The sequence below is a fragment of the Lupinus angustifolius genome, chromosome LG06, assembly GCF_001865875.1.
Source record: "Lupinus angustifolius cultivar Tanjil chromosome LG06, LupAngTanjil_v1.0, whole genome shotgun sequence".
Taxonomy (NCBI): domain Eukaryota; kingdom Viridiplantae; phylum Streptophyta; class Magnoliopsida; order Fabales; family Fabaceae; genus Lupinus; species Lupinus angustifolius.
Genome location: NC_032014.1, coordinates 779,892 through 922,453, shown reverse-complemented (window position 1 = coordinate 922,453; position 142,562 = coordinate 779,892). Strand labels below are relative to the sequence as shown.

General features: G+C 32.0%; 15 protein-coding genes, 4 long non-coding RNA genes and 1 pseudogene across 32 annotated transcripts; 13 read left to right on the top strand and 7 right to left on the bottom strand.

Annotated features, from left to right (window-relative positions):
* On the top strand, window positions 3,956-9,718 carry LOC109348648 (mitogen-activated protein kinase kinase kinase YODA-like). Of its 2 annotated transcripts, none has more exons than XM_019589160.1 (10): window positions 3,956-4,822; window positions 5,258-5,902; window positions 6,281-6,368; window positions 6,737-6,799; window positions 6,898-7,061; window positions 7,284-7,359; window positions 7,995-8,054; window positions 8,137-8,262; window positions 8,635-8,819; window positions 9,124-9,718. In XM_019589160.1, exons 1-10 carry the CDS (start codon window positions 4,332-4,334, stop codon window positions 9,170-9,172), a joined length of 1,947 nt encoding a protein of 648 aa, XP_019444705.1. In that variant the 5' UTR covers window positions 3,956-4,331; the 3' UTR covers window positions 9,173-9,718. The 2 variants fall into 2 exon arrangements, with proteins under 2 accessions (XP_019444705.1, XP_019444706.1); XM_019589161.1 differs by having other exon boundaries at window positions 3,957-4,822; window positions 9,139-9,718.
* LOC109348646 (peroxidase 10) lies at window positions 11,837-13,776 on the top strand. Of its 3 annotated transcripts, none has more exons than XM_019589159.1 (5): window positions 11,837-12,067; window positions 12,442-12,633; window positions 12,780-12,942; window positions 13,171-13,272; window positions 13,372-13,776. In XM_019589159.1, exons 1-5 carry the CDS (start codon window positions 11,852-11,854, stop codon window positions 13,578-13,580), a joined length of 882 nt encoding a protein of 293 aa, XP_019444704.1. In that variant the 5' UTR covers window positions 11,837-11,851; the 3' UTR covers window positions 13,581-13,776. The 3 variants fall into 3 exon arrangements, with proteins under 3 accessions (XP_019444704.1, XP_019444703.1, XP_019444702.1); XM_019589158.1 differs by having other exon boundaries at window positions 13,171-13,610; window positions 13,665-13,776; XM_019589157.1 differs by having other exon boundaries at window positions 13,171-13,686.
* LOC109348645 lies at window positions 35,435-53,317 on the top strand. The gene is made up of 3 exons (XR_002107767.1): window positions 35,435-35,446; window positions 43,434-43,439; window positions 53,158-53,317. It is a non-coding gene; the product is annotated as an uncharacterized LOC109348645 (long non-coding RNA).
* On the bottom strand, window positions 39,276-44,114 carry LOC109348643 (nodulation protein H-like). Of its 2 annotated transcripts, none has more exons than XM_019589153.1 (6): window positions 43,913-44,114; window positions 42,556-42,788; window positions 42,363-42,480; window positions 40,459-40,638; window positions 40,226-40,381; window positions 39,276-39,562 (listed from the first exon to the last, which is right to left on the bottom strand). In XM_019589153.1, exons 1-6 carry the CDS (start codon window positions 43,943-43,945, stop codon window positions 39,395-39,397), a joined length of 888 nt encoding a protein of 295 aa, XP_019444698.1. In that variant the 5' UTR covers window positions 43,946-44,114; the 3' UTR covers window positions 39,276-39,394. The 2 variants fall into 2 exon arrangements, with proteins under 2 accessions (XP_019444698.1, XP_019444697.1); XM_019589152.1 differs by having other exon boundaries at window positions 42,222-42,480; window positions 43,913-44,113.
* LOC109348641 (patatin-like protein 1) lies at window positions 45,990-50,415 on the top strand. The gene is made up of 7 exons (XM_019589149.1): window positions 45,990-46,288; window positions 47,256-47,443; window positions 47,532-47,718; window positions 47,903-48,067; window positions 48,171-48,467; window positions 50,017-50,192; window positions 50,302-50,415. The coding sequence occupies exons 1-7, from the start codon at window positions 46,151-46,153 to the stop codon at window positions 50,363-50,365; spliced, it is 1,215 nt and encodes a 404-aa protein (XP_019444694.1). The 5' UTR covers window positions 45,990-46,150; the 3' UTR covers window positions 50,366-50,415.
* Window positions 52,504-57,997, bottom strand: LOC109348642 (methionine aminopeptidase 1D, chloroplastic/mitochondrial). The gene is made up of 9 exons (XM_019589150.1): window positions 57,773-57,997; window positions 57,422-57,650; window positions 57,038-57,199; window positions 56,923-56,964; window positions 56,440-56,511; window positions 55,276-55,355; window positions 54,115-54,212; window positions 53,324-53,371; window positions 52,504-53,009 (listed from the first exon to the last, which is right to left on the bottom strand). Exons 1-9 carry the CDS (start codon window positions 57,949-57,951, stop codon window positions 52,864-52,866), a joined length of 1,056 nt encoding a protein of 351 aa, XP_019444695.1. The 5' UTR covers window positions 57,952-57,997; the 3' UTR covers window positions 52,504-52,863.
* Window positions 58,614-61,886, bottom strand: LOC109348644 (heat shock factor protein HSF24). Of its 3 annotated transcripts, none has more exons than XM_019589155.1 (3): window positions 61,477-61,886; window positions 61,122-61,363; window positions 58,614-59,513 (listed from the first exon to the last, which is right to left on the bottom strand). In XM_019589155.1, exons 2-3 carry the CDS (start codon window positions 61,323-61,325, stop codon window positions 58,854-58,856), a joined length of 864 nt encoding a protein of 287 aa, XP_019444700.1. In that variant the 5' UTR covers window positions 61,326-61,363; window positions 61,477-61,886; the 3' UTR covers window positions 58,614-58,853. The 3 variants fall into 3 exon arrangements, with proteins under 3 accessions (XP_019444700.1, XP_019444701.1, XP_019444699.1); XM_019589156.1 differs by having other exon boundaries at window positions 61,750-61,886; XM_019589154.1 differs by lacking the exon at window positions 61,477-61,886 and having other exon boundaries at window positions 58,615-59,513; window positions 61,122-61,457.
* On the top strand, window positions 64,596-70,690 carry LOC109348640 (CLK4-associating serine/arginine rich protein). Its single transcript, XM_019589148.1, has 13 exons — window positions 64,596-64,895; window positions 66,594-66,632; window positions 66,722-66,864; window positions 67,076-67,151; window positions 67,335-67,626; window positions 67,727-67,836; window positions 67,967-68,014; window positions 68,110-68,328; window positions 68,587-68,688; window positions 69,002-69,132; window positions 69,317-69,455; window positions 70,159-70,335; window positions 70,424-70,690. The coding sequence occupies exons 1-13, from the start codon at window positions 64,699-64,701 to the stop codon at window positions 70,446-70,448; spliced, it is 1,698 nt and encodes a 565-aa protein (XP_019444693.1). The 5' UTR covers window positions 64,596-64,698; the 3' UTR covers window positions 70,449-70,690.
* LOC109349401 lies at window positions 71,950-74,541 on the bottom strand. Its single transcript, XM_019590186.1, has 5 exons — window positions 74,172-74,541; window positions 73,506-73,696; window positions 73,346-73,379; window positions 72,636-73,249; window positions 71,950-72,204 (listed from the first exon to the last, which is right to left on the bottom strand). The coding sequence occupies exons 1-5, from the start codon at window positions 74,494-74,496 to the stop codon at window positions 71,950-71,952; spliced, it is 1,419 nt and encodes a 472-aa protein (XP_019445731.1). The 5' UTR covers window positions 74,497-74,541.
* LOC109348637 (PI-PLC X domain-containing protein At5g67130) lies at window positions 77,959-81,624 on the top strand. Of its 2 annotated transcripts, none has more exons than XM_019589146.1 (9): window positions 77,959-78,245; window positions 78,386-78,478; window positions 78,604-78,726; window positions 78,808-78,945; window positions 79,736-79,834; window positions 79,971-80,274; window positions 80,365-80,588; window positions 80,689-80,775; window positions 81,212-81,624. In XM_019589146.1, exons 1-9 carry the CDS (start codon window positions 78,240-78,242, stop codon window positions 81,392-81,394), a joined length of 1,257 nt encoding a protein of 418 aa, XP_019444691.1. In that variant the 5' UTR covers window positions 77,959-78,239; the 3' UTR covers window positions 81,395-81,624. The 2 variants fall into 2 exon arrangements, with proteins under 2 accessions (XP_019444691.1, XP_019444690.1); XM_019589145.1 differs by having other exon boundaries at window positions 77,959-78,260.
* LOC109348638 (F-box protein At5g67140-like) lies at window positions 84,759-87,026 on the top strand. Its single transcript, XM_019589147.1, has 5 exons — window positions 84,759-84,972; window positions 85,062-85,208; window positions 85,818-85,953; window positions 86,287-86,385; window positions 86,769-87,026. Exons 1-5 carry the CDS (start codon window positions 84,884-84,886, stop codon window positions 86,931-86,933), a joined length of 636 nt encoding a protein of 211 aa, XP_019444692.1. The 5' UTR covers window positions 84,759-84,883; the 3' UTR covers window positions 86,934-87,026.
* On the bottom strand, window positions 88,212-97,062 carry LOC109348636 (histone-lysine N-methyltransferase CLF-like). The gene is made up of 18 exons (XM_019589144.1): window positions 96,690-97,062; window positions 95,684-95,785; window positions 95,252-95,577; window positions 94,166-94,327; window positions 93,221-93,305; window positions 92,891-93,046; window positions 92,753-92,800; window positions 92,612-92,683; window positions 92,177-92,527; window positions 91,833-92,026; window positions 91,000-91,135; window positions 90,677-90,900; window positions 90,340-90,471; window positions 89,544-89,634; window positions 89,134-89,181; window positions 88,929-89,057; window positions 88,764-88,841; window positions 88,212-88,650 (listed from the first exon to the last, which is right to left on the bottom strand). Exons 1-18 carry the CDS (start codon window positions 96,750-96,752, stop codon window positions 88,459-88,461), a joined length of 2,589 nt encoding a protein of 862 aa, XP_019444689.1. The 5' UTR covers window positions 96,753-97,062; the 3' UTR covers window positions 88,212-88,458.
* On the top strand, window positions 98,604-101,105 carry LOC109348633 (annotated as a pseudogene).
* Window positions 104,540-106,047, top strand: LOC109348635. The gene is made up of 3 exons (XR_002107766.1): window positions 104,540-104,681; window positions 104,831-105,030; window positions 105,962-106,047. It is a non-coding gene; the product is annotated as an uncharacterized LOC109348635 (long non-coding RNA).
* Window positions 106,628-109,104, top strand: LOC109348634. The gene is made up of 5 exons (XR_002107765.1): window positions 106,628-106,715; window positions 107,237-107,378; window positions 107,506-107,570; window positions 107,669-107,715; window positions 107,852-109,104. It is a non-coding gene; the product is annotated as an uncharacterized LOC109348634 (long non-coding RNA).
* On the top strand, window positions 111,679-113,311 carry LOC109350376. The gene is made up of 6 exons (XM_019591618.1): window positions 111,679-111,722; window positions 112,028-112,184; window positions 112,279-112,373; window positions 112,486-112,567; window positions 112,666-112,776; window positions 112,880-113,311. Exons 1-6 carry the CDS (start codon window positions 111,679-111,681, stop codon window positions 113,018-113,020), a joined length of 630 nt encoding a protein of 209 aa, XP_019447163.1. The 3' UTR covers window positions 113,021-113,311.
* LOC109348631 (floral homeotic protein APETALA 2-like) lies at window positions 116,611-119,966 on the bottom strand. Of its 7 annotated transcripts, none has more exons than XM_019589137.1 (11): window positions 119,948-119,966; window positions 118,978-119,748; window positions 118,832-118,857; window positions 118,566-118,596; window positions 118,342-118,429; window positions 118,060-118,205; window positions 117,905-117,949; window positions 117,707-117,795; window positions 117,477-117,595; window positions 117,230-117,355; window positions 116,611-117,032 (listed from the first exon to the last, which is right to left on the bottom strand). In XM_019589137.1, exons 2-11 carry the CDS (start codon window positions 119,418-119,420, stop codon window positions 116,829-116,831), a joined length of 1,317 nt encoding a protein of 438 aa, XP_019444682.1. In that variant the 5' UTR covers window positions 119,421-119,748; window positions 119,948-119,966; the 3' UTR covers window positions 116,611-116,828. The 7 variants fall into 7 exon arrangements, with proteins under 7 accessions (XP_019444682.1, XP_019444686.1, XP_019444681.1 ...); XM_019589141.1 differs by lacking the exon at window positions 119,948-119,966 and having other exon boundaries at window positions 118,978-119,107; window positions 119,151-119,247; XM_019589136.1 differs by lacking the exon at window positions 119,948-119,966 and having other exon boundaries at window positions 118,978-119,938.
* On the top strand, window positions 123,646-128,173 carry LOC109348630 (CBS domain-containing protein CBSX1, chloroplastic-like). The gene is made up of 8 exons (XM_019589135.1): window positions 123,646-123,889; window positions 124,695-124,782; window positions 125,205-125,272; window positions 125,781-125,829; window positions 126,030-126,082; window positions 127,481-127,596; window positions 127,696-127,753; window positions 127,832-128,173. Exons 1-8 carry the CDS (start codon window positions 123,710-123,712, stop codon window positions 127,901-127,903), a joined length of 684 nt encoding a protein of 227 aa, XP_019444680.1. The 5' UTR covers window positions 123,646-123,709; the 3' UTR covers window positions 127,904-128,173.
* On the top strand, window positions 129,143-130,401 carry LOC109348629. Its single transcript, XR_002107764.1, has 3 exons — window positions 129,143-129,824; window positions 129,924-129,981; window positions 130,060-130,401. It is a non-coding gene; the product is annotated as an uncharacterized LOC109348629 (long non-coding RNA).
* Window positions 132,539-133,528, bottom strand: LOC109348628 (ethylene-responsive transcription factor ERF011-like). The gene is made up of 2 exons (XM_019589134.1): window positions 133,366-133,528; window positions 132,539-133,330 (listed from the first exon to the last, which is right to left on the bottom strand). Exon 2 carries the CDS (start codon window positions 133,322-133,324, stop codon window positions 132,815-132,817), a length of 510 nt encoding a protein of 169 aa, XP_019444679.1. The 5' UTR covers window positions 133,325-133,330; window positions 133,366-133,528; the 3' UTR covers window positions 132,539-132,814.

Sequence of the window (142,562 nt, the reverse complement as noted above, 5' to 3'; positions counted from 1 at the left end):
AGGGCATGGATGACACGCGATACGAGGGAGAAGATGACGGATGGTGTCACATATTCTTATAACAATGTTCATTCGCTATCTCCAATCAATCACATATTAACACGTGAATAAAATAAAAAATTTAAAAGTAAAAAGTAATAAATGAAACAATCTGATTGGTTTGGAATATGAAGTGAAACAAAGTATAAAAAAAGTGATCTCCATCCAAATATGGCATATTATTTCTGGTCAAACTTAGTACTGAAAAACCCCAAAAATAACAAGAGTGCTTCTTCTTCCTCCTCTTTTGTTCCTTTACTTGTTTGAGCTCTATCACTGTCACTACTGAATGCACATGCAGCACAGTCGTTTTGATTGACCTATTACCAGCTTTTGGGTGTTTTCACACTCATTCATTTACTTTCTTGAAGTGACAAAACCTTAAGCTTCCCCCACAAATAACTGTTCTCTTCCACTGCATTCCCATCCCATCTCAGCCGTCACCATTCCCTACCGTTTAACTTAGATTTCTTAATCAAATTAAATATATATTTCATATAAAACTTGTTTAATTTTCTTATTGATTCATTAAACTTACTATAGTATATGATGCTTAATACTGTTAACGGTCGTGTGTGTTATTAGAGAAATAAAAGTATATTCATATTCCTACCTGTACCGATAGTTTAGACAATTGTTGAAAAGAAGCAGCGGTGATTCAACTTATAATTATGTGGTCCATAAACATTAGTAATTAGTCATTTGTAAGGTTGTCTGACGTACCATAATTAATAAATGAATCACCAACATACTAGTTTCATCACTTTTAATAGGGACTTATATAGTGAGAGTAACGAATAATGGATATAATTATGATTGCTTTATATTGAAATATAGGAGAATAGTTATATATTATACTACAAAAGATACTATTATAAATTGTCATTGCATTAATAATTACATGTAAGAATTTTATACACTCATCTATTATTTATATTTAATAATTATAAAAGAAAAGTTGTAATATGTTAAACTAAATGGGAAAAAGGGAGGGATCCGAAGGGGGCAAAAAGGAGGGAGAATAATGGTGGGTGAGTTATAGTGACTGTAGCACAGAGGGTGCAGTGACTCAGTGTGTTGGTGAGCAATTGCGTACAGAGGGACTACTCTCATTAAATGTATTGCTCAGCTACAATTTTTGTTTGAGTTCTGATTCTTATATATTTTCATCTTTTTCCTTATATGTTTTCCCTTTCCAACTTGTTTCTTTTGTATATCAAAACCAATTAACGATGTCTCATCCTCCCTCATAAACAAGGAACATTAATGGATATGTAGCAAATTGGATTTGCTTCTTATATTAGGGTTTATTATATGAAATGTGTTTATACTTTATACCATTAAGTATTAACCTTATTTTTATATAAGGTTTTTCATTTATTATTATCATCCCTTTATCATTAACCATGAAAAACTTCTAACTTCTACGACACACCGTTCATGATCATGACATGAGCCAAATGTTCAAAATGTAGGACAATGAGACGTGATATTATAAATAAATAAGTAATTCAGTATATGTAACATCAAATAAAAATAAATATGAACATGATAAAATATATTAATTGAAAATTAATATTTAAATAATTTTCTATGACAATGAGTCTCACAAATATGAAGGAAAAAATGGCATTGTCTCTAAAAAATGACATATTAGATAATTATTATTTTTAATCTGCCTCATTTTTTACATGTTCAAGATTGTTGTACGTTTTTTTATATGTGGGTTTTTGTTTTTTGTAATGTAGTAGAAGTATCACAATCTATTCAAAAATGTATAGAACGTTAGAAAACAAATATTTATTATAAATTATATAAATGGATGAATCATAAACATCAATTTTTTAGTAAACTATTATGTTTCCTAAGAAAAAACTTATATAACCTATATATTATTATATCACAAATGATAATGATATCATTTATTTGTGTTTTTGTGAAGTGAGATAATGATATGATTAAAGAAGAATGAATATGATAATGTGACCCTGGGATTTTGTCTCGTATGCCTCAAAGTCAATAATTTTCCAATGAAAGTTCAATTCTCCTTGTCATTACTTTTTCCTAATGTTTTTTGTTGACTTTGGGATTGTAGTGAAGGTGGTGTCTCATGTCTGTTGCACGTGCATGGATTTGACGTGATGGAATAAATATGAAGGAAAACTTTATTAGTATTAAATGGATGACATGAATATTCTGATACAATCAATAACCCTGCTCTGCTGTCTTGTCAGCTATTCTTCCTTTTTGTTCTCTCATAGCCATTGACTCATTCTTAATACTCTTTACGTATTTATCCCTTTTTCTACCCTGAATCAAAAGGCTAAACATATTATTGGTAACTGAGATTTTACCTCTTTTTACACTGAGGTAAGCTGTAACAGATGATATATAGGATGCATATATGTATTAAAAACTCAACCCTTAATATTTTAAAGACAATTAAGTTTCACTTAGAATATCTTTTTGTCTACAAAAGTAATATTAGTAAAAACGAAAAAAAAGTAAAAGAACAATTGTAAATCAATTAAGTGAGATTAGGGATGGCAACATGCATGAGCGGATATGGAAAGTGTTTTCCTTTTCCCGTCCCCAAACTCAATTTTTTAGCATATAGTAGATATTTTTGGGTATCAACAAATTTTTAATTTTAATTGTATATTTATATACTTTATAATAATCAATAAATGAAATTAATCATCACATAAATAATATAATATTTTGATGTTAAATTTATGATCATCGTCAAATAGTTTAATTTTTATGAAATAGTAATAAAGTATATGATATATAATCTTAAAATAATAATAAAAAACTAAAAAATCATACAATTTAATTAAAAACTAAATTTATAAATTTGTAGGTACCTATGAAACGGGTTGTTCACAAAATCTAGTTTCACCCATAAGTTATTATCGTGAGTAACCGTTGTGAATATTTCTACAACATGATCTGGTTTTGTTGCTATCCGTAAGTGAGACATGTTAAGGGATATGTTATCTAAGTTATTGAATTTTTGCCCCTACCCATTGATCCTATTCGAGATTTAATTCACACAGATACCAGAATTTGCTTAAGAGAAGACTAAACCAAATTAAAAAAAATAACATCATTCATGTATAACCAAATGGGTCATATTGTGGCTAATTGTTCCATGATTTTTTTTGGGGTGTGTGTATCAACAAACACCACTGCAAGGTGTGATGTAAATCTGGGTCGTACTTTAGGTTCAATTGAAGCCCAGTCTCATGACCCAAAATGAGTGGGCCTGGGAAAAGTAAAAATGGCATTCAATGCAGAAATTTATCAGCTCGTATCCTTTGTCTCATTCACAACAATAACTCATTTGGATTATTTTTGCAGTTATAAGTTTCAATCATGTAATTCCTCTCTTGTTGTAAGATTATACTTTTAGTTGGTGTAACTTTTACCATGATAATTTTCACTTCCTATTTTGTCATTCACATTATTTAATTTTTACAAAAAAATCATATAATCCTAATTAATCATTACTAACACATTAATTAATCAAATCTCTCACTTTAAATTATACATTATCATAAACACACAAAAATTATAATATAAAGTACGGTCAATACAAATATTCTAATTATAAAAAATGAAATATATAAAATTGAATATATAATACCATGCAATATTGACTGGTAGACACGAAGTGTCTGTACACACTAGTATAAATAAGAATAATTATTTTTTGATTTTTTTAAAAAGATACTTTAATATTATAGTTTTATTATTCAAAATCATTTGGAAAGTTAAAAACATTATTATTTATTATTAATGAACATATGACTTTGAAATTACCTTATGAATGTATTTAAACCTTTGAAAAAATGTTAGGTTGAGTAAAAGAATGTAAGGAGGGAATAATTAGTTGGAGGAAAGGGTGTCTGATTATCGAAAATGTTGTCATCCTCACTACTCAAATATGGATTATGAATTATGAATTGTGAGAGAAAAAAGCAGAAAGGATATTGATTGCATATCTGGTCTGGCGGGAAGGAAGGAAGGATCCTAAGCAAAGCATGTAGAACAATTCATTAACAACCACCTTTAGCATTTCGCTGTTAACCGCGTTGTGCTGTTCTTCTTGTTCTTGTTCTCGTTCTTGTTCTTTGCATCCCGTTCCAGACCAAAAAATAAGACAAAGAACAAAACACTTTCACGTAATCATTTCCTTCCTCTCTCAAACATTACTATTGCTATGGCTACCTTTTACACATTATATTCTCTACGACAATGAAGCCAATAATCTTATATTCTTTATCGCCATGCGTTGGTTTTCAACTCTCATCTTCTCTCCTTCTTCCTCATCTTCTTCCTCTGCCCATTCTTCTTCCTCCGACGCTGCCACACCTACACGCGGTTTATGGGTGTTTTGGACCGGGAAGAGATCGAGGCGATCGAGGAAGCTTCAGCAATTGGGTGATCACGTTGGAAATGGAAAGTCACATCCTATGTGGCATGAAACCGTGGATGATATCGTCGTGACTCATCCTACGTCTTTGTCTCGTTCTCCCAGCGTGGTTTCTCGTTCTTCTACGAGTAGTTTTGACCGTTGCTATAACCGCTCCACTTCGGTTGCGCCTCAGCCGTTGCCCTTGCCGGAATTGGTCTCCTCCGCCGTGCTCCGCAATAATAGAGACGCTGATAGCCGTTTGCCGTCACCTAAATATGCAGTGGGCCCCACCTCTGTTTCCAAAGCCACACAAGTTGATGGTGCCGTTGACGCTTTCTCCTCCACTGGTTTTCGCATGCGCAGGTAACTTTGTTTTCACCATTTTCCCTTTTTATCTCTTTTTTGATAGAGGTAGACATTACCTTCACTCATTTTGGTAATGCAGTTGTGTTAAAAACTTGATAGGATAACTAGGGATTAAACACCCTTGTCATATTATTTGAAGCACGTGTGCTTCATATTTCTCATGTATTACACTATATTTTATTTGGAGTCTAGGTAGTTATCTGTTGTATGAATCTTTAGAAGTCTTAGATTTGCTATGGTATAAGATACAATATTAGGTGGGATTATATAACAGGGTTATAACTTATAATAGTACTGTTTGAAAGTCATTGTACTGTACCTTACCTAGCAATCCAGATCAATTTTCATGCTAAAGACTTACTTTTAATTTAGTAGTGAATTTTTGCTGCTTCTTTCTGACCTCAGAGTTTGTTTAACATTTTATGAGTGCAGTGTTTTTGCTAGCCAAAAAAAGAATAAGGAGCAAGTTGAAACAAGGACACCTGGGATGGCGACTCAAGATACAAATGGTGCAGCAAGCACAAGATCAGATTCGAACTTCTGGATTAGTGTCCCAGCAAGGAGTGTTCCAAGTAGTCCTTTTGGAAGTCCCACAATCAAACCACATATAACAAGAAACGAAGACTTTGTGCCATATCATTATGTGACACCAAAAACAAATCAATTCTGGTCTGCACCAGAAATGCCAAAATATGAAACACTAGCAGGGTTGCCACTTCCTGCATTCTTTGATTTATCTTCATTAGGCAGCACTATTAATAATAACAGTACATATTCTCCACATCAAAGTCCAAGGGGAACAAGTCCATGCCAACAACAACACCCTAAAAGCCCATCAACTAGGTCTTCTTCACCCATGCCCCGTCGCGAAAATATTGCTCCTCTAACTGTCCACCCCTTACCCTTGCCTCCTTGGGCTGGTTCCGGGGCCGGGGCTGGCTCAGCCTTACCTTCACCATCTTCTACCTATACTCAACCTGGCACTAAGACAGAACCATTGTCAATGAAATCCAAATGGCAAAAAGGGAAACTCATTGGCCGAGGCACTTTTGGAAGTGTTTATGTTGCCACCAATAGGTATGTATTATAGAAACACCACTTGTATGCACATAACAAATTTCATATACTACATTTTGATATTTGTTGATGATATACATTTTTTTGTTCAGATGTATTATTTGGTTAATGTGACTAATTATTAATTATCAAAATGTAAAAATGTATTAGGCTTAAAAGGAGTATTGCAGAATTGGTATTCACCAATCATTTTCCTTATACTGATCTTTTCCCCATTGATCATCTGACTATTGTTGTTTCCAAAACAAAATTCTTTTGATTAAGATTATATGTAAAAGGAGGTCTGAAAATGAGTATGAGAATATAATTACTTTATGTTCTTGAGTTCTTCCTTCTTTCTCTCTTATAAGCTCTGAACGTGTTTTCTGTTCCTGACAGAGAAAATGGAGCATTGTGTGCAATGAAGGAAGCAGAGATATTTTCTGATGATCCAAAGTCTGCAGAGTGTATAAAGCAGTTAGAGCAGGTTTTCCATTGTTTGTTAGTTATTAATGTTTATTTATTAAATCCATATGAAGCCTGAAGTGTGTAAAATGCACTATCTGGCTTTTTTTTACTGTTCTGGTGATGGTGTTTGACACTTTTGTTGTTATCAGTAATATGGCACTTTAGCATAGAAGTCACTGTGTCATATCTCACTCTCGATTTCAAAGAATTGTAATTTTCATTGCAAGCATGGATTAAGATTTCTGGGAGCAGATGAGTGTGTGATTAAGATTTTCTTATAATCCTACTTAGAAAATTTGCTTTCTGAAATGTTTCAGTAATCCAATTTAATTTTCCTTGTGATACATGTTATCCATGTTACTACCTTTCACCTTTGGTTTTCTTCAGGAAATTAAAGTCCTTAGCCATCTGAAACATCCAAACATTGTGCAGTATTATGGTAGTGAAATAGTAAGCAATCTAATTCATGACTGTGTTAAAGATTAATTATTGTTATTACTATAGACATGCTACACAACCTTCTAATACTTCTGGTTACGCCTTCTCAGGTTGAAGACAAGTTTTATATTTTTTTGGAATATATCCATCCTGGTTCAATAAATAAATACGTCCGAGACCATTGTGGTGCGATAACAGAATCTGTTGTTCGAAGTTTCACTCGCCATATTCTTTCAGGGCTAGCTTACCTGCACAGTAAAAAAACAGTTCATAGGTAAGGTCACATGGATGATGTGCTGAATAGCACGAGCCTTGCATTCATAATATTAAGAAGTCTCTACTAGATATTTGTGCAAATATTTTTATAGTGGACAATGATTTTTGTTTTTCAGCAATTACCAATTCAGTTTGCATTAGGACTGACTGGACCTATGCAACATGCGTACTTCAGAAATGTCACCAGCATTTTTTTATAACTTTTCTTGTATGCATGTAGGGACATCAAGGGAGCTAACTTGCTTGTTGATTCTGCTGGAGTTGTTAAACTTGCAGACTTTGGCATGGCCAAGCATGTAAGTTGTAAAATTCTTCCCCTCCATGACAAACTTTTTCAGATTTCAGTACTTATTATCCCAGGAGAGAATCATTTTCTCACTGTGCAGATACTTCTGTTTTGTACTTATTAACTTTGTACTGTTGAAAGATTTCAGTAGAAGGAATTTGAATTAGACATGCTGGCATTCTTAAAAGAGCCATATTTGTTGCTTTGAGATTTCCTTTCTTTATGAGAATAATTTATGATAGAGCATTATGGAGTTGTTCATTCCATGTAGTCACTCACTGCACCTAAATGCCTAATGGAAATAAGGCTTAGGTTGTTGTTGTATGGTTGAAAGCAACAGTTTTGTAAATGTCAACTATTTGTTGTCTAAAGAAACTTCTTGCAATGTAACTATTAATCTTACAAACCCATTCTTTTAATTTTTAGTTGCTTGAATATGTATCTTTGTGGGTTTATGCTTATTCTTACATCTATGTGCTTCTGTAAAGAAGTGCTTGTGTAGTTTATGCTGTTTGTTAGCTTAAATTTTTAATGACATAGAATTATTGTTCCTATAGAATCTTATTTGTTGGTTTTACTACCACCATTTCTGCTAGTAACTATCTTGTGACCATTCTAAGACTCTTTGGATCTCTATGCCTACAGCTAACTGGACATTCAGCTGATCTTTCTCTGAAGGGAAGTCCATATTGGATGGCCCCAGAGGTATATTTAGTTTCTTACTCTACATTAGATATTAGTCTGTGATGTCTCATGCTTTCTTCACTGATACTTGTTTCCCATACAGCTTATGCAAGCAGTTATGCAAAAGGATAACAGCTCTGATCTAGCTTTTGCTGTTGATATATGGAGTTTGGGTTGTACAATTATTGAAATGTTCACGGGGAAGCCTCCTTGGAGCGAGTATGAAGGAGTAAGCACCTTGTCTTTTTTCAAGTTGTTATTCTCATGTCACTTTAGTACCATGGCATAACAGTTTTTATTTGTAATAGAACCCAAAAAGTTGTGAAAAACATCTTATATGGTGTGGTAACAATGACGGTTTCATGTTTAGATACAGTGTCACGGTTTTATATGTGCTTATATGAGATGCTAATAGAGGATAAACAGATAAATACCCTTTCACTTGTCCTGGTAAACTTTGATTTAACAACTGGCTTGAAGCCTTTTTGTGCTACTATGTTTTATATTTGCAGTTTTGTGCATTCAGATTTCAGAAGATATGCTGTATGTATGCTTGTCCTTCATTTGTTAACTAGGCAAAAATTCTATTCTAATTATGCAGGCCGCAGCTATGTTTAAGGTTATGAAGGATACCCCTCCTATACCTGAAACATTGTCACCAGAGGGTAAAGATTTCCTGAGGCTCTGCTTTAAAAGAAATCCAGCCGAGCGCCCAACTGCTTCGATGTTGCTAGATCATCGATTTTTGAAGAACAACTTGCAACAGCAGGATATTTCATCTGAGAGGTAAACATTTCTCTTTACTTCCATAGATATCCTCCTGGCATATTTGAACCACTGATTCCATCCTGTTCAAACAGTCTTGTATTTTGTTAGCAAGTCTTGTCATCTGTACATCAAAGTTGCACAACTTTCTTGACAACTTCCACTTAGTGGCAAGTACTTTACTTTGCACTATCAAAAACAAAGTTGTTGAGAATAAATGTAGCTAGACAAAACATTTTTGTTTATTCTGCCTTGCATGACATTCTGCTTTGTCCTTATGAATTATTCTTCTTGTATACTGAGATTGACAACACATCTAACAAAGACTTCTACATAACAGTGGTGGCACAGTATCCTTCTCACTCTACTCTTGAGGCATCATTGTTCACTCTATACTAATACTCCCCTCGCGACAAACTGGGCCGAATCTGTGATTATCATTAGGTGTGTCAAACATGGCAATAGGCAAAAGATGGCATTTTCAAATGACTCTGTTGAGGGAAGTTCTAACTCATTATGCCAATGACTTAGTTTGCACAGACACTGGTTTTGGTGACTTGCAGCTGCTGCTATTGTAGGTTCTCTCCCAACATTATCATTGATCCATTGATGCATCTGCACTGAAAATAACGAGCATCTATGATATGGAGTTTATTGAATCTGCATGATGAGAATCACAAGCAGATTTTGTATAATATAATAGCACTCTAGCAGCGCCACAAAATTATGTAAAAAAAAAATACTAACGTCAACAACAGAAAAATCTTTTATTCATTAGGTGGGATCAATTCTCTAATCAAATGACACCGTTGTATTTTGGCTTAGAATCTTTAAAAGTAAAGAGAGAGAAAAAATGGCACATTTCTAGCTCCATCTATGTTTAGGATGTTGTAGGAAGATATATGAGTACTCTTTCTTTCTACTATTTTCTTATAGGGCTTCATCACTCTTTTAATTCTTTAAATAATATTAAGACAATTGGTAACACCCGTTAAAGAAAAAGGAACTTGGGAACATCAATAGACCATAGGATTTTACCTCCATGGGTTTATTGTGGAACATTGATATTCACATATCACTGTTAAGGGATACCCATTACCACACTCTTCATTAGAGTTCAAATTAGAAATCAAAGATTCAATTATCTTCTTTTCTGTAGCGTGAACTATAAAAGAAAACAATTGATAGTTTGATAGGATCAAATTTAACGTGTAATTGATTTGATGCATATTCAATTTAACTTATCTCAGTTCCATTCATTTGCATAAACGTGTAAATCAATTTATTTTAAATTGAATGCACGTGTCAAAAAATGTAGACAAGTTATTGTTTAGTCGTTTGGTAGTCATCTTTCTTCAATGATATTCCTTAAAAACCATGGGTAACCTAGTTAATGAAAAGAAAATGTTTTTTCGTTTGAACTATAGTCCCAAGATAAACACTTGCTTAGGATTGCATCTATTAGGCACATAACTGATCAAATATTTCCACTTCATTAAAATTATATTTGAAAAGGAATAAAACCAGCAAAACAATTAGTTTTTAATGATGCAAAAGTAGTTAAAGAAATGCTTCTAATAGAGACTAAACCCATAAAAACTTGATTAAAAATATATTAGAGGTTATTTTTTGAAGATAGTTATTGGTTAGAAAGTTATGAATTAATAAGTTAGGTTTGTGTTAGTTACTTGTTTTACAAGCTTTCTTTTCATCTTTTTTCCGGTATAAATAAGTCATATTGATTCTCTTCTTATTAATTCATTTCAATGACGATAATGAGAGAGTTTATATTTCAATGAAAACTTTTATTCATAGCTCTTACCATATTTTAACAAACTTTATTCTCATTCAATCAACTCGTTAGAGGGACTGCCACAATAATTAGATGCAGTAGTTATAACTATTTCAAAATGTCAAGTTTCTTTTCCTTCAATCATAGATCAGTTCATAGGGACTCTTTTAAGAGGAGATGGATATAGAAAAAGGATAGATTGCACTATAATAGTTTAAACTCCTATAATAACTCATGGTTGGTTGCCTATAAGCACATAAGAATATATATCACGAATGCGTTGATTCTAGAAGTTCTAATAATGAAATTGTATATGTAAATAAAGTTAAAAATGGAGATGTCATCTTCCTAGTGGATCTATATTTGCCTTAAAAATTACATGCGTCTAATTGTTATAGAACAGACTAATCTAACATGTTTTATGCAATAGTTACATGAATACATCATATGCATTATCTATCTCAAAATGCCATGGTCATTATCCCCTGTGCTGTATCGGTTTATCGTGACTGTACACACATATTCCACCACATGACAGATTGACAGGAGCATATGCAAATAGCACGCACTTTCCATATAATCTATAATTTATGCTTTCAAAATTCTTCTCCAATACCACGGGCTTATGTTCAAAGTGCATGTTCCTTACTATCATGGACCAGAAAGCGACCGGGAGTTCCATTGTTACCGAGGTATAAGAAGAGTGGAAAGACATAAGTGAAACACCACATCTTGAACTAGTTCCATAGTCTTTTTCTACTTATAAACTCTTTTACTTCTTCCCACATATCTAATGTGAGACTTCACACTTGAATAAACCCAATATATATTACAGTGAGAGTAATTGCACTCTTTCACACGCCTCTAATCTTCACAAGGAGAAATCAAGAGTCGACTATGGTGTGTGTTTTGTAGTGTTTAATAGTGTTCTTTAATAGAGATATGTAGCCAATTTATAATAGTGTATGTTACATCATTTTGCCACTTAGAGCAATTGTTAATTTCATGAGATAGGAGTGCATAAGTTCTAACCCTCTTTACCCGTATACCAAAATAAAATAGAGCAGACATTTTGGACTTCACACAAACTCAAGGGATAAAGACATAGATAGTGGCTCTGCCACTCTCTATAATAACTAAACTAACAAGGTGCTTTTTCATCTATAAATACTTTAGGTTTATAACTCATTGCCATACAAATCTAAGTAAGTTGATAACTTTTACTAATTAAGCTATCTTGTTGGCTTTCAAGTTTCAACTTATGGAGTGTAGCTCAAATAGGCATGCTTTTGTTTTCTTGTTTTGGCTTGTGTTTCTTAGTCCTCTAGTTTGTTCTCAACTTTATTATAATTTCTATGACACCACTTGTCCAAGCATGACCAGAATTGTTCGATATAATGTCTTCTCAGCTATGGCCAATGAGACAAGGATTGCTGCTTCACTCTTGCGCCTTCATTTCCATGATTGTTTCGTCAATGTAAATGAGCTATGCCAATATTAGTTATTGTTTTTGTTGGGTTATTATTATATGCTAAGTAAAATTACTAGTATTTTTGTATTACTTCAGTTTTCCTCACCTAGTGACCCTATAATAGTTGAATATATAAATAGTTGAATAAAACATGCATAGATATGATTCTTTAGGTGCTGTTTTTTTAATAAAAACTTGACCTTGTTTTTTCGATAGTTGTGGTTTCACAAGTTATGTTTTCATTGAAGAGCTAGTACTCATGTTACATTTTCATTGAGAGAACACCATAAGCATGTAAAGAATTTTAGCAAAGTTTGTCCTAAATAGATTTCAAAAGCTGACTACATGTGCTTATTCTTTCTGTTCTTTCCATTGCACAGGGATGTGATGGGTCAGTGTTACTTGATGATACAAGCACCCTAAAGGGTGAGAAAAATGCACTGCCGAATCGAAATTCGATCAGAGGATTTGAAGTCATTGACAAAATCAAATCTGACTTAGAGGTGGCATGTCCATCCACAGTGTCATGTGCTGATATACTAGCTCTAGCAGCCAGAGAAGCTGTTAATCTTGTAAAAGACTCTTACCTTTGTTAAAAAGTTTATATTAAGCATTAAGGTTTCATGATTGAAAATAACCTGAACCAAACATAATTCAGCATTAACCTTCCACTGAATGTATATATTATAGATATTCTAACATTTTCTAATTTTCCCAGAGTAGAGGCCCATTTTGGCCAGTACCTCTTGGTCGTAGAGATGGCACAACAGCAAGTGAAAGCGAGGCGAATAATTTGCCATCGCCATTTGAATCCATAGAAAACATCACTGCCAAGTTCATTTCCAAAGGTCTTGAAGTAAAGGATGTAGCAGTGCTCTCAGGTTTGCTTCACATTTATTTGTTTCAGTCTTGCAGCTAAAGAATCCAAATGAACTTCTTATGCTAAATTCTTACTCCAAGATGATCTATTTCAACAATTTTACGAATTTTACCTTGATGCTTTGATTAATCATCCATTAAAGAGAAGGGAATGATGTACATCATTGACAATATGTACCATGATAGCAAAGTGTACAAGTCTCATGTATTGTGTATTGTTCTGAATGCAGGTGCTCATACCTTTGGCTTTGCTCAATGCTTTACATTCAAACCAAGGCTCTTCAACTTTGGTGGCTCTGGTCAATCTGATCCATCATTAGATACTTCACTCCTACAAAATTTGCAAAAAGTTTGCCCAAATCAAGATGATTCTGATACCAATTTGGCACCCTTGGATCCTATAACTACCAACACATTTGATAACACTTATTACAAAAACATTGTGAACAATGCTGGGCTACTTCAATCAGACCAAGCTCTTTTAGGAGACAACAGGACAGCTTCATTTGTGAACAACTATAGCAAATGGCCTCTTTTGTTTTTCAGAGATTTTGCTGTATCTGTGGAAAAAATGGGACGCATAGGTGTACTTACAGGACAACAAGGTCAAATAAGAAAAAACTGTAGGGTGGTGAACTAGAAATAGAAATATAATCCATTTGCATTTGCTCTATCCTTTGTTTTTAGAAACCTTTGCCAACTATGTCTTAAATAATAATAAATGATGTATAATATATAATATGCCTGTTTATATGTTCAAAAATAGTGATGTTTTACTACTGTATAGGGGCCTGTTTATATGTTCGAAAATAAATAGTGATACTTTATTAAATAAAGATTGCCTGTTAAATTCAATTATACCACCATATAATAAATGTTGCCTGTTAGACACGGAATTAAAAAAATAATGAGTAAGTAGTATAAACTTATGTTTTGAGAGGACATGATTTTTATAACTTTTTATGTGCCATATTGTTAATGATAACTTTATCAATTTCTGACGCTGATTTGCCATATAGAGGAATTGAAAGTGAGATGAATACTGAGAACAAATTAATCTTCATTTGGCTTTCTGTTTTCTCTGTTTTCTATTTTAACAGTTCAAATATACATTTATTCAGTTTTTCAGGGAGATAGAGATGATGCCACCACTCTTTTTTGTTTGTTTCAGCCTTTCTCGCTCTCCAATCATCATTTTCTGTTGAGGTTCCCTTTGACTCCATTAAAGATTTGTTTGAGTTAGATTCTTAATAGTTAATAGCATGATTACTAGAAACATTTTTGTGCATGTATCATTAAATTTTTAATTCCAATTTATACCTTAAAATATATGATGGTATTCTCACACGCACACATGTATATGCCAGAAGCAATGTGAATCAAAGTATACGATAAACCATGCAAATAGGAAGAGTTGCCACTTAGAAAAAAATATAATATCTCTCATTTTCCCCTACTGAACCTGTTATGAAGAGATCAAATTCATTGAATCTGTCTCCAACGGTATCTCATTCTATATCCTAAATCACAAAATATGACTTTTTATTATTTTTTGTTTTTAAAAATTTTCTTTTATTCATATGGCAAAATATGAGAGACTTGGGACAGGGAATAAGATACGGTTGGGGACACCTAATCCTTGTCCCCGTCTGAACATGTCTACCAATAAATGATTTTTTATGATAAAAAAATATAATAAAAACATCATGAATTCATGATGATGTGATATGAAATCCACCCGAAGTTTCTCTGTGATTTTTGATGAAGATTGATTAATGTCTAGGCCCATCTCATACTGTCAGAACAATAGCCTAGTGAGTTGTAATGAAGATCTAAGCCCAAGAAATTTAAACGGAGAGGAAAATAATCCGAGAGCAACACGACACGTATGGAGTGGGCTTATGTTTGGGTTTGTACCCAAATGTTTACCTATGATGCCTTTTAAGGAAGAAATATGAAATGATCCTTACATCTACCGTTTAGATGGCCACCACGAAATTATTTTTTGTTGTTGTTCATAAGAACGAACCTTAAATTATCATTCTTTATCTTGACTCAACGATTGTAGACTTGTTGTTCTTGCTAATGGGTTAAACCCTTGTCATGTGTACCAATGATATTTCGATATAGTTGTTATATACTTATAAATTTGGAAATGGTCCTATAAAAAACGACCAAAATCAAATTCTCAAAATAGTCTTATAAAAAGAATCTGATGTAGTATTAAATAGCATGTGATATTAATTTTTTGGATTCTACATTATTTGATACTTCTATCGTTAAAACAAGAACTCCTTTATCCAAAACAGGAGAGAGTCATGTTAAACACGCTCAAAAAGATTCAAAGCTTATATTTTTAGACGATGTGATAAAATAATAAATTCCATAATGAAAACGTATACAGACACGATTCATATTTGGTTCATTATCAAAGTTGCACAAGACTGAATATTAAACATGAGCTGTAAATATACTTCTGGCTAGCTGGGACGTATTGAACATTGTTTAAGCCGTGGTGGAAGTTTGTTAAGATCTCGGTTGAAAGTTAAAGAGAGTAAAATATATTCACTGTCGGTGTAAAGATTTATATTCAGTGCATTATTCATTATTTGAATTACTTCTGAAGACTTAATAATAATTAATTATGAATAGTAAATTATATATGTAAAACTTATATACACTATCAATTTTGTCTCATTCCTACTTTTGCTCTAAAGAGAGGGAAAAAACTTATAAGTTAAAGTTAGTATATTAGTGTTAGCAGTGTGAAACTTAAACTCACTGTGTTCATATCACTATATTCCTTGAGACAAAATAATATATGATAAAAAATATATTTATATTTCTAATAATCAAACAGGCAACAAAAAAAGCCGTCCCGTGTCAAGACCCTTTTTTTTACATATTCTTAGTGCTTCAAGAATCTTGTAAAGTGAGCAATAATATTCAGATCCGTACGGAATTGAGTTGGTACCAAGAAGTGTTAAAAAAAATGCTGCGCTATTATGAACTGGTAAAGAAAAAAAATACTTTTTCGATAGAAATAAACAAACAAATTCATAGGCGGCATAGTCTACTTTTTAAGAGTATCTTTAACCAAATAATAAGCCGTACACAGCGCATGCTTCAACTTGCAAATTTTACAAGTTAGCCACGAGTGTTTGTTCTCTTGTACAACCAACTCTTAAAATGAGAAGGGTCTATTTTTTATAATCAAGAAAGAGAAGAATTAAATTAAATAATAATAGGAAGCATTCAAAACAGCTAGTAATGTTGTTCGTTAAAAAGGAGAGATGGTTGTGGGGTTGGATTCTATATTAATTTCATGGTCATTTGTTTAGTTCACCAAAGAAATACCCATACCTGTACCTCACCACAAAGTGTCATCTTCGTTGATTCACATTTCCATGAAATCAAACACACGCGCACTAAGCCAGTCACCAAGTAATCGCTGTCATTATATTTTGCAGTCTCAACATTTCTTTCTTCTTTTTCTAGGGAGTTTTTTTCAACCTAATTTCATTTAGAATAAATAGCATTGTTTGGTTAAAGTTAAGGATTGATGTTCAATAAATTAGTGGAAAACATTATGCATTAAGATTACTTTGTGTCTAATGCACTCATGAAGAACTGCATTGGGGTGACAAAAATATTTGACCCATAAATATCTATATAAATACTTACAATAATATTTTATAAGTGAGAAGGAATATTATAATACTCATCCTCTAGATCCCTATATATTCATAAATTTATTATATATATATATATATATATATATATATATATATGAAATAATTATTTTCTAGGTTGATCTTACAAAATATATAATTATATAAATTAAAATTGAAAACTTGGTGAATTTGCACTATCCACATTTCCACACATGTACCAGTAAATAATATGGATATGGACATGGATAATCATTATATTTGCTCATTTGGTGATAAAAATTTGTTATTTCTAAAGTGTATTAAACCATATCCTAGACTAATTATATTAAAAAAATATAGAAGTTATGTATATATTTTTTTTTATAATTAATATAAAATATTTTTATTAATTGAAGATAAAATTTATGACATAATTTGAGAAGATAGATGCATGTCACTCATGAGTACATCCCTAAACTGCACTCAAAATTGAAATCCAGTTTCAAAAGACAACTATCTATTTTGTTGGTTTGGAAGTTAAATTCTTTTTCTGTGTACTATGTAAACTTTGACTTTGTAAACTCTGACCATATGATATTGTAGAACTCATCTTCTTTCCCAAGTATGACTCTATGCTTCTAACTAATAATATTATACTCAATAATAATATTATTATTTTGATGTGAGAACTTTGATGTGAGAACTTATTACTTTGATGTGAGAACTTTATTATAAAAATTATAATAAGAGTCCTCCTTGTATCACTTTTCTTTTATATAATTAAAGTGCTACATAACAGAAGTAACATTTAATATCTTCAATTAGTTCTGTCCTGACTAAACATGGCAGAGAGCTGCTAGTTTTTTCTTCTTCTTTTTTCCTCTGTGGAGTGCTTTATAAAATTCTTTTATTTTTATAGGAAAGACAGAAACTTTTATTAACTAATGAATTATCAAAGTACTCCAAAATCATTACAAGGAAACAAAAAAACAAAGCTCATGCTGCCCCCTAAAAACTGAGTTACCAACCCTACTTAGCAAAAACAAAAAACTGCAGCATTACAATGATAACACAGCACCTGAACCTCATGACTAAATTTGAGCTTAAATTCTCTAGTCCTGAATTGAGCTATACTCATCCCTCTACCCAAGCAAATTATTCTGGGTGTCTAAAAAAATAGCAAATTTCCATTCCATATCAAATTATTTTAATTAAATTCTTTATTTTCTTTTATCTAAACTAGAGCAACAGATCGAACTCACACACAGTTTTGGATGGATGAAGTAAATAAATAGTTATAAACATTGAAATTATATGAAACGCGAGAAATACATCCTTTTAATAGAAAGTAGCAACAATAGATTCAAAAGATGAACTCCATTTTTCTCAAACTAATCTAACAGTTTTTGTTTTTCTCCCTCTCGAACAAGCTTGTAGATAACTTCACTACTCCATCAAAAGTATCAATTACTAGGTGCATGGCTTCCTATAAATAAAGTGCTAAAACACTTGACACTTGGTATGTGTTAATTAAGGAACCATTTTCAGTTAATTGTTGATAGAGTGACCAACACCTGGACTATGACCTGGGGTAGTGGGCCTAAAATCGTCCACTTCGTACTCTTCTCTTCTGTTACTTTCTTGGTGCATAACATGATCATTGGCATTGCTTCCATGAACATCACCACCGATGAGTTTTCCATGAGTTTTCGAGCACTTTCTGCATAACCGATGAGACCTCAAATGCCTCCCTTGGACATAGAGATCTTGCTGTTGTAAAATCAAAAACAAAAGGAGAAAACATGCAAGTTTGAGGTTAATAGCAGTGTTTGCCATGAGCTTTAAATGATGATGATATATATGAGTATGTGATAGAAATGGAAAAGGGTGTGTGCTATGAGTCTATAACTAGTTAGCTACTTCCAAGAGAGTAGTGAAAGAGGGAAGGTAGTAGTTATTAGTTGATACTGAAAGCTAGTACATGTAGGTTGATATTTATACATGTTATAAATCCAAAAGTGAATCTAATACTTAATTATCAATGTTTCGACCATAGCATGTGATGTATTTCATTCCTCATCGTTGGGAAAAGATTCGTGGAGACAACCTATGAACGATAGTTGATGGCGTATATTAAGTGTTTAAACCCAACCACTCGAGTAAATTAAAAGCGCTCATATCTTGTTTCCTTTGGCAACTTGTATTGTTCTTCTTGTCTCTCTATTGCCTTATATATAGAATTTCGTAAGGATTTTGTTAAGTAATAGTAATACTTTTTCACCAATAAAACATTGATATAGTGATATAAGACCTCACTAAATATCAAAAATATCAAAAGATGAAGTGTTGGATTCCTGAAAACGATATTTATTAGGATAATCAAATTATACAGATAAGGATCACATGTCTTGAATGATGTCTCACTTCATATACCAAGCCAATCCAAGTGCAATTTTTTATCATTTTTTGTTTTAAAATATTCTTTTATTCACATCTTAATATGTGATTGACTTGAGACATGAAATGAGAGACATGTGATCATCGTCCCAAACAAATTGTACACCATATTTTAAATATCATCATTTCCTCTGACCCAACAAGTGATAAATACTTTAAAAAGAATATTCTCTTCTCCCTTTATGGTCCAGATTTTGACATTGTTTAAATTTTTTATTTCTCTTTAACCTCTTGCTTTTTATTTTTAATTTCTCTTTTATACATTCATGTATATAAAAAATACTTATAAAAAATGAATTTACATCAAATCATATCTATATTTTATTGTACAAGAAACATTACTAGTGTTATTTAGTGAAGGGATCCATCTGTATGTTTTATTGTCATGTAATTATGTTGAGGTATAAGATTGATATAAATATTATAATTTTTTCTTACAAATCTCAACATGACTACCTAGTACCTAGTACCTAGTAAGAAAACATATAAAAGAATTCATTCCCATGTGCCTGTATCTTGTTTGACATTAATTAATCAATTAGTTCAATGTTTAACTACTAACATATATTGGTTATGGGTTTCAGCTGTGACTTTTGCCCTTGATACAACTGAAGGGATGCTCCTGAACTTTAAATTCTGGAACTAGCTAGGAATTGTACTTTTGATACTGTTCCGTCCACATGCATTATCCCACTAAACATTCTCTACTTGCAAAACCATTCATTAGCCCTTTTTCACGTGGGATTCGCTGTATGAGCTCATAGGATAGTAATATTTTTCTGAATGATTAAACACATAAACTATGTATTACTTCTTGACCTAACATTTGTTTTGGTTCATTCCAAAGTACTAGTCAATTCTCACTCCGCTGGCAAACCTGACATTGCAACAAGAAGCTCCAAATACCACAGGTTTAGTGTAACGATATTCTAAATAATAATATTTAATTGATTTTTTACATCTTGGTTATTTATTTAAGAATAGATAAAAAATGTATTGCTATTGAATCATTGAATATGTGTTTTGTTCTTTACCCAAAAGAAATACGTGCTTTGTTTATTCAAAGAAACGAAATGGTGTAAGAATTATGTAAAAATGTTGACATTCAAATAACATTACTGACAATAAGCACAGAAAAGCAAAAGAAAAGACTAAACAAATTAAGATTCTTCTGTTTTCAACAATAAATAAATAACTGAAGACACGAAAAGTAGTTCTCCTCGTTTTTGGGTAATCATTGGGTCTCGACTTGCACAGTCAGTACTAGCCGCCGGTGCTAATTGTTACTCCATGGCTTATTATCGGTCCTAAAAATATATATTGACTGATTAATATACTTAAATAATATAGTTTTTTTTTGTTTTCATGTTTATTCTTTATTTACATTAATTATTATTAATATTATTTTATTAATTATACCTCTTAATATAAAAATAGTTTTTAATACTAAGTATATAATTGGATAACTAGATATTAATAGAAGTTTAAGTAGACAAATAAATAGGAAAAATAATTTCTTCAAATGGAACAGATAATAGGAAGGAAAAAAGTATATGTAGGTAAATTCCTACTCTCATTCCTATTTATATGTTTAATTGAAAAAAATATGTTAAATAAGAAATATGTTGTTTGTATTGTTTTACGCAAAGTATTAAACAATGATGAATATTTAAAATGGTAATTAATGTATCATTAAATATTTAAATGAAATAGATAAACAGATAAAAAGTTCTTGGCAAGCTGGATATAAAAGGAATAAAAACTTATTTTGATCTTTCAAAAAAATTTGTGTACTAATTTATTCCCTAAAAAATAAAAAATAAAATTCAAAGTTGTCCCAAAAATATAAAAAGAGAGACAAATCAATTATTTTTAACATTTTTATGATTAACTCATATCTATTAATTTTATTTAAAGATTCGATAATAATTATTTTCTCATGTATACTAATTAGTAGGTTATAGCTACATTATACTGCTGCTTGATTACTGCCAACTTTAATTTGGGAATTTAAATCAAATATCGTTGTCTCAGTCTACTTTTATGTTTTGGCCACCTTTTTCGTTATGAATTATATCAAAGTTTTTGCCATTTTCTATGCTATAAAGTATGATTTTTTTTTCTTTATGAATTATACTTAGCTTAGACGTTATGCCCTCCATCTGAAAAATACTATGAATACCGGACAGCAAATGAAACCGGAATATATCCTTAAGTTGAGATGCAATATCTTATATACATAGATGATAGATAGCGCCCATTTCAACTATTTCTCGCGTGTTAAGACTTTCCTCCTTGTATAATTTGAAATTGCAGTTTCACAATAGCAAATGTGCTACTTCATCTATGGCTAGCTTCTATAGTTTCTGTACGTTAGTCTAATGAAATTTGAACTTATTCGGAAGTGCAAGTTGAAACTGTGCATGTGCTCGATCATTTATTGGATTTTCCTTGTAGCTAGATAGAATTAACAAGGTTTCAACAAATTAAATATCAAAGTTAGTATATTAACAATTGATAAATTAATACATATTCCCAAAATATACTTTTTACATTGATAAAAGGGTTTGCAAGCTAGCTGTCTGGCATATTCTCATAGTAAACCTACCCTAACTAGTTGAAAGCGTGAAGCCATGTGAATGAGCTTGTCGTAATATACATTCTAATTCAATTTATGCATGGACATCTCGGAAACATCGATGATGATGTGCTTTTAAGGGTGTCTAATGATGGATGGTGGAAGACAAATGTTGTTATAGACATAAATATTATAGAATTTTATCTCTATCTTAAGATTTTATCTCAAAACCAATTGACAATGAGATGAGTAACCCAACATATATTTAAATCATTCTCGAGACAATGAGATAGGTGATATGAGACTTACATTCCAACATGCCCCTCCACATAAGCATGTCGGACCATGCGAAGGGTTACCTTTGACCCATAACTAAATGACATCTTTTGGCCTATGACAACCAAAAAGAAGTTGGGCTATAGCTCTGATATATGTTAAGGTTCCATCTCAAAACCGATTGACAATGAGAAGAGTAATCCAACATATATTTAAATCATTCCCGAGATAATGAAATAGACGATGTGAGACTTACATTCCAACAATTCGTTTTTACATATTGTGGAACCCATATCATATTTTAATAATTCAACATCTATCGAATGTTACTCTTATTGATAATTAAAAGGGAATTTTATTAGTGAATTAATTACAAGGACTACTCCACTTATGTCAATGCCTTCTTCAAAATAGTTTATACACAACATGGATAATAATTTATGACTTATTCTCTTGTCATGTATTTATCAACTAAAAATCTACAAATACATAATTGGGTGTACAACTATTTTGAACAAGAATAATGGGATAAATTGTTTTGCACGATTCCAAATAACTTTAACATATATATATATATATATATATATATATTATGTTTTTTATTAAAAAAATGTAGAGTATAATATCTATGCACTGTTAATGTAAAGATTTTTACACATTCAGTACATCATCCATCGTTATTTGTAGTACTTATATTTAAGAGTCAACGATGATTAAATATGAATGATAGATGTTGTAAAAGTGATAGTGTAAATAACTATTACACTGTCTGTCCATACATTTTATCTCAAATGTATCTACAAAAGAATTAATATTAGGTAATAAAACATAACAAAAGGAAAAACCTAATTCTTGTTTGTGATACAACGCCATTTGAAGGAAAGAAAATGGCCCCTCCCTCTCTCGCCTTCATTGTCACAAGTCCTTACTCTCCATCTTCCCCTCTGTTGCATGTCATCCACGACTTTCACATCACCATTGTCGTTCACCCATCATCACCTTCGTGTTTGTCTTCTTCTTCCTTTGTTTTCATCTTCATCTTCCTTCGTCTTCAAATGTGTTTCTCTTCATATTCCTTCTTCGCGATTGGGAATTAGGATTGTGTTGTGTGAGATGTGTGTGGAACACAACACCTGAAAATATAAAATGCACAAAACGACACTGTTTGGATTGGTTCGATGCACCATACCTAGATACAGTATGATTATTTGTTGTTGTCGATGGATACGAACTGGGTACGTACCATCGCGAACCCATCCACATGGAACTTCCATATGATCTTCCTTCTCCAAGACGCCATGAAGGAGAACATTTTTAATATCTGACTGGTCCAATTCCCAACTAAAGTGAGCAGCAAGAGAAATTAAGAGTCTAACAAATCAAATGTCTCATGATAGTCAATTTCATGTGTAACAGTGTGAGCATATCCTTTTGTAACTAACCTTGCCTTATAATGATCCAGTGTATAGTGATATTTAGAAGTATGGATCCGTTTGTACCCCACTACTTTTTTGTCCACTACTCTTTCAACAACCTCTTAGGCTTCATTATATATATATATATATGTATGTGTGTGGAGGTCACCACTACCTCATCCTTGAATTTATGTTATAGGTCTTACTAATTATAGTGTCTATAGTATTTTTAATAAAATATAAAAAGGAAACTTTATAAGAAAATAAAGTCCTTATTTATGTCTTAAAAGCAACAATCTCTAAATAACAACTTTTAATTCATTCACTAATATCTTTAGAACACTGGTTTATTGGTTCAATTAGCTAATTAACTACGTTAATGAGCACATTTTTTAATCTATAATGCATATTTGCAGCCAATCATAATCTATGCAAATGAAACATATATTTCGTAAATTTGAATTAATATCAAGTTATAATATTAATTTTTTAGCTTACTATACACCATTAATTTACTATACGCCAAGGAAGAAATTATTATTTGTATAAAAATTAAATTATAATATGAAAAGCATATTTTAATACTCTCATGTTATGTGATTTTTGCTATATCTCACTCACATTATTAATTTCGATATTAAAAACTAACCCTTTTCATACAATAGCGCATAATGTCAAGCATATGATAAAAAACAGTTACTTGCAATCCTTGCGAATTATAGAAATCTTCCATTTCAGTGCGAAACATATGCACACATTTTAGGGTTTCCACTTTCCGAATAGAATTGTTTTGCCTATTTTAGTAGTGAATATAGTATGCTACTTAAAACTGAATAATCTTTAAGTAAAACGTTTCACTTAATTCATTGTTAGTATAACTTTAGTTTAATAGAACAATGAAAGCAAGGGTGAGGGAAAGAGATAGGGAGAAAATAGACAAATAATAATTTTCATAGAATATAAGAAACATAGGCTATCAATTGTAGTACAGGAAAGAAGACATATTACAAATTGCACTGGATACATGCATGCATGAAAAGAAAAACCTAAACTTAGGATAGATATTTTGCTACGAACATAGAAAACGTTTAACACTAATAGTGAAATGAAGTCGCATTACAAAATAATCGAATAACATGCATATTATAACTAGCAAGGGTGCAATTATTTAGGTTGTTTCATTTGCATATTCTTAGCTAATTGATTGATTAATTCTTAATGGAATGGCCTACACCGGGGCTATGGCCAGGAGTTGTGGGACGAAAAGCTTCAACATATCCCTCTTCACTTTTAGCACTACTCTTCAACTGGCTTGGACTTGCAACAGAACTATTAGTTGGGCTAGTTGCAGTGTTTGGTGACTGAATATTTTGTCTTAAAATCCTTCCTTCTATGCAGATTAGTTCATGAGACACAAACAAGAGTGCAAAGAGGAAGAAAATGCGTGCTAAATGTGCCATGGTAAATGGTTAAATTAAAATGTGAGGACGAGAAAGTTAGGAATGAAAACTAAAGAGAGATTAAGCGTTAAAAAATGCCTTACAAAAAGAAAGTAAGGCGTGTGTTGGGGAGAAAAAATGAAAGAGAAAATTGTGATGTACTATAACAAGCACCTACTTGATGGTATTTATAGACTATGAAATGGAGAAGCATGCATGTGCTCCAAACACTGAGGGACGGTTGAAAAATATAAATAATCATAGACGGAAAAGAATCAATTGCCAAGCATCCATGAATATTCCATTACCATAAATATACATATTTTAGATTTCAAATTCAGGCACTATGTCTATAGGAAAAAAGAAAGGAAAAACAACACACAGAAAAGTAACAGCCATAGTGGTTCGGTGAAACAGAGTTATTGGAATAGAGATCCTATCTTCCCAAATATTCATGTTCACATGTCCCAATCTAATTAAATCCTACTAAATAATATAAAAAAAATATTTTTTATTTTTATGGTTTTTCTTTTTAATATATAACAACTTTCAATTGGATTAGGACATAATGAAACATTAAAAGTAGGACTGGTGATTCCGACTTGAGTTATTGAGCCACAAGTTTCTCTCCCCATGCAACTTTATTGAAAGTAAAAGGTAAAAAGTAAATACACAATAGACGTACGTTCCTTTAGGAGATACTAGTATCAGAACGACCTTCATGTAATAATAATGCCAAATGCCTATATTTCATTTTCTTATTCTCTTTGCCAGTGAGAAAGTGGGGGAGGTGTTGTGGTATTATTATTAGGATTAAGAATATGTTATGGAAAGTACAAAATTTCACATAAATAGCATTGGTACAAGTTACAGCCATTAGCTGTAACTCTACTATACAATAGCCAGATATGTGAAGAATAATAAATATGCACCATTCTTTTAGTTTGTATCTATAAGTGATTTATCACTAATTCAAAAATGTAATTTTGAATGATGCTGTTGAAAATTAGGTAGAAGAACATCAACAACACATAATAAAGTAGATAGATGCTGTCAATTTGTTTAACTTCAACATCACATTCTTGACAATGCGCTGTTGAACATTAATAACGTTAGCGTTGACTTGAATGATTTATTTTTAACAGCGCATTTGATAGAAAGTGTTGTTGATGCGAATATATGCAACAACACATATTTAAGGAAGCGTTGTTGAAGATGACGTAGTAACCGTGCTTGCTTAATTATGCGTTGCTGATGTTTTACGACTTTTTAAGCGTCCGATAAATTAATGGTGACTTTCAGAATCATGTCAATAAGGTAATTAAAAACTTTTGATTTTGCAAAAGGACCCAGATTTAAGAAGGAATGTGACTGACATACAAGATTTGTGTGAAATGAAGATTTAGTTGATTGATCTCTTTCATTTGCAATTGAAAGGAAATAAAAGGAAAATGGCAATGAATTATTTAGTTCATTGAGCTCTTTCAATTTTCATTGATCTCTTTCAATTGAACTGAAATAAAAGGAAAAAATGGGATCAATGAATTATTTTTCTTCATCATCTGCAGCAATTCCTTAAGTTCATTGATTTCCTTTGGTAAAAAGACCAGATTTTAAAATGAAATTAATGAATTTTTATACAAGATTTGTGTAGAGGAGTCGAAGAAAATATTATGGACACAATTATTTCCCATTCTACCAAATCATTTAGTTCATTATAATGTATTTTGTCTCTCTGAATGAATAATAAAATAATTATTTTGGATGTTAATTTCTGTTTTTTTAATTATTTAGATGATTATTCTCTCTAATAATTTTGCAATATTCCTTATTAATAAACGCAATAAACAAATTATCAATACTTAATAAGTACAAAAACAAATTAAAAAAATGTAATGTTTAATATTTTATTCAGTTTCGTATTAATAAACATAATTATATAGTAATAATCTACTACATGACAACTTCAAGTTAATTTAAGTAAATTCATGTTGTATAAATATTTTTCAGTTATGTAAAATGTTAATTTAACAGGGCATAACTACGAATACGCTATTAATTTGGAAAATGAGTTCATTTTAACAGCGCATAATTACGATTGCGCTGTCAATTAGATTTTATTCAACAACGCATAATTCAGATAGTGTTGTCAATTAGATTCTATTCAAAAGCGCTACATCTCGATTGCGTTGTTGATGTGTTAATAAAAATAAGTAGTAAACAGCTGGATACGCAACAACGGTGTAATATTTAATATGCATTGTTGAAAGATGTCAATACAACAACGCTACCGTTAACTGTTAATATGCGTTGTTGAAGAAGTCAATATAATAACACTACCGTTAAATGGTTACTACAGTTTAAATATCTAAAACATGAATAGTTTCATTTATGCTCTCAAACTTACTCGAAAAGAAATCATCACACTCTCAGCAAATCCTCATACTCTCATAAACCATCATACTCTCATAAACTAAAAAAATTCATCAATGACTTTCCAAAGTGGCGATAATAGATAAGGAATAAAGATTCTCTCTATTAACCAAAGGGTAAATATTTGATTTTATTTATATTTTTAATGTCAAATGTGTTATTTTATTACATACAAAAGGATAAAAATATCTTATATTTTTGTACGAGACATTTATACATTGTAGATAGGGAAAAGCATTCATTATGTTTATTCTGATTAAATTATGACATCTTTTAAAAAAATAGTTCTTTCAACAATTTTTTAATAAAATTTAATTACATATTTTATTTTATAGATAATTATTAAATGGTTGAGATGTTCATTGTTTATTAAGTAAATGAAAATGATCTGTTTAATTCTACATTTTATATTATAGATAATTATTCAATGATTGCGATATTCACTGTTTAATAAGGAATGAAAATGATCTAGACTCGGGTTACTGAACGTCTTTGAAGATGTTTAGGTTTCATAGAAACTTGTTTTGGAAATTAATGTTTTCTGAATATTTGTTATGTCTTTTCAAGATATTACGCTAGTTAAAATTAAATCTTATAAGCTAATTCTGAATTTATAAATTCGTTGAAAGCTTATAAGAAGCTAAGGCATACTACCTAATAAAATTAGTCAGTAATGTGAGAATCGGCCGTACTAGACAGTCTGATCAGTTTGATTGTTGAACGAACTTGAAAACGATTCTGATTTACTGTTTTAATTAAGTGAGGGTTAGACCGCTTTGAACCGGGAATATTTCAATCCGATCATATTAAACTCGGTTAAGCTGGATTAAACCGGAAAGTAAACCGGACGGTTCACTTAAAAATTAAAAAATGAAATATTACTCTAGTATTTTCTTTTATTCCAGTCCAAAGAAAAGATAAAGAGACATTACTTCAATGTAATTATACATGATTATTAATTATATAAAAGTTTACATTTGTATATAATTATATATTTATAGATAAAAATTATTAATTATGTATAAAATCACTCGGTCAGACCAGACGTTTAACCGTTTAAAGTTTAAACTGGTTAAACCTAATATGAGACCTCTTCTAGTTTGACGTCCAACTCGGATTTCACAACGTTGGAATTAATGATAAAATAAAATTAATTGATAAGTTAGCTAATAAATATGAAATGACTTTAATTCTATAGCAACCTCAAACAACCTAACAAATATGAATTTAATTGTTTTTAAAATTTGTAAGCTATTGAACTAAATCTATTTATCAAGCACTACTAAAAAATTTATATTTTATCAGATAGGGTTTTTAACTAACATATATAACATAATTGATAATATTATCTAATAAACTTTAATTGTATTTTTCATACTGTAATATTAAATATTTATACACCATCAGTATAAAATTTTGTACATAATTAATATATTATTTATCATTCATTTATATTATTATTTTTAAATAGTCAATAATAATTAAGAAATACACGATAACATTATAAAGATAATACATTGATAATATATCTTTCGCTTTGCACCTTTTTCTTCTCACCTTTCTAAATTCTAAGTCCACTCTAACATAGTATTCTCAGTCATATCATTCCAATTGTTGATATATTATAAATGATAGCACCAAAAAAGTATAAATATATTTGTTTTTAAATATAATATATTATATATATTTTCATACAAGTTTTTCGTGGATCGAAAATATACCTAGGGTTCAAGATCCTACCAGCACCTTGAACACAGACAGTGGATAACCGAGATTCTGAGCGGGCCGCATCCACGAATAACTTGCACTATGAATCGTAAGCTTTTGCTCTAAATTGGAATTTATCTTCTTTTTTTCTCTACATATTAGTTTTTTTGAGTATACTGACACATCATAAGTTTTAGTGAAATTACACAAACTACTCCTCATTTTTTACACATATACAAACCCTTAATTTTTATACTTTCATTACACTAATCAAGAAATAAGGTTTATATAAAGGTAGAAAAATGAACCATGTTTTATATAATTTCTGTAAAGCTGAGGGGTTAGTGTAACTATAGTCTTTTTCTTATATTCAATATGGTCCATGTGTAATAACATCTCTAGTTTGGGTAGAATATTTTACATATGCTCTTTCATCTTCCTTTCTTCTCCCGTTCCATCTGAAAACTCGATTATATCATAGCATAGGGTGGAGGCCAGTGGTTACAGAGTTTTGGCTATGGTGGTGACCGATGAAGAAGTTAACTGAGAGAGTTCTATTTTTTCATTTAAGGATATGGAGCTTCCAGGGATAGGTGAAGGTAAGCCATGAAGCTTGTGCAACGAAAAAGAAGAAATGTATGCAATAGAGGAAAAGAAAGAAAGAGAAACTATGGAGTTTCTGAAGCATCCAAGAAACGAAGAGGAATGAAGAATTATTCCACAAAACTAACTTATCAAATTAAATCATGGAAATGATATATCTTTCAACTAATTATTTTATCTACAAAAAAAAATGACATATATTACAAGATGATAGTTATTTATTAGTAATTGATTTACAAATAACATATATTATTATCTTGTAGGTAGGAGGATTAGTAAGAAAATTTAGTAGAAGAATTTAGCATAAGATATATCATTACTCAAAAGATATAGGACCAAAATAAATTGAAAAAATACAAAAGACAAAAAGAATGTTTTTAAGCCTAGATTATTTTATTTGTTCTGGGATAAAATTACAATTTTTTTATGTATAAAATAATGAATTGTTAAAGTTTTGCACATGAATTAATTAGGAAAGTTTTATGCTTGGGGCAGTACATATTTTTTTGTACTACTAAAATTATATGAGTAAATAATTAATCTCTTTTAAAATATATAATTGTAATTCTTAATAAAATATTTACCTTGTTGTTATTATGGGGATCAAATAAAATTTTACACCACTAAATAAACGTTTTGTTAGTTAGGTAATACATAATTTGCACCCATCAAATTTTGAAAGTTTAAGCTTAAGAAAAAAACTGATGTAGTGTTATTAGTATATATATATTTCTCTCTTGTTTAAAATTTGAAAAGTAACTTTTTTTACATGAGATTTTCTATTAGTGTTATTATTTATACAATCTTAATCTTAATACTAACAAGATATTAATCTAATATTGTAAAGTCTCGTTAAATTTTTAAGATGACTAAAATGTTAATGATTCAATTCATGTGAACAACAACTGTTTGGAGAGGTAATCATGTACTTCGAAATTGATTAGTTTCTTATTGAATAAGTGATGAGTGATAGTAAAAAAATAAATCATAATAGCAAATAGAAATATCCAAAGCTTTTAGTATAAATAAAGAGGGAGAAATAATATATGTTAATAAAAAATATAGTGTTTTACAAAAACAATCACCAATATATTTTTAATAGTTTATTACAGTAAGAATGTGTAATATTTTAGTGCTATTTTTATTTCAGTTCCAACAGCACACAAAATATGTCTTTTTGTGCTTTTGGCCTATAACTGTCTTGGAATCTGCGCAGTTAAATACAACCGCAATGGAAGCTTTGTTGTGCAAGTTGCATAGCTTGTCTCAACTCTGAACCGCGCAACTCTGATATATTATAAAAAAGATCAGAGTAGCACATGGAGGGAGATTTGACTCTAGTGATAATCTCCTGCGCATATTGTCGGAGTTTTGATTCCTTTTTGTCCTTAGACATACTCCTTTTTTACAGCTAGATTGAGTTGTTAAGAGTTCCACAATATTTTAACCCACCACTAAGGAATCTGGCTTAGACCAAAGCCTGACACATAGGATCCACTCTGTCAAATTTGCGGCTCCTTTATATTATTTACAATTTAACCACCATGTATCGTGCTTGGATTTCAATATGGTACCTGTGCTAGGAGGATGAGGAATACCTGTCTTCATTCCTATTTTATTTGGTATCCTCATACAATTCGAAAATTTTATTTAAATAATAATAAAAATTAATATTTGTACATTATTTTATAAAATATTGTTGGGTATAAATTTTTTCTAGGACTTAAGATCCTTGTCACTGCTAGGAGTACCAACATTGGGGAAAATAGTGTGAGAGATAAATATTTATAAAGACAAACCTAGTTGGTGAGATTTTGAGGGTGACAAATATTGTAATAATATTTCTTTTACAGTACAAGTATTTTTGAAGTAGGTTTTATGTTTTTTTATTTGTCAAATTGAGAATGTTTTTTAATGATGAAGTTCTCTTATAGCATGTTCTCCACTTGAAAGAGGTAAATCAATAATACTATAAGTGAACGGCCCATGTTCAACCTATCATATCTTTTAATTTGGTCGCCAAGTTCCAGTGAAGCAGAAAAAGTTTCCATCTATGTAGTGTGCCAAACGTATATTTGTTTAAGGGATACGCAAACTTCTAACGGGTGGCATGATTAGTAGCCACAAATCTAAAGTATAAAGAAAGAAAAATTCATGGGGCAAGCTAGCTTCTCGTATTTATGTTTGGCTTCATAAAGATTTGAAATAGCTGCATTTATGGTCTATATGATGTACTCCAGAGAGAGTGAGTGACCAAGATTTGGCATCCCTCATCAAACCGCTTTTCAGTTGCACCGAATCACCCGATTCAGTGGTCAAAACTGCATTTCAATATGTTATATGTTCTTCTGTACCACCGTCCAAAACAAACAAAATCTTATATAATATTAGAGAAAAGGATATTTAGCTAACGGTCTAACAGTTTTTTATAGAGTTTAAAATTTCTACAATGTAAATTTATTCACACTATAAGCACGTCATTTATCATTGATTTGTATTACTTTTGTTTGATAGTCAATGGTGATTAATAAACCAATGATGAATGATTTGATGAGAGTGTAAAAAACACTAATACTGTCAGTGTATACGTATTAAAAAATATATATTGTTAATACATCATTTATTATTCATTTTCAATTATTATTGACTTTTAAATAAAAGTAATACAAATATATGATAGATAACGCATTAACTAATTGATAAATGATGTATTGATTATGTATAAGTTTTTACACTCACAATACATCGATATTATACTAATAAAAAAATTCTTCAAAATGATAATACATATAAAAGTTAACTTTGGTGATCTATGAGTAGTACAAGTACTCGAAAGACACCAGAATACATTTTTTAGTGTAGTTAATCCTTGATAAATTTGAACGGTGTTGCATATGTGAGTTTAGTTTATGCTACAACTCATCTAAAAAATTATTTAATTAGCAATTCTTCATTGTTAACTGCATTTTGTTGAAGTGGAATGGGTGACACCTGAGTTCAACTCCTCGGCCGTATTGTAACTCGAAGATGATTTTTCTTAAAAAAATTCTTATTTAATATTTATTTGAAAATGATATGAAATCATAGTTGTTAAACAGATGTTTTTGCCAAATATAGTAATCACATTTAATATAGGACTTTTCATTATTGAAGAGGATACCAATCCCTGTCAGTCTGGAGATTTAATTTTAAATACAACATTTTCCACACAAAAATTACATTAAATTATATCATTTTTACATAAACTTTAAAATTTCTTTTGGTATTCACATAAACTTAATTTTAAAACATAACTCATGACAATGGCAACAGTGACTATTGTCGTGCTGTAGTAGAGTCAACGCATAAGTCAGAAATAAAGACGAAAGTGGTAAGTGCGTTTATAATATTAAATTTATAAAAAAAAAATATGGATATAATATCCATGTATTTATAATGTAAGTGTTTTTTACACTGTCAACAAATCTCCACCATTCATATGTTATCTATTATTGACTTTCAAATAAAAATATTATAAATCAACATTGGATAATATGCTGACAGTGTAAAAAACTTCACACTGTCAGTACATATATTTTAAACTCCTATATTAAAACTCCAAAAGTATCTCTTCTTTATTTATCGGGAAGAGTAAGATTTACTGAATATATACAAAATAATAAAGATAGAGTTCATCGAAAGTGTATTATCAATTCGGTAATATTTATGGGAAAATATTTAATATTACAGAGGGAGTATATTTTTTTCTGCAAAAAGTCTTGTGATTAATAACAAAAATTAAATTTTACATAACTTTAAATTAACTACTCGTTATTTAGACCAATCGACACACCTTATTACAAGTGGTAAGACAGTATCTGACAGATGATGTAATTTCGCACACTACTCTTCCGGTGGCACTAGAGAATCTTAGAAAAGCTTGACTCCTCGATTTGTGGAACTTCAACTAGTACATGAGCAAATTAATTAATAATTGTTTGGCCAACTTAAACTTAACATTTGCAAAATCTTATACTTCATGCTCTCACTTAGTTTGGTTTTGGAATGAAAGGAGAAAGAAAGAAAATAGAAAGAAAGAGAATTGAAGGAAAGAAAAATAGTAGAAAATGATATGATAATTTTATTGTTTGGTATGATTGAAAATGGAAGAAAAGTGTGAGGAAAGAAAAACACATTTATATATAATGTATTGAAAATGACATAAATGCCCTCGTTAGATAACTAAATAATTTATTTTTAATAATATTAATTAATATTTTTTTAAGTAACATATAATCTAAATTCAATAACAATATTTGTTTATAAAATTCAAAGAAAATCATTAACATTTTACATACATTTTTTTCACAATAGTGTATCTATAAGAAAATATAACTGATATTCGATAATCACTTTTATATTTTTAATCATCTCACTTCTACATATTTGTGTTTTGTCTTTCTAATTTATTTATTATTTGTTACTTTGTTAATAATTTTAAGTAATAATATTTCTTTTTTCTTTTCACTTCATCTTTTAGCATACATAATTACTATTTATTTGTGAGTTCAAAAGCAACAAAAATATAAGTTAACTAATTTCACATAAAAATGAATATAAACAAAGAAATTTACTACATTGTATTTATTTTCACCTATATTATTGTTTTTTCAATTCATGATGAAGGGCAAATTTGAAATTTTTGATGGTTTCCTTCCTTCCTTTATTTTCTTCCCAACTTAGGGAGGAAAAGTTTTTTGTGGGACCCATGCATATTTTTTCATTCCTCCCTATTTAATTTTGGAACCAAAGGGTGGAAAATGAAATTTTCCATCACTTTTCTTTCCTCTTTTTTTCTATACAACCAAATATAGTGCAAATAAAATCACATGTATAAAAAATCAGTTAAAATCAGGAGGTATATGATGATTCTCTCGAGTATCGGAGAGCTGGACAAGAATTGTCACATGTTGCAAGTTATTTTTTCAACAATTATATTTTTAAATTTTTTTCAATTAAAAAATAAAAATTAACTTAAATTTTGTTTTTCCTTCTTAACCTTCATTTGATATATGATAGAATGAGTGGAAAAAAGAGTGAAAGAGATTGTAGAGAAAGATATGATTTATTATGTGAACAGAAAAAGAGAGGAGATAATGAAATATATATGAGACCATCATAAATTCTCTGTCTTCAAATTTTAGGAGAAAGTGAAGAGATAATAATAATTTTGTATGAAATGTAAAATATAAATAAGAGTAAATTATATTGATATCCACTGAGTTTTAGTGAAATTACACAAATCACCCCCTCACTTTTCTAAACTTACACAAACTTCCCCTAGTTTTATACTTTCATTACACTGACCACCCCTGTATAATAAATAAGTGTAATTTTTTAAACAAAAAAATGTGATAAATGCAATTAAGTTAAACAAAACATGATATATTGTGTAGACAAGTCTAAATAATATACAAATCAATATATCTTTATTATTTTTGGTTCGTTACACTACATTATAAGAGTGATTTTATAATTGTTGATGCATTTTGTAACAAAAAAATAATAAAGATACATTAATTTGTATATTATTTAGACTTGTCTACACAATATATCATGTTTTGTTTAACTTAATTGCATTTATCACATTTTTTGTTTAAAAGATTACACTTATTTCTTATACAGGGGTGGTCAGTATAATGAAAGTACAAAACTATGGGAGGTTTGTGTAGTTTAGACAAGTGAGTGGTGGTTTGTGTAATTTCACTAAAACTCAGGGGGTGTCAATGTAATTTACTCTATAAATAATGAATGTATCATTTACAACTCATTTGTATTAACTTTAATTAATAATCAACGATGATTGAAAATGAATTGCAGATAATATAATGACAGTATAAAAACTTTTTCACTATCAATATGTACAACTTTATCTCTTGTTTTAAATACTACTATCATACATAAATGTGTCTTAGGTATAAAAAGTATTAATTAAAAACAATTGAAATTATGACAAAAAATTATAACTTAAAAATATAGCCTTTATTTTAATTAATAATAAAATAAAAATATTTCTTTTCTTTTCCTTATTTAAGGATATTTTTTGTCATTAAAATATAAGACCAACTTTGTCTTCTAACATTTTATCCAACCAAACAAAAAACTAAGAAAATAAAATAACTATTTTTTTTTATTCTTCTTTTATATCAAACATTACAAAAAATTATTTTATTTCTCATTTTTCTCAATCTTCTCACTTATTTTCTCTACTATTTCTCTCTACTTATTTTCTTTAGTTTTTCAGTAAAGGAGTGGAGCTCAACCCAGCTCATCCACTATAAATAAAGTGATACATTTTGAACTAATATAACACACACGGCTGCTAACTTTAAGTGAAAATCATGAAATTGTCTTTATTTGGTGCTTCATTGGACATAATTATTACATACCAGGCGAGTTTCAAATGCAGGACCGTGCGAACAATTAATAGTGATTAATGATAATTTCTAAATCTAATACACACTCAATACACGAATACTAATCATCAATACTATATTTTTCTTACTTCTTTTTCTCCTCTCTTTTCGTCCACAAGAAACATATGTTGTGAAAATAAACCATGCACCAACATATTATATAGCTTATAATAGCTAGCCAATGACACCATCCTATATGTATTTAAACTCCTGGCACAGTTTAGTTGTGAGCGGAGTGTCCAACTCCGGGACTGTGACCTGGTTCTGTTGGCCTAAAATTGTCAACACCGTGACCCGGAGGTGGTGGCACCACAGTTGTTGCACCATTCTCTTCACTGGGAAGCTTTGGTGAAGACACGTTTGTAAGAATAGGTGCATTTGTTGTTGAAATGCCACCATGCACGTTATCCTCTTGGTCAGACTTCAGATATCTTCCTTCTATGGACTGGAATCCTTGGCAGAAAATAATCAATGCAAGCAAAATCAAAGAGAATAAAAACTTGTTTTGGGCCATATTGGGGACTATGCAAATTTATGCTAAGGTTGCTTCAAAAAGCAACAAAAATAGCAACCAAAGACTATGTTGAACAAAAAATTCTAAGCATGAAAGTGGGTACCTAGCTAGGTATGCAAGCTAAGAAGCATGTAATTGAGTTGCTTAGACACAGTCTCGTTGAGGTCACATTTATAGAGACAGTTCAAGGAACAGTGCGCGTAGTGGGCCCTATATGTGTCGTCTCCTAAGTAGTGGGAAGTGAAGTCTTCAACCTTTTGACATATTCTCTTACTTTGTTTGAACATGTGCTTGCCTATGGCCTATATCATAGAATATACTGGACTTACATCATCAATAGTTAATTTGCATATCTGATGCAAATTAACTGGTGTTTTTGCACTTTTGCACAGTTCACTTTATATGTCTATAGAAATTCACATGACCTGAAATTCATAAGAGATTCTATGACCATCCAAGCTGTTTAAGGTTGAGATCGTTACTGTATGGGGGTCACATGCAGAAAAGATGTAACTATATGAGCATTAAAATGGGTAGGGTGTAGGTATGGTGTCACTTCCCATACTATATTAATCAAATTGCCCAGTTGGAATACAAGTGGAGTGTAATTTTAGAACTACTATTTTGATGTAACAGAGGAACGTGCAAGCAATTTGATGGGTTTATTTTAAAATTTTGAGATTGGTTACATTTTGTCACTTTTAGTCATGGGTTCAATTTATCTGAGTATATTCTCCTTGATTTAATTAATCTGAGTTTTTGCAGTGGGACAAATGACTTTTTATGAGAAAAATCTTCAAAAAGGAAATTTGGGTTCTGTCAAACGTAATGACGTTTCTTTTATATGTCGACTTTTGTTTACTGTTGGAATGTTTTTAAAGACATTGAAAAAGATAATTCAGTAATTGAGACTGTTTTTTCCCTAGTTTTTCATCCTATCATTTTTAAATAGTTTATTATTATTATTATTATTATTATTATTATTATTATTATTAGGAAAATGTAACCAGTAACCAATTTCGGGTATTGGTTAAGTCAAGGAATAAAAGTAAAGGAAAGTGTTGGAGTGCATTTTTAGGGTTTAGGTCCGTTGATGTTGGTTCACACTTCATATGTCATGCAACCCTATTAACATTTACACTAGGACATTCTATCAATATATTTTTGTATAAATTCACAACTAACTAAATGCAAGTATAATTTATAATACATCGGTAACTTTGTGATAGTATAACTTTGTGTTTTAACAATGCAACTTTTCATTTAATATAATAATGTAACTTTTGTGTGTTCATCAAAGTTACTTTTATTATTTTTAGCCTTAAATGCATTTTTCATCCCTTATATTTTAGTACGTGTAAAATTTGCTATGGATCTGAGAATATTAGTTATGCAATTTTAGTCCTTCAATAATAATATAAAATGCTTAAAAGCTATGAGATTATTAATATCATGGTTTTTTAAACGGCACCACAAGAAAATATTATTAAAATGGTAAATTTTAAGGAGAATATGTGATACTTCAATCCACATAAAGTTGAATATTTCATGGTTATGTTGGTTGTTTGCAACCTTGTCTATCTCTATTATTTCTTAGACATAAATTTAACATGGGAACAAAACTGCATAGCTGAAAATTTGAGTATCAAAATCATCTGGGAAAAAATAATGGAATAAATTTCATTCAAAGGATTATAATTTATAATTAATCGTTATTCATTTGGTATGTTGTTTCTCACTTTCTGTCCTATGTGGGTCTCCATTAGGATTTTCACTTAGACACAAACTCATCTTTCCAACTAAGATTGCAACTGACAATGTTGAGGTGAGTATTTTCCTAGACCCAAATGTTTTTTTAAACACAAAAAAAAACTCATAATATAAATCTTGTATCATAATTAAAATGTTAGTTTCTTTCATTATTTTTGTACTGTAGTTGCAGCTTTTTTGTTAGGCACGTGCAATGCTAAAATTCAATTCTTAGATTGTCAGTTGTAAGCTACAACTGAATTACTAGTTGTAGTTCTTAAGGTACGGTTAGTTACCATAAACAGAAAACTAAATTCAAAATTTATTAATATTTTAAACACACCAACTTTTTAACATCAAATTACTTTTTTGATTCTTTAAAGAATATTCTAAAAATACTTATTAACAATTTTGTAGTTATTAAGTTTCACAACATTTTAATTCTCAGATCAGATTTATTATTTCATATCTTGTCTCACACAAAGAACAATAATAAAAGATATTTATTTGATATGACACATTTTCTAATTCCTTATCTTTTGGTTGAGATTTAAACAATGTTAGGTATATGTTGTTAAAATTAAATTTAATTAATTTATATCATTCAAATAAATAGTGTGTCGTCCAGCAAGAAGCCTGATTGGTTTGCATGAATGTGTTTAATTTCATATTCATAAAAAATATATTTTAAAAAATGATCAGTGAATTAATTAAATGGCATATACATCACATTCATCAAATGCTCATCTTTACTTTAAAATAATTAACTATGTCGCAATTAATGGCATATACATTTTCACTTAGGAAATAAACTAAGACAATTTACAAACTAACAGAAGGCATCAACACATATCATCAACAAAGAGTTGATCTAATTAGCATGTTGTGCTGGTCACCAAAAAATGAATCAGAATTCCTAGGCAACATTCCAGATCCAAAACCAAAATACCTTCGCGTTTATTTGTGAATTAAGTTTTGGACGAAAATGAAGTATAATGGAAAACTTAAGAATCAAACTACAAATATATTTTTTGACTCTCAAGTCTTTCATTTTCCTTCATTAGTCTCCAAAAACCAACTCACAAACAAACCATCAAACTCCCGAGACTTTGCCAGGAAAAAATCATCAGTGAAGTTGATATTTACACCTTTACAACAATCACAAGTCCTTAGGACTAATAGTCAGCTTCAAGGAAACTTTCATAATCAGTTCCATTCAGCGTCTTTCTAACATCATCCCAGTTTTGAATGTGATCTGACAATGGTCCTCTGTGTATCTTAACCTGGCGGCTCGTTAACTCCATCGGTGGCAATCCTAAAAATTCTTGCACATCTTTTAGCATCTGCAAGAAACCCAAACAGTGAATCCCATTGATCATACTGAAAAGTGAATGGTGATAGGAAATAAAGAAGGCTATCCTACATTTGCCATTATAAGCTAGGTGCTGAACAAGTATTGTACTCTATGTAACTAGTTAATTATGTTGATGTGGCACTTGTTTGTATATTAGTTAGAGATCACGACTAAATAGACCTAACCTAACCTTATTTCTGGCTAGATTCATTGAATGTACTGAGATATAAGTACTGTAAACTCAATGTAACTATCAACTATTCTCATTCATGCAAATACAACTTCTCAGATTCTTTCTCATTTACTTTACTTCCTCTGTTTTCTCATTCTCTATCTTCTCTCACTCTCTTTACAGCACATCACTGATTGATTCCCAATACCAGGAAGAACAGATACACCAAACACAGATACTACAACTAACATGAATCTGGGCATATGGTAAATCTAAAAAAATTATACGATACGACATAACTATAATACAAGGTTCACATAAAAGCATAAAGCTTAAATTGAGAAAGAATAGTTTGAAAAATAAGCATGAGCCATTGTAGCATAAAAATATATCAGTAAGTTACTAATGGTAAATTGTGATCATATTACATCCGGAAAGGAAATTTGTTGCAGCTTTCAGTAAAAGATTTAGGATCCTTACATTGGGATTCCTCACAAGATCCTCATAGTACAGGATCATATGCCGAGTACTGTTGAAGTATTCTAAAGCCTTTGCAGCTCTTATCTCCATATCCTTCAAGTCGTCTAGTAAGGATGTTGAATTTATGGTAGGCTTGTATTTTGAAAGAATATCAGCCTAAAAAGAAACCAAATATGAGTTTCATTTCATGCATTTAAGAGTTATCAAAGGAAAAAAAAAGAGGATGGAGAGACCTCTTCTGCAGAGTGTACGTGCGATTTATGAGTTCCATTTAATAGTTTAGCGTAACTATCATAGGAGTTGGCAAGAAGTGATACAATCCTACGTAGTAAGTTTCTCCGGAAAAGAAATATAACAGAAACTCTTCTACGGTTGAAGTATTCTGCAATTTCCTTATGATGCTCCATTAATCCCTGCATAGAACCATAAGAATTCTTGATTCTTACAACTCAATACTCAGATCTAAGATCAACATAAACTTGATGGATGTGAACAAAAAAAGGGGAAGGGTTGAAAAATAGAAGCATACAACACACGCCAAATTCAACCAATTTTTATACCCACAAGAAAATTTCAATCCAAAGGTCTGTCACAACTCACTAAAGGTGGCTGCTTGCATTTTAATGTTTCCCAAAGTAACTGTAGAAGTGCATTTTAACACAAGGTGGACCAAAGTCAATGAAATAAAAAAATCCAACCGGCATCTTTGAATTTTAGCACTTATGAAAAGAAACTAGAAATTCTCAACCATATGTTCTTAACACTGCATTTCTTCGGTGAAGTTATAAAAATTCTCAAGAGCAACACACAAAGAGGAAGATGAAACAGGTTAACATGTAGGTAACCTTGAAGATGGAGCACGATTTCGTGTGAAACATACCACAGTGGATCATATATAAAGGAATGATAATTAGTCACTTCATGAGTGGTGTTGAATCACAATATTTTAGCTTTGGAAGGAAGAAAAGGGAGAATAGAGACTCGGGTAAATATGAGATTGATTTCGAAATTAATACTTTAAAAAATTCTAAGATATAACAACTATATTATGACCCCCAAGTGAGGACATTTGGAGAATAAAATGTTTTGACCCCATTCCTGTTGCAAGTAGATATAGTTGTACTGTAGAAGGATATAGACACTGATGTTTATCTATATTCACATAATATTGTTCTCCCTTCTCAATACGATTTACTCACTAAGATTATGGATGAATCTATCACAATTCCTTCTGGTAAACTTTCTACTACTTCTATCAAACAGAACACTTGCACTGCAAAATTCACGGCTTGATGTTTATGTCCAATTATTAGAGGTAAACAGTTTGTCTCTGGCCATTATTTATGATATAACATTATGGAGTCGTTTCATCCATTTAGCCAACCCCACCTGGCTAGAAAGGGCTTGGTTGTTGTATGTTAATGTCTAATCATGTAGCTCTATTTAGCCAATGATCACAATTTACAGTAATAAAATGAGAAACAATATTCATTCAAGAGACCGGAAAGAAAATATGTTCCTGAAATTAAGCATCCTGGGCTTAAGTTTAACTTAAGTGCTCCAGACCAGAAATATAAGGAAGTTGCACAAGGTGTTTAATTACACTGCAGACAAGCCTAATGCAGAAGGTAACTATGCCTGCTAATGTAAATAATGGTAACCATGTTTTTTTCTTACTATTGAATCATCTATAACAAAAAATTAAGTTCAAGAGAACGTGACAGACGAACTTCAGTTTTCAACCAATGAGTCAATAGTCCAGAATATATTTTATGACTGACATGTGATATCTACAACTACAGACACTAATGCATAAAAACAACAGCATAAAATATACACAATCCCTTGACACTTAATAATGAACAAAAGTTCATACAGTCTCTTCAGCGAAAAGGCCACAAAAGCCCATAAGCCTTTGGACTAACATTAACAACAATGAATGTTGGGTAAGTGTGTTGCCGACACTTAGAAGAAGACTTAACAAACAAATTTGTACCTGATTAAGCATCCACTTTAAGCCAATTGCAGCAGAGCACTCATTCTTCGAAGCACTATTGAGCCAGTCCAAATTGTAAACTTTATCTAAAATTTGTAAAATTGAAGAAGCATTTTTCCTTCTCTGTAGAACAGAAAATACTTCTCCATTTGAGCTAACATTAATGTGGCTATTCAAAAGGGTCTCGAACCATCCACTGCCTGACCTCTGATTGGACAATATGGCAAAGAATAGTACGGAATTATGAGCACACTCATTCCTGGCAACGAACAAAGGAAATCAGCAAGTCCTAATCAAAGCCAAATGATAATGATTCACAGGAACTTCCTATTACCTGCTAAAGGATACAGGTATGGGATAATGTAGGTAAGGTATATCTATTAGCTTCTCTCTACTCTGAGAAGGCTTCTCAACGACATTCAACTCCAAAAATTTAGTCCTAGCATGGGTGCTTATCTGCTTTAGGCACACTGAGAAGATAAAGACGCTGCATACAATCAAAAACATTAAGACGGCCGTCCTTAATAACATTCGTGATTTCTTTGGAGGCTTTGCAATGAGAATATCCTGCAATCCAAACCAGGAAAGAAGTTACTAATACTATATGACATTCAATGGGACAAAGGGTACCAAATCAAATGCATAAACTGACCCAAAATGCCAAAACTCATAAGAAGGTGAATAGGAATATATACAATCAAATTGTTGTTGAATCTAGTATCAAATACTCCAACCTATATCAAATAAAAATAAATAAAATACTAATATTGCTTTATAAAAATATTACTCATATAGAACAAATTGATGAAAACCAGTAACAGTGAAACTCATTACAAGCATTGGTTCTAAAGAGGGTGAGCCTAACAAAACGGTAAGGTTGTTTGCCTTATGACCTAGAGGTCATAGGTTCAAATACTGGAAATATTCTCTTCCTTTGTCAGGGTAGGGTTGTGTACTGAGTCGCCCATTGGTTCTAGTAAGACGAGGGTAAGCTTTGATACAACGGTAAGGTTGCTGCATGTGACTTAGAAGTCACATGTTCAAATCCTCAGATTTGTCCTCTTGCATGGGGTAAGTATGCATAACCAAATGGGACCTTCATGCACTGAAAAGATACACATTTAGTATTGGACCAAGGTACCATCGCACAGCATTGTTATGACACTAACCCGTGGGTGTAGGGCATTGTGACATTAAGGACTCTCTCCTAAGTCCTAAGTCCTAAGTCCTAACAATTAATTTCTCCAAGCTTTGAACTTTCAGTCCTCTCAATAGCAGAAGAGCTGATTCACACCATCCCTTAACCCATGAATAAACATATATGATGCTGAATAATAAGCCCCCAAATTCTAATAATAACCCAGATCGAAACATGTAAAGTAGCTCAAAGGAGCCATTTTTCATCCCATATCAGTGTCACTAATTCTTCCCCTGTCTCACACCATTTTTCTTTAAACCCTATTTCCGTCACAGTTGAGGATAAACATGAGGGAAAAAATTACAAAAAAGAGAGAAAACTCCTAAGTATGCTTGAAAGTTGCAACATTTCAACAAATAGTGTAGAAAGTTAAAAGAAGTTGAGAGATGAGGGAAGTAGTGAAATAATAAGCACATTATTTAAAAGATGAGAGTAGCTTGAAGTGAGTAAATAATATAGAAGAAGCATTACAAAGAGAGAGATTAGGAAGTACCTTGTTGCAGAAGAAACTCGTGTCCTCAACCATTGTTGTTGTGGAAACAGAAGAAGAAGTAGAAAGTGTTTATGTGTAAGTAGGAATTGAGAAAAAAAGAGAAGAAGAAAGAAAGAAAGGGTTCAGCTTTGGAGTTTGTTTGCATAAAAGCCAACTCAGAAGACCAACAACACAACAACAATCCTAATTCCTATGCTGCTCTCTTCTCACTTTTCTAACTATATAATATATTCACTTTTTCTTTCTCTCTCTTCCTATTTTCTTTTCCAGATTTGCTTAGCAATGTCTTTAATTCTTTATTATGTTATTACTATTATTATTTAGTATTAAGTTAAAATAATAACAAAGCAAATTTACAGTGTATAGTGGCGGTGCTGTAACAAAACAAGCAAAGTAGGAAAACCATGTGACTTTAGGTTCATGAAATGATATTTCTTAATCAAAATTTTACTCTGGTGTTTAAATTTTGACTTTTTATTTATGATGCTTTTGAGCTCCAACTATTCTTATTCTATTTTTATTTATCAATAACCTTGTTAGTTTCAACTTTCAACCCAAAATTAACCTCATTTCAGATTCGTTTTCTGGAAACGAGATTGGGATTTCTTTTACATTTGTTTTGGCCGGTGATGGTATTCATTGACGAATATATCGAGAGATCACTTGAAATAAGCATTTCAGTATCTTGAAAATTGAAATCCTATAGTTGGATCTTAGATGGGGACATCGTAACGGCCCAAATATATATATATAAGGCCCTAATATTATATTATTTTCTTAAGCAGCCCTAATATTATAATATTTGTATATAAAAATGGCCTAAATTATATTGTTTTGTTAGCAAGCTCTGATATTATACTAGTATTTAGTTTGGTACATTTAATCCAAATTTTTACATTTGTCGTGGATATAATATTTATGGTTATGATATATGTGTTATGTTTTCTTTTTAAAAAAAATTGTTTTCACCTTTTTCTTGTTTTATTATGAATAAAATATTTTGAATTATGACAATTGTACTATTATTAACTTATTCTTCCTAATTATTTTATGAATTATAAGTATCTATTTTGTAACTTAAATATCTTAAATCTTACCTAAGGAGGTTTTGTTTCTAAGAAAAATAAACTTTTAAATTAAAGTAAGTTTAACCATGTGTATAAAAATATAGTATAATTATTTTTTAAACATGGCTGAAACTTTGAATTTCTTAAAACATATGCAAGTAAAAAAGTTAAGTTACAAACTTCAATACACTAAATACTTCACTTTAAAAGCTAAGAGACTTATTTTGATCCAAATTAAAAGATTTAACATTCAAGATTTAAGGACCCGATCAGTGAGGAAATTATATTACAATGAATTAAGTACAACTGTATTCACATACATAATACAAAGTAAGATTGCAATATATAACACCCAAATCCTAAACAAGATCACCCCAACCCATACACATAAAGAAATAAGATCCTATATCACAAAACTTTCTATCCACATATCCAAAATCAATCATATTCCACCAAATAATATAAAAAATGTTATTTTAATTTTATTTTTAAATATATGTCAATTTTTTATTAGATTGAGATATAATAAGACACAAAAAAGTGGGACATTTGATCCCTGTTCTACACATGTGTGAATCAGTGCTGATCGAGAAACATATGATACAACAAGAAGGCCAAACACAGACGCATGAATCACCTGCATTACAACCTAAGGCCAGTAAAGACACATAATTGCTTATTTAGTGCATATAGCGTGTATATACAGCCAGAGACTCAAAGTTCTCTGTTTTTTGGGTTGGACGAACCATTATTTTTTGTCTTTAATCGTGTCTTCCACCGTTCCACGACATAATTGTGACGATTAACGTTCATCACTAATTTGATGCTACTCTTTACACATGAATATACCCCCACTCCCCAATATCTCATGCTTAATTTTAAACTGAAAACCAGCTCAAAAATATAATATAATATAATAAAATCAAAATAATTGAAATAAATAAAACATAATGATAAAGTTGTCATGGTCTCATGTTTAGCGTGAATTATACATGGAATACACCACTTGACATGGCTTTAATTTTGATAAGATTCTAACTTACTATGTATGTTGACATACATATATATATATATATAGTAATAATATAGTGCTACAAGGAGCCTCAAAGAACTAAGTTCTTCATACTCACTTTTGTTTATCAATTGTGTTGATTTTAGTTTTCTAATAGCCATGGAAAATTCAACATCTTCATCCAAAAATCAGCTTGGAAACTGTGGGAATATCATCACAGTTCTTAGCATTGATGGAGGAGGCATCAGAGGAATCATTCCTGGTGTTATTCTTGCCTACCTAGAGTCTCAACTTCAGGTTAATATATCTATATCTCCAAGAAAAAACTGCACATAGAACAAACATACCCTTAAAAAAAGGCAAATTTACTTTTGTAGTGCAATTTGACTACAAATGACAAATTTACGTCTATAATGTACATTTTTCATTTATTAATAACTTTTTATAAATCGGCAATCAAATGCACATTTGTGTAAAAAAAATTCTCTCAGATCCACCTAACTCAGCAACACTATCGGAGTTTTATTTTTTTAAGAATTCCAATGGAAATCGACACTTCCATTGGAGTTTTTCAACACATTTCAATATATATAAATCGTCATTCTTGTTGGAGTTTTAGGTGTAGGAAATTTTTAATCCCTGTTCCTGAATAATCGTCATTTTTCATTGGAGTTTTTTTAACACATTTCAATATATAAATCAGCATTGTCGTTGGAGTTTTATGTTATGTGAAATCGGCCCTGGCAATAGAGTTTTATGTATATAAATTTTTAATTTCCTAGCTAAATCAGCAATGCAAAGAAATTTGTTCTCGATTGCTAGGGCCGATTTCACATACACATAAAACTCCAATGACAATGTCGATTTATATATTGAAATGTGTTAAAAAACTCAATGTAAGTGACGATTATTCAGGAACCAGGATTTATAGATTTTCCTAAACCTAAAACTCCAACAAGAATGACGATTTATATATATTGAAATGTGTTGAAAAACTTGATGGAAATGCCCGATTTCCATTGGAATTCTTAAAAAAATAAAACTCCGGCAGTGTTGCCGAGTTAGGTGGATCTGAGAGAAAAAAATTACACAAATCGTGCATTTGGTTGCCGATTTATAAAAAGCTATACTAGTCTTGTAATAAACGAAAAATTTACACTATAGACGTAAATTTGTAGTCAAATTGCACTACAAAAGTAAATTTGCCTTAAAAAAACCTAATAAATATTTTTGATCATGTATATATATATATATGTGTATACAGGAGATAGACGGTGAGGATGCAAGGCTTTCAGATTACTTTGATGTATTTGCAGGGACAAGCACAGGAGGCATTATTGCTTCTATGTTAGCAACTCCTGATCCAAAGGCCAAAAATCGCCCTTTATTTGCTGCCAAAGATATAGTTCCATTTTACCTCGAATACTGTCCTACAATTTTTTATCAGAGAAGGTCTACCATACTAATTATTATTACCTTATATGCATGTGTACATGGATATTGTTATTATCTTATACATATATCTTTGACGTGCATGCAGGGGAATGTTTGCGGCATTTACAAACATAGTGAAGGCTTTGACAGGATCTAAGTATGATGGGAAGTATCTACACGAGCTGCTAAGAAATACTTTAGGGGGCATAACATTGAGTCAAACCTTGACAAACATTGCTATCCCAACTTTTGACGTTAAGAAACTTCAGCCAACCATATTTTCCTCCTATCAGGTCATTGATTAGAACTTCAACACTTTTATTTACTCCCAAAATTGCACATCAAACTTCTATCATTTCCTTTTTATTTAGTCGAAAGTTGTCAAAGTTTGACCTACAAACTTGAAGTATAATTGTCTATATAGAACTGTTTTGAATGTCAAGGAAGTATAATTGTGAGTTCAATCATCTCATGTAGTTGGCAACAGAGCCAGCTTTAGATGTTCCAATATCAGATATTTGCATAGCTACTTCGGCTGCTCCAACTTTTTTACCAGCTCACTATTTCACAAAACAAGATGAACAAGGCAAAGTGATCAAAGAATTCAATCTTATCGATGGTGCAGTGGTTGCAAATAATCCGGTAAGCTTGTTCTTAACATGTAATAATGTTAGCAATATAATATAGTGAGGCAATTGTTGAACATGTGGTGATGATGATGATGATTTACTTATTTATTTTGCAGACATTAGTTGCAATGAGAGAAGTGACAAAGCAACTCCTAAGGAAACCAGGTGGGAAAATAAACCCATTGGACTATGATCGTTTTCTTGTTATTTCAATAGGGACTGGATCAAAAAGGAGTGAGCACAAGTATGATGCTAGGGTGGTGGCTAAATGGGGAGGTTTAACTTGGTTATTCAACTCTGGATCAGTTCCAATTATAGATTGTTTCAATGAAGCAAACAGTGATATGGTTGACTATCACAACTGTGTTGTTTTTAGTGCACTTCATTCTCAAGACAACTACCTTCGAATACAAGTAAGTTACCCTAGTACGTAGATAAGGTTGCTAATGAGCTATTAGTTATATACTATAATTTCCATGCAAAGTGATGACAACGTAAACGGGTTGCATTTAATTTATGGATTGTTTTAAGTTGAAGTCTTGAGCTTATTAAGTTGTAATTAGGTTTTGGTGAATGACTGGGAATTTGGTTGTTTTGGTTAGGGAAATGGAAAAAATTAAAAGGGGAAGCGCCACGAGCAATAAGCTAGTGTTATTTGCCATAAGCTAGCGTTACTCGCCATAAGCTAAGAAGCTTGATAAAAATTCATCAATGGTGGTCACAACCAATAATGGAGATTTTTAGGAGAATTCTCTCAACTAAAATAAACATGAGGTTTTCTCAAAATTAAACTTGATTTTATTAATGAATAAGCAAAGTTATAAATATGCAATCTACCTTGGCTGAAATAAATTAAAGATAAGTCTAAAGATAAAATCCTAATTATCTTTAAATACTAAAAGATAATATCATATTTAATCAAATCTGAAATGCAAACAAAAATCCTAACTAATTCTAAGATAATGTGAAGATAATGAAATTTAAAATCCTAAATTATCAAATAGATAAGATCTAATCTAATCTGTTTGGTTTGTTGAAAAGATAATGTTTGACTAAGTTGTTGGTCAAAACAAATCTATCTTTACTTGAATCCTTGATTGTAGTTGTCCACCCTCTTAATTTTATCTCATTTGATTTAATCAATCTATTCCTAAGTCCACATGAAATATTCATTTATTACTTAAGCAAATAAATAAATAAACTAAAAACTATCATAATTTTCTTCCAAGAATTTGAACTCCAAGTAGCTTTCTAAATTTTAATATTGTCCTCCATAAATCATAGGTTGCACCCCTTTAACTTTCATCACAAAGTTCTTAGTAAATTCAGTGTGGTACAAAATTAACACAAACAAATAGGTCAGAGACAAAATGTTACATTGCGCGCTGTTTAAGAAAATAGTTTAGGTAACTTGTTGATTATATACAAACTAAACAGATAGTATTGGTTATTTTACAATTAACGCACTACTAGAGGATTACTTACAAACTAAACAAATAGTATTAATTATTTGGACTAAACTGATTAATTCATGTTAATCGTACAACACAACCCATGGATGTAAATAAAAGCTTGCACAATCATGTAGGCATTTCCTAACTTGTGATTGAGTTTCTTATATTTGAACAATTATGTACTTAACTTATGTTTGAGGCAAAGAAAATTTCAGTTACTAAATGTAAATCACGTTAATTAATGAACAAATATTTGGTAGTTCAAATCTTGTCTCAAACATTGTCTCACACCAATAACAATAAAACAAAAATAAAAGATTGAACATTTAAATTTTTTAATTGTCATAACATGTTTTAATTAGTGCATAACAAGATTCGGGACATAGTATATGACGATATATTATGGAATATATGTCTTAACACGTGGTGTGAATTATTTATTTGAATGAATAAAATAGATTAGTGCCTATACAATTTATACTAATAACTCATTGTTTGTTTCTAACAGGACGATACATTATGTGGGGATTTAGCTTCTATAGATATATCTACCAAAGAGAATATGGATAATCTGGTAAAGGTGGGTGAGCAGTTACTGAAAAAAAGAGTTACAAGAGTGAATCTAGATACTGGTCTATATGAACCAGTTCAAAATAAAGGCACCAATGAACAAGAACTCAAAAGGTTCGGTTTACTATTTAATTATTTAATTTGAAATGAAGTTTGAATCTAGAAAAATAGAAATTGAAAAACTTCACCTTCAATACTAAAAAAAGATTATTTATGCTTTCAGGTTTGCAAAACTACTCTCCGCGGAAAGGAAACTGAGGAAGTCCAACACACAAGATGGGAAATGAATGATACTGTCAATACTTTATTTATATCTTTATTGATTTGCTTAATTGTATTCGAGCTTTGAATTGAATTTTCCAGTAAGATATAAGTGAAAATTGTTTTTGCTGAATTTCAAAGTCCACAAAATTCAAGTTATAATCTAATGTTTAATTAGCCATAAGACATTTATCCCCAAAGAATAAAAACCCTATAATTTTTATGAGTAGCATTAACCCCTTTAAGTGTTGGCTAAGTCAACGGCAGAACCCCCTTAACACAATTATTCAATATTCATATGTAAATATCACTGAGAATTGGTGAATACCTATCAGTTTTCGTGAAAATGTAATATCAGTACGGTAGAAAATTATACATAAATAATATATTATTTATCATTTATTTGTATTACTTTTTTTATGATTAAACATTAATGGTTTTGAATAATACAATAATAGTACATAAAACTCATATACTAATATTATATAATTTATTTCTCATTTGTGAAATCCTAGAACCAGACGATTTATCTCAGCCAATTGGCTCATTGCATGGTTGTTTTGTCCCATTGAAAGAGGACGGAACCAATAAGGATCCCTATATGAAAAGGACTCGTTCTCTATTTTCTATTCATTATACTAAATAATATAAAATATGGGAAAATTTCATAAAATCCTTTTAAACTTTATGTATTTTACAAGTGGATATCGTAACTATTTTTTCTTTCCAATTACTCCTTAAAATTTAACTATTTGTGAAATTTGTTCATACATATATATACAATTTTAAATTACTTATAATGAAATTGAAATTAATACATAAATAATTTGTAATAGCACACATATTAGAAGAGCAAATCAAAGAAAACAAAATAATAATTGTAACAAACCAAGTACGTTAGAAATCAGAGACTAACCGCACTCTTTGACGCTTAAATTTTTCTACTTAGTTTCATGTTAAGCACTAGAACAAAATTAAAGATTAACACTGCTTTTAAAAAAATGTGTTTTAGTAATTTTATTCCTTGTTAATGTTAAACTCTACTCAATGTTAATTAGCAAGCTATGTTGAAGTTTGTAACAAAACTTAAGTCTGGGAAAACAAATACAACTCCATCTTCCATTAACAGACGTGTTTGCATCCAAATATAAGTTCACATAAGTCTGGAAAACAAAGTTTAAAACATTGAATAATTAATTAGAATTTAAAATTGTATGTAGGTAAGAATCAATTTCACCAATACTAAAGTTTAAGAAGTAATTAGGAAGAAAAAATAGGTTATGGTGTCTATTTGCAAAACACATAATGTTTAAAGGGTTTTGTAAACTTTACTCATAAAATATTATTTATGTTTTTATACCTTTTCTAATTAAATGACACGTTTATATTAGTTTAGATAGAAATTGAGGACAAGACGTCTTCTGTCCCAAAAAATATGTCACTTCATATATCATTTCTTTTGATTGATAAAAAAATACTTTATTATAACTAAAATATATTTTTTCTAATTAGAAGAAATGACACATAGAGACTAATGGAGTGACCCACTTTTATGGGACACACATATGGTCCCAAATTGAGACATGGGACGGAGGTCTTCATCATATAATCTAGTTAAAATAGGCCCAATATTGAGTTATGTAGTTTTGCCTAGGCTAAAACCCAAACTGAACCAACCAAAATTCATCCGAATAGCCTAAATTACCATCTCTACCAAAATCGTCCCATACGCCCCCACATCTCTTTGAATGAAAGAAAGAAAAGGAAGGTGTGAAGAGTAAGAACGAAGAACAAAGAACAAGAATTAACCTAGGAAAATGAACTGGCAGCCTTCATCTTCATTGTCTGCACATTCCTTAAGGGAATCAAACATGTACCACTTGAAACCCCTTTACCTTACTGTCTGTTTCTATTTTCAGCAAAATTTGCGGTTTAATTTTAAGAATCAAAGTTTTAATCTTTTCCTTTACAAGTATAACTATGATGGTAAAACTAAACCTAAAAGCATAAACTATGGTTTAAAGAATCAAGAACCCATGCCATTAGCATATGATGATCTTAACCTTAATCTCCTTTTCCGTTAAAAGAAAGTTTGAAAATGGAGACCAAATGAACAAAAAATACTATATGAGAATATCTCAACCAAAAAATAGAGCACTTCAAATGAACAAATTATATCTCTTTCATATAAAGCTGCTAAGTACAGACTCTACATACAACTATCTTTCATGTCAAACCCCAACCCACACCCAGTTTTATCCCCCAAAAAATGAAAAGGACGTAAAAGAATAGGTATCAATTATTAATTGCAGCATGTAAAACAGTATAAAATAAACTGCAGCAACAATACAACAGATAAGAGACAATATCAACAAAAAATTGGACATCCTCCAGCGTGTACCTTTTTCTTCTTTGGGGTGATTTCCAACATGATCTTTTTGATTTAGAAGTGATTGAATCATTTGGACTTCAATAATAAATGTTCAGTATGGGGCTTATCCATAAAAATTAACTGTTGCATCTATCAGCATTGAGTCATAATCTTGGCTCCATCAGCGGTTATCAGGATGGTGTGTTCAAACTGTGCTGAAAGACTTCCATCTTCTGTCACAACTGTCCAATTGTCATTCCACATAACAGGATTGATGCTGCCCATAGTCAACATGGGTTCTGCAAAATTTATCAGGCAAAGAAAAAATAAGCTACCATCAATGATAGAACAAAACCTGTCTTGGAGGATGATTTACACTAATCAACCTAAAAGGGTAGATGGTACATCAATGACAATGTCCTGAATATCTCATGATAACATGTTTAGGTGTATTCCCATATATGACATCTATTTCCAATGTACCATATACTATTGTATTGTATCGGATACGATACTAGACCAAAGGCATGCACAGACACAGTTACCAGTTCCACAAACAACAAATCATAAGCATGACAGTTAGTGACAATCTATATTGTACTACTAGAATTACCAATTGTAAAGGTTTGATTTAGCATCATCCGTCCACGTTCATTGTTTCCTGAAGATAATAATAATTGTTAGAATCACAATTCATAAAGGTGATTAAACATTGACAGAAAAGAAATCATATACAACAGGCGAAAATTATTTTGGGGTATGGGGTAGATCTATGCAAGATATGTGAAAGTAAATCAAGAAATATTTCCAGATAGAGATGAAAGATATGTGAAAGTGAACATGGACTTCTGTTTTCCATTTTCGAATATCATTTGAGATTGAAGGAGATATACAAGATTATGTTGGTTATATTTAATAGATTATCAAATCCTTCTGTAATGTTACTTAAATTAGGTTTTCCATTTTTTCAATGAACAAAACCTTTTGAATATATAAAAATGAACAATTATTAAATAAAACAACAATAACAACCAAGCCTCTATTTTAGTAGGTAGGATCGGCTAAATGGATCCAACGATGTCATATCAATAACTAAATAAAACATTTGAACATTTTCATTTTCTTAGTCTTCTTCTAAATCAGAAATATTTTTTTAGTATAAACCTGACTTATTCCATTCTTTTTGTCAACAGTTGACACAGAATATTATTTGAAGGATCCTAAATTTAAATAATTTCTAGAATATAAGATGAATAACATTTTTTAAATTAACAGACAAACACATATGCTGTCTTAGATATTCCTTAAGCCGCAAAAATATTCAATAAACTCAAACACATGGTGAAGAATAGCGAATTGAAATAAAGCTGATAATGACAGAAGTAGACAGTAAGAGCTACTTACTATAGTGAAGAATAACTGGATCGGCGTGAAAAACACGCCCAATTCCATGACCAACAAATGTTTCGACAACACCATAACCATATCTATCTGCGTGATCACTAAAAAAGAAAAGATCACAATTAAGAATCATTATATAAATAAGAATCACAATTGATTTAAATCCCAATCATCAACTACTAACCCATATATTAATACAAGAGCGAGGGAATTGCCTAAGAAGATAGGAGGACAGAGATGAAAAATGAACAAAGTTGAATCATAAGAATTACATTTAGTCTCTTTTGTTCAAACCAGGTACTGTTTCCCTTTATTCTACCTAGCACCACTTAAGCAATTAAACAACAACCAAATCTAAGTCTCACTAGATGCGGTCTACTACACTAATGAACAACATTATAATACTGTGTCATATATTATCTCCAATGACAAAGTATTAATCTCTAAATCTTTCCTAATTTTTACACCTAAGACGTGATTCTATAATTTCTACATTAGGAACTACTCCAACCTTGCTCGTTTGTCATTGTACTCAAGGACATTACGAATATAATATACAAAAAGTGTCATGATATACAAAAAAAACTCAACCTCTCTTATGGTTCTATAGCATAAAGAACCTTTATTCTGGCCATGCTTAAACCACCTATTATTGTATCATTCTAAACCACTAGGACATTACAAATATAATATACAAAAAAGGCATAAAATATATTTTCCCTTATAGATTGGGTGAATTTTGGATTTATTCCTTATCTTAAAAGGGTCTGTTTCCTATAAAGTATAACTTTTTTGTTCAAACCCAAACGTTTGAACAGAGATATCTTGAGGCTTTAGGGAGGAAATGTTCAAGTTATGCCAGAGGAAGGAACCATGAAAGCTTACCCTCTCTTATGGTTCTATAGCATAAAGAACCTTTCTTCTGGATGTGTTAGAATTTAGTGTTTTATAGGTACAAACAATTTTTAAGAGACGGAACTGGCTAATTTTGGAGCCTAAAAGTGTCATGATTGGTGAAAATGTATAAAATAAGGGTCGTGACACTGAGTATAAAGCAATGCAATTAACAATTACTATACATGACCTTATATTGTCCGCGAGTTTCTGGCTTTCTGAAATATAGGGAAATGTGGAAGAGAAAAGGAAATGATAAAAACTTCTTACTGGATTGTTTTTCCGATTGTCTTGAACTCCACTCCTGGTGCACATATTGATATTGCTTTATCTAGAGATTCTTTAGTTACCTGTATTGATATCAATTGTTAAACAATAGGTACTCTATTAATTGATAAACAATGGAGCCAAGCTCCTTAATCAGAAAAGGATTCTGGGAACAGAAACAGCCAATAAAAGAAGGAAAATTCAGCAATTAGAGAGTCCCAGACTTGGGAATGGCAAATCCCACACAGAACCACTTTTCACTAATCTTTAATCCCCATCCCTCTTATCATTCCTGCTCCATTCTGTTAGGATTCACTCCTTCACAGCAGTAATTTTCTCCTCATCAACAATTCTAACTGGGCCAATTACCGTAAATGGGCCTCATTCCTTTCGCATTTACAGTGTTTTCTTATTCTTCTCCTGTACACCAAAATTTCCTTCTTGCCTCCAAGAATATATAGTATAGGTGTTTATGGGTCTAAAATTAAAGAAACTGCTCAATTGAGCATAAAAGAGACCTGAAGACCATGTTATCTCAACAAATATAAATTGTTTGAAACATCAGGCTGCAGAAGTAAGTTGGAAATTATGATTTTCATATAATGGATTAAATAAATGGAATCAAGTATCAATACCAAGTAGCTCAATTTTAAATCGTAGTGTTACCACAGTTAGACATTCTTAAATATCTGATATACAATGGAATTTATGCACTTAGTTATATGAATATATTTGACTGTCATACCAAACCACCTTTATCATTTTAAGTGGTTTTCATGAAAACTATAATCATAATGTAATTTTCATCAAAGGATCTAACCTAAAAACATAACTCGGCAGGTCTAGGACTGCACATGATATAGTCATCCACATAGATAACGGCCACGCTGTGCTTCATAAGTCTACATTCTACATTATATTAAAAACAATAGCTTTTCCTGTTATCTTTGTTCATTTGTAATTTCGTACAGAATCATGTTAATTGAGTTCCTTTCCTTTGGCACTGGCAGTTCAGTTAAATTTCATCAACTATAGCATCTATTCCAATAAAAGTGTAATCAAAAGGTTCTCAAATACAAAAGAGCATGTTAAATCTGATAAGAACTTCCAAGGTAGACAACAGGGAATAATGGTCTATCTACAGATACCGATGTTCCAAATTGGTACCTGGACTAGCTTTCTGGCCTCCTCTTCAACGTCTCCGCAAAAGAAAGTTGCTGATGTGTCACCATGATAGCCCTATACAAGTCATATCCATATATTCGTTCAGCAAAAGCTTACAGTTTTACAAATCTTAGAAAGATACAACAGCAGTTAGCAGAACTAAAGAGAATGGGAAAAACAATTGATCTTAATTCATGCAATAAGATGCTGGATGAATTACAGCTCACAAGAATTGATACAGGATAAAGCATACAATAACAATTTGTTACACCAACCCTCCATCCCAACCCAACAAAATAGCACAGCACAACCATTTTGTAAATATAAAATTGCTGCTGATTATATTATCAGGACGGCATAAGCAAAAACAAAATTGTAACAGGAGTACAGGACCATGCAAAGTTCATATTAAATGAAATTCCATGGTTATTTCAATCTCAAACCAAAAAAGAATAAGCAAAATTAGTCGACAAAGAAAACTCTTACATTTAGAAAAACAGTAACATCAATGTTGACTATATCACCATCCTGCAAATGAAAAAAATGTGAAAAAACATTTCACGCAGGATGATCATATGAACAAGAACTTGTACAAAAGGACCTGTAGCGCACGGGAATCTGGTATTCCATGGCAAATGCATTCATTCACAGAAGTACAGACACTCTTTGGAAAACCACCATAGCCAAGAGGAGATGGGTATGCACCATTATCAATTATCATTTGGTGAACTGCTTGGTCAATTTCATCGGTTGTTATACCTGGCTGTCGACAGAAGTTAAAACTAACATAAAAGCAACTTTATCTTTCTCAAGTAAAACATATCTATCAATATAAAAGCTACTAAAATTTCATAAATTACAATAATCCAATTCTTCAAAAACATTATGACTTCCATCTCTTGCCTTAGCCAACAATGAAAACCTATAGTATTTATTACAACTTACAAATTACAGTTATAAAGAATATGCATATTAAGGAAGTCACCTTGATTAAGGTGCCAGCATATTGAAGAACCTGTGCTGCAAGCCTTCCAGAAGCTCTCATGCATTCTATCCCATTCTCATCATGCACTTCAGACCCACTCGCCATTCCAGCTGGAATCTTAGATTTGACATATGGAGGCCGTGGTATTTCCTTCGGCACTTGTCGCCGCGGAGAAACCTTTCCAGGCCTCAGACGTTGTCGCTTGCTGTTAGCTAATTCATTTGCATTTCTGCAACCAATAGGTGTCCATTAATCTTAAATAGCTAGCATTAGCTCCCAAGTTTTAGTGTCTAATATAGAAGTATACCTTCTGCATAGAAAATAGAATATTGATTAATATTGATAGTATACCTTCTGTTAAATAAGAGATTGGTGATGCTAGAAAGTGATCGAGATAACTGCATCGAAACATGTTTGGTTCCTTGGTTGTAAGGGAATAATTGAGGAAGGTGGTGTTGAGTTGAGGAGCGAAAGAGACGAGCTCCCATGAAAGACGAAACCAAGCGAGGTTGAATTTGCAGTGACCCCATTCTAGTTCTTCTTCCTTCTCCTCCTTCCCTTTGTTATCCCTTCTTTTCTGCATACAAATATGGGCCTGCCCAACATTTGCGGCCTCTTCCCAAATAGGCCCAAATAGTGGCCTATATTAGCAACAAGGTCGAAAGCCTATTCTGGACACTGGCCCATTAATGTAAAATATAAAATGTAAAGCCCTTCTCTGTCGATGATCGAGTCTCATGGATGAGAAAAATATTGCAGGAAAAGTTAGCCTCAAATACCTATGAATATTTCTGGTTCGGACAGGATTGTCTCTGGTACGAACATATATACATATGGGAAACAAACAAAAACAACTCTTGCATCAAAGCAAAAAGTTAAACTTACATAGTTACATCCATTATTCTTTTAAAAAGTTATACTCCCCTCCTCCTATATGATTGTAACTACACTGTCCTCTAATAAGGAGGGGTAATATATATTATTTACCTCAATTTCAACAAAATTTCCCATACATTTTATTTGTACTCCCATGCACTAAAATATTTGGGTTGTATTTAACAAGATAAAAGTATAAAAATGTCTCAGTATATTAGAATCCACATATAGCATAAATATATGAACATTGTTGTTATTATGTGACAAAAAGCTCGTAACTATATCACTATGGATCCCCCCAAGTGCCTCTACATCATCGAACCAAACTAAAGAATACTAATATCCATTAACAACGTACTTCATTCATTAATATAAAAGTACATACATTGATTATTGTATTTGCTTTCCATATATTTAAGTATATAACACATGTAATAGTAATAGCAAGGGTAGCTCATTTGGTCTGTTTACCCAACGCAAACCCCACTAATCTATGATCATGGCTTATCCTTTTCACTATATTTGCTTTTCAAAGTTCCAACAAGGTCCTTCAGTTTTAGACCTTGCTGCTCTTTATCATAAGTATAGTAGTAGCACCATTAAAGTTAACAACAGATTTAAATTCCTTTGCGCTAGGCCCACTAAGGTCCAATTGGTCTTGACGCTTTCGCTTCTTATAGTTGTTATTATTTTTGTCATATTTCAACCAAACACCAAATAGTTTCAAACTATCTCCATCACCACCACCACCACCTTCAACTACCACATTTTCATCTGCATCAGAACGCACCGTTTCATTGGTGGAGCCACAACACCCTTCTCCCAATACGCGATTAATTTGATCGGGACCCACCATCAAACAATCCCTTAGAAAAACAACCAACTCATCGCATTGCTTCTTCGCACGTGCCAGATTAAAGCTCAGTTTTTCATTATCTTTTTTCAGCTTTTGATTCTCACTTGATAAATCTGTCACCTCCATTGATCCCGAGTTCTTAGAATCGGGGGAGGAGGTGGAAATGGAACCTATCTCGTCGGCGCCGGAGTTTGACGGAGAGTTATCATTGGCGTCAGATTTTCTGATCACTGGAGGCTGAGCCGATGATGGGGGCAGATTCGTCTTGCGACGTTTGATATGGGAGAGAAGCTGCTTCTGGCCTCGATTAAAGTGTTCGTTCGCGAATTCCCATTTGTCTGGAACAATTTTTCGGAATTGCTGCAAATTTAAAAACAAACACAAATTAAGAAATTAATCTATTTTGATGTATATTCATTCCAATAAATAAATATCGTAAGAATAAATTTTTTTATTTTTTTAGTATTTGTAGAGATCTAACACCATCTTGATTTCCTTTACTTTGCACCAAAGTAAAAATGAATTAGTTGTTGTTGATATATGTAAATTAATGCTTGAGAGGATGTTATTAAAACTTTTAAATGCTTATTTTGTATATGCAAATTTATGATTGATTACCAAGTTATTTTTCTTTTAATTATAAATGAAATTTTTGTGGCTTAACAAAATTACTTAGTTATTATATAGTATATAAAACTATATATAAATGAGATAGCAAATTTAATCTATATGTTCTAATCAATGTGTGAGTGGTTAATCTCACTTAAGAGAAAAGAACGTTTAAACTCAAAAGAATGGATCATTCTCTAAATAGTATAACTTGACATCTAGAACTTTGGAATTTCTCATTATATAGAAATAAGAAGAGTAAAATCATAAGAAGAAGAATTGTTGGATCCATTTGCAAAATTCAATAAAGTGGGAAGAGTCAAATGACAATCTTATGTTTCTTCAAAAAATGAATGATGTCGACTATTGATGTTAAAACTTTCTATACAAATAACATTAGATGTTTTATGTGCATGAACCTAAGACATTGCTTAACTTACACTATTCATTAATTACTTGGAATAACGCACTTACTATTTTTACGACTAGTTTTTTTTTTAAATAAAGAATGTTTGATTAATATGCCTGCACAATGTAAACAATCAATAAGTAAATATGTCCACCTAATTCTCCTAAGAATATATCCAAATATAGTTACACATATATTTAATTTCAATAACTAAATTTGTAAAGTTATATTTATAGTTATTCAAGTGAAACTTGTTCTTATATTTGTGTATATATATATTGGTCATATAATAAATGGAAGATTAAGATTAAAAGTTAATTAATAATTTAATCATTTAAAAAATTACATGTATTTATCTTTTAATAATAATAATTTAATAAGATATCAATGTTGATATTTTTGCTATTTTCCATTAAAAGTCAACTGTCATAATAATCATTTTTTTGTTGTATAACTAATTGTATTTTTTCGTATAAGAGTAAATAAGTAATCATTTCAAGGGTAAGTACTTTCAACCAGAATCTCCTGTTTCGAAATCTTTCCGTCTTCATATCCCAAGACAATCACATCTCATCAAATCACATAAAAATATTATGTTATATTTTTTTAATTTTTTTTTCTATTCTAGTATGTGTCAAATTTCCATTATATTGAGACACAATAAGACATAAAAAAGTTGGACAACTAATGCTCATTATAGAAATTTCGGCTGTACCATGAATCAATCTTTCAACTTAATTACTATCAGATTTTATGTACTATTTATGAATTTGACTTTATCACATGGCGATGATGGGTGCAGTTGGCAGAGAACGGCACACATAGCCAACTATTAACAACATGTTTCAGTTCTCCATTTCCATTAAGAATTTCTTTCCAACATCTTGTAAATACAGAAGAAAAGAGTTGTATTAATTAAGAATTAAAAGTCAGAGAGAAAGAGAACATACATATGTATTGAGCTGACGAACAAAGCTGGAGAAGTTGTTATGTTTGAAATATTTGGGAAGTAAATCTTTTGCAAATTCTGCATGCTTCCACACCACAAACGTGTTTCCACTTTCACTCCAAGATATCACTTCATCTGTCATTGGATCATCCACCAATTCATAAGTCTTTGTCAAAAACGGTGCCGTCACCACTCGATGAGACATTTCTTCCCAATTTACCCTTCACCAAATCTTATTCTGAACTAAATAAATATAATAACAGAAAGAAAAAAAAGGGAACCTTTTGTGTGTTTAATCTAATTCTACGTATATGATATGAGAAAGGAGAAAAAAGTGAGGATTTAGGAAGAAGTACTAAAGAGTAGGAGAGCACTCAAGAAATCCCAATCCCAACAATAGAAGCCAGAAAGAAAGAAACGTGAGTGAGTTATTAAGTTTTCAGAAAGCTTTCTGTGACGATGATCATAGTCCATGGTTCCAAACCACATCAACAAAATCTTTTTGGATGATAAATACCATAATTCTCTAAACAAAAGAAGAAAAATAGTGTAATAAAAGTAATATTCTAGTTGTGGATTCGTGACGACTATTTTATAACTATGCAAACCAAACAATTTTCCAACCTTACCAACTGACATGGGGTGGGTTGTAGTTGTAGACATTTTCAGAAGCCTTGAAATTTATAAAGTTAGACCAATTGAAACCGAATACACACTCACACTTTCACATTCACATTGTAATAGCACTTTAGTCATTTTCTCAAGTTAGAAAATAGGATGAGGATCACTTATACCTATTGGTGTCTCCAATGGTGTACCAAATCAATTAAAATGAATTATTTTATTAGAATTTGTTTTTATAAAAAACATAAATTAATATTTTATATTATTTTAGGAAATATGATTGGTTAGGACATGAGACAAAGTTTTTTTGGGACAGAGAATCCTTGTCCTATAAAATATAATCTAGAATCAATGGATGGAATCAGAAGCTGAGAGAAACTACAGGCGCTTTTCGCAAGGGTACGTACGTCTAACGTCGTGGTTGTTATTTCTTCCTATGGAAACTGGTCTTTTTTTTCCATTGTCCATTTTTTCAACAGAAGCTTCTTATACATTTCCATACTGATAACTTAGCTTTTATTTTTTTTTGTAAAATCTGTATATTGACAGTGTAAAAATTTATATATATACACACTATAATCTATCTTTTATTTGGATTAATTTTTTTGAAAAGTCAGCAATAATTAAATATCAATGGTGAACGATGATATAATAAATTTTGTACATTATCAGTACATACATTTTTTTCTTGGATAATATCAAAGTATGCTATTTTAAACCAAGGCTGGCATGTATGGTGGAGGATTTGAAGTTGCACGTCCAAGCATGAGGAATAAGTCCAACCATTAGATTGCTTCTCAGATACATTTCTCACGTGCAACAAATTATATATAACACATAAAAAACGAAGTGTCTTGTTATCATAATTACATATTTTTTAAAAGTGTATTACAATTATATTATTAGTTTATACCTCTCTTAAACTAAAAAAGTTATGTATGTCAATTTGTTATTAGAAAGAGTAATTTCAATACTTTATGTATAATGTTTTGCATAATTAAATGTCTTCAAAGAATATAAATCATTTCTGAAAAAATGCTCACGTATAAAAGTTTTATACAATGTCATTTCATTATTATCATTTATCTTTAATCATTATTAATTTTTTTAAAAATATAAATGAATGATGAATAATATAATGAATATATATAAATTTTTATCTATACTACTTATAAAGGGGAAACGCAAAATAACCACCCATCATGGTATAACTTGTGGTTCTTCCTATTTTGCCCTCACTATTTTATAATTTTTACAAAAAACTATATATAACCTATTGTTCATCTCCACCCAATGTATATTTCATATTAATTGATTAACTATTTCTTCTTTCTTACATTATAACTATCAGTTTTTTAATGTAGAATATGAATGTTAAAAAATTGAACATTACACCTATCGAATAAATTCAACTATAGATGATAAATATCTAACACAAAATATTATACTGTCATTTATGACATAAAACTACACATTATAAATGATATGAAAACGGGTTGGTAAATACGACAATGTCTATCAACACGCTAGTATTAATAATACATATATAAATATTACAATTAAGTTATATTATTATTTTACTTACAGTGGCAAACAAATTAAAAATTATAGACTAGTAGTAAGCCACATAGTAACTAGTAAGTAGATTTTTAATTTGTAGTACATCCATATCTTTGTGTCGCTCTAAGTGTCAGAATATGTGATTAGTTAAAAATATTTAATAATTATAATTTTAATTTAAATATTTCTTTAATCAATCAAAATTGATGATATATGGCCATAGAGAAATGATCCTTTTAATTGGAGCTGGGATTAAGGGAGTGGGGTTAACTTTTAAAATGGAGGGACGCATGGGGTTAGAATTTATTATTTTTACTTTTTCCAAGAAAGGGCGTGGAGGAGAATAGCAACAATTTTTTAATGAGAAAGTGGGTAAGGTTTTTTTTTTCCTTTTCTTTGGTCAAAGGTGACCTTCCAGTACTCAATTCTTTCTATTAATCGCTTCCGCAGCCACTTTGATTAAGATTATTATATAATTTTATTGTTATCTTTCTTCAATTGCCGGCTACCTTTGGCCATTTCTTTGTTATTCACATCTATAGCTGAGTTCTTAGGAACGGCCTTTATTTGGGAGTAAGGTTATGGAGCATAAATGGATAAATAATTTGGAAAATCTTTCATTTGTTTAAGAGTTGAATGAATGAGATGAGAAGATTTTGGAGGATTTCTGAAACCCTCCAAAACTCTTCATACGTCTACTTTTAAATGTCAAAATGGTTAAATATTTCTAGTAATATTATACAATTATACACTATTGTTAATTTCTCATTTTTAATTATATTTTTAAAGAAAAAGTATTCTTATATTATCATTAGTATACCCCCTACTTAAATTTCATACTCCCAAACAAAATCTACAATTTCATTATTTTTCACTTCCCTTCTTCCCCTTCCTAATCTTTTTGTCCTTATTTTTCATTTTCCTTCATAACTTCTAAACAAAGCCTAACGCGTGTAGTGATGATTCAATTTTTACTCTTTCTCTCATTTATAATGAACTAAAAGGGAAAATTTGCTTTAAATTTTGATAAATCTATATCCATATAAAATAATAAACGTGTATTTACTATTTATCACCATTCCATATAAACTTGCCATATTTATTTTTGGGCCAATGAGCCCCAAAGAAACTTTTATACCATGTCCTTTATTTTTGGGCCAAACCCATACGCACTAATTACATCCAAAATATATTGCAACTTTTACAACAACGAACGGGCCTTCTCCGTAGAAGAGAGGATCAAGCCCAGGCCCAGGCCCAGGCCCAAGAGAAGTGAGAAACTACATAGAACGAAAGAAGAGCAAAAGTATGAGATAGAAAATCGTGGCAGTGGCATTGAGGAATTGAACATTCAACATCTGGTGAATTAGGGTTCGGAGTTTTCGGAAACGAAGATGTGGCACGAGGCTAGGAAATCAGAGAAGAAGGTTCATGACATGATGGATGCAGCTCGAAAGAGAGCACAAAGACGAGCCGTTTACTTGGCAAAGAGGCGCGGTGATCCTCAACAATCAATTAATCTTGTTGGATTACGTTGTCGAACTTATAGAGATGATGTTATTTATCATGCTACCGAGGATCAACAGGGCCTGTTAGTTTTTCTTCCTAATAAAATTGAAGTTCCTTGCGCATATAACATATTCTAATCAATTAGTTCTTCTTATTAATTATTTAATCGTTTTTAAATGTTGAATTTGATTTAATGAATGTTTTGAATTACTGGTATACGTATTTTTCCATCTCAGTATTTGGCCATTGTTTGTTTTTGTGAAGATGTACTGTCTGTTAGGTATTTCTGTTAGTATTTTTTGTTTTATAATGTTGCTCATCTCTGTTACCTTTTAGGTCTAAAATTTACACTTTTCATTGATTTTTGGAGGCTTCAATTTAATTTAAGATCAAAAGAGACTCCTTAGTTTTGGTGCTATTGATATTCGCTAGAAGTAATACTGCAAAATGCATATATATACAGTGGCGGATGATGATCTAAAGTTTAGAGGGGCAATAATAATAATATTTAATTACAATTTATAATTAAAATTAATTGATTAACATTAAAACATAAATAAATATAAATAATATTAATTAACAACTAAAGATGTTAAATAAAATTGTATATTCTTTTAAGGATTTAAACTCATCGAATCAAAATTTCAGTTATTTCATTTTCAATATAAATCATCATGTTATTGGTACGAAATTCATCTTCATTAATGATTGAACAAGTGTATGCTATACCATATATTCAGAATATATTATCAAAGTCTATAACAACTACACCCCAATATGGAGTAATGATACTGCAATATCAAATTATCAATTGAGTAAATAAGAATATAGGATGAAGAAAGTATCGATGAAAATAACTTACAAACACTATATGAATTCATGAGTGACAAAGAGAATCATATAACAATTTTTTTGGTAACAAAAGCACTTCAAAAATGCACTTTCAATGATACAATGTTGATTTTTTCACTGTTGCTACAAGCCTGCAATGTTGTGTGAATCTGTGGTACAAAGTGAATAAAATAATGAAATTATCTGTGAGTCATGTGTGCTGTCCAAAATTGATAAATTAGGTTTTAATTTAAACACTCACTTGTAGGGTAAAGTAAATATTTTAATAAATTTGCAAAATAAATATGTCAAAATTATTACCCAAAAAAATATCTTACAATTTTTTACAAAATTCAGGGGGGCAGTTGCCCCCACCTGCTACAGTGAAGATCCGCCTCTGCATATATAGCGTTTGGTTAATTCTAAAACTTTTGTTTGTTTGATTGCCCAGAGCTTAGGTGTCAGTGCTTGTAGTTCAATTAAGGGTCCAATCTTTGTTGAATCTCTATGATATAGTTCAAACCATGGTGTGATATCCCAGTTATATGTCTGATGGTGTTATGGTTTGCCTATTATTTTTATACTGCCTACTTTTAGTTTTTTAACGTCTCTTTAGATTTTTGTTCCTCTTTATCTGTGGTTTTGGAATATTGACAAGGCATTAATTATTTCTTTTTTTCTCTGTTCGCTGCGTCAATAATTAAGAGTCAAAATAATAATGAGTAATAAGAATATTTGCAGTTCTTTGGTAAATGCTATTTCAACCAAATAAAATTATTTATACTTGTAATTGAATGTATTTAATAGCTTTCTTAATTTTTGTGCAACTACCTTAAAATATACATACATAAGAAATAATTGATTACTGCTAAAAGACCTTATGTCTGCTACCTATTTTTTTTCCGAATCATGCCCATGAGGTTGACCATATGCTTCATTTGTGTCTCAGGATACCTTGGAATGGAAAACAGGATATTTTGATTGACAGGTGCTGAGTTTTTCTACAATCTTTGTATGTTCATTTATCTATATTTGATTTATAACTCAGAATTGACGGTCAGTCCTATGTGTTTGCAGATTTGATGGGCGTGCTCTCCTTGATTTCATTCGGGAATCTGGACACAGGCGTGTCCAGGAAAAGACTGAAGAAGAAGAAGAATTAGAGGAGTTTGTTAATTTTGAGCGTTATCGGGATTTAGTAAAGCATCGGCGTAGAGGATGTCGGTACTTTTTTATTTCTCGACAATGTGTTCGATTATGATAACCTTAAGAGTTTGATTATTGTTGTCTTTTGTATTTTTTCTTTTCCTTCAACATTGTTTTTCATGATAAAGCAGTAAGGGACAAAAGGTTCTTTAGTTATGAACCCAATCTGAAATCTAGGGATTAATCTTGAAGATGAGTTTACAAATTTGGTTTTAATGCTGACAGTTACTGATGAGGAGGCTTTGCAACATGTCAATCAAGAGATGGAGGCCAAGGCTGCTGCTCCATATGCATCAGACAAGTTAGTTTATTAAGTAGTTAGTTTTAAGTTTTAGCATATTGTTTATTAACTAGTTTATGCTCCATTTTCTTTAACAAAATTCTGAGTAATTTGTAATAATTGGTATATGCTGCTTCATATGATGTATTGTTTGTATATTTCTTGACAGATGATCTTATTTTGTTTTTTCACGTGTACTTGTAGAGCTAATTTGTCACAGCCTGCTGCAAGCAAAGGATCGTACTCGCAGGTTGGGTTTTCTTATGATGGAAATGGAAAAGAGGAATCCCAGTTTTCGGATGACGATGATAACGAGGAAGATGAAGATGAAGATGATGATGAGGATTTTAACAGCGATGATAGCAATGATGAAGGGATGGAAATAATAGCGAAAGAATATGGGGTTAAAAGGTATGGTTGGCTTGTTTACATGGATAAGAAAGCCAAGGAGGAAGAAAAAAGGCAAAAGGAGGTTATCAAAGGTGATCCAGCAATTGTAAGTGAAAATGGTCATAGTAGAATGGAATGATGTTTCGGTTTTTCATATTTGTGGATGGTGTTATTGATTTTTCAATGGCATCTTATGATTTCTGTAGAGGAAGCTGAGTCGTAAGGAAAGAAGGAAGGCTTCTCAGATTGAAAGGGAGAGAGATAGAGATGCTACACGGATGTATGGTACTCGTGTGCTGCATCATGATCCCTACCGGTAGAAAAAAAATTGATTTTGGTCCTTCAGATTTGACTAAAAAAATGAAATTGTGATCCTTCTCACAAATGGGGATCACTGGTTATTATTGTATACCAGTCTTAATTATGCACTCAATACATGCATGCAGGGAAGCAAGACAGAGCCCTACATATGAAGCTTATTCTCGTTCTAGAAGGTATGTGCTTGCTTTTCTAGGTCTCTCATGATGATATTAAGTTATTTATTTATGAAGGACATTTATGGATTATTTTTGTCATTTGCCATTCACAGGTCGAGGTCCAGATCACGGTCGTACTCTCCTTCATACTCAAGGCGCTCTTCTCGTAGTGGTCGAGGTGGTCACTCCGATGATCTTCACCGAAGCAAAGCGAGGACCTCTAAAATAGAATACATCACAGAATTTGGGGGCTCTGGAGAAGCAGACGATTCCAAACGTCAAGGATTTTCTCCACCACGATCTCCTCCATCTCAACTTGATACATTAAACCGGTCGGAGCACTGGACCTTTAATTCTTGCCAAGATAGATTGGACTTTTCTCTGCTTCAGCATATCACACATTTTGCTGCCTGAGACAATTTTTTGTGCTTTAGGAGGAGGCTTCCTATTTGAAGCTTCCAAGTGGACGTAGGAGGAGGCTTCCTATTTGAAGCTCAATGTTCCCTGAAATAAATTTTGCATAACTAACTACCTGTGAGTTGCATGAGAATGTTGCACTTGTTTTATCTGATACCTCTGCTTACTTGCAGGCCGTCATCTGGTTGCATACTTGAGGCATTGCATGTGGATCCTGCTTCTGGTGTATCTATTGATAAGGATAAGAGCACTAAGGTGTTGAAACCATCATTAAGGTATGCCATCACACTCCACAGTATATACTTCACCCCAAAAAGGAGTCTACATGTGAAGGGAGTTCTTACTATATATGAATTTTATGGTACTACTTTCTAGTGTTGTACTCTGTACTATTGACCATTAATTTTGTATCAAGATTCATTTCACATCTTCCTACACTTAATACTACTGCCAGTTAGGCAAGCGCACTGTTGGAAAATTACTTATTTTATTCTTTATTTCTTTCATTTTTTTATTTTTAAAACTTTAGCTGTCTGAATATCTTTTATTTCAGTATTAGTTTGATCGTAGCTGTTCTTTTTTCCACAGCACATCTTCAGCATTGGCAAAATTGAAGGCAAGTGGCTCTGGAGGGCCCTTAAAACTTCAACCAGGGGAGAAGAAAGAAACTCCTCAAGAAAGACTTAAAAGGATCATGAACAAACAACTCAACAAACAAAGTATGACTGTTTGGATAATTTATCTTCGTTACAGATCAATGCATTCTTCAATATCTTCTCATGTAGTGCATTACTTTTGGTTTGTGTTCTACTAATTTTTTTTTCATGAGTAAGTCTAGTGTTTTCTTTCTTTCTGGAATCTATATATTCTTGATCTAATCTCTGTAACGGTTTGCCTGTGCAGTACAAAAGGACACTGCTGCAGAAATAGCTAAGAAAAGGGAGCAGGAGCGGCAAAGGCAGGAAAAGCTTGCTGAAACTAGCCGATCGAGTCGTTATAGGCGCCGGAGCCGCAGCAAGAGTTACAGCCCTTCCCCTCGAAGGTGGGTTCATTGCACTTTGCTCATGTTAGATGTATGTGAGCACTTAATGGATTCACAACATAAAGACTAAGATACCATCATGAACTTTGTACCAGGGCAAGTTGCAAGAATGTTTATTAAATGCTTGTTAGCTCACATTGGGTACGGTACCCTGCAAAAAAAGTTACGATAGAATTCCCCCTAGATAAGTGGCAGTAGAAGCCTTTGCTATGGAATGGTTCAACACACAGGACTATAGTCACTAAAACCAATTTTGCGTAATGTTGAGTGGTTCGTAGCCATGTTGAAATTGCATGAGGAACATCAGTTTGTACCTTTGTTAATTTGTATTAGATAAATAGGCAATGTTTTAGTTTACAAAGTCAAGGATATCTCTTTTAGTTTGAATTACCAAGTTAGGAATAGTTACTTCCTGGTCTCTGTTTTTTATTTTTATCTTGTTATTGTTCATTCATTTCAACTCATACTTTAGGTGTTCTATATGGTACTAATGTTGGCTAATTCATTTGAAGGCTTTAGTTTGTGTATCGGAGGAATTCGTCAGTAATGTAAATTTTAGCAACATTATTAAGGTGTCTATATATATATATATGAGACTGCTGATTATTTGAATGAAAGCCCAAGTATAATCAGTTATTTCATAAATAGAGTCTTGCTGTGTTTCCCCTTGTTTAATAAGAACTTATTATATGATTAATTGCAGAAGGTACAGGCATAGTAGAAGTCCACATAGAGGCAGGGGTTCCGGAAGATATTATTCTAGTTCCCGTTCGCGCTCACGGTCTCGCTCCCGTCCGCGCTCTCGGTCTCGCTCCCGTCCGCGCTCTCGGTCCCGCTCTCACCCACGCTCTCGATCTCCTTCATATTCTCGTTCTCCCAGGTAATTGTTATGGTTTCCATTAGCATGTCCTATTTGAAATTTATGCCACATCAATATATCTCAAATAAAAGAGTGATTGACATTTCAGGTCAAGGAACCGTTCAAGGCACTGATTGAACCTGGGTTGCAAGTAGAAAGTTTGAGGGTGGTTTTTGTTTAATCTGTTTATATATGGATTTTATTGCTCCGAAGTGCTGAGGGTAACAATTACTATATTATGTTTTTGGTTGAGATGTGTTGTAGCTTGCATTCTTTAAAACTGTCACTAAAGGAGTTAACATATTTTCAACATATTTATGAAGTATTTCTAGAAAATGATGTCAGATGCATCTTGTCTATCAAAATCTGTTTCACTTCCCACTCTCCCATAAAAATATATAAGTTTGCTTGAAGTATTCTTGAAAGAAAATGAATATTGAACTATTAACAGATATTTACTTACCAACACATACTACAAGTCATTTTGGTGTGTATCGTTGAACACCAACGACCCTCTTCAGTTAGAAGGAAAAGCGTGTGAAAGTTGAGTTCACGGTATAGGTCTCATGCTGTTGGTGAAATAGAAGTCTTTCTAAACTTAAAACAACCCTTGTCAGTAAAGTTCAGAGCATTATCGTACTTGCTGATGCATTATCAACTTAATTAGAAGTTATAAACAATTTTCTTTGATAGAAGATTGACTAATAGGGAACTTCGATTTCAAAATTTGAAGTTTTACTCTATCTTTAAAGTAAGTATAATAACATTGTTGTCTTCGCATTTTATTTTATCTTAATTGTTATTCTTTAAATGAGTTAAATTCCTAGCAAAATCAATAAGAGATGTATCATAAGAGCAATTTATCATTTTAATGAAAGTACGATGACACTAATTATATAGGTTATTGCATCAAATTATTTTAATACCAAGTTAAATTATCAAGGAATTACACACATATGTTGTGCACAAAATGTTTTCTTCAACAATGGAAGAGGGAAATGACGAAGATCTAATACAAAACTTGAGGTCTTTTACTTTCTATGAATCGCAACTTGTATACGGAACTTTCCCATTAGCCTAATACAAATCCATACTGATTCTTGTGAGCAAGCAAGATATTAATACATGAAGGAAGGTTTCCCATTTATAGTAGTGTTTCTTGATCATGAAAATATAATCTTGGACGCAGACGAAATTGGAAAAGAAAAGTCCATCGTCAATGGATAAGATAGTAAACAAGCTGAGAAGGGCACAGATGAAAACTGAAAAGAAGAGATGCTCTATGTGCTAGATCAAGCATAGAGCATAGCCAAGGTTCAATAGTTGCATGGGCTAACTTCACGTGCTATAACAAAACTAGAAATTAATTAAGATCTCGACGAAGATACTACATAGTTGGTTCTCATACTTTAGAGACTACGAGTATAATAGGAGCATCCGTTGACAAAAGGATCACTCTAATATGATCATTTTCTGTTAACCAAACTTAACAAATTTACCACTAATAATCACTATGTTTTTCCATGTATGGAATTTACAGATGTTAATTGAAGTTGATGCAACAATTTCACTTAAATGTAGCTTCCATACATATTCATGATGATTATTAAAGGATCTATAGCGCATGAAGACACATCAATCTGATTTGAAGTGATGTTCAATTGATCCCAGAAGAGTGGAATTAACATAATCTTGGGGACTGTGAGCAGGTAACCCTGGAATTAGTATACCAAGTAATCTAAAACTAAACAAAAACCATCCTTCTCTGTAGTGAGGTCCTTTCATGTACGCAATGGTAAAGCTCCTTATTAGTTCCAAAACAGCATTGTAAATCATGGGTATCATGCACCATAACGAGAAATAGTTCTTGTTTGGTTCTTCATCAAGAACCTGCATTGAAATCAAATAAAGTTATCAGACACTAACCAAATAGTAAAACAAACACTATCTAAGCATGAATTTTTTATTTACTTTTGCTCAGCAAAGGAAAGAAACTACAATAAAATCCTCGTTTGATCATTGATGTGAACTCTAACTCTATTTAGTTCAACTTGTTTCCCATCAGTGATATAAAATAGTAGTATGGAAGATTTGCATTCAAGGCTTGCATTTTTTTAAGGAATTGTAATGATACAAAATAGTGGTATAGAACACTTTTGTTCGTTATAATTGTTGCATATGTCATGCGTTTACTAAAAAACAAGACTAAAAGTATATCTAAAAATTGTGCTGTAAGTTTTTTCTTTTAAAATTGTCTATGTAAATATATTAAAAACACACTTGTTTGAAGATCAACCTTAAACAAAAAATCATCAACGTACCTGGACTTCATAGTGTCTGTTAAAGAAAAGGCAAAGCCCGAAGTGCTTGAACAGCAAGTCCTCATCATCATAAGGCAACCTTGGAACTATGTCATTATTATAAACAAACCTGCAATAGATTATAGAATTTTCCCTCAATTTTTGTTTCATGTATGTTGCATATGCTTCATCTCCAACTCTTGGTTGCCCAAATGTGTAGATCCCTTGAAGCCTCTCCATTAGCAACTTCTCATCATGCAAGAACATGATTGTGGGAAACAAAATCGCCAATGCTCCACCTAAACTATGTCCTGTCACTATAAACTTTGCTTTATGGTTTTCACTGAATGCTTTTCTTAGTATATCCCTAACAACATAATAGGCTAAGGGGGAGAGGTTTTCATCTCTTTGAATCTCCTTAGGGTACCCTTCATTCTTTTGTAGCCCTAAGGCTTTCATAAAACCACCATGCATTCTTCCAACTCCATGAATCTCATACCATGATATGTCAAGGTCAGTGCACCAATCATCTGCATTAAAGGGTTCTGTTCCTCTGAATGCCACGACATAAGTATCACTGTTCTCAGATTTGTCTAGAAAAATCAAGAGTTGGGTTGTGACCTTTCCCATATATTCTGCCAAATTAATATTCATCAGTTAATCACTCTTCCAAAAAAAAGTTTAAATTTATGAATATTTTCAATAAGGTATATATGCTTTTCGGATCTTACCATTCCAGCATTCAAAAAATCCTATGAATTCCATCTACAAAAGAACACAAATAAATAAATAAATAAAAGATTAATTTGGGGTGCAGCAAAATGAATATATTCGATAATTTTGAGAGATAAAATGAGTCAAAATATTTGGAGTTTAATTTTATAGGAGTACCTTCCAATCATTTGTGATTGTAGCATTAAGGAAAGCTGCATTCTCATAGCATGCTTTTGAAGCCATCATAGCTAGTGAAACATAATACCTGCTATCTTCACGCTTGAGGTTACTCAATTTTACTCGTCCATCCAAATTTCCAATAGAAGACATAAATGTGTGTGATGCACAATCTGGGATAACCAGCTTACCTATTTATATTCATGAAATTAAATGCTGCACAAATTCTCTTTAAATATGGTGACTCATTCCTCTTATTTTAACTTCGTTAAACTAGTACTTACATTAATATAGTGATGTTTGGAGAGTTTGCATAATTACTATAAATAATGAGCTATTACCTCTCATAAATTACTATATATATATAAAGTAATTGTCTATCAAATTCGCCATCTGTAAATTCATTTTGCCATATGTCTGACATTTAGCCTAGCTACAAGATGTTATATATGTACGCATTGATTGAATACTTTTAACTTTTAAGTCGTTTTTTCTCACAAAAATCAATATTCCATACATATCATTCCACCAAAAAAGAATACTATCATTATGCGGGGGAATGTATTAAATTTCGGATGATTTGTACAAGCTAGCTATACGAGCAATTGTAACATAAAATTAGCTTGACATAAATATATTCAAGCAGAAAAAAGGAATCAAACTAACCTGTAAGAAAGTTAAATGGGATCCTATGAAGACCACCGTTGAGAATAACCATGTTGATGAACCATTCAACCCAATATCCGAATGTTGCAAGTGGCTTGGCCACAAACATCATAATCTTCTGGAGCATGACAGAGATAAATATTAGCCAACGATGCCGAAAGCTTTCGTCCACCAAAGGGCCTTCTTTATTGCTCTCCACAAATTTCCTATGCCCTAAGTTATTAGAAAATAAGACACGAATGATATCAAAGAAATGAGCTTCTTCAGGCTTCAACAGCATATAGCTCTTGGCGAAGCTCTTGTTGCAGTGGTTGTTGGATGCCATGGCTAATCAAACTAAAGTGGAGGGAGAGAAAACCACGACAGGGTAGTCGTGTTGTCCTCAAAATGTGATCACTTTTATAATTATATATAGATTTAACTCGTTTAGTTTTATTAGGGCTAGTTGGTTGGTCAATTTTATTATATTCATTTCATGTTTCATCGTGGAACGCATTAAACATTAGAGCACATGCATGTAACACTTCAATTGAAATGATTTTTATAACAAAGAGTGAGAAGAGTGTTAGAAATTTATGTCACCTGCCACATCTCAAATGCAAGGTTTCATCCACTGCCACATTGATGTGGGTTTAGAGGAACTCCTATGTTCATGTCACCTAATTCTGTTAATAAAATCGAGTATATATGAGTCTCTGATTGATATAAGGGCTCGTTGTTGCACCGTGGTGGAGATGCTCGCTGGAAAACATGCACGCGACTTGGGGACCAACAAGAACGTTTGGTACTTGTTGGTTCAAATCGACATTGGAGATAGAACTCTGAATATTCAAGAAAAGTTATGAGAATAAGAGAAAGATTTTATGAGGAAGTGTTCGTTAATTAAGAGTCCTAGAAAGAGATGCACTGCATAGATGCGTCTAATTCTCATGCATTACTTTGACTCCAACGACATCGTCTCATTAATTGAAGCCAGTTAATAATGAGCGTTTGCCATTGCTGGTTAGTAACATCGATTTTCCTGTATGAACTTCTAGTCAAACAACTTCATTTATTTATTTATCGTTTTGGCTCAAGTTTTTGTTCCCCAACTTATCTGTTACTCTTGTGACTGAAAAAATATAAATAGAAGGATATAATAATTATTACATTTAGTTTTTTTTGCTTTTCCTTTTATAATAATTCTATCTCTAGTAGTATTTGAGAGGAGTCTAACTTCCAAAAGAATAATAGTTATTAGATATTAGATGGATAAAATCAAGTTTGAACTTTAATAGAAGGGTACCTATTATATATTTTGCCAAACTTATTTGATTGGGATTTTGACTGTGTTTAGTTCACAATCCATAAATACAATTTGGTTATGCTAATCCAAGATGTAAAGTCAATATTAAAAAATTAAAATATTGACTCTTACTGTTAGATTTTGCATTTTTAGTTTCTTAGGAATTACCTAATGGTAATGGTTAGCAAAACCTGTACAATTTTTATTTGATTTTTTCATTTGCTATTTCTTTTCTGTTTTTATGTTTTCAGTTCTCTATTTATTTTTATTTCTTAATTTTAGCCATTAAAACTTAAAAGAAATTTCACGTATCGAACTCAAATAAATTTTGCAAAAACCTTTATGTTTAAATTCTTACATTGCTTGATGATGATACGTTTATGATGTTTAAATTGAATGATAGCTACCGAATAGGTGATTTCATGCATGTGATGAGCAACCATCATAGCTCATCTTTCAGTCAAATTTCGCTAACTGAAATGGTTATTTTCAAGATATATAAAGTTTTCTCCTTTAAAAAAATGTTATTTTCAATATATGTATAGTCTTGTGATAGTTTGATTGCAATATAATAGTAATAAATGTTTAACGACTCTTCCTTGTTCTCTTATCTGGCTGTACAACTTCGTGGAGGACCATTAAACATTGATCAAACGCAATGTCTTTACATAACAAAACAGAACAGCATTATCAAAAGGTTATATTTTTTATTAAATAATATGATATTCAAAATTCAAAATTTAAATCTATCCCTTTTAATCATATACTTTTTTAAAATCTCCAAAAAAAATGAACTTAAGGCAATTGATTTTTGTCAATTTCAGTATAACAGTGGTACTAAATATTTCCTGAAATTACTTGGAATTAGAATAAACTATATCAAACCCTTGCATTAAATTATACAAAATGTAAGTACTTATGGAATAAAATATGTTTAGTTATCTTAAGCGAGCAGCTCAGGTTGAGAATGAGTTGTTCGAAATAAAGGAAAAACAATTACTTCAAACTTTGATAAGTACAAACAAGTTCCATCCCGGCTAAATATGATCATCATCTTAGCTTGGATAGGCCTCTTAATGTCGTGCAAAGGTCCCACATCTCACATCAAAAATTTTGAAGTCTATTAGCACGCTCGACTTTTGGCCATATTTATAGATTCGGGCAATTGTTCCATCCCAATAAATGATTCTCATTTTGATCGGGATAGGCCTCTCAATGCCAACTAAAGGTGGACATCTCACGAGATCTTACGATGTGATCCAGTCAACTAGACAATCCAGAGAAGTACGTTGTTGAAATGACACAACCCTATGAATTAGTATTGAGATCACACCTTTGCTATCCACATGTCACGCCGCCAATACATGATTGTCATGTTGCCTGCAACACTTGCATATGCCACATGGCGTATGCCACTTGCAATTCTTACTAACTTCCTGTTGTATAACAACGAGATGCCTAAAATACGGCTACTGAACGCAATATAGGCTATAAGTCAACTATCTATAGAGAACGACTTTGCCAAATCTGTTTGACACAAATAAAAGCAGTCTCATGTCTGTCCAGGGCAGACCAACAAGCCCAAACAACCGACTGTGCCAATATCATCTGCTAGTAAATATTTCATGCATAATTCCACTATAAATAAGGATTCACTCCAAATATTATTACTCTCTTATCTTGAACTCTTACTATTGTATTTTATTCTCTCTAATCTCTCACCCCATTCATATAGTAACTTAAGCGTCATAGTCCATTTTTAGGTACCTCACCGGCGTCCAAGCAACTATAAAAGACATCTCGCTCATACAATAGTGTGACTCATCCACCCACAACCACACTAAAGAACACTACCCAAATTTCCCCATCACTCCCATAATAAAACACTGCATATAAAAAAAATACAAAATGTTGAATTAATACAATTAATTTAGTTTCATTAATTTTAGAAAATGAACTCAATCCCAACTTGATGACATCAATTTTTATAATAACCAGTTTGGATATATTCATCGTCCGTACAACTGGTTTGACACATTATTAGAGTTTTTTATTTTACATATTTTTTATTTTGTTTTTTAGTCTAAAAACACAAATTATCTTTTATCTGGAATTAAAAATACAATAAATCAAGCACATTCTTGGTAATCAAATTATGTAAAATTTTCTAATTCTAGCACACATCTCACAACTAACAATTGTTAAATCTTGAATGAAGGTCAATTCAAGTTGCATTCAATTATTGACTATAACTAAAATATTGTTAAGAATGACTACAAAAAAATTGTTAACAATAATTTCATTCCTAACTACCGCTTTAACTATCATTATTAGTATTTACGCGTTTCTATTCCAATTTCAGAAAAGAAAAAAGCAACTTTCTCCTTTGAACCTTCTCCTATGACTCTATATATTTATTAAAAAAAAGGTGAGAAGAGAGATAATTGAAGAAGAGGTTCCACCAAGAAAAAGAAAATAAAAAGGAAGAAAAGTTCAATTCGAGATAATAGAATAGAAGACAAAACGTCACGCGATGACGTGTCTTGATATAAAATTGTAAAGGCACCTAATGCCTTTGGTTTCCCAATCACCACTTTCCCTCCTTCACCAAATCCCATTGTCCTTTCATTCTTTTGAGTTCTTTCTTTCTTTTTCTTCTTCTTCCTCCTCACAGTCACAGACTTCAAATCTATCTGCACAAATAAAATAAACAATAAGTGAGTCTGTGACTGAAAGAAAGTTAATATATATAGCGAGTTTCTCTCAAAGCATACAAGTCCATAATGAAGGCAAGACAACGCTATGTTAATTATAGCTATAGCTATAGCTATATTACATTTTTATTTTAATTTATTTGCATTGCATATTCATCATCTCTTTTGAATCCTTCCATACATTAAGCCTACGTTTGATGTTTTGTTTTCTGCAGAGGTTGTTACATAGTACCATTTGTGTTCGTCATTTCCAAACACAACTTGTTCTAATTGCTATTTTTATGTTTGCATGTTCATCCAGCCTCAAGGTTTGTTTTTTATTTATTTATTTATAATTTTGATATTCTAATCCTAATTAGTACATTATTCATTTAATTTTGATTTGAATGAGTTTGTTGGATTTAGATAATTGCAAATTTGTTGGATTTAGCAGATCGGAGAAACTTGTGGATCGGATAAAACATGTGATGGTGGTCTCAGCTGCCAAACATGCCCTGCAAATGGGAACACAAGACCTAGATGTACCCGGATGCAGCCTTTAAGCCCCACAACCAAAGTTTGTATCTTTCCCCAATTTCTATGACTTATGTGTGTTTAAATTTATGTTAGTTAATTGTTTTGGGATTTTGATTTTCAGGTTAAAGGCCTACCATTTAACAAGTATTCTTGGCTTACAACTCATAATTCCTATGCTCTGGCCGGGGCGAGATCGGCTACCGGATCTTTCATTATAGCCCCCATGAACCAGGAAGACACAGTTGTTGATCAACTCAGAGTAATAATATTCTGATTCTCCTTTATTCCTTGTATTTCTTTATTATCATGTTTGTATTAATCTGGTATTGCGAATAGTCTAGCTGTTGGAGTGTGTAGTTAAAGGATGATATAAAACAAATAAGGATGGGCCATGTTATGCTTAAAAAAACAGGACTAAAACTGAGATTCGACCTCAACTACTGATTACTTTATCATTAAGTTAATTGATTAATAAATTAGGAGGAATATCATATCTGACAACTAGCTTTTTGTGTATATTTGTTACTTTATACGGGTTTCTTTGTCTGCATTTGTTTTCAATTTATGTTGAGGATTAAAAACACAGTTAACATGGAAAGACCATGAAAACAAACAGCTTACCTTATTCTTTTGGAAAGCATAAATGGCTAGAGGTTGACCATGTGCAACCTACACAATAATTCATGCATACATTAGTTGTCTTTGTATTGTTTCTTAAACACATGGAAATGAACATCTATCATGTAGTGTATAACTACAACATCTAAATACAGATTATTTTTTTCTGCATTTTCTGTTTTTTTAATCAAATAACTATAATTTAAGTTTAGTGGCAAATGTGATGGTTCATCACATTTACAACATATTACAATCCATTTTATGATTCCCACATCAAATTGAAGGTTATGCATCTTTATGAATTAAGGAAAGTAATTAATGACATTCTAATCCCCCTCCCCCCAGCTAGATCACTCACGTAAAATTGAAACTCCAATCTCTAATCTTGTGGATGACCTCTTACACTTAATTTTTTCACTTTATTCTGGCAGAATGGAGTTCGAGGATTCATGCTAGATATGTATGATTTTCAGAATGACATCTGGTTGTGTCACTCTGCTGAAGGCAAATGTTACAACTTCACTGCATTCGTAAGTGCGTGGCTCTCTTCTCTAATTCCTTCATTATTGTCAAAACATTGGTCCATTCCTTGTTTTGGTGTATCATTTTCCAGTGACTAATGGAAATACTTATTACCGTGTGTCAAATGTTTATGCCCGTCTGCAGCAACCTGCCATAAACGTGCTTCGAGACATAAAGTCATTTCTAGATACAAATCCATCTGAAATTGTCACCATCATCATTGAGGACTATGTCACATCTCATCAAGGCCTAACTAAGGTCTTCCAAGGTTCAGGCCTTAGCCAGTACATGTTTCCATTGTCTCGGATGCCCAAGGATGGCGGAGATTGGCCAACCGTGGATGACATGACCCAAAAGAATCAGCGCTTGGTCGTCTTCACCTCCAAACAATCGAAGGAAGCTTCTGAGGGCATTGCCTACCAGTGGACATATATGGTAGAAAACCAGTGTGAGTTGCATGTCTTGGTCTTTTCATTGGTAACACGTTTTAATCAACAATGGTGACTAATGATGATTTTGTGTCGTGTTGGAATTTCAGATGGAGATGAGGGTATGAAAGCTGGTTCTTGTTCGAACCGCGCGGAATCACCAGCAATGGACACAAAGTCTAGGTCACTGGTTCTAGTAAACTATTTTCACAGTACTCCAAATCGATCTCAATCCTGTGCTGATAATTCGGCTCCATTAGTTAGCATGCTGAAGACTTGTGAAGTAGCAGCCGGCAACCGGTGGGCAAATTTCATTGCTGTTGATTATTACCAGGTAGCTGTTTAAATTTTGATCATACCGATCATAATTTCTTCTCAACTTAGCAAACAGTTCATGATTTATTGATTATAAATTTATAATAATGATGTTGAAGAGGAGTAATGGGGGAGGAGCACCAGAAGCTGTTGATGAAGCAAATGGTCATCTTACTTGTGGGTGTGACAGCATTGCCTATTGCAAGGTTTCATTTCTCATACCTTTGTTTAGTTACTTCTGCATTTTGTACTTTTTGGGGTAACAAATCAATCTTATGTGTTAGGAACCCCACAAACAAAATTGAGAGATTGGTAGAAACAAACTAAGAAATTAAACAGTTTTATGTAAAGACTGAGAATTGCAGAAAGATTTCTCCTCCAAGAATTTCCCCTTTCACATACAAACTCTAATTCTGCACATGATTCCCTTCTACCTTATTTCCTCCTTCCTTCCTAGCAATTATCTATTTATCATTTTATCATATACTGTTGGTAAATGTTAAAACATGTTGGAGTGATTAAACCGTAATTGTACACTGGGAAACTCTAATTGTTTTAATAACCTTAGCTTACAACTTCGTTGAATAGACAATGACATGAGTAACCCTCAACCTTGTATTTAACCGCGCATTGTGACTACAGGCAAATACTACGTTTGGCACTTGTGACGTTCCACCCATGTCTCCGCCACCACCTGCGGCAGAAACTCCAACAGAAGGAAATCAGCAGCCTGTCAGTAATTCTGCAAACATTGCTCATGCTGATAGACTGGTCATGCTGGTGCAATGGGTTTCTGTGTGGGTTTTGCTAAGACAACTTTCTTGACATGGTTATAGATTGCCATTTGTTTGGAGGATCTTAAGCTTGTGAAAATATGTAATGATTGTATGTTGTATACATTGAGTTCAGATGGTTCGGCCAATTTGATTAGTTGGAGGCTTGTATGGAATCTGAGTCATTTGTTAACATTCTTTGGCTGATTATTGACATACACGTACTATAACTTGTTTCATGAGAGAACTCACTTCCTATATCGGCGATTGTTAACGTTTCTTATACAACATTGTGTCACTTTGTGTGTCATGAGTGAAAGCATAAATCTATTAATCAGTCAACTCAACATTTTAATATTTTGTAGTGATTACAACTTTGTGATGCAGGAGTAATAGTGTGTTATAGAGGATGTCATTTCCAATTGTTCAAATGACATACAATGCTTCTCAAATGCACAATTCAATTGTGTGATAAGTTGCTTAATGAACTTCCAAATTTAAGAGAATGGGAAGGACAAATACCTGTAATAGATACATGCAACAAAAATCGAACGGATTCATTCATTGTCGATGATATGCCATGCGCAGGACTAGTCGTTCATTGTCAATGTCGGCCTTGGCACAAATATGTTAGCATCGATGTTCGCTTTGTCGGTTTTCAAGAAGAGAGATGAAAGTCATGCGACAGCATTGTGGATGATGTGATCACTGAGTTGCAGCGGATGAGAATGATAGAAAGAGGCGTAGAAGGGTGCAATTGAATTGGGCTTCATCTGAATATCTCACCTATGATCAATAAGGATTAACAATGGGTTCGATGATAAAATGTGGATTAGTGAGTCTTCTGATTCCATTAGAGGTTATACTATTCGTGATGGAATTACCCTGTTATACAAATTTGTACAATTGTACCGAAAATGAAAGAAATTATAGTCTCTCTGGTTGGTTTTGCTTTGTTACACTTCTCACAAATTTTAGTATTAGCAGTCCTATGCTTAACGCTCTTTAACTCCAACCTATTATGTCACTTGTTTTTATCACATCTAAATCTTAATAATCTATCATTCACCCACTAAAGTAAAAGTCATATTTGCATAAACCTTTATGTAGTAAATGTGAAAAGTAATGTTGGATAAAACTAGTATATGAGAATATTATCATAATTATATTTTTTAGTCAACAACTTTCATCCATTAGTGAAACTAAAATCTGGTTGTTGTTGTTTGTTGTAGCAGTGAGATAGAGACCAACAACAATGCTAGCTAAACTAGAATTGAAGACACTACAATGACAACATTTCTCCCAAAATTACAGAAAAAATATATGTTCTATATATAAATAAAAATTTAGGGTTTGTTTGGGAACTTGATTTTAGAGGGGAAGGAAGAGAAATGGAAGAAATTATAAATATTTTGTTCACTAAGATAGGGTTTCACCGTAAGAAAAGTTTTATTGAGGTTGGATGTAGGTACTTTGGTTTTTCTTTTTCTGATCGACAAATAATAGTATTTGTTTTGGGTGAGACTCAAACCCTCATCATGGTGAGATTCGTATTCATAACTTTTTTTATTTCATTCCTTAAATTGTTTCATTTTAATTATCAAATCACCTTATAATTCGTACTTTAGTGATCTCTTTTCTTAAAAGATCAATATTCAGATACACATTTGATTAAAAAAAACAAAAACTCACCTTATTACTCAAACTAAATACAACCTAAAATTTCAGAGTTGAGCATTAATATCATGCAATTTCAGTTTTCTCCGGTCTTGGAAGTAACATAGTCCTCAAAGACCATGTTTGATTTTTCTAATTTAAAAAAGAAACTAATCCTATATCAACCCACTACAGTCCTGTTCTCAGTTTATTATTGGGCTGAACTGGGCTTTCCATTTTGATTGTACATTTAATTTGGGTATCCGATCACGAGGCTCATAAGCAACTTGTACGACCACAAAAAAAGAAGGTGATAAGTAACTTTTTATTAAATATATTACTTGAGATTTAAAATATAAACAAATTCTTTAAAAAATTATAACGAACATGCTCTTGTGTGCGTCACAAAACTCTAGTTTTGAAGTTTTCTATGTAAGAAAAGTCTACTGAGAAACGTGACGGAAAAGAAAAAAAGAAGTGAGGAAACTTTCCAAGCTTATTATCCACTCAAATTATTGCAACTTTACTAAAGGGTAAATAGTAAAAGACCGGGTTGAGTTAATAAAAGCCATAGTTGCTCATCTCTTATCACTTGAACTATGTTCAATTTTTTAAAAGTAAGAAACAAAGTCAAATAATGTTCAGCTGTGCTGTTCTATTACGCAATAATTACTATGGGTGTAGCAAACTAGTCTTCGAAAATGTTTTAGACTATTCCAATTTTACAAAAATTTCCATACAAATTCAAACTGATATATATTAAATATAGTAAATAATAATATATATTTTTCCAATAAACTCTCCATCAATTTCTCTACTTATCTACTCAAACCAAGAAGGGTTACAATTGGACTGGATATATTTAGGTAGTGTACTGTTCACACCCATTTCGTTCTGTCATTTTGAAATCCAAACTTGTGTATATACTTACTAGATCTGCAAAATGCTTGAGTACCAATAAATTAAGAAAATATTTAGCCAAATTTATAAACAACTTACATATTTCCGTGTTCTTTATAATCATGTGTATTATTTTAGATGATCAAAAGAAGAAAAAAAATGATAATAATAATTACCAAATTATCAAAATAATATTACATCCAATATGTTACCAAAATATATATATATATATATATATATATGTATGTATGTATGTATGTGTATGTGTGTGTGTGAATTGTGCGTTTTGGTAGTCATTATCCAGACCCATGCAACTGTAAATTCAAAATATTCATAGCCTTCCTACTCAAGCTTATGCACCATTTGTCTTCGGCCATTTATTTACCATTTTACCCATCATTTCATTATATTTGAATAGAGATCTTATTAAGTAATATTTTCTTTGTCAACTGTCACATCATTAAATATTAATTATCCTACATTTTGTTATCAGATTTTTTTTAATAAAGTTATTGTTTCTCATTTGTAAAAAATGATACAAATTAATACCATTTATTACAAAGAGTTTCAGTATCACTCCCAAATTTCAAGTATTTGAAAAGAAAAAGTTTCATAAAAAGAATTCAATGATGGACGGGCACCTTTTTCCTACTAATAATTAATATACTTTTCAAAGCTCTCAAATTAAACAAAATAGATAGAATCCAGAATCTGAATCTGCCAGTTTCTAAAACATGTTTTTAGAATCTGCCTATAAATAAAAATTATAAATTGCGCCGTGTTACTTTTTATAGTAAAGAAAGTAAAAAAAGGCAGAAAGTACGTGGCATGAGAAAACTTTTCCTGTCATGTTGTCGTATATAATATTACCTGCTAACTTGACAGAACCAAAAAGCCAAAAGCAAAACTCATTTCCTTCTCAACAAATTAAAACTACGTAGAGTTTGAGGTTGTCCTGTTTTAACATTTAACCTCTGAAGATATTATGGAAGTTGAAGCAGAGATTGATCGTTTACCTATAGACTTGTTGGCTCATATATTTGTTCTCTTTAATTCATTTACTGATTTGGCACAGTAAGTTCACTCCTCAATCCTCATCATTTATATATGACTTTACTAATTGTTATTGATTATGTGGGTTTGTGTGTATTTATATTTACAAGGGCAAGGGGTGTTTGCAAGAAATGGAAACAAGGGGTGAAGGTATCACTGGCTTGCAGACACAATCTCAGTTTTGGTGGTTGGAAAATGGATGATGATTCCGCTGCTCGCCTTGTTTCCCATGCCTACAACCTCAGAAATCTCGGCATGTATGTTTATGTTTATGTTTTCTTATTATTCTATGCCTTTTTCTAATCATCGATAATAAGGTAGGTGGGCATGTATGTTTATGTTTTTTTCTTTCTAATTAGTGATAATAAGGTTAAGGTAGGTAGGCATGTATGATGTTTTTGAACATCAAAGTGAAAAGTTGATTTTTTGAGCTTTGAGAATGACCAAGTTCAGGACATGTTTTTTTGGAGATAGATGAATAGTTGAGCGCTGGAAATGTCTGCTTAGTTTCAAAATATAACTTTTAGACTTGGTCTTTCAGATATTCAATACATAAACCATTAACTAGCCTTGACCGAAGAAGGGAAATTTGATTCTATAAAGCAAGGTTAGGGGGAGGAGACATTATTGAATAGTCTCAGACCAATTTCCCACCATCCATGATATATCTGCATAGTTAACTTTCGAATAATTCACGTGGCATGTGATGTTTAACACCAAAACGAAGCAGTAGTAGATTTTGAGAGTTTTTCACTGGCTATATTAGCAGAAGAATTGAGGTTATTATTTGTATTTTGTATGATACCAAGCATCCAATATCTATGATCTAAGATACAAAACATTTACCAATCTTGTGTATATTTCAGACCAAGGAGCCGTTGGAGTTGCCAAATAACTGATGCTGGCCTTCGCAGAATCTCTTCTGCAAGGTGTGTGAGCAATCTCACATCCTTATCATTGTGGGGTTTGACTGGGATCACGGATGAAGGTGTTGTTCTACTGGTATGTCATTGTTCTGTTTTTGGAACTTACAATCTTGGGGTTTGATAAATTCTGCTAGGGGGTTATACATGTAACACACAAAAAAAATACAAAATGAGAAATTACATCACTTTACTATAAAGCAGTAGTTGTGCTAACAATAGCTGCTGGGATAAATTGATGTGTGCTTTGGGAATTTGAGGCAGTCCATTGTTAACAATCACACCATGTAGATAGTTATTCTAGCATTTGCCATGTTGATGGATGGTTATTTTAGGTATTTCTACATCTTTTTTTGAAGCAATTTATTAAAATTATAATTCATTCTGCTTCTCTGTTTAATTATTCTAACAGATTTCCAGAACAACATCCTTAAAACATCTAAATGTTGGTGGCACATTCATTACAGATGAGTCTCTGTTTGCCATTTCAAGAAGTTGTCCAAATTTGGAGGTAAGTCACAAAGAAATTGACCTTTGTTTATAATTATTATCCTTATCTCATCTGATGAAGAAAAATAGAGAGAAGTACCTTGGAGTAAAAGCCTCTATTTGAAACTCATGGTCAAAGGAGAAAAATAATTACTCCCCAGATATATAATCTAGGAATGGTGTCTTACTTATCTTACTGCATGTATTATATACTAGATAGACCCATCATTGATGATTCTAAATATGATCACATTGACTCTATTTTCCCATATGCAATTATAGAAAATGCAACATAACTGTGACTAAAATTTTGGACCTTGCATCATTCTTTACTTGGATGATATATTTTTAGTATTCCTTTGTAGAAATTCATGCCATACATGATTGCTTCTTGTTCTTGTTCAGACCATTGTTCTGTGGAGCTGCCGTCATGTAACTGAGAGTGGGCTTATTTGTCTAGTTGCTAAATGCCTCAAACTCAAATCCATTAACTTATGGGGAACAAGAGTTCCTGTGGACTGCCCTACCAATTTACTTATCCTAAATCCAGCTCTTCAGATAAAAGTTTAAAACTGGACCCCATATATTAAATGATGTCCTAGGTGCTGGTCTTAATTAGCAGAGTTATTTTCAGTTTTACATGTAGATATTATTTTCTTCTTGGGAGCGACACTTGTTGGGAGGAGTAGTCACACAATTCGAAAGAGATTAGTTCCTTACCTAAAAATGTGAAGAGATACTCTTGGTAATACCAAATATTCAGCTGAAAATGTAAATCACTTCCTGGATAGAAGATATTATGATGTAATTCCTTTGTCAAAACAACATGTAATTCAATGTTAATGGTCATATAATTCTGTTATTGAATACATAAATATTGGATAATATTCATCTCATATTTGTATATCATATTGATTTTAATTATATATATATATATATATATATCGTGTACGACAATAATCATATGTGAATTGTAGTAAAATACATTATTGATAATCATATCATTATGTACTATCAACATATGTTGGTTTAAGTGGTATATGTTTAATTCTCCTTAATTAAGATATTGAGTTCAAGTCTTGTGAATGAAAAACATCTGTTATGAGAGCCCTACATACCTGTAGATATTTTTTGGCTCGGACATGATTACCTCCAGTGCGAGGATACATGTGGAAAACCAGAAAATATCATTATGTAGAAAAGCAAAGCCATGACGACGTATCAAGACTAGGATTCCAGCACAATTGGAAAATTTCTTCTTTTCTGTAGCAGCACGGAACCCCTTGTCCATGATAACTTGTATAATTGTTAGCACCAGAGTGATGATTAGGGCAATCTTCAATTAAACCCAACTCCATATCAAAAGGAAAGTCCTTCAACCTCCTTACGCACAGTACGATACGAGACATTACAGTAGAATTGCATTTGCCCTTTATCCAAAGCCAAGTCCTGATTTTATTTTACTTTAGACATGTTCATCTCCAAAAACAGCATAGTGCAGAACATGTATTGCAGCAGTATTGGGATGGGGTATGTATGGTTGTTCAGAGCTTTATAAGTTTGGGTAGTAGTTATATGCTGAGTCTAGATTCTTTCATCTGACTGTTTCGAGACAAATGTTTGTAGTTGTTCTCTTTTATGGGTCTACTTCCGATACCACTTTAATAAGGATTCTTTGTTTGTCTTATAAAATAAATAAAAAAGTGTATTTAAAAAAGTTTTATCCTCTGATTTAGTGAGATAGTAAAAAATAACTGTTGTTTTCCCATGAGTATTCTTTTATCCTATGATGTTATTATGTTAATCATGTTATACTCTTACTTGCATTGCCCATTCACCCTTGCGAAAAAGATAATGGGGAAATTTTGAATCAGTAGGCTTGTCTTTTCCGTCTTGGGTAACAAATACAGTCAGCTAAGACATCAAAATGAATTGTTTAAATGTAGTTAGTTACCTAGGCAGCAATAATTGTGCATGACCTTGCTACGAACAAGAAAAACTACAAAAAAATATTCTTTCCTCTTAAATATTACTTCCTCTCCTCGTATGAAAGAATAACAAAAGAATTGTTTTTTAAATCTTGGATGAAACCTTGCTAAGCAAGCTTCTTTGCACGACCATTTGAGGGGGCACCATCATCTTTTTTTGAGCCAGATGCCTCTGGCTTCCGGGCCCAAGCAGGAGCCCTGTCGGGCTCATATCGATAATCATAAAACAGTTCCTCCCCAGCACCGATCCGTTCCTTGGCAAAAATGCCTACCCTATGATCCCCAGCAACCATAATAACCTGACAGTTTAAGCAGATATTTGTAAGTGACAGTGATACTGATTCCCTACGAATCCACTAAATGCAAAGTTAAATAGAAGTTGAATGATAAAAATTTGGATAAAACTGAATACCTTTGCATAGCAATTGGGATCAGGAGAATGGTTCGCAAACTTCAATTTGTCACCTTTACGGTAAGCATCAAGAACAAACTGCATACACAAAATCTTATAATTCAGACTCATCCTAAATTTGATACATGTGTATGAGACCCAAAAAACATAGTAATATAAACTTGCCTGATCATTCAGATTAAAGAGAAAAGATGAATTTTCACGGTCATATATCTTTCCTCGCTTATCTGCTTCCCGATGAGAAATTAACTCTCCAGTATACTCTCCAAGGTATTCATGCTTGGCAACACTATTCTGGAGGGTGACCAGATTGCATTAATGAAGGGAAATACCGCAAATAACCATATAGCATTATCAATTTGGCAAATACCTTTAAGAAGGCTCCCCAGCCAGATACATCAGATCTTCCAAGAAGAACCTGTAAGCAAGTTAGATAGAATTTGTCACCATTGCAACATAAGAGAAAGGAACATCTTAAAAATACAACTAAAACATGAAAGAGCAGACACAAATATTTAGAATGAAGACTGCAATATGGCATAGGCAAAAGTCAAAGCAAACTCACATGATCCTGTCAAATTTGCTCTCGATCATTAAAATTATAAGTCACACTGTTTGTATTAATTTTATAAAAGAAGGAATTCCATGAAAAATTAAGCAAATAGGTCTCATTGTACTATTCTGATAAAAGGATAAATTTTGAGAAAAGAAACCAAACAAGTCTGAACATCTATGGAACATACTAAAGATACGATAAAAAAAACAGTTGAAAATAATTACCCTCTGCTGTTGTTTAAGAAGAAGTTTCATGTTCCTACATTCATAATTATCACCTCTTTGGCTAGGAATTCCAAGAGTACCATCACCACAACTGCAACAACAACTCCACTCAAATAACAGAAAATGATAGACTAGAGATAGACTACTAGCAGTTAATACTTAACCTCATTGAGGAAAAGAGGAACACAACAAACCCAGAGAACGGATGTAAAACTGTTTTTTCCCCAAAAAACCTAATATGCTACTTAGATCCATCATTAAAAAGAAAACATGAGAAAATACAAATGATCACTGGGTTGACCATTGGCTGGCCAAACAGTCAATTTAGCAAATTTAAATTATGACCAAATTTACAATGATGTGGCAGGTTCAAGAAATCTTAAACATAAAAATTTAGAACTTAGCAATTAAGTATGCATGTCAAATCACCTTTCATTCAAATCATCTCTACACTCTTGATCAGCTACAGTCATTCTTAATAAATAATAAGAAATGATTTTCTAAATAAGTAGTCTTTTATCATTCATGCACATTCAAGTTATTATATATCCGACAGTTTCTGCAGTAATAACTCCCTCATCGCCTACACCTTATTTGTCCCTTTTCATCCCCTTAAATTTATCAACTAATATATAAGAAAACATTACATTTTTGTAAGATAATGAGTTCCAATAGATATGAGAAATCATAGCATGTTACCATTCATCACATATCATTAGGATTTAAAAGCAAAAGTTATGAAAGAAATGACCGCGCAATGCTACAACCATACCATCATAAACAAGTAAAATCTTACCTAACCCAACAATTCCTACAGACATCTGGATCACATTCTCTATCTGCCGCAAAGCATGGACATTGACGGCTTCGGCATTGACTCTTAGCACAATGACAGCCACGAAATCGATTCTTGCAAGTCTTGGGGCACCTTGATATTTAAAATATCATTTCACAGGTGAATGGTTATTAGATGCACATGCTGGTAGGTCAGCATGCCACGGGAAAATAAATATCATTCCCAAAATTTCAGAAAAAACCATGGCAAGCAGGCAATTACCAATTCACCGTAATACTACAATTTAGCATGTATCTCTTTTTCACTTAGGTTCTATTTGCACAAGTTAAAGGCTTACCCACAATACTTCTCACAGCAAGTTCCATTTAAAAGACAAGGGCACTGCTTTCCACAAGCTGTTAGGCAACCACAAGGATTGTACTGCCGGCAGGGCTGATCCTTCTTATCAGTAATCCTTTTCCTAATTGAATGATAGGCAGCAGATTTCCAGGTATACTTCAATCGACGAACTCTTCCTCTTCTACGTAAAAATCTTGACCTTCGCCTCACTTCATTATTACCCTTACATTCATTTGATGAAAACTTGTTAGCGTAAGCACTGCATGTAAGCAACAAAGAACAAAGCAAAATGTGCACAAACTATAATTGCATTAAATCAACCTTGGAATAGCCTTCCACGAATGAATTTGCAGCATCACCACCAGGACCTGACATCTTTCCATCTTCGCAATTAATGTGTTGGAATACATCCCAACATGTCTTTACACCATTTAAGAGATTCCTGGCTATTAAGCAGCTGTGGTAGAAAGAAAAAGGTGTAATTTACCAGGTGATTGACAGTCAAAAAGAAGACACGGGTGAGAAAAGTGAGACATTCAAAACTACATGTGAGCAAACTAAAGTTGACCTAAACAGCATGAGTCATCTGTATCTTACCAACAATCCAGGTCTCAAACACCCATACAGACCTCAGTTTTCACTAGATATTTGATAACTACAAAAGTGAGATATGGCCATGCTGCTAGTGCTTGTTTTAAATAACAAATGAATCTTACAGAGACTGGTTTTAGAAATAAAAAAATTACAGCCTAGTAATCAAGCCAGTGTCTGCATCTTGAACCAGATTAATTATGAGCCAGGCTGGACTGAATTCTTCCAAATTGTAACCAAGCATCCATTCCATCGACAATGACAAAAGACAAGTTTATCTGCATATTAACACTTGAGGGCAATTCTACCGACACCCAAATACAACGCTCATACATAGACAGATGGACCATCTGTTAATATACATCCAAAAAACATTGCTCACACCTGTCTGTTCATCCGTCTCAGTGTGAGCAATGGTTTTTGAGTGTAGATAGAATTGCCCTCAAACTAGTACACGCTTATATCTCATACTCAAGTATGAAATAATTACAACTTGCGTGCATCATAATATAAGTGGGAATAAAAACAGGTATCTCTAATCTATAATCCTAACATATATTCACCTGTTTCTACCAAAAATCTCCATTCCTTTCTCCAGAAGCCCTTTTTCAAGAGCTCTCCAAGATTTATTATCTGTGTATTCTTGTTTACAAATGTTTTCATCCACTAACCCTTCCTTCCTCATGTTGTCTTCACTGCTCATGACAGGCGAGTCAGTATTAACCATATCATTAGATGGTCGGTCAATAGCTTCACCCTACATTATGTAGAAATTATTATGAACAGATTTCTTCTAGATCTTCCAGCATTAAGAAATGTTACGGATTTATTTGATAAAAATACTCATTTCTTCATTATATTATCAGGAATTGAAATTAGATGTAATCTGAAAAGGATCATCACTCACGATGGAACCAGAATCAGAAGCCACTGTTTTCTTCTGCCGCTTCTGCATGCAAACTAGAACACGTTCTGCCACTCGTTTACTGTTCCTTTTAGTGATTCCACCTCTCCCCACAGGTTTAGATTTTGGCAGTGGCAAATGGGAAACTGAAACAGGGTCCCTCCCGGGACCATTCTCTGAGTCACTACTTTCAGAAATGTTCTTTGCATTAGATGAAGCACCTTCACTTTGGCTGCATTTCATCTGCCTTCTAGCAGAAGACTTCTTCCTTGATGAAGAACCACCAGAGCATTTCTCTTCTGCACCCGCATGGCCAGAAGAGGAAGCTTTAACAAACCTTTCTGATTTAAGTACCTAAAATAAGTCAAATTTGGGCAACTTTAGGAAATTATTACAGAATTTTTCAAGAAAGACTCCTAAAAACAGACAAATGCCTACCAATTGAAAACAATTTGGCCCACAAGGTGCAGTTTCAGTATCAGGAAGGATCCACATAGGTAGCTTATCAGCCTGAAAATGTACCGAAGTCAAGAAATATACAGATTACTTCATAAGAAATAACCAATAAGTAGAACTTACAGGAGAGACAAGATCCTGTGAACATCCATGTAACCTGCAATCAAAAACCTGTAAAGTAAATTTGAACAAGCAATAAGATATCAAGAGTAAAAGAAACTGCAAGTTATTCAGTGCCTGCATGGGGGAAAGAAAGCTTACAAGACATCGTCGGCAAAAAAGGTTGTCAAAAGAGTCAAGAGCTACTTCAAGATCCTTTTCCAGAAAAGAATTTCCATGTTGAGAATTATCTTCAGTATTTCCATTCTTGGAACCCCCACCAGCATTGTCTTCATTACTAAAAGTTTCATATCTTGCCTGTATAATATTTTGACAGTGTTTGATATATCTGTGTAAAGCCAGCACAAAGAAAATGGAAAACGCTGGACAAAAGCTTACACCACGACCAATTTTCATAAGAATATTTGAGAGGGAGATGGCAGAAGTGGGAAACAAATAAAGAAACAGTATAAGTGAATGACAAACATGTACCTTAATTTCACTGGCGGTTCTAGAAAAACATTGTGCCAGCGACTCCAGAACAATATCAGATAAACCAATTTCTTTGATAGTCATGCTGTAAAGTCAAACTAGACATTATAGAATCCATAAAAATGTCTCTCATGCAACAAAAGAAACAAAATATGCAATGCAATGCAATATAACATGGAATTGATCAAGTAGCATGCGAAATTGCGAACATACCATATTAAGGTTTCCTTTATAACATACAATCACGGCAGAAGGGTACAAACCTGATGCTGAGTTTCATGGAATTGTTTAAACAAAATAATATAGGCTTAAATATGTTTTTGGCTACCAAAAGTTTAGCGACTTTTGGTTTTTGTGCTTATATGTTTCAAAAGTTTAGTTTTAGTCTCCATCGATGATGAGTCAACACCACAATTGGCATCTCAGCATTTAGTATGACATGTGTCACATGTGGGTGTTAGTCATGTCATCATTAGAAATAGGAAATGCAACAAAAAGAAAATAACTGCCAATACATCTTGTCAAAATCTTCTGGATTAGTCAGGTAGTAGTCTAGTAAAAAAATGTTCCAATGCAAAACTAGAATAACTAGAAAAGAATAAAGTCCTATCATACTTTTAAAAAACTACTATTGTACTTCTAAAACAGTTAGCAATGGTATAATAGGACATGAATGCATTAGTCAGCTAGAGGCTAATGCACACAAACTATGGCCCAAACAACAAAGGGGGAATATGACTTCGGACTACAGTTAAACAACTGAAAAGGATTATAATCATAAAAAATGATACAAAATGAACTTCTAGCACATAAGCAGTTTTTTTAATAAGATACTAACAAAGGAAGAAAAAAATAAAGAAAAGCGCTTTAGTGCATAAATAGTTTATAAGTTCCAATATGAAAAAATAAGAAACAGAAAAAACAGCCAACAATAGCTATACCAACCGAAGTATATAATCTTCTGATTCTACAAATTCTCTTTTCTCCTCTTCATCCTCCATCACTTCCTCCTCACTATCACTGCAAATAAGTGCTTCTCCACCATTTTGGTCATAATAAATTCGTCTTCGACCCACCACTGACTGATCCTCTGTCATTCTTTGATTCCTGCAGCGGAATTAACATCAACAGCAAATATCTTTGAAGTTTGAAATATCACATTTTAGTCAATGAAATCTTAAGGCAGTGAAGCTTAATTAACAAATTGAAAATGTAAAATTACAGAAAGAAATTAGTGCCATGTGGAAAGGTCGAAGAAATAAGGAAGGGGAAAGAAACTTGGGTGCTTGACAAAGAAAACCATGGTTGTCCAATTGTATATCATAACACGTTTTTTTTTTTAATTTTCGGGTGACACACAAGTAGTAATGTACATCATAAGATACACATATAATTATCAATAAAACTTTTACCCTAGTCATAATAATGAAGATAAATGTGCAAGTCTCCCTCTCAAATGTATATTATATCTATCATCTATCATCATCATCATTTTAAATGTCTCATTCACTAAGTCTAGCAAATGTTATAAAAAGTTAAGATCGTTGATAAAAAAATGTTATTTTTTTAAACTTGTTGAGAAAACATCACTTTATCATGTGGGGTTGAATGTTTGATTGAACATTTTATTCGAGTGGGTAATGAAAAACAAAAATAATCTCAGAAGCAAGCTGAGGATCTAACGATAATGATAATATAAAACAAATATGAAGGAACCGAAGTATGGACGGTATGTACAATTACAAGTGGCCCTGGGGTATTGAACCATACTCTGACAACTTTTGATCTCGGGATGGTGATACTCATCACAATAGTAATGGAAGGATAAAATTTCAGTACATTATGTACAGTAGGAATTGAGTAGCATATAACAGTAACAACTATGAAGAAAACAATAAAATAAAATAAAAACATTTATAGAATGAAGATTGAAGGTTTTTTAAAAGCATTGCACTCACATCAGACCTTCTCAGGTTAGAAAAGTCTACTATTGTGAACAATGGGAAATGAAAAAAATATTATTCAGCAAACCTGTCTAGAAAAATCCATGTGGTGTAAGGAGGTAATCTTGTTACTGCAGGTAACTTGATAGGGCGAACAGCATTCTTTACAGCAACATTAGATCCTAGAAGAACTGCTGTAGAACCATGGTTGTCTTCAAGGTAGCCATTGCTCTCCCTATCACCAGGACTTTCATGAACACCATTGTGCATATCAATTGCTTCTTTTTGCCTCTTTGTCAGTAGGTCCAAACTTCTATGTGAATCAGTAACGCTGTAGGTCCTTTTGTCCATAGACATGTTGTACAGATGGTTTGTGACACCAATCAACTTCTGTCTATTTTCTTCCATTCTTTTCTGATATTCAAATGCATGTTTATTTAATGTTTCATGGGTTATAAGAACAAGCAAAAGGTCCAATCAAAATCAATTACGAAACACAATCATAGGTAAACTATAACACCTTTACGGAAACAACCCGCTCAGCAGCAACATGTTTCTTTAATGAATCAATAACCAGTAACACGTCTTTAACAGTGGGACTTGCATCATCCACTTTTCTTGTCTGCATTGAAACAAAAACAATATCATTCTTAAAACTACATTATAAAATAACAAAAAAATCAAGCGAATCTGCCAGTCACACTAAGCATGTAGAGTTTGCTGAATAATAATTCCAATGCACACACTCCAACTCATTAAACTGAAATCTTCTGTGACACTACCAAATGTTATAAGACTACAAGTTTCACGACAAAAAAAGCGTAGCAGGCTGTCGAAACGAGATAAGTGACCTCAAAATACCATAAAATCCAATGGCATCTCAAATAAGCTGTCATATAAACATAACGCAGCAACATCAACAGTCCCACTCAAAATTAGCAAGTATTTACTAAAACAATTACTTAGTTGTTCTATATTGAAATGGCAATAGAACTTGCATGGTATCATACACATTGATTGGCTGCATTGAAACAAGAACCCCATCCTACTTAAGAAAACATTATAAAATAGCAAAATCAAACAAATCTGCCAGTCCCATTCAGCATCTTGGTTTGCTAAAAAAATTCCAAAGCACAGACTCCAACTCAATAACTATAATCTTCTGTGAAACTACCAACTGTTATAGGATCAGATTAAGTGCCCTAAATACCAGAAAACCACGTGGAGTCGCTGATAAGCTAGCTTATCCACAATGTAGCTTATCCACAATCTATAGTCTCAGCCAATTTTAGCAACCATTTGCAACCACAAATAAAAAACTAAAAATATGTTGCAAAAACATAGTAGTTAAGTTGTTTTATATTGAAAGAACAGGTAGGCAACACAAATGGATTAAAAATTTGCAAATTAGAGCAATAACTAAAACGTAATAGAAGCTAAACAAAAAACGAGAAAAAAATAAAAGTGGATAAGGCAATGGATCGTGGAAAAGAGCGAGAAATCGGAGCTAAGCGTAGAAGGTATACAGAGGGGTCGATGAGAGGTTCTGATCTAGAAGAAGAGGCGGGAGATGGAGGAATCGACGCCATTGACGGTGGCAATGTCGTGGACCGATTTGGAAATGGTGAATCGGATCACGAAATTGGAATTGCTGCAAATAAAATAATCATCAATGTAATTTTAAGGAAGAGTTTGGTGAGGAAAGTAGAATTGGGCTGAAACTGAAACCCTAACACGTCTTCTCTTGAAGACTGAAAAGGTAAAAAAAAAAAAGATTTGGGGTCAAGCTTTCAATTTTTGCGCTGCTTTGACGAGACTTTAGGTATTTTTAATTTTCAGTATTTTATTTGTTGTTGGAGTCAGTGACCTGAATGGGGGGAACCCGATTTTGAATTTATGTACGCGTATACGGTACAAACAAACAAGTCCTTATCTATGTCCCTTTCTATATTTCATTATTTTCTTTCTTCACTTGTTTCTCACGATAAGGAAGACAATGAATGAACTTGAAAGTTAAATTTCCAAATAACGCGCTATCAAGGACAATAAGTGATCATGTTAATGGTGAATAAGCATTGGTGGTTTTTATGATAACTCGTTGAAAGATTGAAAACTATATACTCGTTGAAAGATTGAAAACTATATACTCGTTGAAAGATTGTTTAGTTAATTTTAAACGTATCGTCATTGTCTTAAATGAAAGATTGAAAACTTATATACATAGATATGATAGATATGTTCGATCCGGACAATTAAGATTAAGGAAACTCCCAAACACAACAAGCATTAGAAGTCAGTTTGGTACAATTTATTAATAACTGAACAATTAATGCAAGTGTTGCATATCATATCAAATGAAAATAACAAACAGATTGATTAATAAATGATTTAATAATATTTATACACTAACATTCTAAATGTTTTTTATACTGTTAATTATTTATTTATCATTCATTTGTTAATTAATATTGATTTTTAAATAAAAGTACTACAAATCAAATGTAATAATGTACTAATAATGTGATATTTTTTTACTACCGGTTCATAGTTTTAAAGTAATGTTATATCATCTTACTCACGATAAAGTGACACGTGTAACTTGTAAAACAATCATTGATAAATAAAATATCATCTTATAACATATATTATTTTACGGTGGATAGGATTATTACGATGATTTAGTAAAATGATATAACATTTTTAAACTCTTAATAAAGAGATGATGTAACATGTAAGTCCCGAGCAAGGCATCATCACTGTATTTATTACTTTTGTAGAGAATAAAGTAATATGATTTAATATATATATATATATTAATAGTATAAGAATTTTTTACACTGTTAGCAAATTATCTATATTAATTTATTAATTATCATTGACTTTCAAACAAAAATAATACAAATCAATAATAAATAAAAACTTTAACTATCACTCCATATATTTTAAACTCAAAATAATATGGGGTTCATCAAGGAGTGGGTTTTTGGCCATTTGGGTATGTGTCACTAAAAGACCAACCATCACTTTGGAAATTTTATTTGTAAGAGATTAAAATCTATGAATTGTGAATATGAAGTTTTTTACTATTTTAATACATCATATACCATTGATTTATATTATTTTTATTTTAGATTTAATGATGATTAATATGTGAATGAGGAATGATTTATTGATAATGTAAAAACACTTACATTGTCATTGTACACAATAAATCATATTCTTAATAATGTTATTACTCAAAACCTACACTATTAAATGTTTGTTCCCAATTAAACATATTTTTCAACTATTTATTTTTTGCTGGCAAATGTGTTCAATGGGCTCATGGTTTGCCCAATTATTTCGAGACAGTGACAATAAAAAATTGGGTTTGCCCAATTGATAATTGGAATTCCCCTATCACTTTAGAAATGTTTTTGTGTGGCAGTACTTTTTTCTTCGGGATAGCAGAACACAAAATAAAACAAAGAACAAAATAGACAGATAAAAAATCAGTGAAGAGAATAGAGAAATGAGGTTGGGCAGCGTGGTGGTGTACGGTGTTACTCTCCCTCTGAGCCGCAGCAGATCCTCCCTCCACTTCTCTCGTTCTCATCATGCTATTGTTAATACCAATCTCATTCAAGACCACGTTTCTTTCGTGAAGCATGTAGCTACAACTCAACCTCCTCAAAATCTCTCACACCTCTTAACTGTTTTAAAAACAAGAGGTACACTCGCTTTTTATTCACACCATTTTTCACTTTCATTGAATCTCTATTACTTTAACACGTGACTTATCCCAAAATGGTGTTATGAATTTTCATTACTCTTTGTAACAGGTGAATCTATAATCTCTCCGGGTTCTAAACAAGGATTAATACCCCTTGCGATACCGCTCTCAAAAAACACATCGGGTATGGTTTTGAGATTGAATTTGCATGCATATATGGATAGTATATATATTAAGTACTTGAGTGTTGTGAAATCTTCAAGTTCAATATTATATAAGTAAATATTATTTTCTTCATAGGTACTGTAACTGCATTGCTGCGATGGCCAACGGCTCCACCCGAGTAAGACTCGAATCCTTTTGGGGTCGTTAATTTAGGGGCCATTTGTTTTTTATTAAAATTAAGTGCATTTCAAAATGTGATTTTGGTAAAGGTGGTTTATGTAAAATAAGAAATTACTTGTTAGGAATTTCTTGGGTAGTATAATAAACTCAATGTGATACTTTTAAGTCACGAAGCTCTCCTACCTAATATGATAGTCTTTTGGTTGGTCTCTCATGGTGTCCTTCAGTCCTGACATTATTAGAATGTGAAAAGTAATTTTTTAATTATAAAGCCGAAAGAAACAGGCTCTTGTTTAGTTTTGATGATCTCGTGATTGTGAACACATGTAGCATGGAAATGCCTGTGGTGGAAGTCAACAAACATGGAGTATGGCTTTTAGCTAAGAGTGTAAGTGGAGCATGGTTAGTCTTTTGACAGCATCAGTGTGTTTATTATTAATTAATTGCAGTGTAGATTAATGGACGCTTAAATCATGCCTTAATTAAGGTGTTATTGTGCCGACTTTATTTTTCTATATATAGGTAGACCAATTTATACACAGAATATTGGTTGAAGAAGATGCAAAGAACAGTCAGAGAGAAATGAAGAACTATTCCATGCTTCTGCAGATGCAGGGGTGAAACTATACAGGAAGGGTGATTTTGCTGAGTCTAAAATTTCAAACCTAGATGTCTATCTTTTGAAAAAGGTATCAATGGATTTTTAAGCTTTGTTTTTTAACTTTCATGATACACCATTGCAAGAATCTAATTTGCTTCCAGGTTGGTATATTTCCAGATATCATAGAGCGCAAAGTGAAGCGGCATTTTGAGGAAGGGGATCATGTAATGTGCTCTTACTATCTTGCATTTATTTAGTTTCTCAAGCAGATGCCATTAAACACTTGATTTACATGTTAATCATGTCTATGTCTGGAAGGTTTCAGCTTTAATAACAGGGGAATTTTATACAAAGAAGGAGCATTTTCCTGGATTTGCACGACCTTTTGTGTTCAATGCTGAGGTTTTGTTGAGGTTGGTAGTAGCATTTTTGGCTTTGTTCTTGAGGTTGTTTAAAATGGAAAACTGTCACAGAATGTTTTCATAATCTAAGGAACTTTTTTCTTTGTAAATATTTTTGTACAGGGTTGGGCGTAATGTAGAAGCTAAAGATGCTGCCAGGGGAGCTTTGAAATCACCATGGTGGACTCTGGGCTGTGAGTATGAGGTATGAAGTCTTTATCAGTTTGGTTTTCTGGTTTAAACATAAGTTCAAAATGGATCTCTTTTCTTTGGTTCCCCTCTCCTTTGGTATTTCTTGTGCCATTGTTTGTTTTTGTCTAGGATGTTGCTAATATCGCACAATGGGACGATGAACAAATTGAGTATATTAAAGAGAGGGTGACTGAGGAAGGAAGGCAGGATGATCTTAAAAAGGGAAAGGCCCCTGCACAGGTATATATATATATAGTATCAACTATTCATTGATATAATTTGAACAGCATGGCAAGGGTGCATTCAACCTAATATTTCTGGTTTTCATTTTCAAACATTGTAGGTTGCACTAGATGAAGCTGCTTTCTTGTTGGATTTGGCTTCTATAGAAGGGACTTGGGATGAGTATGTGGAACGGATTGCCAAATGTTATGAGGAAGCAGGACTTGATGATGTCGCAAAATTCATACTTTATAGAGATTAACATACGTGACAAATTTGCTTCCACCTACTACAGGCTGCAGTGGCTCTCCATTTTGGTATTGCTAGAACTTTGTATGAAGTTTTTGAAGTGCACTTAGAGGGAAATTATACAATTCATACTACAGTCTTGGACATGTTTTGTTGAGTTCTGTCAATCATTTTCCATGCTTCACATGTAAGAATAATATTTTGTTACTCTTACTTCACATTACTCAGGCTTGTTTTTTCCCAAAGAAAATATTTGCCAACATATGAATACTGAATATCATTCAGATCCTATCCATGGCTTAATTATTCAAATATCCATAGTTTTACGTGTAATTGCAGGTTCACCAAAAAACTATTCAGCAAAATGCCATACATTATATGATGTCTGCAGTTTGACCAAACAAACTATTCAGCAACATGTCATACTAATATTTGATACACTCCATCTGTCAGACATTGATATTATAATTTACCCATTGTGTTACAACAAGCCATACAGAAATGAAGCTTAATCTCCTCCATACATGATTGTTATTAACATTATCCAGTGTATGTACCTTCTGTCAATACAAAAATTGTACATATATGCCTAGTTGTTATACCTGAAAAAAGCATACTCAACACCAAGATTGTATAAGCTCACAAAACCTGGAGTCCTTGCTTATTAAATGGGCTTCTTAATGCTGAACACCCAGGTGAGCATATATGCCATAACAACAATGGTGTATGCATTTCAAAGCATGAATCTTCAGTTCATAGTAAACTTGGTAATGAAAATAATCAGTAGAAGAACCAACCTCTTTCTTCATTTCATGCAAAAAATTAGATCTAATAGCATAATAACTAGGACCTTTATAACCAAGACTAATTGCAGCAATTGTATCTATCGTAGGTTGATAGTAAACATAATTTGAACAGTTGAACGGGATGTAAGAATCATAAAAGAATCGAGCAACTGCCAAATCAGCCTTATGAATAGCATCCTTACATGAAAAGCCCATTCTGATTTAAGGTTGAGTTTTTGTCGTAGTTCATGAAGCAAAGCTCAAAGTGTTTGTCTTATCCTTGGCTTTAGTTGGTATTGGCAGATTCACATTTCCTTCATCTTCTTCCCTTCGAATTTGATTAGTTCCTCGTTTTCTACTACCACTAACTTGAATCAAGTGTTCCTTTAATTGATGTTGAACTTCAAAATCTGAAATCATAACCATTTACCAAATTAACATAAACAATAGGCTATGACATTTTTAACTTAAGCACTCTGAATTATATATTTCTTTATAGCATGCAAGCAATTAAATAATTCACATGTACTGCCACTCTAAATCATTATATGTTTGTTTGCACAAATAATTGAAAATTGAAACCTCTTAATTATATATTTCTTTATCATACTGTTATATTAGTCAAATAAAATATAAGATGGTTCAAAGTTTTAGTCTAAAAAGTTAATTGAACACCTAAACTAATGTTCCTGTAACCTAAACTAAGAAGTTTATCATGTACTACCACTTAGAATTAATATCTAAATAGCTTTAGTCTAAAATATAAGATGGTTCACATGTACTGCCACCTAAACTAATGTTCCTGCAACGTCAACCACCTAAACTAATGGTTTAAAGTTTTAGTCTAAAAAAGAAAAACAGCAACATGAACCTAAACAATGAAGGAAGAACATGAACCTAAATAGCAACGTGAACCTAGAGTAATGTCCATGCTTCCTTTTAAAAGTGAGATGCAGAAGGTGAACCTAAACTTTGAAGGAAGAAGGTGAAAAACTTGCAGATGATGAAAGAAGAAGACAACAAAGTCAGAAGGTGAAGGAAGAAGACAAAAACGTGAAGGATGAAGATGATGACGGTGAAGAAGAAGACAGTGACGTGAAGAAGAAGACAGTGACGTGAAGAAGATGACGAAGGTGTAGGATGAAGACGACAATGGTGAAGAAGAAGACTGTGACGGTCAAGGATGGCGGCTAGTAGCGGCTAAGTTTGAATCTATTTTGTTTACTGTTGCAAGGTCGTGTAGTGTGTAGGGCCTAGTTTCTAATTTTTATTTTATTTCATCCAGCCAGCCTATTTAACCAACCGGGTTATTCCGGTTTTACCTGGTCTAACTCGGTTGGACCGGTTTTTCCACGAGCCAAAACGGCTTGGATTGGCATCCCGGTTTTAATGGTGTACGGGGTCGTCTATGCAGGCGAGTAACGGTTGGACCGGTCGGACTGTCCGGTCCAGTCCCAATAACAATGGTACAATCATCTTTGATTGGTCGAAAAAAATTATTTAAGTTAAAAATGTAATTATTAAATAATTTTCTGATCAATCATGTGTCCTAGCACAAACAAGTGAGACAGTAGATGTGGACCCAAAAAAATTAAAAGTGTTACTTTCTTTGCTCAATTGATATATCCTCTTACAATAAGTATCATCTTAAGATATTATTTGATATATCTTCTTACAACATATTGAACATGAAATGTATCTAAAAGTGATATTTTTTTTGTTTCCAACATGTATCCTCACACTTGAGGCAATCCTGTCCGAGCCGGATTCTTGCTTAAGGGGAATCAAACATGTACCACTTGAACCAATGTTCGTTAGTAAAGTGTTACTTTCTTTGTTCATTAATAATTGATTTGATAATTTGTATATTAATTATTTTGAAAGATGTTTCATTACTCTTTTGGTTTTTAAGGGTTGAGAATAGAAGCTCAAAATTAGCTTTATATATTAATTTTTAACATTGAATCTTTAATAAAAAATAAATATGAGAGAGCAGTATTTCTACACCAGCAAAATTTTTTATTTTCACAAATTTTACATATTAAAGAAAATATTTTATTAATAAATTTACTAGTCAATTGTGACTCTCTTCAAATATTCATATTATGATTAGGACTAAAATTACTTAAATTTTATAATTAATTAATTTTATAAAAAATATTAAAGATGTATTTCACATCGATTAAAAAATTTAATTTTATAAAAAATATTAGGATGTATTTCACATCGATTAAAAAAATTAATTTAAAGCTACAAACTCAAAGATCAAAAGTTTATTACTATTGATATGAACATACTTAAAAAAAATTGGTTACTAACTATTAGTAAATTTAGAGAGGTTTATAACTCCTAATGTAGAGCTCATTGAGAGTTTCTCAAATACTAATTATTAATTTGACTCAATGCTATAAGTTTTCCAAATACTAATTATTAATATTTTATTTTCAAAACTCAATGCTCTAATTAAAATTTTAAATTATGCATAACTATTTTAATTTTATTAAAATACTTTTTATAAATATATATTATTACTAAGTTGATTATTAAAAATGTGTAAATTCTAATAAAAAATAACGTTTAATAAAAGTGTCACAAGGACTACAAAAAAAAAAAAACAACATAAAACATATATTAAAAGAGGAATAACTTTAAAGAAGATTCTATTGTTTTTACGGTTAGAATTTTATTTTTTATTAATAAAACCCATTAAGCAGATTTGATTTGATTTGATTAGATTAGATTTGATTTATAGTGTATAGGTTGGTGCATAATTTGCTATATAATAACAACTTCATTCAATGTTCTCTTCATCAAACATCAGAATTATGAGAGAGACAGAGCTCGAGAGAGAGAACATGCGAGAGAAAGAACAATGCGCGAGAGAGCGAGAGAAAGAACAATGCGCGAGAGAGCGAGAGAATTTGAATCACATTCTTTTTCTTCTAATTTCTCTCGATTGTCAATCTCCTCCGAGAAACCCTAAAATCCTGATGCACTCTGTGTTGGTAATAGTATGTTTCTTGAAACTATCCCACGTTGCTTAAACTAATACATGCACCATGAAATAGAGAATGAAAGTTGCATTTCCAACCTTTTCTCTCTCAATTTTCATTATTCAGCATGAATTCCTAAAATTCTTGACACAATTTCTCTGTATCAGATAATGAAACGCAAGTAGATGAAGAGCTACATTTTAAAGAGTTCGTGATAGTTACTATAACTGATCATTGCTCTGACTTGACGATGATACAGTTGATAGATTCATTTAGAAGTTTTCTGAGCTTTCCTGAGATCTTCAAATTAAGCACTTCGGATACCTATAGAGCCTAATACGGTTTAAATCTCTTATTACTTATCGGGGTATTGAATGTAGAATTCTTGGTTTCTTTAATTGCTGATATAGTTTGTGTTAATCAACATGAGAAAATCTATAATCTTGGCACTATAATCTTGTAAAAACAGCACTGATCATGGAATTCTTGGTTTAAATCTCTTATTACTTATCTGGGTATTGTGTGTAGAATTCTTGGTTTCTTTAATTGCTGATCTTGTTTTTTGTTTTATAATTTTCCACTTCAACCACTGAGTTAATCAAGATGAGAAAATCTATAGAGCAACTGTGGTGGACCTTCAACATAGTTGTCAACTTGGCACTATAATCTTCTAAAAACAGTATTGATCATGGAATTTTACAAACTGTCAAACATGGATTTTCTTGAATTTCAGCTGATAATGAAATGCAAGAAAGAGATAAGTTTTCAATCATTCATATCTTCCTGACTCTATTAGTGCCACACCTTTTCCCCCCTCTTTATTACTGTTTCTGTTGATTTTTTACAACGAATCAATAAACACACAAAATGTTTTAACCAAGAAACACACAAATAGTATAACCAAGAAACACACAAATAGTATAATCAAGAAAGATTGATTTATTTTTTGAGTGCTCTTTCCCACTCTTTATAATTGGTACACATAATGAAAAGGGATTAGTATGTTTGACCATTGTTGCCTAAAATCTGGAACATGGATGAGTTACACCCTAATTGGTTGATAGTCCCAAATGATTTTGTAACATGAATTCTTTATTCAGTATGAACTCTCTTTTTTCATAATATGAAAATGGATGATATGCTTTTAAGATCTCATTTAAGGATCTTGATGAATCTAAATTTAAGTGGCTATAAAAGTTTAAGGATCTTGATGAATCTAAGTCTAAGAGTGTGGCTTTTAGCTAATGAACCCTTAATCATGCCTTAATTAAGTGATGTCTGTATTTTTCTATATATAGGTAGACCAATTTATACACAGAATATTGGTTGAAGAAGATGCAAAGAACAGTCAAGAGAGAAATGAAGAACTATTCCATGCTTCTGCAGATGCAGGGGTGAAACTATACAGGAAGGGTGATTTTGCTGAGTCTAAAATTTCAAACCTAGATGTCTATCTTTTGAAAAAGGTATCAATGGATTTTTAAGCTTTGTTTTTTAACTTTCATGATACACCATTGCAAGAATCTAATTTGCTTCCAGGTTTGTATATTTCCAGATATCATAGAGCGCAAAGTGCAGCGGCATTTTGAGGAAGGGGATCATGTAATGTGCTCTTACTATCTTGCATTTATTTAGTTTCTCAAGCAGATGCCATTAAACAGTTGATTTACATGTTAATCATGTCTATGTCTGAAAGGTTTCAGCTTTAATAACAGGGGAATTTTATACAAAGAAGGAGCATTTTCCTGGATTTGCACGACCTTTTGTGTTCAATGCTGAGGTTTTGTTGAGGTTGGTAGTAGCATATTTGGCTTCCTTCTTGAGGTTGTTTAAAATGGAAAACTGTCACAAAATGTTTTCATAATCTAAGGCTTTTTTCTTTCTAAATATTTTTGTACAGGGTTGGGCATAATGTAGAAGCTAAAGACGCTGCCAGGGGAGCTTTGAAATCACCATGGTGGACTCTGGAAGAGAGGCTAGTATGTTTGACTCTTGTTGCCTACAACCTGGAATATGGATGAGTTAGATTGGTTGATGGTCCTGAATGATAATGTAACATGAATTCTTTATTCTCAATGCCACGCCTAGCTTTCTTTCTCTCAATTTTCAATCTTCTGCATGAATTCCTAAAATTCTTGAGCCAAATTCTTAGTATATGATAATAATGGGATTTTCTTGATCTTGAGCTGATAATGAAATGCGAGAGAGATGAAATTAGATTTATTCATGGCCAAAACCCTTCATCGGTGCCACACCTTTCTTTCTTTTCTCTAATTTTTAATAGTTGAGTTCTTTTGTTTTGTTGTTGCTGTTGATTTTTGGAACAGATGAAGAAACACACAAATAGTATAATAAAAAAAGATTGATAAATAATTTGATTTATTTTTTGAGTGCCCATTCCGACCCTTTATTATTGGTAACCACAATGAAAAGAAGCTAGTATGTTTGACTCTTTTTGCCTACAATCTGGAATATGGATGAGTTAATTGGTTGATGCTCCTAAATGATATTTTACATACTACTCTTACATATAAGCTTTTCCAGAGTGTTTGATGAACTAATTTTTCCTTCAGTGCTGTAAAAGACGGCTTAAAGTATCAGTAATCGGAGTACCTAAAACCATAGACAATGATATTCTATTGATGGACAAAACTTTTGGCTTTGATACTGCGGTTGAAGAAGCACAAAGAGGCAATAAATTCTTCTTATATTGAGGTAAATTATTTAATATGTTGTATCTACTGACTAGATCCAGTCATGCTTTTTACTTGGTAGATGTTAAAATTTTTGCTTCTCTTCCCTAATATCATGGAATTGGGATTGTGAAATTGATGGCCCGTAGCAGCGGATTCATAGCAATGCATGCTGCCTTAGCTTGTGGACAGTGACGTATGTCTAATTCCTGAGGTAAATATGTTGATTTATACTAAATTTTTCTGTTTCAAAGATTCCTTTCAATTTCCACTGACCTCATGGAGTTTTAAGTCATCTCAAATACCTTATAGAAACAACGGGATAGGCTGTAGTATGCGTGGCAGAGGGAGCTGGACAGGTACTTCATATTTTCTAGTCATTTTCACATATAATAAATCAACAACACTTGCTTTAATAAATTTGTACTCTTATGCTCATGGCTTGGCAGACAAACACTAAAACAAGTATTACTGAAATATATGCTCTTGATGCAGGATTTATTTCAAAAGAATAATGCTATATTAGGAGACATTGGTGTATATATTCAACAAGAGGTTAGCCATAACTTGTTTATGATGCCTAAAATAATCCAAATGGATTGATACTGGATGGAAAATGGGTAAATGTTGTTGGGTATTTATTTTTTAATAAGTTAAATGTCAAATCAAATAGGAAGGTAGAAATATAAGTTGTGGCTAGAACTAATGTGAAAGAAAGGGACACCTGTGGAATAGCTCGTCTATTATTTCTCCATAGACTTGACTAATAGATGTTTAAAATTATCAGTCTATGGCTATCATTTGTGTACCGACTATTATGTCAGTTTTACTTGTTGTCTTCGTCTTACTATCAAAACTGGAAGTTTTCTTGTAAACATTCATATTGAATTTGAATCACTTCGAAGTGAGTCTGAAAAAGGAAGGGGGTTGCAGTTGCCCATGAAACACTGGCACAATGCAGTAGTTTAATATCTATCCAGGTTCCTATAGCTATATATATGTCGAGAGTGTTAATGCTATGCATTTAATAATTTTAGTGATAAGATGATGGCAAGTTGGTATCTAGAAATTATTTCAAAGCCAGTTATTTTGCTCTTCCAAGCATAATTTTCTTTTGGCATAAAAGTATAGTTCTAGCTGCTATGTCGTGCAAAGATGATCCAATTGTGTGGGAGGTTGTGCTAAGCTCATGCCGTATTCATGCGAACTTGAGCTTAGCAAAAAGAGCAGCTGAGGAACTCTTCAGATTGGTCCCGCAAAATTCTATCTCTTATGTGCTTCTTGCCAACATGTATTTTTCTATGGGGAGATGGGATGAAGCAAAGGTTGTTAGGGATTTAATGAGTGATAATCAGATCCCTAAGAACCCTGGTTATAGCTGTTGGGTGAGCGCAATAATGATATGCAGATCAACCATTCTGGAAAATAAACAAGAAGTTGCACTGGTTGGTGTTTGATAAACTCCATCTCTGAAATCAAATCATCTCTTCGGAGATCAACCATCCTATAATATGGCTGCTGAGTGCTGAATGTACTGGTATAATTGTTACTTGTAATTGTGCACTCATTTCAGTTTGTTGTACGTCTACATTGGTGAGATTGCTGTAAGTCCATGGGTATACATGTTCTATGCTTTTATGGTTGTCCAAAGACTGCTTTGATGTATGATAGGCAGGTAACATTCTACTGATATACTATGATGCTCAAGAACTCGCTGGAGAAGTCGCCAAGATGATGACTTTGTTTGAAATCACCATGGTGGACTCTGGGCTGTGAGTATGAGGTATGAAGTCTTTATCAGTTTGGTTTTCTGGTGTAAACATAAGTTTGAAATTGATCTCTTTTCTTTTGTTCCCCTCTCCTCTGGTATTTTTTTGTGCCATTGTTTGTTTTTGTCTAGGATGTTGCTAATATCGCACTATGGGACGATGAACAAATTGAGTATATTAAAGAGAGGGTGACTGAGGAAGGAAGGCAGGAAGATCTTAAAAAAGGGAAGGCCCCTGCACAGGTATATATATATATATATAGTATTAACTATTCATTGATATAATTTGAACAGCATGGCAAGGGTGCATTCAACCTAATATTTCTGGTTTTCATTTTCAAATAATTGCAGGTTAACATACTTGACAAATTTGCTTCCACCTACTACAGGCTGCAGCGGCTCTCCATTTTGGTATAGCTAGAACTTCGTATGAAGTTTTTTGAAGTGCAGTTAGAGGTAAATTATACAATTCATACTACAGTCTTGGACATATTTTGTTGAGTTCTGTCAACCATCTTCCATGCTTCACATGTAAGAATAATATTTTGTTACTCTTACTTCACATTTCTCAGGCTTGTTTTTTCCCAAAGAAAATATTTGCCAAGATATGAATACTGAATATCATTCAGATCCTATCGATGGCTTAATTATTCAAATGTCCATAGCTTTATTGCCTGAGCCTGGCAAGCATCCCCGGTGAAAGATTAAACAGCATTGACTCTCAGGTCTATTTTGCTTGAAACATGATATAAAAATATGGATGATTTTAAAAATATGAGACAAATTCTAAGACGATAATTTGTTCGCCTCCACTTTACACCCCCTCCCCACACCAGTTCATATTCCTTTGGGACAACATAGGGAAACAATGTATTAGGATAATCTTAAAGTGTATTGAGCCAAATATTCCAAAAGCTTAAGGTAGTAGGTAAAGGCACATGAATAACTTCAATATATCTCTAATCCACCCCCTTAGTACTTACGCATCAAACCCTCAATACCATGTCAGGAACCAAATCATCTAAAATCTTAAACAGTTAGTTGAAGGGACATATATGACTATCATATCTCTGACATCATGTCTGAAGGCTCTGTATATTAAGCTAAGTTGTCGCATAAGTACCCATAAATAATACCATCACATTTTATAATTTTATGCTGATATTTATTGTGAACAAGTCACTGAACACTTATGTTACATTTTTGCTAGGGAACCTTAAAAAATCGGAGACAGGTAGCAGTGAAGACCCTTTCAGCTGGGTCAAGGCAGTGAGTTTGTAAATTTTTGACTGAAATTAATACTATATCACATGTTAAGCAGCCAAACCTTGTTGAATTGAAAGGTTGCTGGGTTGAAGGACCAAGTTGTGTATTAGTCTATGAATATGTGGAAAATAACAGCCTTGATCGTGCATTACTTGGGACTAAGGCTTCATGGATTACTCAAGGAGGAAAACCAAGAGCTTCTCTCTCTATTATCAAAACAGAGACACACCCTTCTGTATTCCCATACCAATGTGACTCCTCTTGCTGATGTTCCTCATCAGTTCGATGCTGTGATGTGGATTTCTTAATATTCCTATAAATTTAAAGCTTCTAAATTTTTCAACTGTGCCAGATAATTGACGTTGTGATTTGTTTCTTTTATTTGGTTTGCATGAATTGGTAATATCTGTTACAAAAACAGGTTTTGGTGGAGCCTTTTGGTTGGAGTTGATTGGTGTGGTGCATACAGAGTGTTGCTGAGGATAGTACTGGTAAGGTAGTTTTTGGTATCAAGTCCTCTTCATATTTCTGTTTTCATCAAGTATATGCTAGAGAAAGAGATAAAGGAAATATAATTTTCTGTTTCATATTTGCATTCTGCTCGAAAGTTCTGCATAATATGCTGTATATTAACAACTGATGTATTCTTTTCTTGTTTCACTTTTGCTGAACAACATTATTGCAGTTTTGGTTGCGGATTTCCATTCACGTCCTAGCTCTCAGCACAAGCAACTGTAGAATCCTGTATGTTACTGTTCAACTATTACCTTTTCTGTTAATTATTGGCTTTCATAGGTCATTCCTGATTTGTTCAACTTCTTCACTGTTAACTGTGATGAGAGTGCATTGTTTCATATTAAGTTGTTGGTGGAATGTTTCATGGCTATAACATTGGAATCTTGGATCCATAAGCAAATGTTTTCTATTAACCATTTTATATGGTATCTTCAATTTTGTGTGTATATTAGATTCTACTTGCTGAATAATTTGTGGATGATAAAAACTTAATTTGGTATTGTGACTGTATTTGAGGTCAGTTCAATACCACAAACTGGCATGATTTTGAATTGTTTGATTATATTGATACGGGTTTCAGTGTGAATCTGATTTTTAAAAAAATCTGCTAAAGTCCACTTCTCAACCAAATTTGCACCATTCTTTTATTGCATCTTTCATCTGGGGGAATTATAACCTTTGGTGTTAATCTGTTTATTATTGTGTTCTTGGACAGACAAGTGTGTGTCTGTGGTACTGCTCTTTAGGCTTAAACATACTGCGAGATGGAAGGATGAAATGTCCAAGAGGTCAGGGATATGATTCTGGAAATGCAAGGTAGTTTGTTATTTGATATATGCTTGGGAAAGGAGTTGAGTCTACTTTGATAAATTCTTCAGCTTTATTGCCTGAGCCTGGCAAGCATCCCCAATGAAAGATTAATCATGCCTTAATTAAGGTGTTTATTGTGCTGACTATACTTTTCTATATATAGGTAGACCAATTTATACACAGAATATTGGTTGAAGAAGATGCAAAGAACAGTCAAGAGAGAAATGAAGAACTATTCCATGCTTCTGCAGATGCAGGGGTGAAACTATACAGGAAGGGTGATTTTGCTGAGTCTAAAATTTCAAACCTAGATGTCTATCTTTTGAAAAAGATACAAATGGATTTTTAAGCTTTGTTTTTTTAAATTTCATAATAAACCGTTGCAAGAATCTAATTTGCTTCCAGGTTTGTATATTTCCAGATATCATAGAGCGCAAAGTGAAGCGGCATTTTGAGGAAGGGGATCATGTCAAGTGCTCTTACTATCTTGGATTTAATTAGGTTCTCAAGCAGTTGCCATTAAACAGTTGATTTACATGTTAATTATGTCTGTGTCTGGAAGGTTTCAGCTTTAATACCAGGGGAATTTTATACAAAGAAGGAGCATTTTCCTGGATTTGCACGACCTTTTGTGTTCAATGCTGAGGTTTTGTTGAGGTTGGTAGTAGCATTTTTGGTTTCGTTCTTGAGTTTGTTTATAATGGAAAACTGTCACAGAATGTTTTCATATTCTGAGGATTTTTTTTTCTTTTTTAATATATTTGTACAGGGTTGGACGTAATGTCGAAGCTAAAGATGCTGCCAGGGGAGCTTTGAAATCACCATGGTGGACTCTGGGCTGTGAGTATGAGGTATGAAGTCTTTATGAGTATGAGCTTTGAAATTGATCTGTTTTCTTTGGTTCCCCTCTCCTCTGGTATTTTTTGTGCCATTGTTTGTTTTTGTCTAGGATGTTGCTAATATCGCACAATGGAACGATGAACAAATTGAGTATATTAAAGAGAGGGTGACTGAGGAAGGAAGGCCGGAAGATCTTAAAAAAGGGAAGGCCCCTGCACAGGTATATATATATATAGTATTAACTATTCATTGATATAATTTGAACAGCATGGCAAGGGTGCATTCAACCAAATATTTCTGGTTTTCATTTTCAAACATTGTAGGTTGCACTAGATGAAGCTGCTTTCTTGTTGGATTTGGCTTCTATAGAAGGGACTTGGGATGAGTATGTGGAACGGATTGCCAAATGTCATGAGGAAGCAGGACTTGATGATGTCGCAAAATTCATACTTTATAGAGATTAACATACTTGACAAATTTGCTTCCACCTACTACAGGCTGCAGCGGCTCTCCATTTTGGTATTGCTAGAACTTCGAATGAAGTTTTTTGAAGTGCAGTTAGAGGGAAATTATACAATTCATACTATAGTCTTGGACATATTTTGTTGAGTTCTGTCAATCATCTTCCATGCTTCACGTGTAAGAATAATATTTTGTTACTCTTACTTCACATTTCTCAGGCTTGTTTTTTCCCAAAGAAAATATTTGCCAAGATATGAATACTGAATATCATTCAGATCCTATCGATGGCTTAATTATTCAAATGTCCATAGCTTTATTGCCTGAGCCTGGCAAGCATCCCCGGTGAAAGATTAAACAGCATTGACTCCCAGGTCTATTTTGCTTGAAACATGATATAAAAATATGGATGATTTTATATAGTGTCACTTTTATTCTATATTTCCAATTTAAGCAAACATACTAAGTTGTTGAATACGTAAAATAAATAACCAAACTTGGTAATGAAATTAATCAGTAGATAACCAAACTTCAGCAACTTTTCAAGAGTATGCATATACATCCTCAGCCATTAGTTTCTTGGTTTGAAAGAATTCTTGTTAGGAACTTGAGAAACCATTCTTGTATCTTGAGACTGCTTTTGATTTTTTGCATTTGAACTAGATCTTACTTTCCTTTGCTCCCTCCTTGGCTGTGTTCCTTTGCTTTCACTTCTCAAAGTTTGCTCATAGATGAAAGCAAATTGTGGAGGAGGATCAATTGCTCTAGAAATAGCCTGACAAAAATATAGTTTAATCATGTTTGGACAAATTGGTAGAAGAAAGAGATGTTTTTGAAGAGATGCAAGTACAACACTTGTCCTTACTACCCAGGTTTGCTTTTGTTAGTTTAACAATTGACATTCCTTATCTCGTCCTTTCCAATAAATTTATGATGGTCTCTCTAATTAGGTGAGAATACTTGGGTATTGTAAGTGAGAGATTAGATCTTGATTACTATATCTTATTTAGATGGTTAAGATTGAAAGATAAATAAACATTTATATATGTTGAAATGATTTGAAGATAAATGCTTATCATAAAAGTTGTCAAACAGATTTATTCAAAATGGGTAAATGCTTTTCAGCTCTTTTGACAAAATTATTGAGTTTTCTAAGATTGAAAGAACATATAAATGGAAAGGGGAAAACATTTTTACATTGCTATCCACTCTGTTTTCTTTTTGTACTATTTATTTGGGAATAATATGAAAATGGATGATATGCTTTTATGATCTCATTTAAGGATCTTGATGAATCTAAGTATAAGTGGCTATAAAAACCCTGGTGGTTGTTTTGGATAGTGAGGATGAACGTTGCATGCAAGATGAATGCTTAATTCATAATATGATGCTGAATGATATGTTCGACTCTAGTTGCCTATAATTTTGAATTCAATTGCAACCCTTATTTCCAAAAACCCGAAATACAATTACAATTAAATTTCAAAATTCATAGTCTAAAATTGGGATTGTATACTCGAGTCATTGGTGGCCTTCAATGCATTTGTAGTGAGTTCTTGGTTCATAATAAGAATTGGGATGCTGTGCTTGCCAAAATACAATTCCAATATGGTTCTTCATTAACTATTCAAAAAGAGATGGTGTAGTTGTGGTCTCCATGACCCTAAAAGCAAATTGCACTACAGATTCGATATATAAATTCTGAACTGTTAGTATGAGCCTTGAACATGCTAAATGGAACTGCAATATGAACCTTTAGCTGTATAATTCTCATGTAAAAGTTTACTTTCAGGTTTGATACCACATTGGACAATGCAGTTCCGACGGTCATCATGAAGAGGCTTGTCAAGGCCCTTGCAGCTCTTAAGGTAATTTCTTAAAGTGCAGTTAGAGGGAAATCATACAATTTATTCTATAGACTATGTCATATATTGTTTGAGTTCTGTCAATCTTCCATGCTTTTCACATGTAAGAATAATATTTTGTTACTCTTCACATTTCTCCGGCTTATTTTTTTCGGAAAGAAAATATTTGCCAACATATGAATACTGAATATCATTCAGATCCTATCCATGGCTTAATTATTCAAATATCCATAGTTTTACATGTAATTGCAGGTTCACCAAAAAACTATTCAGCAAAATGTCATACATTATGTGATGTATGCAGTTTGACCAAACAAACTATACAACAACATTGCATACTAATATTTGATACACTCTATCTGTCAGACATTGATATTATAATTTACCCATTGTGTTACTACAAGCCATACAGAAATTAAGCTTAATCTCCTCCATACATGATTGTTATTAACATTATCCAGTGTATGTACCTTCTGTCAATACAAAAATTGTACATATATGCCTAGTTGTTATACCTGAAAAAAGCATACTCAACACTAAGATTGTATAAGCTCACAAAACCTGGAGTCCTTGCTTATTAAATGGGCTGAACACCAGGGTGAGCATATATGCGTTAACAACAATGGTGTATGCATTTCAAAGCATGAATCTTCAGTTAATACAGAAAAGAGAAGGATGCTATTTTATTTCATTAAATACATCACTTTTAATATATATTTTGTAAAAAATAAAGCAAATGGTTATGTAAACTAAAGAATTAACATAATAACCAACAAAGTCAAACAAGACTGTTTGATAGCTAGTTATGTTTACAAGGGACCAACAAGGTCCAATACAATTAATAAATAATCTTTTCCTTAAATAAGATGTTAAACGTGTGATTCTTATTCTATGCATAAAATAAGCGATGGAGTCAAAAATCAATTTAATGATTTTCATACATGAGATAAAGAGAAAATGATATATATATTCATAATATAATAGATTTTTATGTTGTTATTGTATTATCTAGTCTTTATTTTTAATTATTATTGATTCTTAAATAAAAGTAATACAAATGATTAGTAGATGATACATTGATTATATATAAATTTTTATACCATCAGTACATAAAATAAAATGATCACCTTTCAACTATTTAGATCCTTTTGACACAGAGAGAAAAATATATATATGCACAACTTTTATACATCGTAATTGAATCAACCATCATTTATATTTAATTATCATTCTTCAAAAAAAAAATATACAAATATATTATTAGCCATATATTCATTGAGTATGAATCTTCACATTTAATTGTCATTATTTTTTAGGTAAAGAGTTCAGTAAGAGAAGAAACTAAAAGATTAGTTTAACATTATAAATAAAAATTGAACTTATTTATTTTTACATGCATATACTGTAATTTTCCTATTGGTACAAATATAATTTTATGTCCACTCAAGTATGCACCTACCATTTGTCTTAACTCACGTACTAAGCAAACTAGAAAAGTCTCAACGTTCATTTTCAAGCCTAACAGTCCCTGCATTACCCTATTAGGGGCTACAGCTAGCATCTTTCCCTGGCACAGTTTTCAAGGCCAACCCAAATTAAGAAAGGAATATGTGCTGTCATAAATACTAAAAAGAAATGTAATAATTCAGAATTTTTATATGTAAGAACAAAAAATTTAGTCAGGAACCAGAATTTCGTCCATTTGTGTTAGTTTGATTGACCCATACCAGTAAGTTCCAAATTTGGTATATTTTGTTAAATCCCTTCTTTCACTTGCATGGTTATTATAAAGTTATGGTTTTGTATGGACTTCTTAAAGGAGGGAAGAGGTTGAACATAAGCAGTATCCTAAACTGCACCTTTTTGTGCAAGCTCACAAAAGAAAATAGAGAGATTATATGAATGTAAATACTACTGGCACAGTAGAAATTAGTATTCTTAATTGGAATTAAGGGGGTCTCATGAGATTGTGGAAACCATTTTTCTGTACCCAACCATGGGAGGGTCTTATCATTCTTATCTGAGATGAGAATCCTGATGATGCTGCAGCAGTTGCTAAAAAAGGTGGAGGACTCATTTGCCATTGTTGTTGATTGGTCAGTGATAATGAAAGATCACTTCCAATTTGGCCTCCATTGCTGCTGCTGAGTAACTGCATATTAATTTAGAATAACATAAGAGACTATCTTAGCAATAATATATATAATTACACTGACATATAGTTTTTTGGGCATTAAGGTTGTCTAATAATCTAGTAAGCAGATTGTTTTCAAATATGAATCAAACATAATCGATTAAAAAAGGAGTGCTAGCTACTACACACAAAAAATTAAATGAAATGGTACCCACATAAAAATTTGGTGGGTGAAGATGATGTGCAAAATTGTGAGGCTCTCCAGAAGACTTGAAAGGAGTCAAAGGACCATACCCATCCATGTGGCTATTACTACATACCTTTGGTAGTATGTTCACGAGCTGAATGAAAAAATATATATTAACAGCAAAAAAAAAGGTGGTTGAGAAATATAAGCAGAAAATTAAACAGAAAAGTGAACGATATAGAAAATAATGAATCTTATTTAGATAGTACATGAACCTTTGGAGTATGATTAATTGCAGCATTTTCACACCCCAATGTTTTATTATTGCTGTGCTTAGAGCTCGAATTTCCTAAACTTAAATCCAAATTGTGATCTGCGGCATTCCCTGAAGATTCTGTGCCATCAAATATAGTACATTATTTTAACTACGTGTATGTGAATGATAAAATCTAAGCACTTGTATTAGAATTCAGTACTCGTTATGTATTCATAGTTCAATCCTTACCAGGGTTAAGTTCGTGATCATAGATGGTGTGGTGAAAATTAGTGAGGGCTTCTTTGCCATTGCACTTTATTGCTGCTTTATCATAAGCCCTACAAAATGTGCCCAAATTTCAAAACCCTGGGGTACTTTTTGCAAGGAATGCAATATAGCAATTGGAAGGGGTATATAACAAATTCAAAATTTAAGTAAAGAAGATACCTTGCAGCCTCAACCTCAGTGTCAAAAAGACCCAGATAAACGTACCTTGAGAATCAAACCAAATTAAATGTTATAGGTTAACATAACTCTAATTGTTACTATGTCATAGATTAGAACAGTATGAAGAAATAATTAGATAGAAGATAATGGTATACTTTTTGCCTAAAAATTGGCCCATTCTTGCTTCCCATCTTCCACATTTGTGCAGAGTTACACCTCTATATTTTGAGCTTCCTCTCGGAAATCCACTGCTTTGTCGGCGAAGTACGTGCACAAACTCCTCCTTCGTTAGATTGCTCAGCTATTCCGTATAACATAATACAAAATTAAATTAAGAAATATTATGGGTTTACCAATCTACTTGTAATACATGAATGTTGAAGAAAAGATCTTTTCAATTTTTAATTATTACGCAAAATGTCAATGTGGTGACTTACCTGCTTCAAATCTTCTTCATAATCTTTTACATTGAAGTTTATGTCTGCATCTACTCCCCGGAATTTAATCGCCGCTCTATCATATGCACTGCACAAAAGATGAATATCTATTTTATCCGAACCTTATAAATAATTCCCAGAATGAAAAAAATGATATTAATTGATTCCAGATATAGAAGTATTGTATTACAAGTTTGGTAAACAAAGAAGGAGCAAGTGCTCACCGAGCAGCTGCATGTGCTGTGTCAAATCCACCTACACAAAGCTATCTCATCAGTGCCCATAAAAATTACCACACATAATTTATTGTCTCTCTCCCAAATCAAACAAGACAAATTTTCAAAGGAAACAATTGTTTTAGCCACTTAAAACAATATATAGGAAAACTATATAAGTGTGTAATAAATTAGTTATTCAAAGTTCAAACCAATTTTTAATAATAAAAAATCACCATTTTTTTTTTGAAGAATAAACTGCTGTAAATACTTACCCAGATACACTTGTTTTCCACAATCCCTGAAAGTATGAAGGACAAACAAAAACCAAAAGCTTCAAAATTTGAGTGTAAGAAAAAAAAAATACTGACATAGATTTATGATTGACATGAATATGGAATGGAAAAACAAAATAACTAACCAAATATGTGACTCCCATCGACCTGTTCTTCTGTAAAAGGTAACTCCCCTATGCTGTGAACTCCTAGACCTTGGTCCTCTTCTACTCTTCTTCATAGGCTGAGACATTTCCACTGATTGACAAAATTTCACTCCTACACAGTAACCTCGAGGGAAGTTCGAAGAACTTCTAACACCACCGGAGGGTGCTGCCATCTCAGACTCCTCCTCCACCGGTAAAAGCTGTTGAGTCACCGGTAAGTTGTTACTATTCATGGACTCAGCATCATCATGTTGATGGGTCACAAAGAACCCAAATATCTTGCTGCTTCTTTTCTTCAATTCTTCTTCTGATCCATTGTCATCTTCGATTACCACCGTGGAGGAGCTTGAATTGGAAACAGATCCAACGCTTTTGTCTTTGTTATCATAACTCTGATCAGGGGAATCATTCAGATCCCACATTCTTGGCTTTGTGATTGTTAACAGTTAACTCTCCCCAAATATTCTTTTTAGCTTCTCAAGTCTTAAACCCAGAGAGAGAGAGAGAGAGCACTAGCAATTAGCAAGAAAAACAAGAACAGATATGAAATGAAATAAACCCAGATTTCTGATTCCCACTCCCACATTAAAAATCTAAACTTTCATACTTTAATCTCAAAACGAAACAAGAAGAAAAAAAAGAGAAATTTTGTTGAGTTCCCTGCAATAGAAATTTAAACAGAACTCTGTCTTAGGCTATTATGTCTTGTTTGTTCCCCATTCAGGTTACTCTTTTCTCTCTCTCTTGTGTCTGAGAATAAAATAATTGAGATAAAGAAAATAAAGGGAGGGTGAGTTTTGTGGGAATTGAGATAAGAAAAACAAACCTAGGACGAAGTGAGAGTGTAATAAAAGAAGGAAATGTTGAAAGATCTTTGTATTGCCTAACTGAGTGCCCAATACAGCATAGACGAGACCAGTTTAAGTAATTTTAGCCTAAAGAATCACACCTTCTCCTTCATACTCCTATCTTTATAACCACTTCTTTAATTTGCTTCTCTCTTTTATTTTTGTTCACTACCCAAAATGGAAATAGACAATGCAATGAGACTAAAATAAAGAAAGATAATTACTCAAAATTACCATTATTAAACTTCTAATGTCATCAAAACTTAGAAGCCAAGTTAGCCCACCCGTCCAACAATTTTTGTGGTTTTAGGATTTTGACAATGTTTTACTATGTGGGATGCCACAAGGGTCAAAAAGAGGAAAAGTTATTAGAGGCTGTGAATAAGGGTATTTTGGGAAGAGGGTGAATATATATATCAATTATTGAAAAGATTTATAGAGATAGTGGCGTGGTTGAGAGAGAGTAGGTTTGGTATCAAAAAAGGAAATGGGAATATAATAGAAGAGGAAATTTTTGTAGAGAAGTCAAATCCAACAGGACAAGAAAATGGCCACCTTTGCCACTTTCGTTACCCAAACGACCAATACCCTTCCTACGTTGTACCTCGTATTTAAGAGCCTTTACCATACGTCACTCTCATTAAACTGCGCGTGTTATTCCAACCACTTACACCTTTTTAATTTATTTCAGCCGACACGAAAGTTTCAACCTTACGTATTTAATTATTTTACTTTTCTCCAATAATAAGTGATAAAAGATTGGTTGGAATAGCTTCTTTTTTTTGGGTAGGTTTTATATGTACTTATTCATCTTTTTTATTACATTAGGCAACTTTGGTTCATTAATTCTTCATAACATAGATAAAAACAACAAATTCCTAAAAAATTTCTATTTCTCTTATAAGTTAATATTATTTTAAATAATTTAATTTAATATCTTAATATATAGATAAATGGTTTTATAATTGAGTTTTGCTAAGAAAATGGTGAATACAAACTAATGAAGGATAAAGCTTATCTGAAATGAGTTTTTCTCTGATTTGATAGAATGAGGGTTAATATAGAAATCTACACCAACTAAAAAACTTAAATATTTTACATTGTAGATACAAACTCATTTTAGAAATATACAACATAAGGTACGTTTTTCTGTTTTTGGCCGAATTATCTCAGATAGACAAAAACATAAATTTGTCTACAATCACACTTTAGTTTGACACATTGCATAGATTTACTTGTAATTAGAAAAATATTATTATATCAGGTAATAGTGTGATGTCATTACTATCTATTAGTAATTAATAAAAATATAACAATAGCAACATGGTAAAAAGGTATCCGAGGAGGAATCCGAATATAACAGTATAAATGATTCTTTTTACCCTCTCTGTATTTTCATTGATGGAGTTAGACCAAATTGAATTATAATCCAAAGTGAATTTGCCAATTATTTCAAACCCAATTAAGCCCAGTCCCACATGTGTACCTATTTCTCTCTCAACTGAGATGTAAAACGATAAGTACCACCAGGCCCACTACCTTATTGTCCTTACTCTGTTACTCCTCCTTACCTATTTCTATTATGCCTTTGTGCTTTACTAGTTTGGCTCTAGGATCATACACCTATAATCGTGCCTGCAAATTACAACCCAAAGATAGCAAAAAGGAATCATTTAGGTTCATTTTTCAACTTCAATATAAATAAGCTGAGGGGTTCCTAAAGTTTGTTTCTTACGTGTTTACAAAGTTGAAACAATTCACATTCTTATGTGAATCTCTCTTTTTGGTGAAGGTTGTTTAATGCTTATCCATGTGACTCTGTATCCTTGAAGACACAGTGAAACGTGACATTAAAAAATATTTAATAATGTAAATTTTAAAATTTTAAAATAATTAATTTTTTAATGATTAATTTTTTAAATTATCAAACTAATATGAGTCTCACACATTAGATTGTCTAATATTACATAGGATTGCAGCCTTATCCATGACATAAATTCCATTAAGTGCCCATTTAAAAGATTTTTATGGTAAAGATAGAAAATTTGAAGGATTTAATATGTATATACTGACAGTGTAAATGTTTTATTACACTGTTAGTCAATTATCCCCATTGATTTATTAACTATTATTGACTATCACACAAAAGTAATACAAATAAATGATGGATAATATACTGATAATATAAAATACTTTACACCGTTAGTGCATAGATTTTAAACTTAATCATATGCTTGAAAATTATTCAACATAAATTGACTGTGGGTTATTGGCGCGGTCCACTAGCCATATATAGATTTTAACATAAAAGTTATTGAAATTAACTCTTGACTCGAGCCTATAAAAGACAAGTTAACTCTTCGAGTATTAGACAATATTACACAAGAGTAAAAGCATTTTTTTCCACGATTAGTATGTCCAAAGACAAACCTTTTATTTGTTAAACCTTAATCGGTGCAATTAGTATGACACCAGTTAGCAATGTTCCTACATGGATAATAATTACAAGGCAAATAATCAAAGAGATAGAGTAAAAACTAAAAACTGCATAGCTAAATCACCACGTGTAACTCCATAGAGCCATATATTACAACATCTAACCAATAGCAATTAGCAAACCGGATTATCTAAATTTTGAAAGTTAGTGGCTAAAGGATAATCAAGTCTTGACACAGATTATGGAGCTGCATTGATTATTTTGTGGGCGAGGGAGATGGAATAGTTTTATTGGGGAGCACATCTGTTGTACCATACTAAATGTGTGATTCGATATGTCACTCTTTGTGATTGATTGAAATATTGATTCATATATTATTTGGATTTGTCTCCACAATATATCATGTTTTGTTTAACTTAATTGCGTTTATTACATTTTTTGTTTAAAATATTACACTTATTTCTTATGCAGGGGTGATTTGTGTAGGTGTAAAAAAGTGAGGATTTCACTAAAACTCAGGATGTGTCGGTGTAATTTAGTCTTATTATAATTATAATTATAACCACAACAAAAGAGATACAATTTAAACGTTATATTTTAATTCGAAAAAGAAAGATTCTTACAAGTTATTGTATTTTTTTTTATATTACATATTATTTTACAGTGCTTTTATTTGGTTTTATAAATGAAACCTTTAAAAATCCATATTCATAAACAATATTTTCTTATAAACTGTGATAAATAAATTACTTAACATAACATATAATGCAATATTTAACTTATGAAAATGGAATCACAAATTGCACGTTGAGACACTCTTATGCTAAGACTACATACCATTGGTTGATTTTAAGTCACTAATAATCACATAGAATAATTAAAGAGATTTGATTTAGTTTTATCCAAGAAAATTGGTATTGATTTGTTACGCCTTAGTTTTTACTCACAGACCATGAATCAAACATACTTGAATAGGATGATGGAGTTTTGTCACTCGAGACCTATAGTTGTCATGAAATATTTGAGAGTAGGATCTACATAAAAGATAAGTACTAAGTAACATTACATTGTTTCACTAATCAACTAAATTAAGTGAAAGAAAGATATAGATCAATTTTACCACAATGATAAATCCATGATCTAAGGATGCGAGGTGCAAGTGGCTCCACCACAAGTTTGACACAAAACCAAAGCTTAGGACATTAATCAATGGGCATAATTTTATACGCATATATTCTTTAACTCATCAACTAGAGATTTTACCAAAGACACACAAATCCTAAAACAAAATAGTTGATATTCTCAAATAAAAAACTATAGACACGGTTAAAATATTCCGACCACGCAGCAAGAGCACTTGGGTAGAGGTTACAGATAAGTGTCGAAAAAAGGAGCCATAGAGCATATTCATTTGCATCAAACAAACATGGAATCGGTTTTGGCTTCTCGTGTCGACGCACTCCGACTCATATCGTCTGCTATTCCCTCCACCAGTAACCACCATCATTGGACAGTTTTCCGGTGCTTCCACCGTTCCTCTGTTACTTTTCCGAGGCTTCGTCTCTCTCCGCTTCTTTCTTCCAATACCCTCACCGCCAATTCTTCTGTAAGCCTTCTTATCCTCTTCAATACTAGCTAGCTTGGTTTTAGTTTATTACTTTAGGTAAGCGATAAGGTGCCTCTTCTACGTTTTGGACTTAGGAATTTGAAATATTAGACAGTCTCTAAAATATTGTTTGCGAGTTTGGTTTTGGAGGGGAAGTAAGAGGAATGGAAGACTTGAGAGTCCTATTATAAGTGTATTTCATCGCTCCCAAGCATTCGCCTTCCCTCCCTTGCATTTAAAAAATAAACTCCCAAACTGATCTAAGATTCTTAAAATTGTTATAATGTTTTTCATAAACCTTCTAATTAAACAAATTGTTATAATGTTTTTCATAAAGCTTCTAATTAAACAAATTGTTACTACTTATAGCAGAGGTGGAAAAAAGATTGTGTCTGAAAATGTTCGAAAGGTTGCACGAAGCAACTCCTTTGGCTTCCTCCAGGGACAAAACTTTATATAGCAAATTAAGAAAAAGGAAAAAATATAGAGAGTGAATTGTCTTCCCCTATCACAAGGATGAAGGCTCCATCGTTTAATGCAATTCTTAAGAAACACTTCCTTCATTGGTGTTGTTAATGGATCCCTATTTATTTCTTTTTCATTTGAGTCTTCAATTTATATCTAGCTATTTAAAATAAGGGACACTTGTTGCGAGCGGCAGATACGAATCCCCGAAGGGGATTAGTTCCTTACCCAAAAGAGGTGATGAGATACCCTTAGTAGTACCAAAAAAAACAAGGGAATGTCTTTCCCTGATGTTCAATCACATTTGACATGGCAATGACGGTTTTGACATGATATGCAGCCAAAAAGTGAAGTTTACAGTGTTGGTGACTTTATGACAAAGAAAGAGAAGTTGATTGTTGTAAAGCCTACAACATCTGTGGATGAAGGTATGTTTTATAGTTAAAGTTTGTGTCTTATTTCATGCTAGAACTTTTTTTATTTTCCTTTTTTTCTTATTCCAACAGGGGCTGGGCATATACTATATTATTCGTGTTTGGGTGAATGCAATGGAAACTATTGTAGTTTAGCAATTAAACTGAATGGATTGGAAAGTAAACCACTTGGTAGAATCAATGAAATGAAAACCCATCTTATGTTTCAATATGCCCCTATCCAAACAAATGGGAAATTAGGAATGGATTCCATTTCTTTCCTTTTTTTCATTCTATTTCACTCCCCTCCAAACTCCAAAAAATCACATTGAAGTTTGTCTCATTTCATTTTCAAGGCATTAGTTGTTTTCTTTTCTTTTTTATGGTGTGTGTGTTATGGATTATGTTCAAGTTTGTAGCATGTTATTTTGCAACAGCTCTAGAACTTCTTGTGGAACACAGGATAACTGGTTTTCCTGTGATTGATGATGATAACTGGAACCTAGTGAGTTATTCTTACCAATTTTCTTGTCCCACTTTAAATTGTTGATATATTTATGTCTACTGTATTGATTAATAAAAGTATTTCATATTTCCATTTTGTTTTTCTTACAAGATTTTAAAAAACACCACTTTGAAGAATTAACTCTAATTTTTCAGAGTTAAATCAAATTGAGGCTAATTCAGTTATCTAATAATGAATCAGAAGATCCTTTGTGAATAAATTCTCCCTGTCTCTCTTTCTCTAATTCTGTTTATTAGACACATAAATTAAGAGCTATCTTTTCTTAAGACAAAAACTAGAATCAGTTCATAAAATATATCTTAGAGGCAATAGATCCTTCTAACAAATGAGTATGATAACTTGAACCTATTGTATTCATAAGTACATATGGTTTAGTTCCTTTTGCTCTTCATTTCTGTAACCAAACTTGCATGTGATTGGTTATGCAAAATTTTATCAGACTAATTGTCTTTGAAATTATTTATGAAGGTTCTTCAATACTCTGTAGGTCGGTGTTGTTTCAGACTACGACTTGTTAGCTCTGGACTCCATATCTGGTAAGCTGATTAAAGAAAAACAGTATCTATTCCTTTCACATTTGTTGGAAGCTTGACTTTCATCTTATTCAAAACTTCAACAGCATTTTGTTTTCAAAGTAAGGATGGCATACAAATAAATATATTTTTTGCATCTATTGGCTTGCTATTTTAAACTTAGGGCCCTGTAGCTCAATTAAAGCTTGCAATGCTGGTTTCAGGTAATGGGCGGAAAGACAGTAGCATGTTTCCGGAAGTTGACAGTACTTGGAAAGTATGTGCAAACTTCTTTTCTCTGAATCTCTGATAGTTAGTTTATTTTGAGTATAATAAACTTTGATGCAGTCTCAGGTAGGAAAATAATAATTTATGTTAATACTTAAGATTACTATGCAAGCTGAGTTTACTGAGCAGAATTTTTGGTAGTCAATTCTTAGAGAGCTGGAGCAGCCTTATTTAGAAATGTGAAATCTGTATATCACAATTGGTACATGTGTAGTACAAGTGGATGCTCAAACCTACATCATAAACAATTTCTTATAGGATGTTTTGCAGTTGTGAACTCTATTATAGTAGCCCCCCTCTCCTTTCCAAAGAAACAAAACAACCAACATCCTTTGCCACTAGGTAGTGTTAGCTACATGTATCAAACGGTGTCATTATCTTCTATCAAAATCCAAATGTTCTTCTAGGTCATTTAGTTCTGAATCCTTTATAATGATTTCTCACAATAGTTGGATGGTAATAACTGATGTTGATTGTATGCGGAATATGTCACAGACAGAGTCAAACACAGAACAAAATTAGATGAGTCTGTGTGTATCTTGAATCGTTTGTGTGCCTTTAATTAAGCCCAACAAGGACAAAGCCTATTCCTTTTAACTTTCATGCATAATAAATGGGATTTTTTATGGTACCTGAGTGAGTTGTTGAGCATTAATTGAAAATAATCAATAACTTGACAATTTGACAACCACACTGTGGAAATTACGGAGTACTGTAGAATGTCCTTCATAGATGGTAATATTGTATCCTTTGAAACATTGCTCTAGGATTCAGAAATGTATTAACTTGGTAAGTTGTTCTTAGGTTCTAGCTAACTAGTGCTCTAACAACACTAATTAAGGAAGTAAGAAAAAAGTTTTTTATTAGGAAACTACTTTTATTACTTTTAATGCATGAAAACAGAGATTCGCAATAAAACATTTCCTTTCTTAATTCTTGAACCAGTGCCTAGTTGTTTATCATTTGGTTAGTATTCTCTCATTACTTATTAGGATGTGGTTCTCATAATGTTTCAAATATTGAAAGTTTTGGTCATGGTTGTCTAAGGATATAGTTAAAAATTTATAATTGAGGTGCATTGATAATTTGATGTCTTAAAATGTCAGTTAAAATAGAGCAAGATCAACTTCTTAAACGGGACGTTGCTAGTTGAGGAATATAATAGAAAATCTTGCACTTGAAAATGGTGTTATTCAAATACATTTAAGAGTAACAAAGCTGTGATTTCCCATACAGTGTTTATGTTTTTATTACTTAATCTGCCCTAATGGTTAATAGTACTCTATTGAAAGAGTAAGTTATTGAGGAAGGGTGAAGAGTACTAGTTAATTTGAGAACTGTCTAATTGATTAAAGCTGGATTTCACTGATATTATGAAATCCTGCAGACTTTCAATGAGATCCAGCAACTTCTGAGTAAAACCAACGGAAGGTTGATCGGTGAATTAATGACCACTTCTCCAATGGTTGTTCGAGAGACCACCAATCTTGAAGATGCTGCTAGGTTCTTCTATATTTTTCTCTGAACCTATCTTCTTTCAACTGTGTTCTAGTGTTTTTTAAGCTGTCTGAAAAATTAACCTTTTTAAATTTCTATCTTTAGGTTGTTGCTGGAAACAAAATTTCGACGCCTTCCAGTTGTAGATGCCGAGGGTAGGCTGGTAAGAGAATCCTCCATTATGCTATTTCTGGTTATTTTATCTTAGCGTTTCTAAGAGTTGTTTATTATTGATATGAAGGTAGGGATTCTCACAAGAGGAAATGTGGTAGGAGCTGCACTTCAAATTAAACGAGCTATCCAAAAGAAATAGTGTTTAGAAAACCATTAATAAAACTGGTGCTGGGTTTTGTCCTGTAATCAATTATAGTGTTCCCAGAAGCTTGCTTCAATTGAAATTGAAATTTTGGCTTGGACATGTGTATCTTACAATATTATTGTACTGTTTACACGAGTGTTTGTATTTGTCAATATTTCTAATTTCTAATAGGCAATTATTATTGTGAATGTTCTCACTGTAATTTACAATGGCAACCTGCAAATTAAGAACAAGGTGATAATGATGTTGAAAATAGTTTGATTTGATTTTCCATAAGTCAATGACTTAGATAGTTCGTGACTTCAGGTTCACATTTCAACAACCTTAAATCTACCTCTTTAGTGTATGTATATTTAAGTCATCATTTTATATCGCTTAGTGGTTGAGCTGACGCAATGATTGGTCTTGGTCAATCATTGTAATAAAATTCGTCAACTACCGATTAAAGAAATGATTGACAATAACAACTTCAGGGATGTTTTGGTTTGATCACTCTTTTGTAATTAAGGAAGTAATACTTTCAGGATGTGTGACCATCTTTATTAACGATTGTTGCTCCTAAGAATTGAATCATTAAGCTTATTTAGGAATGTGAAATCTGTATATCACGATTGGTACGTGTGTAGTACAAGTGGATGCTCAAACCTACATCATAAACAATTTCTTATAGGATGTTTTGCAGTTGTGAACTCTATTATAGTAGCCCCCCTCTCCTTTCCAAAGAAACAAAACAACCAACATCCTTTGCCACTAGGTAGTGTTAGCTACATGTATCAAACGGTGTCATTATCTTCTATCAAAATCCAAATGTTCTTCTAGGTCATTTAGTTCTGAATCCTTTATAATGATTTCTCACAATAGTTGGATGGTAATAACTGATGTTGATTGTATGCGGAATATGTCACAGACAGAGTCAAACACAGAACAAAATTAGATGAGTCTGTGTGTATCTTGAATCGTTTGTGTGCCTTTAATTAAGCCCAACAAGGACAAAGCCTATTCCTTTTAACTTTCATGCATAATAAATGGGATTTTTTATGGTACCTGAGTGAGTTGTTGAGCATTAATTGAAAATAATCAATAACTTGACAATTTGACAACCACACTGTGGAAATTACGGAGTACTGTAGAATGTCCTTCATAGATGGTAATATTGTATCCTTTGAAACATTGCTCTAGGATTCAGAAATGTATTAACTTGGTAAGTTGTTCTTAGGTTCTAGCTAACTAGTGCTCTAACAACACTAATTAAGGAAGTAAGAAAAAAGTTTTTTATTAGGAAACTACTTTTATTACTTTTAATGCATGAAAACAGAGATTCGCAATAAAACATTTCCTTTCTTAATTCTTGAACCAGTGCCTAGTTGTTTATCATTTGGTTAGTATTCTCTCATTACTTATTAGGATGTGGTTCTCATAATGTTTCAAATATTGAAAGTTTTGGTCATGGTTGTCTAAGGATATAGTTAAAAATTTATAATTGAGGTGCATTGATAATTTGATGTCTTAAAATGTCAGTTAAAATAGAGCAAGATCAACTTCTTAAACGGGACGTTGCTAGTTGAGGAATATAATAGAAAATCTTGCACTTGAAAATGGTGTTATTCAAATACATTTAAGAGTAACAAAGCTGTGATTTCCCATACAGTGTTTATGTTTTTATTACTTAATCTGCCCTAATGGTTAATAGTACTCTATTGAAAGAGTAAGTTATTGAGGAAGGGTGAAGAGTACTAGTTAATTTGAGAACTGTCTAATTGATTAAAGCTGGATTTCACTGATATTATGAAATCCTGCAGACTTTCAATGAGATCCAGCAACTTCTGAGTAAAACCAACGGAAGGTTGATCGGTGAATTAATGACCACTTCTCCAATGGTTGTTCGAGAGACCACCAATCTTGAAGATGCTGCTAGGTTCTTCTATATTTTTCTCTGAACCTATCTTCTTTCAACTGTGTTCTAGTGTTTTTTAAGCTGTCTGAAAAATTAACCTTTTTAAATTTCTATCTTTAGGTTGTTGCTGGAAACAAAATTTCGACGCCTTCCAGTTGTAGATGCCGAGGGTAGGCTGGTAAGAGAATCCTCCATTATGCTATTTCTGGTTATTTTATCTTAGCGTTTCTAAGAGTTGTTTATTATTGATATGAAGGTAGGGATTCTCACAAGAGGAAATGTGGTAGGAGCTGCACTTCAAATTAAACGAGCTATCCAAAAGAAATAGTGTTTAGAAAACCATTAATAAAACTGGTGCTGGGTTTTGTCCTGTAATCAATTATAGTGTTCCCAGAAGCTTGCTTCAATTGAAATTGAAATTTTGGCTTGGACATGTGTATCTTACAATATTATTGTACTGTTTACACGAGTGTTTGTATTTGTCAATATTTCTAATTTCTAATAGGCAATTATTATTGTGAATGTTCTCACTGTAATTTACAATGGCAACCTGCAAATTAAGAACAAGGTGATAATGATGTTGAAAATAGTTTGATTTGATTTTCCATAAGTCAATGACTTAGATAGTTCGTGACTTCAGGTTCACATTTCAACAACCTTAAATCTACCTCTTTAGTGTATGTATATTTAAGTCATCATTTTATATCGCTTAGTGGTTGAGCTGACGCAATGATTGGTCTTGGTCAATCATTGTAATAAAATTCGTCAACTACCGATTAAAGAAATGATTGACAATAACAACTTCAGGGATGTTTTGGTTTGATCACTCTTTTGTAATTAAGGAAGTAATACTTTCAGGATGTGTGACCATCTTTATTAACGATTGTTGCTCCTAAGAATTGAATCATTAAGCTTTGGTTTGTTAATGTTGATACTTTGCCCAATTTTTTGAGTTGTAGGGATTGTTTTAGAGGACTGGAACCTATGTTGCCTAATTCTTTGTCACTTATTTTACTGTCCAGTCTCCAAGTTGTTTGGTGCGCTTTCGATAAACGAGACTGTGTTTATTTTCTTATTCATTTTCAGTAAAATATTGTCCTATGTGACTGATTCTAGTGAAAATGTTAAGGGGCGAGATTATGTACTCACATATCAATGACACACTTACGTCAACAACTACGTAATCCATACACTCCTTAATCAATGTCTAAAGTTTGAGTTAGGATCCTGTATAAGGTATTATTCATTGAAAGAGATTGTTTTATTATTAAATATGCATTAAAAATTTCTAAATGTATTTGTAGTAAAAAATGCTGTATTTAATAGTATGTAACTATTTATAGTACGGTAACACTGTGATTAAACAGGTGTAATTTCCGTATTTCATTTTTACTCGGTTAAATGTGCTACTATTACAATACAAAGCTATTACATCACTATTGAATTAAATAAAAGTGACCTAAATTAATATAACATTTTTGTATATTTGATTTCACTATTATATTGTTCAACTAGTGAATAATCATAAGTTTTATATTAGTATTGCGACTGATACACTATTAGTAACACCCATAATAACTTATGAGACGAGTAATTTATTTCAAGCCATAATAATTTTGAAGTAAATTTTAGTCCATTTAACAACATCTATTATTCAACTTCAATCATTCATAAGGTAAAAAGCTCTTACATAAATATATATCTTTAATTGAAAAAAAATCAATTTTCTACTGTGGGGCTCTTGGTTTTTATTCATTAAGCACTGCACATACAATAAGTTTTCTTATGTGGACTATAGATACATATATGTTAGAAACTTCAAACATTTTAATATGTTTTAAAACATTTTATATTTCTTTTTTCTAGGGTGGGGCTCTAGGTTCTTATTCATTATTAAGCGGTGCACATCCAATAAGTTTATGTTATGTCCACGACACGACAGACACATTTTATATTTCTTTCATCAAATGGTCACGTATGTCTGATGTTGTGATACCTGTGCATTGCTGAGTGTAACAAAATCAAGATTAAAAACATCTAATTCTCCGCTAATCATGGAATACTCTTAGGCTACAACTTTAAAAGGGTAAATATAGATTATAGAATAGACCCCTACCGAAGCTAAATGTGGGGTACAGCTCAGACTCAATTCACAAAACTTCACCATAAACAAATATCAAGTTAGGAGCTGTAATTTTGCTTTCACATGGAGACATCTCTTTCTTTCATTTATTTTTATCTTCAATATCAGTGTTTTCGATACAATTGATGTGTGAGATTTGACTCCAATTAGAAAGAAAATCTTAGACGACAAAAACGATGAACCGAACCCATCATCTATCCATATATCAAAACAAAACAGGGCAGTGGCCACAGCCTTTTCCCCTTCCCACTGGCCCAAAATGTGAACCATTCAATTTTTCAACCTTTCTTCACTCATTCATTCATGAATAATAATAATAATAACTCATAATCAGCAACAAAATTCTCAATCTTATAACTTTTGAGTAGTATATTATTACTTTAGTGGTTAGCATGGCTCCTTTTCCTCCTTTTCTACCCAACTCCCAGGCATCGTAGGCCATTCTTTTGTCCCCTCTCTCACTTCCACTTCTTCGTTCTCATCCTAACTCATAACAACTCCCACTCACTTATATTTAAACCCTAAATACTTAATTTCCACCGAATTTCATTTAATTAATTCAGAATCAAGACGATAAAATTGATGTGAGAAATTAAACAACAGTCTCTTCTTGTAGCTCAAAAAGAGATTTTTAAAAAATACAAGAAAAAAAAGGCCAATGACTAGTTAATTTAACTATTTACAGCGCCAAAATTTTCTTTGTGAAATCTAAAAATTAGAAAGAGAATAGCAAAGAGAGAGAGTACAGTAATCAACATCAAAGGCCTCATCAACAATATCACTTTTATGCTTCAGCCGTTGTATGACCCTCCACGGCGCATGTTAGTACCACCAACTCATCCTCACGAATCTTTTGATTATATTGCTTCTAATTCATATCATAGTCGCAGTCCGAATTCTCAGGTTCGGGTATTTTGTTCAGGTCAACCCGCTCCGAAAAGTGACAAGAGCGGTTTTCATCGCCACCATCAGACAAAACAAGCTCCGGCGCCACCGCTACATGGTGACGGTGGTGGCTGGCTTGGAGGGCATCGACTCTGGCACCGACCTCCGTTGCTTTCTTTCTAATAAACGCCGCCGACATATCACAGTTGGCAATAACGGCGCCGTTATCGTCCGTTAAAAGCTCGGGGAAGTTGAGGCGAGCTGATGGTCCACGAAGATAGAACACGGCGGTGTCGTAAGCACGCGCCGCCGCAACGGGTGTGGAATAAGAACCGAGCCAAATCCTTGAACGCTTGTTAGGTTCTCTGATCTCAGCGACCCACTTACCCCACTTCCTCATCCTTATTCCTTTGTATCTTCTCTCTCCACTCTCTTTCCCTCTCTTCCTCGTACCCATATCTCTTGTTCCTCCACCGCCACCTTCGCCGTTCATATTTTCTCTATATGCTTCTTTGAAATTCTTTCTTTGTTTGTGAAATCAAGAGAGAGAGTGAATCTGATGGGAAAATGAAAAAATCTAAGGAGTAAAAGACACGGGAGGGAAAGAAAAGGAATGGGTTTTGGAGAGAGAGTGAAGAGAATTGGCTACTAAGGTTGTCATTTGGGTAACACTTGAAGTCGTTTTGTTTCACATATTTTGTTTTGTTTTATACCCAATCAGATCAAATCAATTACCAATGAGATAATAATCCTTCTTTTTATTTTTCTTCCTACACTAATTCACCGACAATTACACTCTGCCTTCTTTTCTCTTCCAAATATTATTCCCCTCATTCTAATATCTATTTAAAGTTTTATATATATTTAGGATTAATTATTTTATATTTTAAAAGTCAATGAACTTCATTATTTATAATGTATAGAACTCTTGTAATATGATTTGATACTTTTTTCTCACTCCATGAAAATGCTATAAGGTTAGATAGCCAGAAACAATATTGGTGGAAAACTCTCTGGTTTACCACTATTTGGACCATTTGCTATATAAGGAACAATTTGATTTTTGATAATATGTTGTTCAACTTATATGTGTGATAATATGTTCTTCTGAACGCTTGTTTTCTTTTGTTCTCTTATTTTTGTCAATTTGGTGAAACACTCTTCAAATTAACTATTTCTTTATTAATTATAAGGATAGTGTAGATATGAATATCATTTGTTCTCCTAATTATTTTATATGTTGTTTAATAAAGATATTATTGCTCATCAAAAAAATATTACATACATTAAAGAATATAGTTTAATATATATAAACTTTCAATATAAAAATTTATAAACTTCAATACAACATTTATCACTTAAAAGTATTAATTTTTGAAAAGATAATAATATTTAAATAAAAATGATAATTAAATTATGATAATATTAATAGAGAAATAAGTTCTTATTTTTACGCTTATAAGGAAGAATATATAATTATATTTAAATAACAAAAATATTCTTCCATTTTTTGATGTTGTTTATTATGACTTGTCGAGAACTAACTCAAAGTCAAGTAATCAGTGACGTTTTCTTTCCAATAAAATTGATGTTAATGATAATTTTCTTATAAAAGCAATTAAGGTACATATACTTGGAAAACCTTTTTATAAAAATTAAAAAAAGGAAAACGAACAACAGGAAACAAAAGACTCATGAAATCAACAAGATATATGTCTAGTGATGTAAGGTCCATTGGATTTATAGAATGATCAAAATGTAAAAAGTTCGATTTTATGTGTGACACATATTGGGAGAGACAATTACACACCCTAAAAGATATTTGTTCTTTGGCCAAAACGGTGAGAGAATACCTATGATATTATTACGAAAAAGGACTAATAAAGTATTATTTATAAAAAAATATTACTCCTTTTGTTCCTTAAAGATTGATGTTTGAAGTTATGTACCAATATTAAGAAATGATTAAATAATATAATTAAGTATCGAGGAATATACTCATTCAATACTTATATATTACTTATGAAAATATATTATCATTTTTATTCCTTAATTCTTTAGAGATTGCTGTTTGAAGTTATGTACTAATATTAAAAAAAGATTAAATAATGTAGTTAAGTATGGAGGAATATACTCATCCAATACTTATATATTTTCAGTAATTGAAATTTATATGAATATAAAGTGAATGAAAGAATATAGTAAATGAGGTATAGTTCAAAGCTGGTGCATAATAAAATGTTCGAATCTGTAAAGTATTAAGAAGTCTCGAACAAAACGAAAATTCCAAAAATCAATCTTTAAGGAAATGATGAAGTGCATTGTTTATTGTTGTTTTTATGTAGTTAGCTCAAACCTTGCATAATGTCTAACATTGTCATATTATTTCATTAAGCTAAGTGTAAAAATTCTCTTCTCAAGAAACACAATGACTACACTTATTAAGTGAATGTCACATGTTGAAAACTATTACGGTACAGACGAAAATATTCTAACGACATTACGTACAAAAATAATGTTGGGACTACGGTACAAACTAAAATAATTCAAGCGATAAAGCGAGACAAAAGAAGTCAAGGACCAAATGGAAATAAACAGAGAACATAAGGGGCCAAAATAATATATATTTTTACTATATATAAATGAAAAGTCATAAAAATACATTTAAAATGAAATGAGGATATTATTTCAATAACTAGTGAAAATATAGGCAGAGTTCTTAATTTTGATACACTACAATGTTAGATTTTCCTTAATGATTGGTAAAATATCAATCTTATGATATCAAATATCATGATTCTCATAAACAATTATACAAAGTCATACAATAATCCATGTTAAATGTGGTATAGAACCTTGGCAAGATTTTCAATTAATTGGGTGTGGTATATGCATTATTAAGAGGTGATAGATCATAGGTTGGGATATTTCAAGGTACATATGGTGCATGTGACACAATGAGCCGTGATTAAATTCCATTGTGAGCAATAACATGTGTAAGTCACAAAGGTAGTTTCAAAGTCGAAAAACGTTTCTAGGTCGTCCAAGTGTTGAAGTCGAGTTTGGATTTATGGTCCATAATAGATGCCCTTTTCTTACTGCTGCAATATAAGACAGTGTCCATGTACTAATAGTCAAGGCTAATATGAGCGTTGAATTTCAATTGTTGGAGAATTGATTTCCAATGCCTAAGATTTGGCCAAAGTCAAAGTGAGATCATGGAATCAAGTTAATCTTAGATTTCTCGGTTTTGTCCTCTACTTCATAACAAACCAATGTCGCGGAGTGAAAATATGGAGATGTTTCAATGTAATCATTATTGTATGTAAAAAAAAAATTACTTAGTACACATTTTAGTAATATATACATTTGTTTGCTTAGCAAAAAATATCTAGTAACTAATTGTACACATAATATTATCCCATGAAATAGTATTTGTGGCGCATAATTATACATAACTTCAAGAGGTGTATGAAGTATAATGGAGAAATCGCACACCCAAAAATGATTAGTTTATTACTTAAATGATAAGGAATATATTTAGTAGTACAAAAAATAATAACCCAATCTTTTTAATTTAGAAAGGACTTCTTTTATCTCCATTTTAATAATTTTTAAATGATGATTAAAGCAATTATAAAAAAATTAAAATTAAACAATTATAAATTCATTTTAACATTAAAATTAATATTTATTACTAAACCAACATCTTGTTGATATATTTTTTATTAATAAAAGTAGTAAAAGGTGCCACAAATAGATATCTATTTAGTAGGAAAAACACAATAAAAATCATGTAAAATCATTAAATTATTACATTTCTTAAGGCGGGAGAAGTAAATATAAATGAAGTATTACATTAGCATTACATGCTAAAATAGCTAAATTAGTAAAGAAATTGACATATGTCACAAAATAATATTTTATTTATTAATAATTGATTTATAAGTAATATATATTAATTTTTTAGTAAATATAAATATTTATTAAATGGTTTAATAAAGAACACAACTAGTTTTGTATTGGTGGCACAATAATAGTAAGATAAGATGTAATAATATCTGCTACATGATGCTTCTGGCTGGTTGGTGTCGTTGCGGGTTAGTGAAATGGAATTAAAAATGAGGTAATAAAATGATTCTTTAGTCGGCATAAATAATACTTTGTTTCATTTTCATTATTGATATTTTTAATAATTCTGAGTAGGCAGAGGCGTAGGTCGGTGGTCGGTGGATAGATACCGTTAGCGATTGACTTTACCACCACGCAATTAATATAGGACTGGATACCCCATTTTGTCCTCATAATATTTTGGTTTCATGCGCATCAGTAAGGGTACCTTACGAATATGAAAATTTCGATGTCTCCCAAAAAAAGGTGGATGCCTTGCTAATCATTTTATGTGGCGGTTTTTTGTACTACCAACATTATCATATTTTTTGTGACCAAACAAATATTTTATTACAAAAATTTTTAAATTATAAAATATATTTTTCAATTAATTATAATAAGTGACACACTTCTTGAAATAATACATATATTTTTTTACCTATATCAAAATATTATGGAGATACTAGGCGAAGTTCACATATTCCTTTAAATTATAAGTTGAAAAAAGGTATATTACAACTTGCATGGTCCTTCTTAAAACTATACAAAGTATCAAATTCTCTTACACGTGTAAATATTGGTGTTGATTATAATAATATGATTTTATTTGAATTTATAATGATTTTACACTTGATGAAAGTATATTCATAATATAAATCTTAAGGATACTCATTTAATATTGATAACATGTGTAATTTTGTCCAAAAGTTCTATCATATGATGTAGATGAGTAAGAAAAGATTAGTTTGATATGTAAATTTCAATATTTTATTATTATCATTAGCCATACAGACTTGAAAAACTTTTGGTCATACGTTGTTAGTTATATTTTATTTGATCGAGTTATTTGTCTTATCTTAACTATTATGGTTCACTACTACATAAATATCATTTTCAATAATGAAGAAAATCAAACAAAATAACATGTATGTGTGACCAGTGGGAGATTGTTGGAATTTCTGACAATTTATGGGTCACAAATATAATTCTATAATTGTGTTATGGCCATTATGTAATTAGCCAAAATATAAAATGATCTTCAGTAATTAATTTGGTGTCTAAGGGCATATGTGTCATGAAATAATAATAAGTGTAGATACCTTCAGACAATTTCTGATTTGATGAAGAGATTGAATCAGAATTATTGCAACTAATGTAGTAACCACTACGAGGTTACTTTTATGGGTTATGATCCCCATTTGTAGAGCAACACATTTTCAGGTATAAAATTGAGGAGAATAAGGTAAAATGAGGATGGTGTTATCCAACAAGGATATAACACTGTCAACTCATCCATTTGGCACATAAGGCATAAGGCAACCATAAGGTTCCTCATTACACCATAACACACACACACTTAAGCTAAGGCTTTTCTCTCATTCCCCTCCAGAGAGAAACTAAGGAAAATCATTCGGCGCTCTATCATCTGGAAGATCATCGCACCCTCATACCTTCGAGATTCCGGAAATGGCTCAACAAGGTATGTTCTTTATCTTCACCATGAACTCATTTGAGGTTTCTTCGGTCTGGACCATTGTTGTTCCATCCGGGTTTATGTATGGGCATAAACATTAGGTTATGGGAATAAAGTCATGGTCATAAGGACTTCCGCGTTTAATCTATGGATTTCGGATGAAGAGATTCTCTAACAATTTATTGTAATTAATATAAAGTTTTATATTGAAAGTAAAATAGCTTAATATTTTATATTATGTTAGATAATTAATTTTAATTATAAGTTGTAATTAAATATTATTATCTTTTAAAATTTAAATCAAAATTCATTACTATATAAGTAAATAACTAATCTCTTTTTGAATATGTGGTTGTCTCTTTACTTTTAAATTGGACAAATAAAAGAACGGATAAAGAAAACCACTCTTCTCCAAATTAGCATAAAATTGAATTGCATTCCATTTGACTAATTGACCCTTAACTATTATCCATGTGAATAGATTATGACGTATTGACGTTTCCTTCAATCATTTGCACACAAAGTCACAAAGTATTCCACAGTGTTAGCGTAGTTAATAAATAACAAATTGAGATTAATTAAAGTTTTAATTATCCATAACAGTTCAACGTGCTCCATCGGTTCAACATTAACTAGAAGAAAGCTCAGTTGTTCTTTGGTTATTTTTCATGTCTTTTAGAAAAATATATAGTGTTGATAGTTCATATTTAATAATTATTGATTCTCTAGAGAAAAAAATTAATTGAATGATCAATAATATAACGACCGTATATTTGTATGTAAATCTTTATACTCACAATGCATAGATAATATATTTTTAATTTATTTAGTTTTCATTATTGTTCACATGATCTTTTTTTCTCATAATTTCCTCGCTAACATGATATATTCTTGCTAATAATGGCAACAATAAGATAGAAAAGGGATAAGTTTCCTAGGCGTTAGTTTTATATAATGTAAGTGGTTCATTTTGCCTCTTAAAAAACTAATTTAAATGAATAGTAAAATAATAAACTGATCGTATATTTTGTATTAATGATGTATAAATATACTAATAAAAAATCAAAAGGCTAACTTTCCTAGTATTAAAATGAATCTAATATTAATGTATAAATTTATATATAGTTAATATATTATTTATAATTTATTCATTGAATTATATTATTTATGAAAATTTAATTATAATTAATATTATAATAATATATAAAGTTCATATTATGTTGGTACTAAAAATTTCCAATTTAAAAAAAAAGTAAAAGCAAGTATGATACTTGGGGTATTCGGGCAAACATAGTGTGACAGTAGAAGTGATACCAAAATGAAGAAAAACGTGTTTTTAGTTCATAATAACCAAAAGCTGTAATTCATTTTTGAATTATTCCATATTTTGCTCCTAAAAGTCATGTTATGATTTTAACAAAATGTCACATCAGCCCTGTCACATATTAAAATGATGTGAGTTGGAAAGCTGTTGGTCCTTGAAAGATTCACCTTATTACTCACACTACTTCTTTTGAGTTTGGAAATAATCATGACAATTCTAATAAACATTATTACGAATAATTTAGCAAAAATGCATTAAAAGGCCAGTTTATATTGTAATTAACAGCTTAAAGAATTAGATTAATCTATATGTATTAGCTTAAAGTAACAATTAAAAACAATGAGTTAATATTTATACATAATTAATATATTATAAACCACTCATTTATATTATTTTTAAGAGTTAATAATGATTAAATATAAATAATAAATGATATATTAAAAATGTATAAAAATTTATACTGTAAATATATACTTTTTTCCTCAAAAATAATTATATCAAAATAATTTTTATGAAACATTTTAGCATAACTCATCTTCAACAAACTTTAAAGTTTAAACCATACAGAAGCTAAAAAAATTAATAATAATTTAAGTTCAATATTTATATATAGTTACTTCTATTATACAGGATGATTATTTGTCTTGTTCTACATTCAGTTGAAAAAAATAAAAAGAAAAGAAATTAAATTAATTATTTGTTGGGCGAAACTTATAATTATAATATAGGAAAAAAGAATACATTAACCAAATAAAATGAAAGACGTATAAGGTGAAGAAGGATAGTGAATTATATGGTTTTTTGGTAGAAATTAAAAGATGATGAAGACAACATAAGGAACCATAAATTACAACATCGTAAGGTAGTTATATTAAGTTTTGACTTTATTAAGTAGTATCAATATCTAATATTAACACATATTATTTTATTTTAAAATTAATGCTAATCAATTTAGTGTTATATTAAAGGTTTATATGAAGAATTAACAATAACAAAACAGATAATAGATTATGCAACACTAGAATGTAAAACTTATACATTATCACATTCATTCTTTTCCTCCACAAAAAGTGGCCATAAAATATATTCAAACCGCCAAAAATGTATTTCATCTTATCAACGTGTCATGAAACCGCAATGACCTAATCTTGTGCATTCTTAAACCAACCGACAAGCCCTTCTTTTCTTACAGCTTTTTTCTTACATCCCCAATTACACCTTATATTTGTTTCTATCTTTGTATATTTTTACTTTCACATATCTTCAATTACTTCTCTCTCTTCTTTTTATCTATCATCCCCACACCTTTTATGTAAACTTAGAAAAAAGGTGGGTGACTTTCAACAATTTTCATGTTACCGTCTTTGCATGCATCTTGCTCGTTTATTTTTTGAACGAAAACAGAAAGACATGAGACCCAGTGGACCCATTAAGTTGAAATAGGAGGAATAGACCAAATTATAACACGCTCCCATTTTTTTTGGGTATTATGTCTGGTATATTTAATTGTTTAATATATAGCAAAAAAGAAAACAATTTTAGCTTTAATATATACTTCACATTATAAATGTAATAAACTGACCTAGAGAACAATTGGATTAGCTCTTGTTCATTACAAGACGGTCCCAGATTAGATACAAATAATGTTGCACATGGGTTTCAATTATTGGAATGTAAGTAGTTGAACATTTTTTCTCCCAACATTAAGATAAGAAACAAAACAATTAGCTGAAGTTTAAATTGCAATAGTTTTGGAAGGAAATTATAGTCCTAAAATGCAAAGGACATGAAGAAAAGAAACAATGATTAGACAACACAACACTATAACTAGTCAAACACGAGAAATGTACAATCACAAGAATTGTATAAAAATGATCCAGCCCCACAATTTCCTAATGTCAAAGAAATAGGTATAACTTGAAGAAAAAGATAACTATCAGGTGTTCTTCAAAAAAGTAGCATGGCAACGTGTAAAGAAAGCATGATACTGTTTAACAGTTTGATCTATTAACTAAATGAGATGAAGCAAAATTAGATATTCCAGCATCACCCCAAGTTTCTACACAGACTGATAAAATATAATATTAATATTGAATGGAGCAATTACAGCATCAAAAACTTTTACTATATTAAACTCAATAAAATTATTAACTGATAATATCATAAGAGTCCTATTTTCAGCACACACATGCATTTTTTAGTCATCGGCATTTTATTTTATTCTGATAGTTATATACTAACTATTTTTTGGTAGGATATATATTTATATTTGATAAATTGAATCACCGATTCATTATCTTGTCAGTGAAGAAGATATTTGAGTAATCTTGAATTATGAGTTATTGGGACTTTCACAATTACAATATTCAAAGTAATGATTAAGTATTTTTCTGATTAATCATAAATAATAACACATAAAGTAATACACTTTTATGGGATAACAAATATTCACCCTGTTTTTATATGAATGGCTTAATTTCTTTGAGAGAAAATGACCTAGACTTTTCGTCCTTCACTTCGACTTGTAATCAAAATATAGAGATGATTCAAAATTCAAGCCTGATAGCATATGCGAGACCGGGAAATTGATCTTTAGATTGTCATACACTATCATTTCTGATGAGAACAAATAGTGTGTTGAACAATAGTTATAATTCGATTGTTAGATTGTGCACGTTGAGATTTTTAATTTTAAAATGGTATGTGAAAAGCAGGTTTGGAAGGTGTCTTGACTAATGTTATTGTTTTCCATGACATAACATCTTTTTTATCCTTCATCATTAATGATGCTGTATTGCCATTGAAGGGATCTAAAGCATTAGG

Coding starts and splice junctions, on each gene's coding strand:
- LOC109348648 (XM_019589160.1), top strand. CDS start 4,332: ATGCGTTGGTTTTCAACTCTCATCTTCTCTCCTTCTTCCTCATCTTCT. Junction 4,823..5,257: donor ACTGGTTTTCGCATGCGCAG/GTAACTTTGTTT, acceptor TTATGAGTGCAG/TGTTTTTGCTAGCCAAAAAA. Junction 8,820..9,123: donor CAGGATATTTCATCTGAGAG/GTAAACATTTCT, acceptor CATCTAACAAAG/ACTTCTACATAACAGTGGTG.
- LOC109348646 (XM_019589158.1), top strand. CDS start 11,852: ATGGAGTGTAGCTCAAATAGGCATGCTTTTGTTTTCTTGTTTTGGCTT. Junction 12,068..12,441: donor TCCATGATTGTTTCGTCAAT/GTAAATGAGCTA, acceptor TCCATTGCACAG/GGATGTGATGGGTCAGTGTT. Junction 12,634..12,779: donor CCAGAGAAGCTGTTAATCTT/GTAAAAGACTCT, acceptor TAATTTTCCCAG/AGTAGAGGCCCATTTTGGCC.
- LOC109348643 (XM_019589152.1), bottom strand. CDS start 43,945: ATGGTTGAGGACACGAGTTTCTTCTGCAACAAG. Junction 42,789..43,912: donor CGAGTTTCTTCTGCAACAAG/GTACTTCCTAAT, acceptor TTTGGATTGCAG/GATATTCTCATTGCAAAGCC. Junction 40,639..42,221: donor TAAAGTGGATGCTTAATCAG/GTACAAATTTGT, acceptor GGTTCTATGCAG/GGATTAATGGAGCATCATAA.
- LOC109348641 (XM_019589149.1), top strand. CDS start 46,151: ATGGAAAATTCAACATCTTCATCCAAAAATCAGCTTGGAAACTGTGGG. Junction 47,444..47,531: donor ACAATTTTTTATCAGAGAAG/GTCTACCATACT, acceptor ACGTGCATGCAG/GGGAATGTTTGCGGCATTTA. Junction 47,719..47,902: donor CCATATTTTCCTCCTATCAG/GTCATTGATTAG, acceptor CATCTCATGTAG/TTGGCAACAGAGCCAGCTTT.
- LOC109348642 (XM_019589150.1), bottom strand. CDS start 57,951: ATGGGGTCACTGCAAATTCAACCTCGCTTGGTTTCGTCTTTCATGGGA. Junction 56,965..57,037: donor CAGATTCCCGTGCGCTACAG/GTCCTTTTGTAC, acceptor TTTCATTTGCAG/GATGGTGATATAGTCAACAT. Junction 53,010..53,323: donor AAATCAAACCTTTACAATTG/GTAATTCTAGTA, acceptor TAAATTTTGCAG/AACCCATGTTGACTATGGGC.
- LOC109348644 (XM_019589155.1), bottom strand. CDS start 61,325: ATGTCTCATCGAGTGGTGACGGCACCGTTTTTGACAAAGACTTATGAA. Junction 59,514..61,121: donor TTCGTCAGCTCAATACATAT/GTATGTTCTCTT, acceptor TTAAATTTGCAG/CAATTCCGAAAAATTGTTCC.
- LOC109348640 (XM_019589148.1), top strand. CDS start 64,699: ATGTGGCACGAGGCTAGGAAATCAGAGAAGAAGGTTCATGACATGATG. Junction 64,896..66,593: donor ACCGAGGATCAACAGGGCCT/GTTAGTTTTTCT, acceptor TTTGTGTCTCAG/GATACCTTGGAATGGAAAAC. Junction 69,456..70,158: donor TACAGCCCTTCCCCTCGAAG/GTGGGTTCATTG, acceptor GATTAATTGCAG/AAGGTACAGGCATAGTAGAA.
- LOC109349401 (XM_019590186.1), bottom strand. CDS start 74,496: ATGGCATCCAACAACCACTGCAACAAGAGCTTCGCCAAGAGCTATATG. Junction 73,380..73,505: donor CAATCACAAATGATTGGAAG/GTACTCCTATAA, acceptor GTTCTTTTGTAG/ATGGAATTCATAGGATTTTT. Junction 73,250..73,345: donor ATTTTTTGAATGCTGGAATG/GTAAGATCCGAA, acceptor TTAATTTGGCAG/AATATATGGGAAAGGTCACA.
- LOC109348637 (XM_019589145.1), top strand. CDS start 78,240: ATGAAGGCAAGACAACGCTAT. Junction 78,946..79,735: donor CAGTTGTTGATCAACTCAGA/GTAATAATATTC, acceptor TTATTCTGGCAG/AATGGAGTTCGAGGATTCAT. Junction 80,776..81,211: donor ACAGCATTGCCTATTGCAAG/GTTTCATTTCTC, acceptor TTGTGACTACAG/GCAAATACTACGTTTGGCAC.
- LOC109348638 (XM_019589147.1), top strand. CDS start 84,884: ATGGAAGTTGAAGCAGAGATTGATCGTTTACCTATAGACTTGTTGGCT. Junction 84,973..85,061: donor TCATTTACTGATTTGGCACA/GTAAGTTCACTC, acceptor TATATTTACAAG/GGCAAGGGGTGTTTGCAAGA. Junction 85,209..85,817: donor AACCTCAGAAATCTCGGCAT/GTATGTTTATGT, acceptor TGTATATTTCAG/ACCAAGGAGCCGTTGGAGTT.
- LOC109348636 (XM_019589144.1), bottom strand. CDS start 96,752: ATGGCGTCGATTCCTCCATCTCCCGCCTCTTCTTCTAGATCAGAACCT. Junction 95,578..95,683: donor AGCGGGTTGTTTCCGTAAAG/GTGTTATAGTTT, acceptor TTTGAATATCAG/AAAAGAATGGAAGAAAATAG. Junction 89,635..90,339: donor TGTAGGAATTGTTGGGTTAG/GTAAGATTTTAC, acceptor TTGTTGTTGCAG/TTGTGGTGATGGTACTCTTG.
- LOC109350376 (XM_019591618.1), top strand. CDS start 111,679: ATGAAATGTCCAAGAGGTCAGGGATATGATTCTGGAAATGCAAG. Junction 112,374..112,485: donor AATGCTGAGGTTTTGTTGAG/GTTGGTAGTAGC, acceptor ATATTTGTACAG/GGTTGGACGTAATGTCGAAG. Junction 112,568..112,665: donor CTCTGGGCTGTGAGTATGAG/GTATGAAGTCTT, acceptor GTTTTTGTCTAG/GATGTTGCTAATATCGCACA.
- LOC109348631 (XM_019589137.1), bottom strand. CDS start 119,420: ATGTGGGATCTGAATGATTCCCCTGATCAGAGTTATGATAACAAAGAC. Junction 118,597..118,831: donor TGGAAAACAAGTGTATCTGG/GTAAGTATTTAC, acceptor AGCTTTGTGTAG/GTGGATTTGACACAGCACAT. Junction 117,596..117,706: donor TGATCACGAACTTAACCCTG/GTAAGGATTGAA, acceptor TTGATGGCACAG/AATCTTCAGGGAATGCCGCA.
- LOC109348630 (XM_019589135.1), top strand. CDS start 123,710: ATGGAATCGGTTTTGGCTTCTCGTGTCGACGCACTCCGACTCATATCG. Junction 124,783..125,204: donor TACAACATCTGTGGATGAAG/GTATGTTTTATA, acceptor ATTTTGCAACAG/CTCTAGAACTTCTTGTGGAA. Junction 125,273..125,780: donor ATGATGATAACTGGAACCTA/GTGAGTTATTCT, acceptor AATACTCTGTAG/GTCGGTGTTGTTTCAGACTA.
- LOC109348628 (XM_019589134.1), bottom strand. CDS start 133,324: ATGAACGGCGAAGGTGGCGGTGGAGGAACAAGAGATATGGGTACGAGG.